Below are 144,179 nucleotides of genomic sequence, written 5' to 3'. Positions count from 1 at the left end.
GGATCATACCCCATTACTCTCCCAAAATATTCCAACACCCATCCTCCCTACTCTCCTGGCCTTGCACCCTCTGACTTTCACCTCTTCACAGCCATGAAGTTGTTTTTGAAAGGAAAGCATTTCCCAGATGATGCAGCCTTGATTTCTGAAGTCACGTCGTGGTTGGAGGACCAACCTGGGGTGTTCTACAAAAACGGTCTCCAGAGGTGCATCAAACAATGAGAGAAATGCATAACTCTGGGTGGTTCCTATGTAGAGACAGACTAATAACTGTGCCAAGTTTTGTTGCTCTACTGCTATGGGAAGTGGGTCAAGGGCATTACTTATTGCATGCCCCTCATACTTTTCCATGTTTTAAACCTTAACCATATTACTTTTCATGCTCGCATTTTTCTATGGAATAAATATTGGTCTTTATTATAGAGTTGAGGATGAAAAAAAATGCATTTTTTATCCAGATTTTAAAGAGTTTATTTGAGTAAAAAAAAGAAATTAAACTTTTTTCACAACATTATGATTCAGAAGATGAACACCATCAATGCATGAATTCATTCTTATTTGATTTCATATTATCAATTTGTAGCTGTTAGTAATACCTAAAAGAATTGTGTTTTTTTAACCTTGAAATCGTTTGTTTTCTATTCACAGTTAAGGATTACCCCTTGTGTTCCAAGTTTCCAGTCTTTGCACAACTCTTCGTTTCTGCCGTCAAAGTGTGGACCTACTGACTCTCACTCCTGTTAAGTTCGACACGCCCACATAGTGGCCCCTAACAATCATCATGTCAGAATTTGACTCTGCATCTGTTGTCGTTGACAGTAACGGTCAATTTAATTTTCCGGTTCATGTACTCATAGAAGAACCACCATCAAGTGAGTGTATTGACCAGGACGATGAGGATTCTCTGTTCCCGCTGATGAATGGAGATTTATCTGGGTATTCTGCATCGACACGTAATGGTCACCAATCAGAGTCGTTTCTTTACCAACAGACACAATCTTACCTCCCTCAAAATGAAATATCATCATTATACGAAACAGCTAGGAGAGAGAGCCTTTACGAATTCACTCACGGAGGAGACGATTTGTACGATGAATTCAGCGTCCCAAACGGAAAGATTAGCAATTATGAATATCCGTATCACGATTCGGACAAGTCTGGAGAAGAGTCTTGCCATAGCATAGCAGATCACCAGGATCATAAGGATACGGGGACATTCAGCTTCGGACATGTACACAACAACAGTCACACCAACGTTTTCAAACCACCTCCGCTGATTTGCGAGTATTGCAACATGAGTTTTGCGAGTACCGATGATCTGTCGTTACATATGCGTATTCACTCAGGTTACAAGCCCTACCTATGTCAGCAGTGCGGCAAGACGTTCGGTGATAGTGCTTCCTTAGCCAGCCACGTTAAATCACATACGGTTGAGAAACGTTTCAAGTGTGACTTTTGCGGGAAAGCCTTCACGCGGAACAGCAATCTTAGCGATCATATGCGAACACATATTGGTCGGAAACCGTTCAAGTGCGAGACGTGTGGAAAGCTGTTTGCACTGGAGAACAACTATAACGCCCACATGGAAACGCATGCTAACGATAAGCCGTATAAATGTGATATATGCGGCCTCGAGTTTCCGAAACGGAACATACTTATCAGCCACATGGACGGCCACAGTAAAGGTCGGATCTACGAATGCCAAAAATGCGATAAGAAATTCATTTCTTCCCCTGAGCTGACTATTCACTGCCGATCTGTGCACGGAGATTCTCATGGAACACCAAATTCAAAGACTGCGGAAGCCAATAATCACAATCTCGGAATTGTTACTACTGATCCTACGACCGGTATTACTCTTAGTGGTGATGCCGCTGTTACAAATCCGACTATTATTACAGGAACTCCGATGACTACTGATAAGAAAGCTTTCCAGTGTGACATATGTCAAAAATCATTTACAAGACGCAGCAATCTAACGCAGCATAAACGAACTCATAGTGGGGATAAACCATACAAATGCGAATATTGTGGCAAGACATTTGCCGTCAACAGCAACTTGACGATTCATATTCGTACACATACTGGCGATAAACCTTATAAATGTTGTTTCTGCAGTAAGACGTTCATCGTTAATTCGTACCTGACTGCACATATCAAGTCTCACACGGCAGGCGAGAAGCTGCACAAATGCGACTATTGTGGGAAGACGTTCTTGCATGCGTGCGACTTGACTGTCCATGTTCGGACCCACACTGGAGAGAAACCATACAAATGTGTTTATTGTGGGAAGGCGTTTGCCCGTAGTAGTCACTTGACCGATCACGTGCGCACCCATCAGAATGAGAGCAACGAGTGCAAGTGCAACTTTTGTGGGCTGGAGTTTGATCAGCCCGACAACCTGGCACAGCACATCAAGATTCATATGGCTGACGATAACAACAGTAGCAGTTCAGTGAATGAAGCGCTAACTCAAACTGACACTCCGACTCATGTGCAGGTTCAACAACCGATGCATCAGCATCAACACCAGCATCATGTTCAGCAGCAGCAGCAGCAACAACAACAGAAACAACAGCAGCATCAACATCATCACCAGCATCATATTCAACATCACCAGCATCATATTCAGCAGAAGCAACAGCAACAACAGCAACATCATCACCAGCATCATGTTCAGCAGCAGCAGCAGCCACAACAACAGCAACAGCAACCACAGCAACACCATCATCAGCATCATGTTCAGCAGCAGCAACCACAGCAGCAGCAGCAGCAACAACCGCAGCAACACCATCATCAGCATCATGTTCCACAACAGCAGCAGCAGCAGCAACTGCAGCAACAACAGCAACAGCAGCAGCAACAACAGCAGCAGCAGCAACAGCCTAAGCAACAACAGCCGCAGCAACAGCAACAACATCATCAGCATGGGCATCATCATCATCATCACCATCATCAAGACAACTCCTCCCAAAAGAGCACTACCAAAGAGGACGTCGGAAGCAAGACTGGAAAGATGGTCAATAACGACCACACGACTGAGCATCGCCATCACCACCATCATCACAACCATCCGCCTCATCAGCACCATCACCAGCACAATCATCCTCCCCATCAGCATCAGCACAACCATTCATCTCACCAGCATCATCACCACCATCATCATAATCATCACAATCAACATCATCAACACCACCACCATCATCAGCATGCGGAACACAGTCGTTGAGGATAGAGTTCTCTTTACGATAAATCTATGCACATGAATTAAATATGAAACCCGCATGCACAGAGAAAATCAACCATTTTTGATGTGTCCAACACGGTTTAAAAGGTTACACAAACAAAACATTTACAAAGAACTATCATTGAACCAGGAATAGGTATTAGCTTGTACAATTTTAGAAAATTTAACGGATTTCAATTTATAAATGTTTTTAAAAAAAAAAAAAAAAAAAAAAATGTTGAACTTTCAGTGCTGCTGTTAATAATGACCTTTTTATAAATAATATACCTTAGCAGCAGAATTAACATTGTTTGTATCAAAGAAACTACCAGATACTGCTTTCATGTCTTTTCTCTCAAGACAACTATTTTCATAATTTTCTTTATTTTTCTTGATTTAAAAGAAAAATTTTTGTTTTTAAATTTCTTTATAATTTTTGGTATTCTTTACAACCCCATCATAAAAAAACACCTTATATATATATATATATATATATATATATGGTACTTATACAGTTTAATCAAGACATTAAAAAATGAAAATATCGATAAAAAGGTTATATTGTACGTATCCGTTTTGAACTGAAGATCCCCGGAAAAAAAAAATTTCTCTTAATTTGATCGAGTATTTTTTTTTTTTTTTTTTTTTCTTACAGCGGAAAAACACGTTTTTATGACACTGTTGAAGGCCGACATTTTGGATTTAAATAAAATTTTTGTTTGGAGTTTAGAAACGCCACGGGAAGAAAACTCTAGTTAAAGCGCCGACACTCCCTCCCCATCTTTATTACAAACTTTTCTTTCTAAAATCGAACCTTTTGCTCGGTATCATAACAAATTGTTTTTTTGCTGTAAAACAAAAACTACTTGAAGTAAGGTGAAAATTTTTGGGAGAAATTCAGTCCATAACGGATACGTACAATTTAAACTTTTTTCGATATTTTCATTTTTTAATGTCTTGATTAAACTGTACAAGTACCACATATATATATATATATATATATATATATATATAATTTTTAATATCCTATTTTTAGCATGGGCACAATAATAGTGCACACTGAATTTCAATAACGGTTTTTATTTTCCTTTTTACTTACTATCATAAAATACACCTTGCAGACGTTTGGAAGTCGGTCATTTGTAATTAACTGGTTTCATTGCCGATTTCAGTTCTTAAATCACACCTGCTTCATTAGCAACCCAGGCATTTCCAAAAAGAAAGATGCCTCCTTCTCCTTGAATGCTTAGCACCCTCTTTTGGATGCTTTGTTGTTGGATATGGAGCTTTTAGACTGCCGGTTTTGGGTTTAAAATCATCAGATCTGTTCTATGGCCACTGAAGTATTTCTCGAATACAATTTCATGCTATGCACCACAAAACATTTGGTTTAACAGAAAAACTATGTGCTAGGACACTTCTTGGTCTTCAGGCCAGGATCAAAGTGTGTGTATGCCCACTTTTGAATGGCTTGCTTAATTTGTTCATGTATTTTTATATTTTGTGCAAATATTTCAAAGTATAGTATCTGTTCTTGATTGAGACAAATTTTATTTTTATCCTATTCAGAGTGTCTTTTTTTTTTTTTTTTTTTTTTTTTTTTGAGGGAAGATAGATATCTCCCCACATAAAAACTCAATGTGTCTTAACTGCCCTCATGGGGAGGCATGGATAGGACTATGTGACAAGATCACTTAAGATCAACCAATGAAAATCATTTCAGCAATCCTACTTTCTGTATTTGAGACTACCACCAGGATAATTTGTTACATCCCAGAGCATAAAAGCTTGATAGACCTGAATGTCGGCATTTAATCATTACAGGTATTTGACATGTCTATATAAACTGCAGCTGCCAAAAAAAGATATGCAATCGTGATTTATGTTTAGATGTACCGTTTTTTTGTGATTCTTGAAAATTTGGAAAATCGTTTTGAAAAGCAAGAAAACATTAAAAACAAATGAGAAAATTTGGAATAATTTATATTAGATATTTGATAAAATACGATGATGAAACTCTTTATCCATTTTTCGTATTTAAGATGCTACGAATGTTCTGAACTCTGCTAGATAAACCAAGGCAACGTCTTATACCTCTTCTTCAAATGGTCTGATCCATAGAGTTGATAGCAGTCTAGTCATGTCATACACACCCAACTCTGGTTTTTCTTGGTCTTGCTTGGCGTATCTATACATGTTATTGAGTTGATGCAGGAAGTGGCACAGCAGACATGGTCAAACCACCTGAGACACTGAGCGTGTAGGGCATCCCAAATTCCACCAATACCAAGCTTCTGATAGAATAGCTGAAATGGTTCTCTTCTAGTTTTCTGCCAGACATCCATCTATTTCAAGATTTCTGATTTATAGCGTAGGGGTGGTGACAAATTGAAAGAAAAAAGAAGCTGAAGAAAGCAGAACACTTGAAAATGAAACAGGCCTCAATAAAGTCAACTATAACTATTATTATTATTAAATAATAATTAACTAAGTTTCATCCCTCTAGAAATATTAAAGTTTCACATAATCACCATTTTAATTTGAATACAAAATTTTAAGGGTTTTTTTCCCAAAAAAAATTGTCGTTATCATAAAGAAAACAATGATATTCTCATTTATTTTTAAATAAATGGTTTTAAACCTTTGTATGCTAGCCTTTTTAATTCTATCAAATTAATTTTCAAAGTTAGAGAAATTGTGAAATGTGACACAAATCTCAACATCCAGATCATGACAGTACGCAGACATATAGCTGTCAAATATAATGCTACCTGAAATCTAAAACCAATCTCTTATCATCAATCAATGTCGGGTCAGCACAGGTTATAATGCGTGACCCATTATTTAAATTACCAGATTTGTAGCCAGCCCTTGAGTTGCATGGCTACATACTGTGAATATTGTCTAGTAAGTAAAATAAAAACATGGTCTCTTTGGATTATTTGAACTGTTGTTTTCATCTTTGATGTTATTCACATGTTTCAACTGATATAATCTCCAACATTATTCAGGTGCATCTTGTTAAACTCGGGAATCTGTACTTATTTAATCCATGAAGGTAACATGTTCTTGTTCCATCAAAGAAGTTTTAAGTAATTCTTAATTGTATTAGTATCATCCATACTCAAGATTTAACTTCCACCCTCTGGGGAAAACTATCACTTAGAAGTTACTAGCAGGGATGTCCACCGTTGCCCAGGTATTTGAAGTTGTGAAAAAAAAAAAAAAAAAGTAGTAGTAGGCAGGAAGGCTTGAAGCCGTACTGTGAAGAAGAACACGAAAAAAAAGAGGATAGTGAATTAAATTAGTTGGTAATTAACTTTCGCCTGGGTGGAGGATATTGGCACAAAGACGAAATAAACTAAAGAATAAGCGAAGTAATAACCCTGTTTAAATTAAAAGAAAAAAAAAACGTTGCCTGTGTGTTTAGAGGTGTAAAAGAAAAAAAAAGTTTTGGTTGGGAGGTAAGCTTGAACCCGAAGTCTTATGCGCAAAAAAAATATCTGACACGTTACACCGATGACAAACAACTAAGAACTGACAAAATGAAATGTTTAAAAAAACCAGCAAGTTAAAACTCAAATGCATACAAGCACACAAAGTTTATTGTATATAATATACTAGCCTCGGTGCCCGGCGTTGCCCGGGTATTTGGAAGTGTGCGTTGAGCAAAAAAAAAAAGTGGTAGGAAGCAAGCAGGCTCGAACCCGTAACGCGAAGGCGGAAAAGAAAGTGAAAGAAAATTTGACGTCTTACTGCTACTCCATGACACGACTGGATGTCTAAAGGGTTAAAATTTAACGTAGTCAATCAAAACCAAAAGATGGCTCGCAGAAATGGCATTGCTTTTAAACCTTCCACGAAAGCAAATTAGACACAAGGTCGTTTTTAATGTGGGGGGAAAATGAAGGAACGATTTTTTGCTACCCCCTCCCTGTATAGGGTGAAGCAATTAATGTTTTTGGCCAATTTTTCGATATTTGTTGTCCAAGATGTCGGCCTTCAAAATGATACCAATCTCGTGAAAATCCATCGCCTCTGTCGAAAGTTTTTGGTGGACATACAAACACACATACATACATACACACACATTTTCGCTTTTATATATATATATATAGACTAGCGGGGGGGGGGCACCCGGCATTGCCCAGGTGTTTGGAGGTGTGTGTGGTCACCCAGTTTTGGTAGGTAAGTATGAAGGACTGAACCCTTGAGGCAAAGTGTGAAAAAAATTGCGACGTTAACCACTGGGCCACCACGAAATACTAATGGAAACACGTTTGAATTTATTTAAGTATTTAGAATTGGCAGGTGCCAGTTTTAATGAAGTCAGCTTTGACTGCGGGGTAGTATTTTATTTACTGCGGGAATGCTTTTTGTTTCCCTAAGATGTTGGGGGGAGGAAACCAGCTCCCCATAACAAGGGGATTGTCCAAATTGAATAGCAATTGTCTGATATAAGGAGAAACTCCACATTGATCAAAGCTGATTGCTTTTGAACATTTCTGCCGATCGCGACCGACCGGAAAAATACCGTCAGAATTAGTTCCGCATTTATTATACGAAAAAGCCTAATCCACATGCGGTGAGCGAAAAATGTTGAATATTTATCTTTTCGAAGTCGAGCAAATTAAATAGACCGGCAACCCTCGTTAACTCGTAGATATTATTTAGACATGATATAAAAAGTTTTAAGAAGAAGTCAGTTGACCGATTGCTTCTCGGAAAGAAGCCTTTGTCGGACATACACAAAAAGCGAACATACATACATACACACATTTTCGCTTTTATATTTATAGATTATTACTTAACACTTTTATCTGCTGTTCAATAATTTAATGTGGACAAATTCCACAGTTCAGCAGGAAATAACTGAAGAACGTTAGATGCTACCTTAGGCGGAACATTGTGAGAATAACCTCAAAGATGAAAATGGTTGCTTGAATAATGTAAATTATCAATCATTAACTCAAAAATTTCCGAAATAATAAAATAAAAACTGCTTATGTGTTATTGAAATGCACTTAAATTTGAAGATTGTATCACTTTTTGAGTAGGCATGCCAAAAATTGGATTATATTAACCAAGAATAAGGCGTTTTTCTAATGGTGTCGTTATTGTAAAGAAACTCTTGTTTTCCTGTCTCCTGAGTTGATTTTTTTTGTTTTTTTCCCCCCCTCTTATACTTTCTCTGCTGTATTGTCACTACTGCTAACATGGATATTTAGGAGTCATACCTAAATTCATACCTTTTTTTTTTTTTTTTTTTTTTAGCATGCCAAAATTACATTTGGAGATTTTTAAACAAGAACAAAATGTATGATTTTATTTTTTTATTTTATTTTTATTGTTTTATTTTTAGTTTGCCAGTCAATTTCTTTAAAAGAAAATGAAAAAAAAAAATCAATTTGCCTCATTCTCTTTTCGAGGATTCTGTGTGTGTCTTACTGTTGTAAATTTTCTTACTAAAAAATTGCCTTTGAAAATGGCCATATTAACCCACCACTCGGATTAGATCATGTATTATTTGTGATTTAAACGATTTGATCTTTGGATTATGTTCACAGAACATAGAATTTAACTGTGCATATATTTTCATCTGCTTGAATAACTTTTTGTGTTTTAATTCCTTTTTTTTCCCCGTACTGAAAAACTGTGTAGTTATACCAATTTTACCTATAATTTTTAACATTGATTTTAAATTTTGAAACATTTTTTTTTTAAATTTTCTAACCTTTTCTTGCATCATAATTTCTCTTATTTTAACAAAAAAAAAAAAAAACCTGAAAATCTGCAAATTTGAAAAGAACCATTTTTATAGTTTTAACTAGCTGCATTTAGCCAGCAGTTTTTACTTTCATTTTTATATTTTTTAAAATAATCAGCATATAATTTTTATTTTATTTTTATCATTAATTGAATCATTGTTATACAACTAGAACTAATTTTGGCACAGTAATATTTTAATTCCTATTTATAAAACTATTGGGTAGAAATAGTTTCCAAAGCTTTCAATCATTTAATATATGAGCATTTTAAGAATTTTAAAGCCATTTTAAATGACTATCCATTCAACAGCTTAATTCCTTTCAAATTTGATAGGATCACAAAGTAATTCGTCCCCTCCCCCATTTTAAGAAAAAAAATGATGCTTATCTAGTTTTACATCAATATTAAAAACTGTTCATAAAAGGAAATGAACAAAATGATGCAAAAATGTTTATTTACTTGTTACGTTTCAAAAAGACAGTACACCAAAAATTCCACAAATTAAGTACATTTTTTTAGCAAAAAAAAACATTTTAACGGCAAAATGTCTTCACCATCTTCTACTTACATTGAGACATAATACAGAGTATCACAGTCATTAAATTTTTTTTAATTTTTTAAAAACAAAACATATGGGTGAATTTGTATAAATTTTGGTGTAAAGCATTTTTTAACCTCCATAATTTTCATTTGTACGATTGTAATTTTTAATGTTAAGGTAAAACTGGATAAGCCAAAAAAAAATTATTAATGAAAGATTAGAATGTTTTAACAATGAAGATAGGAAAAACAATCTTCAGCAGTATCTCTAAAGGTAAATTAATACTTTCTTTTAGAAAAGAAATTTGAGATGTTCTAGAATATTTAAAATCCTGGAAAATAAGATTTACAAAAGTTTAATTCTCTTATGTTTTAATGTATATATTTTTTAATAATATGTTACCATTTCAATCTACATGACTTAATTTTCTATTGTTTGTTGAAATTAAAAATGCTATCATCTATAGTCCTAAAACTAAAAAAAATCCTATTTAAAAATATAATTACAAAATTACATCCACTAGACTGCATTTCAAGATTTTGTGAAGAAAAGTTCCTGTTTACCATATCTTCATTGTTAACATTACGTACCATCCATTTGAATATATGGCTAATAATTAAAAAAATGCATTATTTTGTTACACTTCAAAATTTTAAATAAATTTGGAAGCATTAAAACTGTTGGATATGAATGATTTTTCATTTACACTGGCGGTAAGATTCTTAGCAAATCCTCATGTATTAAAAAGATTGAAGTTATTGACATCCAATGGTTTTATAAACAGAATAAAAAAGTATTAGTTTAATAAAAAATTTCGTTGAGTAATGATTTAATAGCCAAAATGGTACTGTAAATTTAAATTTTAAAGGCCCAATTAAAGGAATAATTTTGAGAATAAAAAACAAACATTTATAGTCCAAAGAAAAAAGGCGGGAAAAATGAAAATAAAATCATACCAAGTAAACGTTGGATAAGTAAAACTAGCTTTTCAATCATATTGAATATAATGACTTGCAAATTCAAGTGTGATTTTGTATTTAAATAAAAATGATATCAATTATAATTAAAAAAAAAAGAAGAAAATTAATCTACTTTTATTTTTAAATAGAAAGTAAAATTGTTGACTGCACAGTTTTCTTTTTCTGATTTATCTCCCTTTGTGAAAGCCATTTTTATCTAAAACTGAAAAGATTTATGCAAGTGTGAACTTATCACTTTGGCATAAAATAAATTTCTATTTTTATTTTTTTAACCCAAAATTTTAGTCGTGTAATTATTACTTTTTTTTTTTTTTTTAATTTTTCAAATATTTGTATATTTAAAAATTGTTCATACTGAAAACAACTTTATTTTTGGGAAAAGGGAAACTATACCAAGATTAATAAGTTTGTAGCAAGATGTGTCGTTAGCAATTTGAAATTATCATTGTTTAGTTTTCTTTCATCTATGTAATTAATATTGAGCACTGAATTAAAACTGCATTGATAATGATTATGTTGAAACATATTTATATGAGGAAAATATTTATTTCATTAAGTTGCCTACAGACTTATTAATTAGACCCACTCTCACTTCACACACATTATTTTGATTTTCCGACACCTACAGTTGCATGTCAATTATATTTAAAATTCATCTTCACATGTGTAAATATTTTCCAGATTGCGATCAACCATTTTATGTTCAGAATATGACATTCAAGTTATAAGTTTGCATAACTTGGAAGACAGCTGAAGTAACTGGAGGACAGTCAGAATGCTTAATTTGCTTTTGAATACACTTTTTGATTAAAAAAAAAAAAAAAAAAAAAAAATGTCTATTTTACTATCAAAGATGAACCTTCTAAAAACTTGATTTAAATATATTTATACAAAAAAAAATAATTTTGTCTCATCACCTTGTTTATTAGTAAAAGTAATACTTGTTTACATACATCTCTTCTGACGAAATCTGAAAGGAATTGTGAATACTTTATTTGACCAAACGATTTAGAATTCGGTTTATTTTTCTATTGAATGAGTCTTTCTTGTTTACATGTTTTGTATTGACATGCAATATCTTATAATATTTGTGTTTTTACTAATGTAAATTATTAATTAGCTGTTAACAAATGGTTTTGTTAAGCTGTATTCACAATGTTTCGGCCGCTATAACCTGGACCTTCTTTGAGTGCATCATTTCGAACTTGGCAATTGTTATATTGTGAAAGCAACAATCAAGATCTAAATACTAGTCCGAATAGCTCAAATAGTACATATATTCTACATGTATTTAAAACATTAAATATCAAATTAACTATTTCTATTTATTTATTTTTTTAATGTAGTTTGGGATTTTAGGTAGTGAAATTTTTCATAATTTTTAATAAACTTGAAATTAATAGTAACAAAAAATCTTTGTTATAGTCAGCTAGCATACTTCCTAACTTCTGGTGTGGCTGCTACTGGAAGTGTTGACAAGGCAAATCAGTTTCTTCACTTTTATTGTTCTTCAGTATTTCTATTATGAAGCGATTTATTGAAATAAAATATAAAAGTATATTATTGAAAAAATATACAATAAAAATTAACAAAATTATACAGATAAAAATAACACAATTAGTTTTTATTTGCATTTTTAATAGCGAAATTTAAAAGAAAGACAAATCATTTTATTTTAAATTTTATAAGAAATATGGAATATAGTGAATGAAATTATAAAAATAAAATTATCAAAGTCAAAATATAAAAAAAATTAACTACTTTCAATAATTTTTAATTAAAATAAGACCAAAAACTTTTCAATGATTATTAAATAAAAAAAGAATGCTTGGAAAAAAGAGTACATGCACAGGAGAAAAAAGGCGAAGGAACTGATTTACCTTGTCATTGCTTTCGGTAGCGCTACGCCTGAAGTTGAGAAATACATTAGCTAACTATAATCAAATTATTTTCTAATACCAAGAAGATAGAATAAGGTCATTTTATTGGTTATATACTCTTGTCTGCTTATATGCTTAGCTTGACATTTTTTACAGTCGGTCTTGGACGTCTCCTTATCACTGGACACAAACAGAAGTGGTGTGGTTGGTATTACGCAACCCTTGCTTTACAATTAACTACCTTTACAGGAGTGTTCAGTGTCTTTTGAGACTGAATGGAAGCATAGATGTACAATGATACTTTAGAACTTTGTTTCTCCAGAAAGTTATAAGGTATTAGTGTGTGTGTGCGTGTGGGTGTATATATATATATGTATATAAATTTAAAGGGGCTTAGAACAGTAGTCTAAAGAGCATATTGTATTTTAATGTGATAGTAAAATTACTAATTTAATTAAAATACAAGAAAAAATTGCTCGTTGTAATTATTGACTTTGTTGTGTTCCTTCTTGTGAAACAGATTTTTAATTTTAATTTTCAATCACATTACTAGATATATATATAGGCTATTTGATGACTATTAAAAAAATTTAAAGTTAATTGTTCTTATAATGGAGAGTGAATTACCATATCCCCACATCCACCTATCTCCAGAACATCCATATCAGTTTTTAACATGCCTAATTCAAGCAAAAATAATAAAAATTTAATTCTGCAATCGATTTATAAAACAATGGAAATTATTAAGATACGAATTCACTACTTCAAATTATTGGCAAGAAAACGACAAAACTCTTTTTCTCTCTAGATAAAAACAAACAAAACTACTCAATAAGAAAAAACAACAGAACTTTCTCTCTCCTTTTTGTTCAGTTTTATTAACTAGCGAGGGTGCCTGGGTGTTTGGAGGTGTAAAAGAAGTGTTAGTAAGCAGGCAGGCTCAAACCCGTAACACGAAGGCGGAAAAGAAGAAAGTGAAAGGAAAGCTGACATCTTACCGCAACGCTAAGACGCAGGAGAAAGTGAGAAGGGTTCAAATTTATTGATGGCAGTTGAAAAGTTGAGTTGCTGAGTTCACAAAGTCACAGAAATTAACATTGGCTGAAGGCCAGTTCAGCTTTCCGCCATTTCATTTTTGTTTCCTCACAATGTTGGGGAAACCAAGCTCCACTGAAGGGGGAACTCTCAAATGAATAGCAATTGTCTGATATGAAGGGTTTTCCCCACATTGATCAAAGCTAATTGCTTTCAAGATGTTCCTGTCAGGAAAATCAGGCGGTCTACTTCGCTTCGATTAGTTTCACTTTATTTATACAAAAACATGAACAAACATGCGAAAGGACAGAATAGAGGGAATTTTATAAAAGTCAATCAAAATAAATATAGAGACGACGTCCATTTGCAGATTGTACATATTATGATCTAGAGAGTATATAAAAAGTTCTTCAAAATAGTAACCCTCTTGAGAACTCCCTTCCCCCAAAATAGCCTTTCTTGGACATACAAAAACGCGCGCACCACTTTTGCCTTTTCTATATATATATATATATATATAGATAGATATATATATAAAGAGAGAGAGATTATAATAAGGGAATATTTTTGTGTTGCTCTTAAAAGTGGACAAAATTCTTTACTTTTTTTTTTTTTACTGTTATCTGATATTAAGATTAAGTCTCTCGTTTACTCATAAAATTAGTTTGGATTATTCGGACTACTATTCCCATCTTGAGTGTTAGTCTCGCAATGTTTCAGCCAATATGACCTCCAACCTTCTTCAGATGTATCGTGTCAAACTCTGCAATTTTTCTGTCAAATTCTTGAATCTGTACAGAATTTCAAATGAAACTCTTTATTTAATCCACAGGAGTAACATGCTCTCATTCCATCAGCCATGATCAGGTATTTATTAAGTAATTCACAATTGTATTCTTCGTATTGCCCGCATTGAGGATTAAACTTCCAACCTTTAGAAGAGTGTCACTTACACTTACAACTGAATTTTACCTAGTAAATACATAATCTGTTACGTCACGGGTTCTTGAGGATGAGAATAGTAATTTTAATAATGAATCGTAAAAAATTCAGAAACACATAAAAATTAATTTTTTATTTTTTACACAGAAAAAAAGACTTATCAAGATCCAGAGGCCACTCGAGGATAAGGGTTAATTGGTATACATTAGTCAATGTGATTATTGAACCAACTCAGACATGTTCAGTTTTATTGTATAAATTAAAAACAAAACAAAAGAAATACGGTAGAATGAAAATATTTATCAGTACACTAGCAATAAATAAATGAAGTAAAAAAAAAAAAAAAATGTAAAGAAACTAAGGCGTATAGATGCGAGTATTATGTTTTTTTTTTCTCATAAGTTATAAACAAAAAAAAAAATACTCGTGCTTAGATCGAAACCACGACATAAGAACAGTGAATCAATACGATAACCGTTAGAGCAGCTTGCTACAATCTTTAAGGTGTTTTCAAATCTATTTATTCTTAACATAAGGAAGCTGTCATGTGAATGATTTATGCATGCGCAGTTGTAAAACTGTTGACAAACAGATAAAAATCTGATGGCCCCCCCCATACGAATTTTTCAATTTTGAACCCCTTAGCAGCCCTTTTTTCCAGATGAAAACCGATTAAAGTTTTCCAAATGTCTGAATACTCTTTATACTAAATTTCAAGTCTGTAGATCAAAAATTTGTTGAGTATATAGGTTTAGAGTTATCTTCGTATACACACACATTCTCACTTTATAGATATATATAGATTTATTAAGTTAAACCTGGGGAGGAGGAGGAGAAGTGTTTCTGCTTTCAGTTCTTTTGATAAGAAAATGTTTAAAGTCTAAAAGGGCATTTTTTTTTCTTTGCCTTATCGAAACATGAGCATGCAATGCAATATGATACGATCATCTCATGTTTTACAGTTAACATTCATATTCTAAGACGAAATTATTTAAATTCTGGGTCATTCAAATGTCAAGGTATATCTATATTCATACCAATAGATTAAAACTGAAAAAAGTTGTAGAAAATATTTTTAATTTTCATTACAAAAAGAAAAAAAAAATGATTAAACGAATGTTTTCATCCATTGTGCCTGATGAATTTAAGATAAATGAAATGCCTTCTCCTGCTATTTTGTCTTAATACAAAGGATTTGCATTGAAATTTGTATCAGTTCCTGCTTTTATTTTATTGATTTATTTTCTTCAAATGCAAAATGATTGCCTCTCTACATGTCTAACTTGGAAGCAGTTTTCTTTCTTTCTCGGAGTTTGCAGGGAGAAATGTGCCTAAATAGGTTTTAGTTTTAAATTGGTAAAAATTTTTGCTTTTAATTTTAGTAATTTCAATAAAGTTATATTTAAAGTTAGAACATTAATAAAATCCAATCTTTTTTTATTTTTTAAATTTGTTTCAACAATTTATTTTTTCTTACTTAAACAACAAAGATTTTTCTATGTTTTAAAATGGAAAGAAACTAAAAAGAAAACAACTTTTGCAGTAGAAGAAACAAAGAAATATGGGGCCTTTTTTTACTTTAATAAGAAATACTTTTTTATTTCCATTTCAAAACAAAAAAAATCTTTGTTATTTTTATAAATGAAAATAGTTAAAACAATCGGAAAATTCATAGAGATAAGTTATCTTATTTATATAACAAAATAAAAGGTGAGGGTTTATAACACATCGATTTAGATAAGTGACATTGAAACTCACATTTGACAGAAAAACAAGGGAAAGAAAAATTATTCAGAACTAATGGGTGGTGGGGGGGAATAAGTAAAAAAAAAAAAGTATAAGTATGCTCATATTCACACTGCTGGTTTTTGTATGATTAGATTGAGAAAGGTGAAATAATATACAAGATTAGAGGTTTATGTAACTAAAAAAAAATTAGTATTTTAAACAAATATTCGTAAGGTACACATCTTTACAAGGGAATGAGAAAATCGTGTCCAATGAATGTTGTTTTTAGTACCTTTTTAATCTTAAATTAAGTATTCTTTTTTATGTAACCCTGTTAAAAAAATTTTTTTTTTTAATATGCATTAAGATCTTGGGTTTGTCTGCGTACATGTATATGTGTGTGTGTGTGTGTGTGTGCCTGCTGTTGTATTTTAGATAAAACATCTATTTTAATGTTTGGCAACATTTTGTGTCCTTGTTGAGTGGCCTTTACATAGATCATGCCTTAAAAGACAATCAATGATTATGACTGACTCTTTCTACACACAATTTTTTGTATTTGTTTGTTAAATATGTACATTGTTATTTGATTAAATTTTTTTTTTTTTATTTAAAACTTCAAGTAGATATTTTATTTCTTTTTCTCTAGGTAAATAATATGTTGCAGATAGTTTCTTCAAAATGATTTGTACGGCACATTTCCATCTTGTCTAAAATTCTTTTCTTATCTGTGGATTATTACAATATCTATTTGACATCAACACCTCGGTTAAATCTAAAATTACAACCCCACTTTATACCCTCATCTACTCAAAATTCTGCAAATAAAAAAAAAATCTTGTAGAAGGAAAATTTTTATATTAACTTTAAACTTATCTAGAAAACTGAACATCTGCACCCCTCACTAAAAATTGAACATGTATGTAAACGCCAGTTAATCTGAAAATTTAGTTCTTAAAAAAAAAAAAACAAGCATTCTATATGGCGGTGGGGGCATTATGTATGCTTGCCGTTCTTTCTTTTTTCTATTTATGTTTACAAACATTTTTTAATTTATTTTTCTTTTAAGAAAAAAAGTTTCCAAGAAATGATTAATTTTAAATTTATTCTAATTTCTTATTAATCCATTTTTTTTATATTCAAATTCACTTGGTTTCACAGAAAAACTTCTTTTTTATTTTTTTTATTCAATCCTTGTTTACTTGTCATAAATATGTTTTAAAAAAATGGTCTGGTTTACTACCATCCATATTTACATATAATATATGACCCTTGTGTATTAATGTCACAGGAAAATTTTTTTTTTTTTTCATTTTGGAGATTGCAGAACAGGAGGAGACAATTTAATTTCAGAACAGTAAAACAATTCAAGTTTATCATATCCAAAAATGTTAACAATAACACAAAACAAAACATTTAGGGTGTTTTGTGTGTTTTTTTTTTTTTTACACATTTAATATTCTGAAATGAATAAATCCGACATTTGGTATTGAAAACTTTTTTTACAAAATCTAAATTTCTGAAATGAATGAAAGTTGTCAAAATGTATGACTTTTAAAATTTATAGTTTTGAACAGTCATTATTTGTTTGAAAAAAAAAAAAAAAAAAATTGTCGCATCTTTCTTGAATACTTGAATTGTTTCTCTCTGTTCTGAAATTGAATTCTCTCCCCCTGTTCTTCTGCAATCTTTGAAATGAAATTGTTCCATGACAGTAATGCACAAGTGCCTTAATATATCTTTCATCTTGTTAATTGTGCAAGTTTTGATGTTTCTTGCAGACACCACCATGAATCCAAATATTTGGAGCGTATTCTGAATAATCTGATAATCATAAACCCTTAAAAGCTTTTGCATTTTGATAATAAACAAGTAGTTTTTGTCTTTAAAAAAAAATGATCTTATTACATGACTTCATTCAATTCAGTTGCCATGTAGGGAAAGGGTGGTATAAATTTCCACAGAAGACGATACAGTAGCTCAGCACCTGCTCGAATTCACCTTGAATTATTGAATCATAGATTTGTCAGTCTATTTCAAGATCCTGATTGAGAAAACGGCCCTCCTTCAATTCAGTCAAAATCGACGGTGATATAGTTTTTTGTAATGTCTACGTAAACCTCTTGTGCAAAATGAATAATAGGTCCCAAGATATATCATATATTGAGTATAGACATATTTATCCCTGTCTATAAAAAGGAGGGTCTGTGTCTGCATTTGATGGTAAAAACTGAGAAGCCATCAACAAAAAGAATTCAAAGAAAAACAATGCAAAAATAAACAAGAGAAAAAGACTATGACACTGACAGTATAACTTGTTGCTGTGTGTTTCGTGTTATCAGACTAGGCTAGTGTTTAGAAGAGCTGGAGAAAGTTTAATGTTTCATACATTTAAATGTCATGGTGGGCATTCTATACTGCCGTCTATATCTTTTATATATATGCTAAAGTGAGTGAATCTGCATTTGTCTTCTGAAAGTTTTCTTCCTATATATTTAATCACACAAAATACATCCTAAAATATTCCTTAGTTTGACTTTATATTTGGGCAACAAATTAAGGCACAACAATTGCTCATACTGATTCTCTGTTCAGGTCAAATTTAGACACAACAAATTGTTCCTGCTATTTTTTTTTTTTTTTCTTAAAATCTTGAGGGGGGGGGACATGAGTCTTAACATAAAAAGAAAAAAATGTTCCTTTTAATATATTTGTTTACTTTTTTAAAATCGTAAATGTTTTTTATAGTGCTTTTTTGTTTTATTTATTTAGTTTTTTTGTTTTTTTTTCTTGATAAAAAGAATGACAATGAAAGGTAAAATATATCACCAAATTATTTAATTTCCCAAAATTTCGGCTCATCATTCTGATAAAAAGAAATATTTATATTTTATTCTTTTGTTAAAGATTAAAAATAATTAAAATCAGTTGCTTCTTATTCTTGACATAAGAATCCCAAATTACTTGAATGACATTCCTAAATATTCTAAAAATGGAGAATCATCAGAAACATTTGTGCTTTGTTGTATATTTGTTGTGAATTTGTTGCATATAATTAGTGAAATCCTTCACTTTTAGTTTATGGATTGATTTACGTTTGAAGACAAAAACATTTTCATTCTTCTAATTAACCAAATAATTCACTTATGTATTTCTCTTATTTTCTTTTACTCTGCTGATTAAACACTTTGTTGCTTAATTGCTTTATTTTTCCCGTCTAATTTACTTTATTTATTCGTACACACCATAAACACACATCGTAAATTAGATAGCAAAATGAGTACATTTACTGTTCAGTCATCTATAAAGATAATAGGGTGATATTTTTTTTTTTTTTTTAGTTATACAACAAGATTCTGCTCCTCAGATATATGCCACAAGTTATGAAATGAAAGTCTAATAAATTGTAACAGTTGTGATCCAATGAATCACGAGTACATCTTGTCTAGTGTGTTTGTGTGTACACACATAATTTAAGAGATTTTTAATACAAAAAATAGTTGGATAAATTTCAGAGTAAATCACGTTTATTTTATACAAATATGGGAGAGGGCAATGAAAAAAATTTCCTTAAGACCCTAGCGTCCTCTAAGAGGAAATGTCAGATTGATAAATCAAAAACTAAAGAAATTGGATGAAAACTGAATGGCAAAAAATTTGTTAGAGAAATCAGCATATATTTTTATTTATTTTAAGGTAAAAGATTACATTTGGTCGCTACAAACAGTCATCTGCTTCAATCACTGAGATTTCATCAGGCGATCCTGAATCATTCGATGCTATAGGAAAAAGTGCTCACTTTCTTCTTTTTTCTATAGTGTTGAATGGTTTAGGGTCACCTGACAAACTCTCATTGACTATTTACTGAAACAGATGGCTGTTTGTAGCGACCAAATGTAACTATTTACTTGTAAATAAATAAAAATATTTTGCTCTTGTTATCGAGCACTATCTGACAACCTCTTTGATTTCATTAGTTCCTACTTTTTAATATCTCCAGCCTGGATATATATATATATATATATATATATATATATATATATATATATATATATAAATTAATGAGAATAATAGAAATAGTATTCCAACAAAAGAGAAATAAAAAGGAACAAACCGAGTTATGTGTTCATCAAAGTTTCGTCTTTATTTCAGAGGAAGTTTTGAAATAAAGACGAAACTTTGTTCCTTTTTATTTCTTTTTCTCTCTATCTATCTATTTATATATAGAGAGGATAAATGACAAAAATTTATATTCCAAAATTCATGATGTTGACCATCTTATAATTTATTCCTTTAATTCAGTTGACTTATACAATTCTTGACAGTATCTGTTTCGTAGCGCAAAATCAATCACTTAATTATTATATCAATCAGTGAATCTATTATGCCCTTAACTCATCAGAAGAAATAGCAACAGTCAATCCATCAAAAGGAATTGAAATGTGATTTGACATGGTAGAAATCCGAAAATTGGAGGAGAAGCTGCAGAGAAAGAATTCAATATGGCGTAATGGAAAAATATAAAGGTAACTGCAACTTCTCTTCCAATTTTTGTCATTTATTCTCTATATTGCTCTGTAATTACATTGAGTTTCTTATATAAGGATTGATATATAATGAGAAAATATATTTCTACAGATATATATATATATATATAAAATATATTTATTTATCTTATATATATATATATATATATATATATATATAAAACAAACAAAAAATCTCTGATCAAAACCGATGCCATATTTTGAATTGACAGTTTCCTGCAAACAGTTTAACATTTCTTTTTTTTTTTTTAAATACTTACAAGCTTGTTTGTTGGTTTTCTATTCTAGTAAGTTTTAATTAACAGTTGTAGCCATTTAATGCTAGAAACTTTTTTTTTTTTTTTTTTAAATGATGTGAATGAATTGTCCAGACGCGTAAGTGTACTATTTAACCCACAAAAGCTATTGGTCCATTCCCTGAGTTTTATTATTGTCCAGGTAAACCTGTTAGTAGTATAATCTAGAGTCAGACAACATGGTGACACCTGTAATCATATGTAATATTTACAATGAAAAAAAAAAGTGCTTTGTTATCAAAATGCATTAAGATTCTAAGTTTATGATCATTGGAGTATTATTCATTTCAAAAATTGGTTTATTCAAAATATAACTTTTTTTTTTTTTTGCTTCATGGTGTAAAGAAACACTGCAGTTTTGTTTTGTTTGAAATTATGCAAACTTTGAAATTTTTTCAGGTTATTTGAACTGTTTGATATTTTTGTCTTCGTACATGATCTTGGAAATTCAAATTTTTGCCTTATGAAAATGATCTGTCTTTGTAACAGAAATTCAACGATCATTCCCCCCCCCTCTACTCTATCTCAGTATAATGCCATGGAAATGAATTAGTTAATTCTAAATCACTAATAATTTTATGTTTAAATCTTTTGTAAACTATTGAATGTAAACTTATTTGTTGGAAACTATATTCATCCAAATATGCATTCTTTGACTCCTCTGCAAAAAGATAATTTTGATATTTTACTTATTGAATATATTCAGTGGATTTTTTTTTTCTTCTATTACTTTTTTAGCTTTTTCCTTTTTTTTTTTTTATTTTATTTTACATTTTTTTCTGTCCATTTTATTTTTTTTTATAAATACACTTACTGCATTACATGTAAAGAACTTCATACTATTTATGTTTTTTTTTTTATTATTTAAATGGAAAAGATGTCTCATTAGTTGCTATTTTCGGAAGCTGCCTCAGAAAACAACAATTACCTAATTTATATTCTTATCAAGCTGTTACTCAGCTTTTTGTTATCACCAATGTTTTGACCTGATGTTTCAGAAAGAAAACTTCCTCTGTAACAAAGCTAAAATTTATATTATCACCTTCCCCCGCCCCTCTCCTTTGAGGAATGGCAGAAGAAATTCTGTGAAAACATTTACTGGCTGATGTTTTAGATTGTAACTGGTTCCATACTGAATATCCAGTTTAGAAAAATTGAAAGGTATTTCCGAAAGTTATGCTGAGGATGCTGTGTGCTTGTATACTGATGGGAAAAGTGCATCCTAGGGGAAACGAAGCAAGCAAGTGCTCTTAACATGTGCACAATGTTTTATTTGCAGGGTTATCCGATGTTGCTTGGATAAAAAAGTTAAAATATCTTATCTAAATGTCCTCTGCTGAATTATTTTTTTAACATTTTCTCTCTCTCTCATGTGCAAACTTTTGGCAACTGAAATAAAAAAGATGTTATCAGAAGCTGCCTGACTATTTGACCTAGTTCCAGTTATCTATTTTGAATATTTATCAATAGGAATGAAAAAAAAACAACACTTTTTTTATCACTTGCATGTTCTTCGTTCTTTGATGAATGAATATTAAGAGTATCATTTTTATTTCCAGTAACCTATTTGGGCTGATACTGAATCAGAATATGTCAAATTTGGAATTGTATCTTTGGTAGTTTCTGAAGTTTTAGCCAGACACACTGACGGAAATACGACTTCATATAACAGTAATATTAATACATATACTTTAATATAAAAAGAAAAAAGTTGCATGTGACTTTCCAAGATACAAATATAATTTTGACATTTGTTGATACAAGTTAAATTTTCTTCTTTTAAATTTTTTTTTTTTTTTTTTTTTTTTTTTTTTTGTTTACTAAACAAGAAGGATTTTATTATAACTTGCATTCAAGTGTTTGTTCATTGCACTAAATAACCTACAACTTTAAAAAAAAAAATGTTTTTTCTATCTGACAATTAAAAAAATTTGCAGTGGTTAAAAAATTGCAAAATTACCATAGTACAGGGTGTTTCAAAAGTCTTGGGAACATTACAAATGCGTATATCTCATGAACTATTCCAGGTAGAAAAATGAAACTGGTGTCATTTTAAAGCTTGCTTAATCAAGTTTTTGGTCATACTAATGATTTTCGTCTTATCTTTCCATGTGCAGTAATGGCGTTCTCTAAACAAGACAAGGCGTTTTGCGTCCTCCAATTTGCAAAGACTGAATCGTGGACATGTGTTCAGCGTGCATTTCGCAGGAAATTTAAAAAAGAAGTCCCTGAAAGGAAACCCATTGTCAGATGGCATGCTAAATTTGTGAAAGATGGGTGTTTGTGCCCAAGTAAGCGAACAGGTCGCCCTTCAACTTCAGAAGATGCAGTTGAGCAAGTCCGGAAGCCTTTCAGCAGAGCCCCCGTAAATCAGTGAGAAGAGCCAGCAGAGAACTTCAGCTTGCTCCAGCAACTATCTGGCGTGTCTTAAGGAAACGACTGCAAATGGTACCTTACAAGCTCAAGTTGGTCCAAAAGTTGAAGGACACTGATAAGCCACTTCGCCGTGACTTTTGCATTGCAATGCAAGAGAAGTTGGAAGATAACGGCTTTGATGACCGGCTTGTTTTTAGCGATGAGGCGACCTTCTATCTGAATGGCAAAGTTAACAAGCATAGCACTCGCATATGGGGTACTGAGTGTGATTTTTTCCTTTGGGGCTTTGTCAAGCAACAAGTCTATGTGCCGCCCCTTCCAAGAGATATTGACGAACTAAAGGCTCGAATAACGGCAGTTGTGGGAACCATTGACGTCAAGATGCTGGAACGCGTTTGGCAGGAAATGGACTATCGACTAGATGTCTGCCGTGTGACGAATGGTGCTCATATTGAGCAAGTTTGAAGATTCCCCACAAAACTTGAAACTTTAACCTTTCCAACGGTACCAATTTCATTTTTTAACTCCTAATAGTTTTTGAGTTATTAAAAATCTTTATGTTCCCAAGACTTTTGAAACACCCTGTATTTTGATGTTTTATATGAATTAAATGTGTGTGTGATAAAAGATTTTAGGTAATAATTTATTTTAAATCGAGCATCGGACCAAAAACTACATTGTTATATTCCTGGAATGAATATTGAAAAGATCTGGGCTTTGAAACTGGTCATCATCACTTCATGAAAAAGAGGTGCTTCCACTGGCTCATTTTTAAATTTTTCTAAAACTTTTCTCCTGTTTTCATCTCTTTGACATGGCATCTCTTCTTGATAGAAATTCACAAGTAGGTGTGAAAAAGTTCTCTTCTCATTTCAGGCATGTCTATTGTGTCTGAGGTATCGCACATGCACACACACACACGTGCCCGTATTATTGCCAGAATATCTGTACTTATATATAAAAGGCACTTTATGTGTGTGAGTTCATTTCTTATGGACTTCAATATAGGTGAACTGTTTTTTTGTTTGTGTACATTTTATGCAACAAATGTAGTTTGTGTCTGCCTCCAATAAGTATTAGAAATCAGTAATCGAAAAAAAAATCTGATTCAAAAAGGAACAATCCGATTTTAACCAAAGTTAACACCATTATACAGCCTAACATCATTTAAGAAGTTTTATCACTGCACAAACAGAAGGGCCCAGTGTATAAAATCAGCTATAGGTTCTTTGATAAGACGGGCATGTTCAAAATGTTTATTTAGAGCACAACTGAATCCTGATGTTTGACTTTTCTATTTTGAACTTTAATTCAAATTATGTAAAACTAATTTCATAAAATCCGTAGTTTCTCTACAGTGCAAAGTAGACTACAATGTATTGTGGACTAAGTCATTGTGTGTGTGTGCGGTCAGCACCAACCCTATTCAGGGTTTAACCGGCTTCCTCCAAAGGAGGAAGTTTCATAGGAGTATGAAATTTACAAGCGGTCCCCAGTCGCATGTACATCCCCGTTAGGGGAGATGACGACGTTAGGTTTTTGCAACTTTTTGCAGGGAGGTGTTGGCGTCCTCCTACATACTTTGGACTTCCCAAATTGGTCACCCATTTTAGTAATGACCAGGCTCAACGTTGCTTAACTTCAGTGATCAGATGGGAACCGGTGTGTCACCGTGATTATGCCGTATACTAAGTCACTGTGGGAGCCATGTGAAGCTTCCTCCCGGTGCACCACAGTGAGTCCCCAACTAGAGCATGCAATGAATCAGTCTAATTGAAAAATGGGCGATTCCATCAATTTTGATGACAATTGGAAGTGTGGTGCATTCAATCCCAGGTAATGTCAGGTCTGCCTACTAGTATATAAATGAATTTCTTTATATTTCATTAGAAGAGAACCCCAAAAGTGCTTCATTATTAAAAAAAAAAAAATAATTAAAAATAAGAGCATAATATATATGTATGGCAGAAGATCAAAACAACACTGATACCATCCTTATTCTGATATTCTGCAATACATACATATATATATATACACACACACATGTATATATGTATGTATATAGATGATAGTTATCCACAGGTACATGTTTTGTCTTCTATATGATTCCTCAATGTGGCTAGACAAACCAAAATTTGAAAATTGGACCTCAATGTTTGATGTCCGATACTCCACCCAAGGAGCAAATGAAACTGCTACTGGAAGTGGGGTAAATTATATCCTACGTAAATTAAACTAATATATATCACTTTTACTATTTCATCTATATGCACATAACATTGTAAAGTAAAATGTTATGTATATATTTTTAGCATTCACTTCAATGCTCAATATGTGAGTACAGCTCATTTGTAGTATGAAAACATCTTTTGAAACAGTCAGTTATATATCAATGACTAATCAGATTATCACTGTATGCTTTTTACAAACGTAATTGAGCCCTCTGCTTAAATATAAAGCTATATATATTTATTACAAGAAAAATATTTTATAATTGAAAATAAATTTTATTTTATGGCAATTTAAAAGTTTTTGTTTTATGGAAATTTGGCATAAAAAAAAATGAATATAGATATAGAGCCAATACTACCTAACTGATCGACGCCTTCCTGATAAAGAGAGAAAATTAGAAAGAGTAGTTACTGTAGTGCTCTGAACCCAGAATAATTTTTTCTTGTTTTTCCCCTACACACACACACACACATGCACACACACTTTCTTTAAATGTAAGAAAGCACAGAGTAGCTTTTAATACCTACAACATAGTATTTTTTTAAACTAATGTGTATGCATTAATCTGGTCTAAACTTAAATTCCATTTAATTCTCACTGTTGGAAATCGTTATGCTATTAATTTTTAAAAAATTGTATAATTTATTGAATTGGTGTTGAAAATTTTATTTAAATTTAATAATTCCCTGATTTTTGTAATTTAGAAAATATTTATTTTTTAATAAATAAATACATTGGTTTTTTAGTAAAGAGTAGTCTCTTAGTGATCCCCCATTCCATCCATATCATTGAAGATGAAAATGGTTAAGAGTCCCTCGCACCAGCAATACTCTGACCTGACAGATTTGTGTGTGTGTACAGAGGTTGTCTCAAGGTGTATAAGGTCCAATTCAAATATTCTAAAGAAATTTACAGTGCTAGCAGAAAAAACATAACATGTAAAAATCATTGTCAATGAAACAAAATAGAATGTTTGTGATTTGAAACATTATCTAATATAAATATTTCCTTTAAAAAGGTCTTTAAACCAGTAGTTTTCGTTAAATGCATTGTACATTAAAGTTTTGGGGGTAGGGGTTTAATTCATGGGTTTCAATTGCATTTCTCTAAGGCCAATCCTGCCTATCTATGTATACATGATTACATTGTGTGCAGAGTAGGTATAGAGTTTTATATAATAATTAACCAGAGTACTCGGTTACCAAAGCAAGGGCCCAATATATTTAATTCTGAGACGTAAAGGAATCGAATTGTTCTGTTCTGTGAGTTTCATGGCATAAAATTGATTCATCTTTAATAAACCTGCGTTTGCTGATTATCATTTGTCGACATAAATTAGCGAAGTGAAAGTAGATTTCTCTGAAGATATTTCATTAAATAAGAATAAATGTCAGCGGAATGTCTTTTCCGTCTTTGGCTGTTTTTGCTGATGAATGCTGATCAGTAAACTTGAGCCCAATTTTTTTTCTTCTGACCGGAAACCCAGAGTATATAACTAACGTTTTCCACCGGTTTTTTTTTTCTTTTTTTTTCTTTTTCTTTTTTTTTCTTTTTCTTTTTTCTTTTTTTTTCTTTTTGTTATTTATTTATTTATTTTTTTATTTTTAATCAAAATTTAAATATGTTTGTGTGTGTGTGTGCGTGCGTGTATATATGTGTCTTAGTTGTTGCTTTAGATAATTATACTGGTCCTCTCTTTATTAGAACAATTCCGTCCACTTTGAGTTTTGTGAATACAAAGCAACAAAAAAAAAAAAACTAAAAGGAAGTTATTTTTTGTCTCATCAGTTAATTCAGATGATATAAAATGTTGTTGCTGTTGTTAAAATGCTTCTGAGTTTGATGATGACCTCCTCCTTTTCTTTTTGGGTCATTTTCTTTGTTATACTTTAAGCACTTCAAATTGATCACATATTGTCCATTTTATTTATTTTGATACAATTACAAACCAAACAAAAAAATAAATATTTGAAAAGACAGATGCACTTGGAACATTCAGGATTTCTTTTGGCTTGGAAGCCCAGGGATTAATCATGTTACTTTCTGCATTTAAACATTATGATTAATTCTGCACGGCTACACAGGAAACCCTATACCAGCCATTTTAAGTTGTTAATAATACATTTACAAAGAAAAAAGGTTGGGCACAGTGTTTACTTTGTGGCAGTGAAAAATAATTGAATTCATCATGTCAAAATTATCCGACGACCTCCACACATTAAAAAAAACTTTTTTAAAAACAGATTATACATTGTGGAAAACATGATCCACTCTCACCACCAAGCAAGTGATGACTCTTTTTTTTTTTTTTTTTTTTTTTTTTCTTTTTTCTTTAAGCCACAAAGCAAATACTCTACCGGCCATTGTAATTTAGAATCTAGCATTAATAAATAAAATGTCTGGCATAGTGTTTACTTTGTGGCAGTGCAAGGTTAGTTTTGGAGTTTTTAAACTGTCGATCAGAAATTAATTTTAATATCTTTTTTTTTATTATTATTTTATTTTTTTTTTTTTTCATATGCATCCCTGTTATATTAAAGACCGGAAATATGAATCAACATAAAAAGAAGAATGTCTTAGAAATAAATAATCAATGCCTCATCTTCGAAGTTATCGGAGAATTTTTTTTTTTTTTTTTATATACATATTGTTACCTTTTGTGTATATAACCACATTGGCTAACCCTAACCTCTTTTTGTTATTGTACTTTGGCTCTTAAACAAAGAAAAAAAAAAGAGCATGCCTTATAATCATGAAAGGTTCTTCTTTGGCTAAAATTATCTCCAGCTTCGTCTTCAAAATTGCCTAAGCCTTAACATCTCATTATTGGCATCCTGGCCTATTTATCCTTTTCTTCTGTATCATAAATTTTGATGTTGTTAATTTTTTCTTTCTCTTTTTTTTTTTTTTTTTTTTTGTCTTTATATATATAAAAATGGAAGAAACTAACCATTATTTTATAATAAAGATATAAAATCTTTTGCCTGCAACCATTTTAAAATTGTAAATAATTATTTTTCTCCAATATTTCTGATATATTTAATTTTTATTTTTTATTTTTTAAATAAAAATGAATAAGAAGAAAGAATAGTTTTAAATCTGATTATAAATCTAAGTTGGGTCGGTTTATATAAAAAATTCTTGGCAATGGGAAATTTAGTAGCATTTTATTTTTTATAAAAAGCTTTACTGAATAAAATCATTTTTGCTTATGTTTAACTTTCTGAAAAATAAATTACTGCTTGAGCAATGAAAAAATATTAAAGTATAGTTTATATTAAAACAAACTTGTAAATTTGATGCTTTTTTTTTTTTTTTTTTTTTTTTTTTGTAACAATTTTCCATAAATGAACAAATAATAAAAGAAGAATTCCCTGTTAACATTAGGAAAAAAAGGAGGAATTTCTAGCATTACCCTAAAAGCATTCTTTGTATATTTAAAACCGGTTATTATTAATATAGATAATGCAAGCAGGTTCATTTTTAGTGTATTGTCTAACAAGTATTTAGTCTTCATTAGAGGAGTGGCAACAGAATTTAAGTTGTGTACACACACACACATATATATATATATATATAGAGACTGACTGCTGAATAATCTATCAATGTTTGTAAAAAAAGTGTGTAATGTACTTTTGTTATGTTGAGCAGTAACATTTTATTTTTTATTTTTTCAACTGAATCATCCAAATAAATTATTTATTGCAAATTTGGTTGTTTGCCGATATTTTATTATTCAATATATCGTCCCCGTCCCCTCTTTCCGAATTACAGCCGGTACCTCTGCTAGTTTAACAAATCAGCAAAATTGATAAATTCAATAAAATCCTTACATAGAAGACTAGCAGAACCCATGTTCCAGCATTGCCATGAAATGAAATGAAAAAAAAAAAAAAAAGTCACAACTTCCAGAAATAAATTGACTGGCAAGATCCTTTACACTCTCGGGCTGCCATCAGTGTTCTGTTCTCATCCAAAGAATCTTTCTTTGATGAGACAATTTTTATTTTTTGCTCCATCCTGAGTGCCCCATTTTGGAGAGCTGAATATCCCTCTCATAAAAATCTGACCTTGTGTCAAATTTCCCTCATGGGGGAGGGGGTAAGTAAATAAGGACTCTTTTTCACCCAAATCCTAAGCACTGATACATAATATAAAACAAAATATTCATAAATGAAACTATATCTTATAATTGAATTAGAAAACAAATAGTTAATTGATGAGATGTCCTTTTGCAAAGCAGTATACAAATTAATCTTACTGTATTATTTAGATACAATTTCTTTCTACTCGAGGAAATCTAACTAGCTTTCCAAAATTTATGATCAGAAAGCTGGCCAATCGTTTAAAAATTGGAGACCTGGAATTTCAGTTGCAAATTTTTGAGTTAAGGGATGATTGGTTGCATTGTTTGGATTAATCAGACTAATGTTCTTATCTTGAGTGTTATTTGCACAACGTTTCAGTCAATGTAACCTCCAACCTTTTCAGGTGTATGAGTCACCATTTTTTTTTACCAAACATGGCGACTTATACACCTGAAGAAGATCGGAGGTTATATCGATCAAAATGTTATGTAGATAACACTAAAGATGAGGACAGTAGTCTGAATAATACAAACAGGTGGAATTTGTTTATTCCATGATTAATTTTTTTTTTTGGGGGGGGGGGTTAGGGGATAGAAAATTTTTTCAATTATAATGGCATTTTTCTAATTAATGTTAAAATTATATCTAGAAAGATAATTCCCTTGAAATGAATATCACTGCTTTTGTTTATTAAAAGAAAACTTATCAATATCTATTTAATAATTCAAAACTCAATAATATTACTGTTTTTTTTTTTATTTATATTTTTTTCACATTGCCAAATAAAAATTGGGGAAATAATTATCTAGTCAAAAGAAAAAAAAGTAATTAAAAATAAAAAAATGCTTTATCATTTCTGTTGCCTTTTTCTTTTTTTATAATATATATTGGCTGGGCCCAATTGTCTGAAATTTATTTTTTCTTTATGACTGAGCCCAATTGTCTGAAACTATTAAATTGTACTTCATGCACAAATTTTCTTTTTGAAAAATCTTTCCCAATAAAAGCTTTAGTAGTAGCCATTTTCTACAATACACTTACCTGTTTTGTTTTGTTTTTAATTATTTTATATTATGTGTATTTTTTTTGTCTTCCAGCTAATAATAATGCACGAAAATTGAGTTTTGCTAAATTGGCCTAAGATTTCAGAAAATTATTACCTCCTTTGCTTTAAAAAAAAAAAAAGAAAAAAAAAAGTTTTTGACTTGTTAGAAAGAAATTAATAATTTTCTGAAATCTTTGGCCAATTTAGCAAAACTCAGTTTTCACTAATTGTCTTCAAAAACATCATTTTTTGTAATTTTTGGATATGTTCATTACTGCAACATGACAATTAAGTCGATGCTATTGGTTTTACCTGAAATACAATATTTCAGTTTTGCTCTAATAATGAAGACGTGTTTCTAAGTGTAAAACAATGTTTCTGAAAGTTATGGGAGCTTTGTAGAGATCAAAAAGTGTCTCAGTCATTGGCAAGATGGTTAATATTTTTTAGTTTTTACCAAGTTACCAGTTCATTTTTTTTCTCAATATCTAGCTATGGCATTAATGCAGCCATATGTAGTATCTGTTACGATATGTTTTTTTTTTTGTTTTTTTTGTTTTGTTTTTTTTTGTGTGTAATTAATTCAGTTTCATTAAATTGGCCTAAGGTTTTAGACAATTATCTCCCTTGTTACAAGTCAAACTTTTTTTTAATGTTTGCTAATTGTCTTCAAAAATTATTTTCATTAATAATTACTTTTCTACCTTATGATTTTTCATAATTGTTGGATATGTTCATTACTGCGACGTGACAATTAAGTAGATGCCATTATTTTTACTTGAAATTCAATATTTTGATTTTTCAAACTTCACTTTAATAACGAAGAAACACCTAATAAAATGTCCATTAACACACCACTGAGTGGAAACTCTAAATATGATAGGAATAACCAATGCCGGTGTGTCCTCAGCATAGTGAAAGTATGTGTGACATGACCGACCCAAAGGCCGGTTGAGCTCGCCAAAAGAAGCGAAAACTTAAAATTCACTATAAAAAAAAAATGGGCAAATGTGACTCTATTAAATATGGTGCACCTGGATGACAGTAAAAAATTGTTGACAGAAAATAGCAAAATTTGTGTTATTCATTTTTGTTTTATCCATCAACAACAATGTCATTTTAAAGGTTGAGCAAAAACATATTCAGTGAGCCAGTACAATGAGAATTCATATTCTGGAGAATGAATGTTTACATCCTTGAGGACAGCTCACCTGACCTAGGGATCACAAGTGTGACCCCAAAGGCCTGGTAAACAGTTCGCAACCTTTGCAGGTGTGAGTGTGTGGAAATTCTAAAGGGGACCAATCTAGACATGGCAAAAGTGACACTCGTGGTTGATTGGAGGGAACACCTCACGTTACCCCACCCCGAACTATATAATCAAGTGCAGAGCCAAAAAACGTGAGAGAGTCATTCAGTTGAGTTTGATTTCAAAGTTAGTTGAGATTTATCGCTTACCCCCCTCTCCATGATGCTCTGTATCACTAACATCACACTACTAAGAAAAAAGGCCTAAAGACTAATCATTGACTTATATGATTTGTGAACTGTAAAGAGCATGTGTATGTATGTATGTGTGTTTGTGTGTGTGTGTGTATATATATATATATTTTGTTTGAAAATTAATCAGTAGACTAGAAAGAAGCTGAGTTTGTTTCTATCCTGTGAATTAAGTTGCCTTCCTGCCGAAAGGCTAATTGTAAGTTTCTTTTTCCTTAGCGTGCGACTGACCAGCGAGGTGACAATATATCAATATCAACCCTGATGCGGCGGAACTAACAAGCACCGGCCGCAAATGGGAGACTGACCAGTGCAACCAATGAGTCCTACTGCATTGAAAAGGTCACATCTGGTTATTGTTGATCAAAATAGTGACTCTAACAAGATCAGAGGCCACACGTCTTTCTCTTCAAATTTCTGAATCAACTCTGTGTGAGAGCCTCTGGTAGGATTAGGTTTATTTTCTCACTCTTGTAGATGGTCTCTACCATGCAAGGTAGGTATAGAATCTAGGACAGCATCGCCTTATGTTTTCATGTGCTGCTGTATGGATCTTGCTACTCAAGGGGAAGTAACCCACCAGTGTCTTAGCTACTCTTGGCTTGAATCATTGCAGTCACCCCAATACCGCATTTACTCTAGAGGGTAATCCTATTTGGAAATATGCCAATTTCCCAAAGTGTTTCAAAAATAAATTTAGGTAATTTTCAATAGCCAATAAAATTTAAAAGTGAAAAATATACAACAGATAAATGTTACCAAAGGCAAGAGAGGTTACTCTTCTACTTACTTTTTTGGTGTTTTAACCTATTTTAAAGCGTTTATTTACTTTGAAACAAAAGTAGTATCTAATCTGTTAAGTTGAAGCAAAAAAAAAAAAAAATGGCAGCTTTGTTATAGCCATTTGGACCCTCAGCAATCACTCGAAAATGAAACAAGATACTGGTACAATGTTACATTTTTCCATAATAGGTAACATATACTAGATGGGGTTCTGCCAGTATTTTGTTTGATTTTCAATTTTTGAGCAATTATCGAGGATCCAAATGGCTGTAACGAGACCACCATTTTCTTTTCTTTATAACAGACTAGACTTAACATTATTTTTGTTTCAAAAAAAAAAAAAAAAAATGTTTTAAAATAAGTTACAACACCAAAAAATTATTCAGGTAAGTAGAAAAATAATTTACCTTGGCTTTGGTAACATTTATTTGTTGCATATTTATTTTTCACCTGTTTGCTTTGTTGGTTTCTGCTGCTAGTCTCACTCTTAGACAGGGTTCAAAAAGGAGTCTCCTATCTAATAGGTTCTGCACTATCAGCTAAGCTCCAACCTCTCTCGTATCACCACATGTTGCGTCTCTATGCTTGTTTTACAAGTACGTTAATGAAACGTACTTTGATGAACTCGCACAGCACTTGTTCCCTCTCAATGGCATCAGGGATATCTTCGTGCCCTCCCCACACACACACCGTCTGTTGTTTTAAGAATTATACTTAGATACCACATCTACCTCTTAAAACAGATCCCTCATCTACAACTAAATTACACCCAATCTTCAACTGCAGCTTGAAGACTGGTGACTCTTCATCTTTAAAGAAAGCAGCTTATCCAGGCATGAATTTGACTGGTGACATACTTAACTTGTTGCTGTTTTTCCGAATGGAGAAATATGTTCTATTGGCAGATGTCAGAAAAGCCTTTTTGATGATTTGCTTGGAATTAGAGGCTGATAGGAACAAATTCTGCTTCTTTCTCAAGGATGGAGACCAGCTGCGTTATTTCCACTATATCACAATTACTTTTGGATTCGTTTCTAGCTCCTTTATACGAGGTTGTATACTAAAATTCCATGTGGCTCAGTTTCCTTTGGATCCATGTAGAACTTTGATGGGAAATTGTTTCTATGTACACAACTTAGTAATAACCAAGTCGAATCGCGGAAAGTTGACAGATTTATATTCTGAAACTAGAGTGTGATTACTGAAGAGTGGATTTGAGCGCTTCAGTCATGTAATTCTAATTGTCCTTCCCTTAGAGACCAGATGGACCACAACAGTATGGCAGTGAATAGAAAAAGATTTTGAACTATCGGTACAATCCCCTTTTGAAAAAAAATCTGTTTTCTCTGTTTGAATCCAATGAAATAAACTAACAAACAGATCCTATCCAAAGCAGCTAAAGTATTTGACCTCCTGTACTTCTGTCTTCTGGTGATGTTGTGAAGTCAAATTCTCATTGGGGAATTATGGAAGCAAAGGCTACAATGAGACAGACGGGTTCCAGAGAATTCCAGTCACAATGAAAAGGTTCTCGCTCAGGATCTCTCGGGACAGTCATATTGAATTCAATTGGCAAGCGTGTGTACAGAACATAGTAGGAGAATTGATTATGTTTTGTGATGCCTCATCAAAAACTTATGGGTTTGTTGCCTATATTGTGCAAAATCATCTCTCTGAATGGATCTTTGCTAAAGAGTAAAAATCTTCTGGCCCTGGAACTGATGGCATTTATTCTACATAAATCTGATGATGGCATTTAATATACATAAATTTTTTCATTTTACATTAAAACTAAATTTTACTTAAAAATAAAAGTTGTTTAAATTATTTATTTGTTCTTCTAAAGTATAGAAAAAAAATTAATCATCTTCTATATAAATAAAACAGTAGACGTATGTGTGTAAATATCTAACAGGTAAACTATTAAACTACTGGTTACTTAGCACTGAAATTCTCAGGAAATAATATTCATTCACCAAGGGTGGTTTATAGCAAATAATATATTTGCTTACATGCATGTATATTGCATACTGACATCAGCAATTTTACATGTAAAATGTTCATTAAGCATTAGCTGACATTTTGTATTTTTGTGCGTGTGCACATACATTTTTTTTCTCAGGCTGGAACGCTCGGTTCTTTTTAATTTCAATTCTAACTGATGACACCAACTCATTTTTTTATGTTTTTGTATTAAAAAAAAAAAAAAAAAACAAAACTGAAATCATATGTACATTTTATTCGTGGTTTGAAATTTGTAAATATGAAAACAAACCTATAAATCTTTTTTACGATCTCATATTTACTTAATTTCATACATTAATTTACGACGGAGAGGGGGGGGTGGAATGACACACAGAATACGGACAGTGCTGAAATAACAACGTTATTAGTTAGAAAGCCATTCTTAATATGGAGAGGGAAGGTATTATTTAGACTATTCTGTACTTTCACCTAACAATTTATTAAATAAGAAGCTGACATGTATTATCTCTATTTTTGTTTAGTATCAAATATCTGTTCCTCAATCCAATTTCTTGAGTAGTTGATTGTACCTATTTACTATGCCTCCCCCTCCCCACAGGACAGAGTTAGACACCAGGGTCGTTTTTTAGTAGTTTATTGTAAAGCAAATGTTGCCTGATCACTAACTACACTTTGAAATATTTATTTTTTGAGTAGCATGAATTTTAAATAAGGTGCTTCTACAGTGTAGTACACATATTTAAAAAATACAAACAATTTATAATGAAATCATGTATTTCGAAAAACTGATGAGTCATTTTCCGGAAGTGACGTCATATGTTGATTGATAGGAGGGGGGGGGGGGTAAGCACGATTATGTTGCTTTAAAAAGTACTCTGGAGGTTGCCAGGGATTACCAAACCGTCTTTTTTTTAGGTGAGGTTGGTGTGTGGTGAATTAGTGCCTGTTCATTCTCCCAAGCATTACCACCACTGTTCATGGAGAGGAGGGCAGTAGATGATTTCGCGTCAGGACAGATACTACACTTTGATCTTAGCCAAAAGGCCAAGTAAGTGTAATATAGTTTTCTACCAGGCATTACCACCTTCTAAAAAAAATACAAAATAAAATATATTTTAAGATAATAGGGGTTAAAATTATGAAAAATTGTCCAAATTAGTAACATATCCAGGAATTATGAAAAATGATGAAATGTGATTAAATCGATTGATGTGAAATAAACAATCCAGACAATATATCAAAGTTATTATTTTTGTAAAAGGGTGATAATGTGGGTTGAAATTATGAAAAATTATTGTCAAAATTAGTAACATATCCAAGAATTATGAAAAATGATGAAATGTGAGTTAATTTATTCGTGTTTTTTCAATAAAATTATCACACCAAACAATATATCAAAGTTATTATTTTCATAAGGGCAGCGGGCGATAATGTAGGTTACAATTATGAAAAATGATTGTCGAAATCAGTAACATATCCAAGAATTATGAAAAATGATGAAATGTGTGTTTGTAATGAAAATAATTAACCCAGACAATATATTGGAGTTATTATTTTCGTAAGCGGGGGGGGGGGGAGATAATGTAGGTTAAAATCATGAAAAATGATTGTCGAAATCAGTAACATATCCAAGAATTATGAAAAATGATGAAATGTGAGTTAATTGATTGGTGCGTTTTTAATGAAATAATAAACCTAGATAATATATCAAAGTTATTTTCTTAAGAGGAGGGGCGATAATGTGGGTTAAAATTATGAAAAATTGTTGTCAAAATTAGTAACATATCAAAGAATTATGAAAAATGATGAAATATGAGTTAGATGATTGGCATGTTTTTAATGAAATAATCAGCCCAGACAATATATCAAAGTTATTACTTTTGTAAGGAGTGGTGCAACAATGTGGTTACAATTATGAAAAATGATTTTCGAAATTAGTAACATATCCAAGAATTATGAAAAATGATGACATGTGAGTTGATTGATTATTGCGTTTTTGTAATGAAATAATCGGCCCGGACAATATATCAAAGTTATTATTTTAGTAAGGGAGTAGGTGATAACGTGGGTTACAAATATCAAAACATTATTGTCGAAATTAGTAACATATCCAAGAATTATGAAAAATGATGAAATGTGAATGAATCGATTGGTGTTTTTGTAATGAAATAAACAACCATGACAATATATCAAAGTTATTATTTTCATAAAGGAGGGGGTGAAACTGTGTGTTAAAATTATCAAAAATTATTGCAAAATTTAGTAACATATCCAAGAATTATAAAAAATGATGAGATGTGAGTTAATAGATTGGTGTGTTTGTAATAAAAGAATAAACCCGGACAATATATCATTTATTATTTTCATAGGGGGGGTAATGTAGGTTTAAATTATGAAAAATTATTGTCGAGATTAGTAACATAATCAAGAATTGTGAAAAATTACGAAATGTGAGTTAATTGATTTGTGTGTTTAATGAAATAATAAACCCAGATAATATATCAAAGTTGTTATTTTCATAAGGGGGTGCGATAATGTAGGTTGAAATTATAAAAAATGATTGTCAAAATCAGTAACATATCCAAGAATCATGAAAAATGATGATATGTGAATAAATCGATGGGTGTGTTTGTAATGAAATAAACAACCTAGAGAATATATTAAAGTTATTATTTTCGTAAAGAGGGGGGCGATAATGTGGGTTAAAATTATGAAAAATTATTGTCAAAATCAGTAACATATCCAAGAATTATGAAAAATGATGAAATGTGACTTAATTTATTGGTGTTTTTTCAATGAAATCATCAAACCAAACATAATGATTGTCGAAATTAGTAACATATCCAAGAATTATGAAAAATAATGGAATGTTAATTTATTGATTGGTGTGTTTGTAATGAAATAATCAGCTCAGACAATTTATCAGTTTCTGTAGGTGGTTAACAATATTTTTCTGAATTTTCAATGTTAACTTCGGGGAATGACGTCAGTCGTAGTGGTGAGTAGAAAGACACATGATTATATTGCTTTTTAACGTGCTCTGGAGTTCTCTATGAATTAACAAACCTTCACTTTTGGGGTGGGGTTGGAGAGAGTAATGTCCATTTTTGGGTCACTATGCAATCTCCCACAATGTCATATTCCAAATATATGGAATAACTATGGAATCATATTTTGGAAATGACATCGTTTCTCTTACTAATGTGTTGTTGGCGGTTGTGGTAGTAAGGGGGAGGGGTAACTATATTTATATTGAAAATTGTGATAAATTAAAAGTTGCCTACTGATCATTCGCATCAATGCATTTATGTAATTATTTGGAAAACTTGCTGAGTTATGGTCAAGAAATGATATCATTTCACTTAAAATGATGGTGTCAGTGGTAGGGAGGGGAAGAACACAGTAATGTGGAATTTTGTAGTGAAGCAAGGGTTACCTAATCACAAAGCTTTTCAACATATTTGTTTATTTGTTCGTAAAGCCTGCTGAGTAATCTTCCGAAAATGACGTCTTTTTCCCCCAAAAAATTTTGTTGTCGGTAGTGGTTAAAAAATGAAACAGAGTAATGTGGAATTTGATAATGAAACAAGGGTTGTCTAATCACTTAACTGTGTCAATGTATTTATGCATTAATTTTAAAATCTTGCTGAGACATCTTCCAAAAATGACATCATTTTTCTTACAATAATAGTGCCGATAGTGAGAAAGAAAGAAACGCAGTAATGTTGAAATTTATAATGAAGCAAGGATTGCCAACTCATTAACCAACATAATGTATTTATGTATTAATTTGGAAATCCTAATGATCCATCTTCTATAAATGATTTCAGTTTTCTTAAAATTATGGTAGTCTTGGTGGGAAGAGAAATTATTTCATATATGTTGTACAATACCTGTCGAGATTATGTTAAATTGTTTCATATATGTATATAAATTATCCGTCCAAAGGTAGGTAAACATATTTTAAATATGTGTCGTAAATTACCCGTCCCAAAAAGGTAAAATGATTTCATATAAATTCTGTAAATTTCCTGTCCTAGGGAAGGTACAATTATTACATACATGTGTAATAGCCGTCCTAGGGTAGGTAAAATATTCTTTTGTTCGAAATAGCAAATGATACATAGACATTAAAAATTCCTCTCTCCAAAGAACAACAATTATATTCAAAATCACCTTCAATTTTCTCATTGTTTATATGGCCCTGAGCAACGCCGGGTAGACCCGCTAGTTTTAAATAAAAATTGTTTAAAAGTTGTTTCACTTATTTTTCATGTTTTTTTTTTTCTTGAATTTATTCTACATAATTAAAACAACTTTTATTTTTACGTATTTAGAATAAATGCAAGAAATAAAACATGAAAAATAATTTAAACAATTTTTATTTTAAATTAATTTTTTTTCTATACTTTAGAATGACAAATAACTTAAACAACTTTTATTTTTACTTCTCATGAAATGCAAAAATGATGCAACAAAGAATTTTGCCAAATTTATTTGTGCCACTCACTCTCTGCATATAAATTCATAAAGGTACAAACTAAACAGATTCACCAAAGTACCGTCGATTCCTTCTGTTTCACTCGATCTTGGTTTTTGATAGCAAGGTTTATGAAATTGCAAGTGACAGTCATGTTATTTATAGAGATGAGAAACAATGAAATGGGGTTGCATGTTCATATCATGTCGGGTTCACCAAAATATAGAATAACAGACAACAAAATGGAGTTTCATTCTATATTAATGAACAACTTTATTTGTTATCTTTGTTAGTAGAATGTACAAGAGAGAAACGGTTTAGTAGGGTGAAGTGTTCTTGTGTGAAGATAGAATTAATATATTGTCGGCTTGTTGAAGAGAGAACAGCTCAGTCCACATGTGTTTATAGCTAGTAGTCGCCGGGACGAAGGAAGCCGGTTACAGGAGAAAGAAAGGGCAAAGTCTTCAGTGTGTTTATGTGTTGTCATGTGTGTGTGTGTGTGTGTGTGTGTGTGTGTGTGTGTATGGTGTGTGTGTGTGTCGGTGTATGTTCTTTAGCATGATAAAGAATATTCGTTTGGGTACTGCATGTGGAAACAAATGGGAGTTTGAAAAGAGCCATTGTTAGCTTGTAGTACTCACATTCAGCCTGAGGCTTTTGCCCCAGGCTAATGTCTGCTGCCCGGCAGGGTCAGAATCAAAGAGAGTTGAGAGTTTCAGATTTCAGATATACTCTGTCATGTGATAGAGAGCTGGCTTGTGATTGGACAAGCCAAGGAGAAAATGGATTTCAAATCTTGAGTTGTGAGAAGTAGCTTCTGCCTGTGATGTAGCGAGTGTCGGCTGCTACATATTTTTTATTCATTGAATCTTTACACTTAAACTGTAAATTTCTCGAGTTTCGATGGGTAAAATAAATTACATTTTTACTCGAAATCACACCTCATGTAATAATGTTTAAGATAAGAAACATTTTTAATGCCTTATTTTTCTCATATAACTCGTCAGTCCTATTTAGCAAGATTACCTGTTATGTTTAGTAGAGTTTATGCGCACATGTTTATAGTCTTACGATATTTGAGTCCTGATAGAGTTGGGGTTGCAATTTAGCAATACTTCACAATTTCTACACCAGACCCAACTCTGATCTATCTACTACCCATTGTTTTGGTATAATTTCGACAATCTTTCTGATATACGTACTCGTCCTGGAGCGAAGTTGTCATATTAGAAAAAAAAAGGCATTTCTGTATTAGCATCAGAGACAAATTATCAACCCCTGTTCTTAGAAAGAGAACTGCCATCTAGTGACTATTATTATATGGACCTCAAATATAAACAAGTGTTTACGATAACGCAAAACTATATAATAACGAAATAAATAACACAAAAATATATGAAAATCCGATTTTCATATATTTTTGTTAAAATCGAAACATTTATTTTATAAAAATGTATCAAAATATAATTTTTATGTTTAGGGTTTTAAATGCTTTTAGGGCACAACCGAATAAAATAATTCAATACAAGCTTCTGAAATGACGAACGTAACAACTTCATAAAATGTAACACAGAAAAGGTTTATTAAGGAGAATGTGATATGTTCTTTGTCAAAAGCTGGACTCCGGCTACCTGGTGCTATCGCGGTAGTTATTCCCCGTGGAATCGTCGATACCAGTAAGAATAACACTGAGGTGGAGAGTAGAGGACTACTATTCATTTTGTCTTCTTCGATTTGATTGTTTGGCGAAATGTTATCCATACTTTTCATTTTGATATATATTAAAATATTTTCCCATGTATGGAGTGTCACTATCATATTTGGGCTGGTGAATCTTTGTCCGATTTGAAGATTCTTGATAAAGAATAGAAATGTAATTTCATTAGCCTTACTCTTTCTCTCTGCAATCTCTCACAGACGTGATGTTGCTAGTCTCAGTCTTTTCTACAAATACTATTATGGCATGTGTTCTTCAGAATTGTTTGATTTATTCCTTGCTTACTTTGTTCCAGCTCGCTTGACTCGTTGGTCTAATAGTCTTCATCAATCCATTGTTTTAATACATCATTGTAATACAGCTTCTTATTCCAACAGTTTCTTTCAAAGACCTGCAAGGTTGGGTAACTCCCTTCCAACTCACTGTTCCTTCAACCTGCAACCTTAGTCTTTTCAAAACTATGGCCAAAAAGCATATTGTTACAATAATCATCTTTTGTTATTGTTAACTTAAATGGCTTCTAGCTTTGTCTAAAGTTCTTTCTTACTATGAAGGACTCATTAGGGCATTGCGCAGGACATTTGTCACCTATGGGATAGCAGAGGAACTTTCTTCTGACAATGGCCCTGAATTCACCGCTTCCAAAACCGAGCGCTTCCTAAATGCTTGGAGAGTGAGTCACAGACATTCATCAGTAGCATTCCCTCACAGTAATTCCAGAGCTGAGATCGGTGTAAAAACTGTAAAACGACTGTTAGTCAACAACACAAGTGCATCTGGATCATTAAACACTGACTCCTTCCAAAGGGCCATGCTCCAATATCGCAATACACCAGATCGTGACACTGCCTTCTCCCCTGCTATGTGCCTCTTTGGACGCCCTATCAGAGACTTCATCCCGATACACCCGGGAAAATACAGACCCCATCCCACGTGGCAGGAGACCCTACAAAGCAGAGAAGAGGCCCTGCGCAACAGACACATGCGTCTGCTGAAAGGCTGTCATAACACATAGTCAACTTACCCCCCCTCAAGGTTGGGGACACTGTCCGAATCCAGAACCAAGTCGGGCCCTACCCAAACAAATGGGATAAGACTGGGATTGTGATAGAAGTTCGTCAGTTCCATCAATACGTGGTACGAGTTGATGGTTCCGGACGTGTCACACTCAGAAACAGGCAGTTCCTCCGTCGATACACACCGGTAGCGGAGAGGGGCCCAATCATCTCGTCTCCTGGCCCCCTCTTATTGCACTACCCGAACCCAGCTGGTCCTGATTCCCAACATAAACCTACGCTAGCCCCGCAAGGCAAGGCAATTTCAGCTGGCTCATCTCCACAGCAGGCGACAACTCCTGGACCCACTCAGCCACATAATGAGGGTCATCTGAAGGAAATACAAAAGAGTGTTATTTACATGGCACAGACGTGCATATCAAGCAAAATGAATAGTAGTCCTCTAGAGAGAGAGAGAGCAAAGAAAAAGGAGGTCCGTTCTGTTTGGTGTCTCTCTCAGTAAGGACGAGTTGTTCTTCTTCAAACCGGATGCTGGCAGATTTCCTTTGGGGATAGGAAGGATCAATGCGCTGTACCTTTGATTGGTCAGTATGTGGCCAAATAGCACAGGAGAGAGGCATTGATTCGTTAAAAGAAAAAAGTTCCATTTGTTTCTGCTACAAATGTATTAACATAATTTTTTTTCAATGAGTGATTCAAAATAATAAATATAATAAAAACATGAAATATTTATAGATTGTTTTTAGAACTTTTTTTTTTTTCGGTAAGGTTGTATAAAAATGTAGTAAAATATAATTTATAAAACATGAAACATTTATAGATTGTTTTTAGAATTTTTTTTTTTTTTCGGTAATGTTGTATAAAAATGTAGCAAAATATAATTTAAAAAACATGAAACATTTATAGATTGTTTTTAGAATTATTTTTTTTTCGGTAAGGTTGTATAAAAATGTAGCAAAATATAATTTAAAAAACATGAAACATTTATAGATTGTTTTTAGAACTTTTTTTTTTTTTTCGGTAATGTTGTATAAAAATGTAGCAAAATATAATTTAAAAAACATGAAACATTTATAGATTGTTTTTAGAATTATTTTTTTTTCGGTAATGTTGTATAAAAATGTAGCAAAATATAATTTAAAAAACATGAAACATTTATAGATTGTTTTTAGACCTTTTTTCTTTTTTCGGTAATGTTGTATAAAAATGTAGCAAAATATAATTTAAAAAACATGAAACATTTATAGATTGTTTTTAGAATTTTTTTTTTTTCGGTAAGGTTGTATAAAAATGTAGCAAAATATAATTTAAAAAACATGAAACATTTATAGATTGTTTTTAGAATTTTTTTTTTTTTCGGTAATGTTGTATAAAAATGTAGCAAAATATAATTTAAAAAACATGAAACATTTATAGATTGTTTTTAGAATTTTTTTTTTTTCGGTAAGGTTGTATAAAAATGTAGCAAAATATAATTTAAAAAACATGAAACATTTATAGATTGTTTTTAGAATTTTTTTTTTTTTCGGTAATGTTGTATAAAAATGTAGCAAAATATAATTTAAAAAACATGAAACATTTATAGATTGTTTTTAGAATTTTTTTTTTTTCGGTAAGGTTGTATAAAAATGTAGCAAAATATAATTTAAAAAACATGAAACATTTATAGATTGTTTTTAGAACTTTTTTTTTTTTCGGTAATGTTGTATAAAAATGTAGCAAAATATAATTTAAAAAACATGAAACATTTATAGATTGTTTTTAGAATTTTTTTTTTTTTCGGTAATGTTGTATAAAAATGTAGCAAAATATAATTTAAAAAACATGAAACATTTATAGATTGTTTTTAGAACTTTTTTTTTTTTTTTCGGTAATGTTGTATAAAAATGTAGCAAAATATAATTTAAAAAACATGAAACATTTATAGATTGTTTTTAGAATTATTTTTTTTTCGGTAAGGTTGTATAAAAATGTAGCAAAATATAATTTAAAAAACATGAAACATTTATCGATTGTTTTTAGAATTTTTTTTTTTTTCGGTAAGGTTGTATAAAAATGTAGCAAAATATAATTTAAAAAACATGAAACATTTACGGTGAATCTTTTTTGGTACGCCAGGACGCCAGCTCGCCAAAAAGTACGCCACGGGCCAAATTTCATTCCGTCATAAAAACCACTTTCTACAGAAAAAAACAACTTATTTTTACACTTTTATCTCGCGAATAAACATTAAATTATATATTAAAAACTGCGTTTATTATTTTTAATATCCAACAATGGAGTTGAAGTCAATGTTTTCGATTTTAAAACAAAACTAATTTTTTTGATAAATCTCTGTTTGGCGTACTCATGAATTATTTTTTCTAAAGAATCAAATTGAATAAAGTTTATTTTTACAAGAATGTTCAGGCATTAACCAAGCAAATAAGCATACAAATATGTGGGAAAACCTGCGTTTATTATTTTAAAAAAAATCCAAATTATACATCGGGTATGAAGTTAACTTCCTTTTTTTTTTTTTTTTCTTAAACGAAAGTGACTTTGTTTGATAAAATTGTGTTTGGTATACTCATGAATTATTTTTTCTAAAGAATAAAATTGGATAAAGTTTATTTTTCCAAGAATGTTTAGACATTTACCTAGGGAATAAGTATAAAAATATATATGAAAAACCGCGTTTATTATTTTTTTAAAAATTCAAATTATACACCGGGTATGAAGTTGGCTTCCTTTTTTTTTTTTCTTAAACGAAAGTAACTTTGTTTGATAAAATTGTATTTGGCGTACTCATGAAAAATGGTAAATTTTCAGATTAGGTCCACCTCCACAATTTTCTTTTAAATGACGACTTTTATAGGTTTTCGGCCATGCTAAATACAGAAATCGGCTCGAAATTTTGCAGAAATAATTAGTTATCGAGATATAAAAAGTTGTATTATTAATTGTATTCTTTGGCAGCCATCTTTGTTACGCGCGTAGATTTGTTTATGGAGCGCGCGCACATGCATAAAAACGATGGCCGCGGAAGAATACAATGCATAATACAACCTTTTATATCTCGATAACTACTTATTTCTGCAAAATTTCAATGCGATTTCCGTATTCAGCATAGTAAAAAACATGTAAAGTCGTCATTTAAAAGAAAATTGCGGAGGTGGACAATCTAAAAAAAAAAAAATACCTTAAAAATAATAAACGCTGTTTTTAATATATAATTACATGTTTATTCGCGATATAAATGTGTAAAAATAAGTTTTTTTTTTTTTTTTCTGTAGAAAGTTTTTTATGACGGAATGAAATTTGGCTTATGGCGTACTTTTTGGCGAGCTGGCGTCCTAAAAAAGAATAATCGAAAATATAACTTTAGTTTGCACTAAGTTTTAGAAAAGGAAGAGTTATCGACCCCTGAAAAGTAACATCTGTCGGCGGATATTGAAATTAAAATACAAACATTCGTCTTATGTAACTAACTGTCATGCATAGGTGCCAAAAAAATCACGTAAATTGATTGAGTAGTTCTTTTTAAAAGTAAGAAAATAATTTGTGATTTTTAGTGATTTTTAGTGATTTTAATACTAAATGTATTCGTTGTTTATGATCTCGATATTCGAATTGAGTTGGCCCCCTTGTTTATGCTGGATCGAAAAACATTGGCAATGAAAAATTCTATGTCTCGCTTCGTCAAAATTTGATTTAGTTAAAAAAAATAAATAAATAAACTACTAGATCAATTTATGTGATTTTTGTAATATGATATCTTTTCGTGACGAATACGTAAATAATAAAGGTTTTTTTCGTATTTTACGAGATTCGAAATTCGAATTCTGTTCTCGCGTAATTTCTTTGAAATCTCGCGTTATTTTCTAAATCGCATGCGATTGATTTTATTGTTTTGAAAACCACTCCAGATGAATCTTAAATTGCATTTGAAACTGCAAAAACTCATAACAACAACAACCTGACCGCAAAGGCATGTGTGAATAAAGGTAAATAATAAATGTGATTATGCTTTCTCAGCTGTTAAATTAGAATAGACGCAAAGAAAACTCAGTGAAGCTTGAAGCTTGCTCTGTTGGGTTACCACCTTTCAAAAGGGCGTAAAATGTGATTACTGAAAACAGTTAATTAATTAAAACTAACTGTATTATTCACAGTGTTAACCAGGTGGAGGGTTTTACGTATTTTATTTTAGTTTTAATTTGTCAGAATTGGAGTTAGTCTCGAACCCGAAACAACCCAAATCAAAAGCGAAAGGGGCACAAATATCGAGTCACCGGTTTGTATCTCTGGAAACAGTGATCATTTTTATTTACATTGTAAACATGTACAACTTTTTATAATTAAAAAAATAAATAAATAAATAATAATAATAATACTAACAGAATTGTTCTGCAACTAACAATTTAATTTTTTTTTTTTTTTTTTTTTTTTACAAAATCCATTTTTTTTTTTTAAATTAAAATTTTTATTTTATTTTTTTTTATTTTTATTTTTTACAAAAACAATTGAAAAAGAGAAACTGAAAAATTTATACGCGTGTAGGGTTAATTTTAATATAAATGTTCGGTTAATTAATCACGTGGTCAATTATTCGACTTATATAATTAATCACGTGATTTCGCATAACAATTTGCGGTGCTAATGCAGAGACTGCCGACTGCCGCGCTATTGTTTAAATCTTATTTCCACGTTTAATTAAAGTTATGGGTTATCCTGACTCTCCGCACTCCTTTGTTTACATAGGAAGTGACGTCACACAAATCTTATAATACGGATGGCTACAATTGTAAAAATAATTTGTTTTATTTTTCTTTCATTTTTGAGCTCCCTTTTTTTTTACATAGGCGTCACCACATTATCAAGGCCCAGAGGCCACTCAAGGATAAGGGTTAAAGAGTGTACAGTAGAAATTGGTCAATATAGTAATCATTAGTAATGAAAATTTGGTAAATTTGATAACTTATATGGAACGGCTCATCAAGAACTTATTTACTTTAGACTTGAACACAACCATATTGTAGTCAGCCGAGCCGCTCCTGCCCAGATGTGGCAACAGTATTCCATCCTTGGACGTACCTGGCTCTTATATAGATAGAGAATAGCATCAGCAGTAGCAGTATCAGAATTTTTTGTGAAAATAGCGAATAATTCCACCCCATCTTTCCAAGCTTATAACTCCTCGAAAAATGCAATTCAAGCCCTAATTTTTTTTTTCAATTAAAGGAGCAAGGACCAAGATTTCATTAAAAAAAAAAAAAAAAAACGTGTTTTTTTTTTAAAAAGGTTTTATACTTCGGACTTTACAGGTAAAATTCGACGAGAACACGATGTCCGTTTTTTTTTAAATTTGAATATATTATGTATTGACCTTTTCTCTTCAATTTGTGAGTAAATAATTATGTACTTATCCGAGTCGAAATTAATTATTATTAGACATTTACAAAATTGGAGGCGTGAATTATTCGACCCCCTGTCTTTCCAAGCTTATAACTCCTCGAAAAATGTAATTCAAGCCCTAATTTTTTTTTCAATTAAAGGAGCAAGGACCAAGGTTCCATTAAAAAAAAAAAAAAGAAAAAAGAAAAAACAAATAACGTGGTTTAAAAAAAGGTTTTAAACTTCAAACTTTACAGGTAAAATTCTACAAGAACACGATGTCCGTTTTTTTTTAAATTTGAATATATTATGTATTGACCTTTTCTCTTCAATTTGTGAGTAAATAATTATGTACTTATCCGGGACTAAATTAAGTATTTTCTTTGTAATAGACACTGGGGGGGGGGGGGGGAACCGTGAATAAAAAAAAAAAAACGTTTGTCTAAAATATTATATTCGGTTTATTGGAAAGAACATAAAATTTCACATTGACCCTGAAAATATCGTAAAAATAGAATCAATAGAAAAATTTTGATAGATTTTTAAAATTTTAAAATTTAAAAATATTGAGTTTAAAAATTTAAAAATATTGAGTTCGGAAAATTCATTACTGTTTAAAAAAAAAATAAAAATATTTTTATTACTTTTAAAACAACTGTAATAGTTTATTTTGGAAGTATAATCCATAAAGAAAATAAATAACCCACTTTTAACAGAGAAATTACGAGATTTTTATATTGTATTCGCAGTTTCGTGTTAGGGGTGTCAAAAATTCCTACAAAAATTCTGATACTGCTACATCAGCAGTGAGATATCTACCGGATCGATAGAAAGATCCCACCATTTTTCCAGCGGCCTTGGCAACAGATTTGATATACGTGTTCCATTTAAGATCAGGAGTAATGGTCAAGCCCAGAAGCTTGTCAAAACTTGAGGCCTCCTGAAGACGAGAGCCATTCATTTCAATTGATGACAAATGTGGATTAGAATGTTGATGATGTAAAGAGAGAAGCTTGGTTTTAGATGCATTAAAAGTAACCAGCCACTCCTTTCCCCATTGTACTATGTGCTCAAGATCAGAGGAGAGAGAATTGGAGAGAACTTGGTCGTTTACTGTCTTAGATGTGCTACCATAAATGGTAGTGTCGTCAGCATAAATGTCTACAAATGATGTAAGGATATGATTTGGAAGATCATTAATGTAGATCAGGAAAAGAGTTGGGCCCAGGATGGATCCCTGAGGGACACCGGCATTAATACTGTGAGCTTCTGATTTTTGCCCCTCAACTACTACTCTTATGAACCTATCAGAAAGAAATGATTTAATAATTGAGAAGACTTTTCCAGCTATACCATAGCTAGCGATCTTATGAAGTAAACCTTTATGCCATACCCTATCAAAGGCTTTAGATATGTCAAGAGCAATTGCCCTAGAAAGATTGCCACCGTCGAGAGATTTGCTAATCCTATGCGATATAACTGTAAGGACATCTGCTGTAGATCTAGCAGAACGGAAACCATATTGAGTGTCACTAAGAAGGTTATTTTTGTTGAGATGTTTGATTACTTCTGTCCCGTTTGTTTTTGTTTTCTACAATTAATAAACCAGTTTACAAGTAAAAAATAATTTGTTTTACTTTTTAATTACCAACACAGTAACGAATTTAATTTTTTTTTCTTTCCCATTTGTTATATTGGTATTTGAGCGGAGAATCTAACATTTCTTTTCATTTTGAGAATGTGTTTTAGTTTTTAATTACTAACACAGCGGAGAATTTAACTTGTTTTTTTTTTGTTTTTTTTTCTCCCATTTCTTATTTTGAGCGGAGAATTTATTTTATTTTCATTTTGAGCTCTTTTTCCGATCCGGCGTTACCTTTTATAGGTACTCCTGCACTTTACGACCCGAGCTATTTTTAACACTATTATTTAGAAACCTATTATTTAACATGGGGAACGGAGGGTGTATTGTAACTATTCTCTACTTTCACCTAACAATTAAATTTTTTAAAAATATCATGAAACTTGAATTTAACTTGAAAATACTATTAAAAAATAGCGCGGGTCGTAAAATGCAGAAGCACCCTTTTATGATATAAAAGTTTGAGTTTTAGAGTGGTAATTTTAAAGGAATTTTTGAGGGTGGAGTCCACTGGAGTAATTCTTCATATTTGCCTTTTTTTAATTGAATTGTTACCTTTTTTTTAATTGAATTGTTAGGTGAAAGTACAGAATAGTTACAATTCCCCATGTTAAATAATAGGTTTCTAAATAATAGCGTTAAAAAATAGCTCGGGTCGTTGTGTCAGAAATTTCGTGAAAATAGTGAATAATTCCACCCCATTTTTTCAAGCTTCTAACTCCTCGAAAAATGTAATTCAAGCCCTAATTTTTTTTCAATTAAAGGAGCAAGGACCAAGGTTTCATTAAAAAACAAAAAAAAACAAAAAAGCAACGTGTTTTTTTTTTTTTTTTAAGGTTTTAAACTTCGGACTTTACAGGTAAATTTCTAAATAAAAAACTTCTTTTTTTTTTGTTTTAAATTTTAATATATTATTTATTGACCCTTTTTCTTCAATTTGTGATATATAAGACTTTGGTACATAAATTAATTATTTACTTTTTAATAGACATTTCAAAATGGGAGGCATGAATTATTCGACCCCCTGTCTTTCCAAGCTTATAACTCCTCGAAAAATGTAATTCAAGCCCAAAGATTGTTTTCACTTTCTTTTTGTCCTTCGCGTTACAGATTCGAACCTGCCTGCTTACTACACCCTCCCTTTTATTTTTAACACCTCTCTCCACCCAAACTGACTCATGTTGTTTTGACCCCCCTCCCCCACTATCAATTTGTTTTGACCCCCCTCCCCCACTATCAATTTGTTTTTTTAACAACAAAAATTTATGGAAAATAATGTGTTACATTATGCATGGACAAAACTCTGGTACTTATGCACTTTTGTGACCATGCTAAAGTAATAATGTTATTATTTTTAAAGCCATTCTTAACATGGGAGGGGAGGGTGTTTTCTAACTATTCTTTACTTTCGTTTAACAATTTGATAAAAAAAGATATTGTAAAACTTGAATTGAACTTAAAAAGTCATAGTTAAAAAAAATAGCGCAGTAACAAAAGTGCATAAGCACCAAAACGCCTTGTGGCAAGCACCAAATTGTGTTCTTGTGGACATACCATGAAAATATACAGTGTCCCTTTTAAAATAATCATAGAAAAATTAGTCTTACTTTTAATTTATTAAAAAAAATTTCATGCTTAAAGTTTTGCTAATTTAAAAAAAAATTTTTTATTACATTTTCACCCCAAACAAGGCACGTTGCCACTTTGGTATAGGGGGCTACTATCAGGGGCAGCAACTACTGGGGCACTATGTTGGGATTTAGGCAGCAAGATGTCGGTTCACATTGCACTTGAACTTCTGCATGTCAGTACAGTTAGGGAAGCAGCAATACTAAACCAAATCCGATACTCCCTGTCATGCAAAACTCTCAATGACTCTTAAATGAAAACTGAAATTATCTTCCCCTCAATAGTAGAAACACTGACACAACTTCTATTTGCATCTACTGAAAACTTGCCCAAATATCTATTTACTTAATTATACATACGAAATGCACCATAACTTAAAATGTACATCCAGTTACACCCTGAGTGTACTACACCTTAACCTTCGTAAACCTAAATATACAGTGACTGGGCAAAATTTCTTAGCTCAATTCCTAATGCCTACTCAAACTATAACGTTACCCTGAACCTAAACTAACATGAAGTTAAAAAAAAAAAAAAAATGGAAAAACCTAAGTTAAAAGTCTTAATCCACACTAACACTTTTCTAACAAGCCTCCCCACGAAACTGCTTCCACTGCATGCCCCTAAATCACTTTGAGGAGTGTTACTATTCATTAGATATATAACCTCTACAAACTAACCTTGTAACATTAACTAACCACGCGGGGTCGCAGAAATACCTGGATTAGGACTCAGGTGCGGAGCAAACCCTTTTTAAACTTATCAACTATACCGACATGCTCAGCTTTCAAAAATGACAAGGCCTGTTGAGATGGTGTAAATGCAAATGAAGAGGATGCAGAAAACGTTATTCAAAATTTCGATATGTTTTTATCTTATATACAGGAGAAATATCTTATGTAAATATATTTTTTTTCTTTTGTTGAATTCTTTAAATTATTTTGTTTTCTTTAATAAATTATTTCTTGCCTTTGGTAACAATTATTTGTTGTGAATTTAAAAAAAAAATACTCGTCTGCCCTGAATATAAATGTCATATTAATAATGTTCTATTTTAGCATCGGAAAAAAATGTATGATTAAAATTATTTAAAATAATGTTATATTTAAACAAAGTTAATTGACGTATTTGAGTTTGTCATTACCGAAATACATTTTTTAGGTGTCACAAATATTTAAAAGATGGGGAAAAAAATAAATGAATAAAACAAAGTGCTGAAAAATTTAAGCAAAGTCTTGTGAAAATAAAAATAGAGAAGAAAAATATATTTAAAAAAAAAAAAAAAAGGAGCAAATGGTAACCAGACCCGAAAAGTATATCAATTTAGTCAAGTTTTATTGAAAAAAATAATACTGAATTGCTTTTATTTCTCAAAGTAACGGTCCTCAACCTCAAGTACCAATTATAAAGCTAAAAAAAAATAGAACATACAAAAAAGGGGTCCCTAATTGAGAGACTAATTCTGGAATAAATTCTATTGAACGGAACAACAAAGTTAAATTTATCGTCCAAGCAATAGTGACAAATAAAGCGAGAAAATATACGGTGTCCCTTTTAAAATAATCATAGAAAAATTAGTCTTACTTTTAATTTATTAAAAAGAAAAATTCATGCTGAAAAAGTTTTGCTAATTTACAAAACGTTTTCTTTTTTAAACTTTGGGGATGCATAAAGGGTTATATTTGATATTTACAAGCATAAAATTCTAAATATACTTAGGTTTTATTTACAAAACATTTGGGCATTTAGCAGTATAGCAAACAAAATGAAAAAGTGGTTAAAAAATAAAAACATGTTTTTAACAAATGCCACCAAAGACAAAATAAGTTACTCTTTTGTCTATTTGGATAAGTTTTTATTTTAAAGTGTTTATTTATTTTAAACACGAGTAGTGTTGAGTGCTTTAGTTAGAATGATAACTAAATAGCTGACATGAGATGGTCATCTGAAGAGACTCAGTAGTTGTTCAAAAAATCACAGTGACAGACTGGTCTCCAGTAGATCACCAAAGTTAAGCAACGTTGAGCCGGTCAGTTCTAAAATAAGTGATCATTTGGGAATACCTTTGTTTGTTTTGCTTTTTTTTACAAAGGAGTTATCACTTATCAAGGCCTGGAGGCCACTTGAGGATAAGGGTTAATGAATGTACAATGGTCAAGGGGAACATGTCGTAGTAATTATTAGTAGTGAATTTGTTTACATTGGACTTGAAGATAACCATACTGTAGTCAGTTAGAAAGCAGGAAAATGGAACAGATTTTTTCATGGAATCTACATTTAGGTTTAGGTACAGATAAAGAGTGAAGGAAATTATTGATAATGGTTTCAGCTAGACAAGTGTTTTTTGTGAAAGTTTAACGAGGGAAGACCAGAGACTGGAGCTCAGACGAGCACTTGCCATGAAAATAACAATAAAGCAGAGACAGGCTTGCAACGTCTCTTCTGTAGGAAAGAGGTTGCAGAGAAGCATCCCCCACTAAACTGCAAAGTCTATTTTGAACTCTGTTAAGGCAGAGTAAGGTCTTTGTAACAGCTTCTACCCAAATGTAACAATACTCCATCCTTGGATGTACCTGGCTCTTATATAGGTAGAGAATTGCATCAGCAGTGAGATATCTACTGGAGCGGTAGAAGGATCCCACCATTTTTTAGTGACGTTGGCAACAGATTTGAATTTTAATACTGATAGAAACTCATGAAATAAATTCCACCATGACATTTCTACCAGTATTTTGTTTAATTTCAGTCTTTTGAGCTATTATTGAGACTCCAGATGACCGTCTCATGTCAGACATTTTGTTCTCATACTAACTGAAGCACTCAATGCTACTTGTATTTTGGAATAAAAAATAAATGTTTTAAAATAAGTTAGACCACAAAAAAACTTAACCAAGTAGGTAGAAGATTAATTTATATTGCCTTTGGTAACATTTATTTGTTATATATTTGTTTTTGTTTTTTAACCACTTTTTTGTTTCTTGTCTATACCGCTAAATACCCAAACTTGACCAACTTTTTATAATAAAAAAAACAAAACAAATATTAAAAAATAAGACATTGCAGAGTAGCTCTTGCTATTTTCTTGTCTTCCCACATGGACAGTTAGACACTAAGTGAGTTTTAAATGTAGGGAAACTCTAGCTCCTCAAAATGGGTCAATCTGAATTGGAATAAAAATAAAAAATGTCTGATCCACACACATTCATGTTTGTTTAATTAGTAAGCATTTTGTTAAAAAAAAACTATTATTTTCCTTATATTTCCTGAATTTTGATGTAGATGATAAAAAAAATATTGTTAATTTTATAAATGTAAGCAATGGACAGTTGCAATCTGGAGGTATCTGGCATCTACCCAGATACTGAACTAATACGTACAAGGCGTGTTTAAATCAATTCACACTTTCTTTAAGTTGTTACATTCATTTATTTATGACTGAACGAATTAGTTCAACCAGGTGATAAAAGGTTAAATATACAAATTTCTATAAAATATTCTTTTAAAACAAAAATAGTTTCTGCATTATGTAGATTATTCAAACTAATATTCTCTTCTTGGTTGGTATTCTCACATTTCAATCAATATAACACATAACATAACAGATAAAGGTGTTAAATAACAGTTCTAAGAGATGGTCTTCTAAAGATTCAAGGTTCAATCCTTACTACAGGAATAAAATAAAAATTACATAACTTTTATGTAGTCATGGCTTACAGTACAGGAACAATCTACCCCTGTGGATTAAATAAAGGATTCTTTTTGAAATTCAGTATACATTTTTGAGTTCTACAAGATGCATGTGAAGAACGTTGGAGTTTACATCGGCTAAAACGTTGTGAGAATAACATCCAATAGTAGATTAAATAATATAAGCACTAGTGGGACCTGTGGAAATTCCACAGCGACATCTTTAATATGTAATATATTGCTGCTGGGTATTTTGTGGGCGTTCAGTGTGAATAGAGATCCCACAATATTGTTGTAGCCCTTTTGTTAAAACTGTAAAAGTATTTATCTAAGTAATCTGGTTAATGTAGTGTCAGAATATGTCGGGTTGTTACGGTTTATCTCCAATATCCTTATAGGAGTCTGGGACATATTTTCATTGTATGGACGCCTGGCGCAAATAGAAACCCCATGATATGATTATATCATCTTTAGACAGGACAGATACTACCCTTGAATCCTAGCCAGAAGACCAAGAAGATATATTTTAGTTTCATGTATGACCCAAAAGCGACATCATTAAAACAAAAATTTTTTTTTTACATAGCATCTTTGATGATCGGGAGGATAGAAAGTGATAACTAGGACTGTGACAACAGCATATTCTTTTCATTGTTTTGACTCTTGAGTAGATATCTGTTAATATCTTATATGTTTTTATATAGACAGATGTGGTTCTCGGTTGATTAAGTGCAGCTAACTGTGTTGGATATATCCCTGAGAGTCAGAAGAATGAAAAGAATATTCTGTTGTCACAGCCCTTGTAATAACATACTACGAACATAAAATTATCATATCTATATAATAATTTAATGTTCGTAGTATGTTATCACCTTCTATCCTCCTTTTTATTGAATAGGATTTTCTGCTTGAATAATTTATAATCTGGAAACCGTGACACATGTACGTATGTACGTTAAAGGTACTACAGTATCATTCAAACACGATAGTGTTTGAATATATGGTTAAGTAGCAGTTTTAGTCATTTAGAACTCATTTAAAGCTTCACCGCCCACTCATTTTTCGATCAAATTTCAAACAATTATTACAGTGTATAGATCACCTTCTCAACTATATTATGAAAAAAAAAATTTTCATTTTCGTTCCGTAAAACAAAAGTTATGAATTTTCTGGTGTTCAAAAACATAAAAATATGTAAGGAGGTGAGCAACGTTTTTTATGAATGGTTTCCATTGCAACCATGTTGCTTCAGTGACTACTGTTGCTACTAATTCACTGCTGTCATGAAGAGAGAAGTAACAAGTGAAATAGTTAGAATGAAAGCATGAAAGGGAGATAATTGGGGGATTTTATTGAAAGCAGACGAGTGCCGTACATTGTTATTACATATGTGTATGTTATGTTTATGGAGGCAAAAATATAAGACTGAAATTAAACAAAGAACAAGTGAATTTATTGGAAACCTGGGAAAATCATGGATTACAATAGAAAAATGCGAGCATGAAAAGTAATATAGTTAAGCTTAAACATGGGAAAGTAAAGGATTAAGATTGTTAAAACTGGAAAAGAACAAGATATTCTAGTAAAAAATATAATAAATTTATAACTTAAAATATTGCAACATTAAGAATTTTTTTAAAAAATTCAATTTATAACATTATATAATCAATTTTTAATGCTGCAATATTTTAAGTTATAAATTTATTATATTTTTTACTAGAATATCTTGTCCTTTTCTTTTCCAGTTTTAACTAGTCCTTTACTTTTCCATGTTTAAGCTTAACCATATTACTTTTCATGCTTGCATTTTTTTATTGTAATATATATATATATATATATATTATCAATCCTGATCTTAAAAATAATTTCACTTATAAAAATGTTCAAATGACCATTTTCATTTTTTCTTTTTTATTCTCAGGTGTTCATCATTCCTGTTTGATTGTTGTATGCGCAACAGAGATGATCCTTCCATTTGTATCAAATATCCAACGTGATATCGTCTCCGTCAGTAAGCAAGCACTGACAAGATACTGTCGTAAAAATGGGTTTTCCCATGTTTGCCAATCCCATTTTGCAGTCAATAGCACAGCAAAAATATCAAAGCAAGTCTTTGTTGGACAATGCCAAAGTGTACGGACAATCTTTACTGAAATGAAACGAACCCCACCAAAACAAACAGCAAAGCATAAACATCCTACAAGCATTTTGTGCTCATGCCCACAAAATTCTCATTTTTTGTCAAATTTTGCAAACAATTCCACAGATCAGTTGAGTCGACGACAAAAGCTTCAAAAAGCTGTGAAGGAATATGGATCTACCGTAATGGTATTCCATATTAGCATATCTCTTATGTCTTTGGGAGCTTTTTATTTAGCAGTCACCAGGTATTGTTTAAATTTTCTTTATGGCTCTATTTTCGTTTTAATCGATTTATCTATTTTTTTTTTTTTTTCTCAATTTTTTTTCTCAATTTTTATGTATCGTTTATATATATATATATATATATATATATATATATATATATATATATATATATATATATAAGATGTTTATGGATAAATAATTTTATTAAACATTTGAATAATACTGGGCGCAATGCCATTATTATTAATTGCTGAGGTATATCTCTTTATATAGTCTCGACATATTATTAGAGAAGAGAAACGTGTGGTAATGATCGGAAACTAAAAGACACTTCAAAAATACTTTTTTCTCCTTTACTTTAATGTTAAAAAAAAAACACATTAAACAAAAGGAGGATAGAAAACGAGAGGAGCAAAGAGATAAAAAAAAAACCCTCTACATCGGCAACCGGGGTGGGGGTGGGGGCAACATCATTTAAAAACGTGTTCAAAAGATCATAAATTACTTGCAAAGGTGGACAAAGAAAAAAAAAAGATAATAAAATAAAATAGTATGTCGGAAAGGAGAACAAGAAACAATTTCAACAGATACCCATCTATAATATAAATCTCACCTGTCTGTTTAAAGGTATGTATGTATGTATGTATGTTTGTTTAAAGGTATGTTTGTATGTCTGCCTAAAACTTTTGACAGAGGTGACTGATTTTCATGAGATCAGTATCATTTTGAAGCTCGACGTCTCGGACAACAAATATGAAAAAATTGGCCAGAAACATTAATTTCTTCACCCTCAACTGGGCAGTTTTCTACAAGGAGGGGTCGATTTTTTGCAAGTCATCATATCGGTTGGATGTACTTTGCCTAATTTTAACGTTCCGAACTTCCGGTCGCGTCATGGAGTAGCGGTAAGACGTCAGATTTTCTTTCGCTTTCTTTTCCGCTTTCGCATCACGGGTTCGAGCCTGCCTGCCTACTACCACTTTTTTTTTTGCTTAACCCACACCTCCAAACACCCGGGCTACCAGGCTAGTAAGTTATAAATTATGACTGTGTTCTTTTTGCTTACACAGAGACGGTCAATATAAATCAATAGAAACAATATCAATATAAATCAATAGAAACCACCTTGAGATTTTTTAAATGGGCTTTCGAACATGCTCTGTGGAAGATAGAGAAAGTTTCATCTGTGTACTCTCCAGTGCAGATCTGGCACTGCAATTAATGCTCACCAATGACCGACTTATGAGTTTGTACATGTGAATGTTGGCCATTTTTTATGTCTATGTATCAAAGGGGGAACATGTTGGGAAATTCTAACCTCCAAGCGCTCAATAGTATGCCCCATGTAGTCAGTCTTGCACTGACTGTTAAAGCGATAAACTACCATATCGTATTGAGTAGCAGGGATACCATCCTTACAAAAGGAGGGGGGAGTGCTTTGCATTCCAAACACGATTTGAACCTTTATTGCAAAATAACAACAAAAACTACTATACAAATTTTGTGTGAAAATTTCTGGCTTTTTTTTTTTTTTTTTTTCCATCTTTATCCACCTGCATTAGTAATTTATGGACTTTTGAACACATTTTTAAACAATGTTGCCCATCCCATTGCCGACTATTATTTTGAAAAATGTCAGCCAAAAGAAATTTTAGTAGAGTTTTATTTTTAATCTTTCTACTCCCCTTTTTTACCCTCCTATTGTTCAATGTTTATTTTTATTTAAACAATTTTTTTTTCTTTTAATGATATATGTTAAAATTATGAAAAAAAAATACTTCAACAATTAATAATAATAATGTCATTGCACCCAGTATTATTCAAATGTTTAATATATATAATGGAGTACCCATCCCAGGATAGGTATAAGCAATAATATAGCATTAGTTTTAAATTTTATTCTTTTTTTGTTTTTTATTGACGGTAGGGAGTATGATAAGGTTGCATTCCCCTAAATAACATAGTTTAAAAAAATAATAATATGCTCACGTTGCCTAAAATACATTTTCCGTGATTCATAATGAGTTCAATACAAAAATATATGGCCCAAACCACCCTCAGAGTTAAGAAAATAAAATATCGAATTGGTCAAATATTTTGGGGTAGAATTATTCCCGAGCTGCAGATTTGTTGGAAAGACACTTTTAAAATTGCTATAAATCCTATCATACAAAAAGAAATTGATTTATTTACAAATTTACAAATTTATATGCGTGTGTATATTTTATAACTTTTTTTAGGTATTTTTTTTATTTTTATTTTTTTCCTTTTATTACATTTTCACTCACCCCAAACAAGGCACATTGCCACTTTGGTGTAGGGGGCTACTATCAGGGGCAGCAACTACTGGGGCACTATGTAGAGATTTGGGCAGCAAGATGTCGGTTCACGTTGCTCTTGAACTTCTGCATGTCAGTACAGTTAGGGAAGCAGGAACCTGGAATGGAATTCCAGAGTCTAGCGGTTCTGGGGAAGAAACTACTGGAGTAGAAAGATCTTTTACATCTAGGGATCTCTACTGTGTGGGGTTGGGATTTAGCTGCCTGTCGGGTTTGTCGAGGGTCTCTACGTCGGGGGGGCACAAGTGTCTGCAGTTCGTCAGAGCATTCACCATTAAAATACTTGTAGAACAAGCAGAGGGATGCAGCGTTTCGTTGATGGAACAGCGGCTGAAGCTTAGATGCCAGTTCAGGGCCTATCAGATTGGCAACTATTTTTTTTAACCTTGTCTAGGAGCGAGAGACTAGTAACAGATGCACCAGCCCAAATGTGACAACAATACTCCATACCTGGGCGAATGGTGGCCTTATAGAGGTACAGGATACTTTCAGGTGTCAGTAGTTTTCTAGCACGGTAGAGAGAGCCTACCTTTTTCGCAGCGGCCCTGGCAATGTTTTCAATATAATTGTTCCAGCTCATGTTTTCTGTGAACGGTAAGCCAAGCAGTTTGAAAGATGTACTCTACTCTCCAGGAAGTGAGACACAAGCCCCCCCCCTTCTGTTCAGCATTCCTCAGTATTCTCAGGCACTTAAAAGTAAACTCCTTGTAAAACCTAGGAGGAATGACCTCCTGTAACTGAACAGGACTATACCTCATCCCAACAAAGCAAGGCCAGAAGAAACCACAATGATTCATCCACTGTCAGATTAATAATCGCGGATGTATACTTGATTGACGTAAATAAAATTTATTCAGGCTGTCAGATTTTTTTTTATAACTGTCAGCAGAATATGTAAAAATGAACATATCCGTTTTTTTTATATATTTTGTTCTAGTGCAGTATTATACTAAAGAAAAACAGACATAAACAAATTTTTAGTTGACATTTTTTTTTTCTAACATAAGTTAAACCTCATGAATCAGTTTGCAATAAGACAAACTCAAAATGTAATTGATACCATTTAATTGAAGTGTTTCAAAAGGTTGGTCTACAGTTGCGCAAGTGATTATTTTTTTATGCTGTGGCTGTATTTGTTTGGGAATTTTCATTATTGAAATTGTCCCATCACTATTCAAAATAATATGTAAGTCAGTCAGAAATTAAAAAAAAAAGCTCAAAATGTAAAGGAGATAAGTCGTATGTTTACCTTTGTTAGGATAGGAATGATCTCCCTTACATTTTGAGTCTTTTAGGTCATTATTTAAAATTGTCTCCATTAAAATAATCCTCCTTACTAGAATAAGTATTATCAGAAAGACCTGAAACGAATTACACGTTTTTTGTGTAAAGAATATGCTGCAAGGTTAAAAAGCAGGAAATCGGAATCAGATATCGATTTGTCAAATATATTGCTATTTAGTTCTGACATAGAAAATCTGACTAGATGACTTTATATATTAGATTCTAAGTGTATTTGTATTTCTATTAATAATAGATTTTCTTCTTTTAATTTCAGTGGAATCGACATGTCGAGCATCATGTCATATTTTGGTGCTAATGAGAAAATCCAGCAGTCTCAATTGGCTACGGGAGCTAGCTCATTTGTTGTAGCTTATGCCATCCACAAAGTATTTGCTCCTGTTCGGATCGGGATCACACTAAGTGCTACTCCATTAATAGTAAGGTACCTAAGATTAAAAGGTATCTTAAAACCTTAAAAAACAGTTTTAAAGGTATTCCTTCGATTGGATTGTTTAATTATTATAAATAAAATCAATATTTTTTATTGATTTTGTTGTTTATTTTTGGTGGGGGAATTTTTTTTATGCAATAGATAAATTTCTGGATCATGAAACCCACATGTGATGCAAGTTAGTGTACAAAACAAGCCCTTCATTCACTTGTTGAACCATGCATAGACATAGTACAATTTGGCGGTAAAAGGTAAAAGAAACTACCTTAACCAGTTGTTATAGAAATGTAGAAAGAGATAAGGAGAAAGATTTGGCGCTTGTACAGTTTAATCAAGACATTAAAAAATGAAAATATTGAAAAAAAAGGTTAGATTGTGTTAGACTGAAGACTTCTGACAAAAAATTTCACTTAATTTGATTGAGTAGTTTTTATTTTTTACAGCGGAAAAACACGTTTTTATGAGAGCGCATTGAAGTCGGCCATTATGAAATTTATGGAACATGCCACGGGGACATTAAGTTGGAAAACACCCAACATTCAAAAAGTTGGAATTGAAGTGAATTTCATTATATCTACCTGTTCATGTCTGGTCTGTGATACTTAATAATTATTGTTTTATCATTAAATAACCCAAGTTGGGTTGTTATGCCATTAAACACAGACCAAATATAACCTTTATTTAGTTTACAGATTCTTTTGAAACCATGTCTATGTGTTGAAAGGTTTTCTGCACGTGGTTCTTGTAGCTCAAGTGATAGAGCAGCTGTCACTATAAAAAAAGGGTAGCACTTCTACAGTATAGGGCACAGATAAAAAATCACATTCCAAGTAAAATGTATTAGACAAAAATAAGTATCCTCACCAAAGGTTAGGAAAACTGATCAAGTTAGAAGTTAAATTAAAAGTAAAATTCCATGTTATCATAAATTGTTTTTTGTTGATTCACCATTCATGAGAGCAGAAATCCCATAAATCAGGGGGAGATAAGTCATTCTTTCATTTAACCAAGTAATAATCAATGGCAGATAGGCAAAATATGAAAACCTGTCTTTATCTTTAATTAAAATTTTATTTCATAATTTTTTTTCTAATTTTTTTTTTTTTTTTTTTCGTGATGATAGTGGTTATGGTCAGCTAATGTACTTCCTAACTTCCAGCAGAGTGCTACCGGAAATGGTGACAAGTCAAATCAGTTCCTTCATTTTTATTGTTCTTCAGTATTTCTACTGTGAAGCGATTTATTGAAATAAAAATATAAGAAAAGGACATTATCGAAAAGAATACAATAAAAATAACGCAATTAGTCTTTATTAAAGAGTTCATTACTTAAAAATTTTTTTAAAGTATTTTCAATGTCTTTAGAAAAAAAAGAACGTAAAAGGTGTTTTCAATAATTCTTTTAAAAAAAAAAAAAACTAATTTCAATAATTTTTAATTAAAATAAGACCAAAAAAAAACTTTTCAATGATTATTAAATAAAAAAAGAAAGATGAGAAAAACGTAATAAAAAAAAAGTACATGCACAAGGGAGATAGAGGCCTGAGAGAAAAGGTGAAGGAACTGATTCGCCTTGTCATCGCTTCCAGTAGTGCTAGGCTGGAAGATAGGAAGTATGTTAGATGACTATAACCACATAAGTAGATTGAATAAGTTTTATTTTGAATGCAATTTGCATCTGTGCCTCACACTGTATAAACTTTAAAAGAGCTTTTAAAAGTTTTTAAAAAAATGAATGCTTGTTTGAGTTTTCTTGGCATCTCATCCCAGTGGTAGTTAACATGATTCTCTTTAACCATAAGCATTAATCTTTTTTGCTTGTTCATACAAAAGATACGATGCTATTGATACGTACAGTTTATTTTTTTTTCTTTAAATTCTGATATTATCCATTTTGACTAAATGGGTGGTGGGGGAAGGGGCGATTTTTCTATGTATTTTGCCTTGTATTGATTCCTTAAAAAAAAGATGGAAATTTTTTTTATATAATGATCAAAATATAATAAATTTTGTATCCAAAAATTTGTTTGTTTTGCGTTTAAATTTTATGTTTATTTATACATATGTATTATTTTCTTTCTGTATTATTTTGTTTATGTTTTTTTTTTTTTTTGCTTAAAAATGTATCAATTTTTAATCATTAGCATTCATTAAAATTATATTTTTCTCATAATTTTTTTATAAACCGAGTTGTAGAGCTAACAGAAAATGATAGCAAAAATAAAAACAAGATAGTAAGGATAGAAAATAAGGTTTACTAAATAAAAAGATAGATGAACAGAGTACTATAGTAATCTCTAGATTGAGCTAGCAAGTCAGTGATTTATTTGCTTCAAAATCCACCAGTCAAATGCAACATAAGTTTAAAGCGAAAGTCTAGCTCTCCTCAAAAGGAGACACATTGGACGTGTGAAAAAATAATGATGAATGGACTCGAACAATCAGTAATAATCCAATCCATCTTCTTAAAGAACAAGAGTGTAACTGCATTGGTACCTCAAATGGAGGTACTACCTGGGAGAATGATCTCCTGAAAACTTAATCAAAAGTCTAGGCTGTTAGCAACTGAACAAGCTAGCAAGTCTCATGAGATAAGTACAAAGGACATTTTCAGCAATAAAGGAAGGAAAAGAAATGTTGTGTTATTTAATTGATCAAACTTTAGATTTGAAGAAAAAGCTATAAATATTGTACTCCAATACATATCCTGATTGATAATAATAATAATAATAAGAAGAAGAAGAAATTGAAAGTTAGCATCTGAAAAACAGATACTACACTTTGATCTTGGCCAAAAGGCCAAGGAGAACAAATCATTTTTATCAGCTTTGTCTTAAAAGTGACACCAATTTTTTTTATTTTTATTTATTTTTTTTTATTAGGAATTGGAATATTCCACTTTCCTTTTAAGGGGTGACAAGGTTTATTTGGAATATTCCACTTTCCCTTTTTAGAGATGTACAACATGATAACGGGCCGAAGCGAATTATGATATTAATATAAAGAAGAGAAGAAAATAATAAGAAAGCAGTAAATGCAGACTCTGTGGACAAAGAGACGAAACGATAAACCACATAAGCAAATGCAACAAACTTGCTCAAAAAAAATATAAAAATAGACACAATCAAGTGAGGAAGGCAGTACACTGGAAATTATGCAGACAACTACATCTTGAATACTCAGATACGAGTAAATGGTACAAGCACAAATAGGCAGTAGTACTTGAAAAATGAAAGTCACAAAATCCTGTGGGATATGGATATACAAGCGGATAAACCCATCCAAGCAAGGAGATTGGATATCATACTAGTTAACAAGTAGGAAAAGTCCTGCCAGATGGTAGATTTTATCATGCCAGCAGACCACAGAGTGAAGATGAAGGAAACAGAGAGTCGGAGCAAATACACAGAACTGGCCAGTGAGTATAAAGGGATATGGAAGAAGAGAAAGTTAAGATAACACCAATAATAGTAGGAGCACTAGGAACTATACCAAAAAACTTTGAAAAAAGAAAGGGAGAAATTGGAATCAGAAGAATGGCTAAGAAGATACAACAGATAACAATGAAAACGGCTGAAATATTGAGGAGAACCCTTGAATGTGGAGAATAATACATCTGAGCCACAGGTACTAGCCGGACATATAGAAACTGTTACAGAAATAAAACTCAAAAGAAGTGCTACATGAAATCAAGAAAATTGAAATTTTATAATTAAGTTATCCTCCACCAAAAAAAAGTAATGGCATCAACTAATAACATAAAATACTTGAGGTCAAGAAAGATGGAAAGACCGAGGAGAGAAAGCACTAACCAGACCTCCATTGGATAAGTGCGAAGAGGACTGGGATGTTGAGGCAGCTTATTGTCACCTAAATTTACATGAAGACCAATGGTCACTACCAACAAGAAATCAATGGTGAGCAGCTGTCGTGATAATGCAAATTAATTTGCAAATGTTATCAAAAGAGGTGAAGAGTACTGGAAATCTGGGACCTTTGATGGTGACCTATGTGAAAATTCCTAGTGTGTAATAATTACGACTAGGACAACAGCATATTCTTTTCATTGTTTTGACTCTCGAGTATATATTCGACACAGTTAGACACAATTAATCAACCAAGAACCATATCACTCTATATAAAAACATGTAAGTATGGTAAGAGAATGCTCTTTTTCTTTGTTTTGATTCTCAGGTATATATCCATTGATATCTCATGTTTTTATGTAGAGTGATGTGGTTCTCGGTTGATTGACGGATATATGCTCGAGAGTAAAAATGAAAAGAATATTCTGTTGTCCTATCCCTAGTAATAATCTCATATATAAAAGACTATATGTCTGTCTGTCTCGATATTTTCAAACTCTATCTCCTCTGAAATTAAGTTACAGAGCGGCGCTAGGGGCCTTAAATGATTGGATTTTTTAAAGATCATTCTTTTATGGAGCTTTAAGCCAGTTAAAATAGTTTTTTAGGGGTCAAAAATGGGTCAAAATTGAAAAAAGTCGTTATACATTTTATACATTCATCTTAGTTTATTTTTAATTTTCAATCAGTTCATATACATGTCACGTTGGTAGAGTGATAACGTCACGAGCTTTGAATGTTACAGTTTTGCTTTCGGTTTTGATTCTAGCTGATGGCACCCGAATACTTTTTTTTACTTTTGAAATCACAACTCTATAATAATATATACGAAATCTGGACAAATTAAAATACAATATTTAAGCATATTTTACGCCTTGGCAGAGTCGTCGCCCCCCCTCCCCCCACTAGTAATAATAATAAAATCAGACTCATCATTTACTATGAGAAATTTAGGACACAAAATCCTCTCCAACTCCAAAAATATTAAAAAGAATCAATGTTATAAGTTTAAATGCCTTTTGAAAGAATGCAGCAATAATACCACCAGCAGCTACATTGGTTTTACAACCACTATTTTATCCTATCGTCTTACTATGCATTTGTAATTTCTAGCTCAACTTACCAACATCTACAAAAACATAACTATCCGCTTCTAATTTAAGACTAATGTTAGCTAATAACACAAAAATAATACATTCTGGAACCAATTTTTAAAAAATACTTGAAGCTATCTTTGTAAAAAACCAGCAGCCCACAATTAATAACATTACGTACGGAACAAGTAACATTTTAAAATGCTTAACATAATACAATTTTATCCTGTGTTGCTAACTTTAATGTCCTGCAATTAGTGAGTCTGTTCTTTTGATTCTGGCTTTACATCCACTTTCTTGCTTCCATTTGGAATTCTCTTATTTTCTTCAACATTTTTGTTCATTTGTCACTATCATCTGATAATGATTCAACATTTATGATACATAGAACATACATTTTTATTTTTTGATTTGACATAAAAAAAAATCCTTATAACAATTGACACACTTCATTAAAAAAAAAAGTTTATTCACAAACAATCGTTTCTGCCCATTTCATAAATATGCATATTTATGGTATACAAAATTTACAAAATATTCACAAAGAGGCTTCATTGGTGCATAACACACTAAAATTAGTGATTTCATTTAATTAGTACAGGAATTATGTATGACTATACCGGAAGTGACTAACATGAGATTGATAAATGGAGATCTTATAGATTTGTATTACTTAAGAGAAAGATAAAAAGAAAACAAAATGGATAGAAATGGGTAAACTGTCACTCTCCCAGGGAACTAACAGGGTGCAAGAATATGCAGTACTTTCTCATGCCAAAGATGCCTATGAGAATGAGTTCCTACAGTGGCAGCAGAATGGATGGCTGTTGCCATCATATCCAGAGGAAGAACTCCCCCCCCCTTCCCAATTCCATTTATGGCAGTTGTGCAGGAGCAGAAACAGAAGGTGTGTCTGGTGTTTGCCAATTGCGAAGTGTGTGCGCAGAAACTAAGAGAGTGGTGGCAAAAAGGAGTCAATGTGTCACTTCTGGATCTGCGAAATGCATATCTGCAAATCCATGTTGACAAGGCACAAACAGTGATCTATAGGGACTGGTGCTTCTGTATTATGTGGTTGGGATTTGGGCTGAAAATAGCGCCGCTTATGAAGTCGGTTATAGACACTATCATATCTCAACATCATAGAATCAAAAGTGCCACATCAGTATATGTTGATGACATTTTCGTTGATGAAAACATAGCGTTTGCATCGTTCATTCAACAACATTTTTTGGAGTATGTGTTGGTTTCCAAGGATACGGTTCAACTGAGAGACAGAGCCAGAGTTTTTGGCTTGCAGGTCTGGAATAAGAATGGCACTCTCCAATGGAAATGAGGAAGTCAAATTCTGGAAATCCTTGATGGATTAACCCGTCGGCACATTTTTTCTCTGCAGCACACTTATAGGTCACTTCCATGTGTTTGGATGGCTCTAGGTGACAGTTGCATTTATCAAGCACCTGGCAGCTGTAGTAACAATAGGCTGGGATAATATGATCGAAAACCATTTTCTCTGTCACATATTAGCAGAGTATAAGAAGCAGATCCTGTTGGAAAAAAAATGGTGTAGGACAGTAAAGAAATTACAGTCTGGGTGGATGCAAGCTGCATAGCTTCGAGAGTGGCATTGGAAGCGAATGGGACTGTCATTGAGGAGGTGTGTTAGCTATGTCCAACTAATGGTGTTCAGAACATTAATCTAGATGAGCTTGACGCGGTATTCAAGTTAATTTGGCCCTTGCTCACTGATTTGGTATGTGTGCACAGGCGAATTTCTGACACTTTAACTGGAAAGGTACATGTGAACACAAGTGCAACTGGTGAGATGCTAGTCAGGCAATGATTAGGAAACATGATTACTGGCAGAAGAATATGGATTGACCATAAACGTGAAACTTATGAAGTCCTATCAGAACTGTGCAGATGGTCTCACCAGAGTGCTTGAGGGTTGTGTAATGGTAGGAAGACAACTGGACAAGGACCAAGTGGCTGATATCCATCATTAAAGTGGACATCTGGGTGTGAAGTGGACCTTATACGTTGCCAGTTCGGTTGATTTGCAAGTATCCAAAGGAATTGCTAAATCAATTGTAAAAGCCTGTGAAACCTGTTGATTGATAGATTCAGCACCTGTTCACTGGGGAAAATGGAAAACTCAGCATGAAGAGTAACTAGAGCAGATTGTCGACAAATATAACCCACCACAATGGGGACAATTTTCTATCACCAACTGTGGTCCCTCTAGATTTGCAATATGGTGACCACTGTACTGACAAGATGCGACTACTGTTATCCATCAGTTCGAGAAAGTTTTTCTTGAGCAAAGCCCGCCAATGATTGACAATGACACTGCATTCACTAGTCTAGACTTTGATGAATTTATGAAGAATTGGAATGTTCATTTGTGGTTTCGCTGTGCTAACTCGCGGAGTGGAAATGGAATTGTAGAACGATGTCATGGGACTGTTAAGACCATCACGGCCAGAAAGAATTGTACAATGTTGGAGACAGTTTACTGATACAACGTCACTCCAAAGGATGACGTTTCTCCTTTACTGCACTGGCTGACGCACTACATAGATATTTTAGTTTTAACAATCTACCATATTTGTTTCCTCCCCCTCACTAGATGTCCAATTTCAATCAATAATTATTTTAAATATAAAATAATTGTTGATTGAAGTCATCTACAAAAAGTTAGCAGTAGAAGAAAACACTTCTGTAGCTGAATAAAATGCCTTGGAGATGTTGATGCTGCATTGACGATATAATATAGACAATCTACCATGGTTGTTTTCCCCTGGCCAGGTGTACAATTTCAATCAACAATTATTTTATTTTTGACAAGCATGGTATGTTGTTTTCTTCAAGTCAGGTGTATATCCATAATAAATGCATCTATTTCTGTCAGATAACCTTTTTTGTACACCCTGCTTGAATATTTAATACTTGCAGAACAAAATCCATATTACTTGTAGCTAAGAAGATTGCTTTGCTGAGGTGGGTTATAATTTCTTAATGTAGAATCATTCTGTACTGAAATGTCGAAGACTGATCATCGATATTTTAAAATACAGCACAGACCCACGAAGAGATGGAAAGCATTTTGCCTTTGGGCTAAGGTTGAATAATAATGCACTTTAGATTGCTACTGATAATTTTTGTTTTCAAATTCACAAGAGTGATACATGAGGAAAAAGGGAGACAATCCAGAATTTGAATGATTTTTAGTAAAACTTCCTAGGTAAATCAAAACAAGTACATTAAATTAACGAACTAACACAAATGAAAACATTAATTACTAGAATATTTATTGAATTAAATTAATTTAAATTTATTTTCAATAAAGAAAGAAAAAAAAGAAAATTTGTATATTTTGAAATATACTAAATTGACTAATTTTACAAAAAAAAAAAAAAAAGAAAGAAAGAAAAATCATACACTTTATTTTTTTTGTTAAATGTTCTAAAGTGACTGTTGTATTTTATTTCAAACTAGCGGAGGGTGCCTGGCTTAAATATATTTTTCGCATTTATTATTACAGAGCCAATTCTCTATTGAATATTATATTGTAACTAATATATAGTACTGATCTCAAAAGTTATAAAAAGATGACTTAGGTGTCATCAGCTAGAATTGAAACCAAAACATTTAGTGCTCCAGCCACATTCTCTACCATTTGAGCTAACCTGACAGATAGGTAAGAAAGATTTAAACTACTTCTAGCTATGATTGAATTTTTGCATATGTAAGAATAATAGAAATATGCTGGCCAGTTGAAATGAACATTTTGCATTTCAACTTACTGACATATTTCTGTATGTGTTATTCATCAATTCAAACAAAGATTTTACTCGTTATAAACCATCCTTGGTGATTACTATTTCCTATTAATTTCAATGTTATGTGACCAGTAGTTTTAGAGTTTATCGGTTAAATATTTATACTCAAATACATACATCTACTGTTTTATTTATATAGATTTAAAAAAATACCCCAAACTAACTATTTTAATTTATTTGGAAATATTAATTAATAAAATATAGTGTTCATTTACATAAATTAAAGAAAAGAAAGAATTCCCACTACTTACAATTACTATGTTATAATCCCATTGACTAATATACACCCATTAACCCTTATCCTCGAGTGGCCTCCGGGCCTTGATAAGCGACGCCACCTATGTGAAAAAAAAAATTGTTCTTGTTTAGAAAATGTTTTAAAAAATTAATTTAAATCAATAAATATTCTGGCAACTAATACTTTCTGTTGAGTTAGTTTGTTAATATAATATAAAAAGTTTCTCTAAAAATCATTAAAATTCTGGATTTTCTCCCCTGTTTCCCTGTAGAACTCTTCCTAAACTGGAAACAAATCTATTTATTTTTTCTGCTGCCTGATTTTGAAGTTCTGCCAGACGATTTTTAACCACAATGAGTAAAATGTTGTCAAGAACTAGTTGCTTTGCTGATCGCAACGTTTCTGATAAGTCTGTTAACAGATATATGTATATAACCATCTTGGGTCATGGGAGAAAAATTTCAGAGGAGACTATCTTAAGATGCATAGTAAGTCAAATACCTATATGTTTTGTAATAACATGGACGTCAAACAAATGGAAAACAAAATTCTTTTATAAGCCACAACAACAAAAGGTATTTATCTTATCTACACTGTTTGGAAAACATTAAGTGACGGAAGAAGTTAGACTACTGAAAGTCTTTGGATGGTTTGTCTTCAAATGAAGATAGCTGGTGCTTGGATGTCCAGTGGACAAAAATGTGAAAGGAAAGGAGACATCTGCCTTCATTGTTTTCAAGGAATTCTCTGGGGCAACTGTTCAAATCATAAAGAGGCTGAAATATTCAATCAAGGGATGGTTGAAATTAATACACCACAGAAACTAATTGGTCCGCGTATGACTATCTCACCTTCTGGAAGTCTTCCACCTACAAGAGAAAATAGGCGTAAACATTTATTGCTATTACAGTCCTGATAGGAAAGAGTGGAATTTGTAGCAAATTTTTGGAATTTATACTAATTTCGACATGACATCTAAGTACGTAATAATGTTTCTACCTGAAATGCGTGTACTTCAAAATCCACTATTCTGCACAAGTACTAAATATTTGTTTCACATTTTAATATGTTCAGCATGTCATAATCTTAAAAAAAGAAAAATATTGCCTTTCTAACAAAATTTCACATCAGGTAACAATGAGATGGGTATATATGCTGATGACACCACACTCTATAGCAGGCACGACAGGAAAACAAATGAACATATATCTAAAGTAATGGCAGAAACACTAGAGGATGACCTCAAATCAGTAGTGGAATGGGGACAAAAATGGATGGTAACGTTCAATGCCACCAAGACAAAACTGGTTTCATTCAATAATTACAAGAAACCTTCTCTACCACCTATAGCAATGGCCAACAACTCTTTAGCTGAGAGTACGTCTTTCAAGCTCCTTGGCCTAACGTTCACAGGAAACATGAGCTGGAACAATTACATCGAGGGTATTGCCAAGGCCGCTTCGAGGAAGGTGGGCTCTCTCTACCGTGCTAGAAAACTTCTAACACCCGAAAGTATCCTGTACCTCTATAAGGCCACTATTCGCCCATGTATGGAGTATTGCTGTCATATTTGGGCCGGTGCATCGGCTACTAGTCTCTCGCTCCTTGACAGGGTTCAAAAGAGAGTCGCAAATCTGATAGGCCCTAAACTGGCATCAAAACTTCAGCCTCTGTCCCATCGTCGAAACGTTGCATCCCTCTGCCTGTTCTACAAGTATTATAATGGTGAATGCTCTGAAGAACTGCAAGCACTTGTGCCCCCACGACGTGAACACCCTCGACAGACCCGACAAGCTGCAAAATCCCCCCCCCCCACTGTAGAGATCCCTAGATGTAAAAGATCTTTCTACTCCAGTAGTTTCTTCCCCAGAACTGCTAGACTTTGGAATTCCATTCCAGGTCACTGCTCCCCCAACTGTACTGACATGCACAAGTTCAAGTGCAACGTGAACCAACATCTCGCTGCCCTAATCCCTACATAGTACCCCAGTAGATGTGTCCCCTGATAGTAGCCCCCTACATTAAAGTGGCAATGTGCCTTGTTTGGGGTGAAAATGTAATAAAAAAAAAAAAAAAAAATGTAATTACTAGTGTTGAGACGATTAATCGGAATCAGAAAAATCTGAGCTTTTTGGGGTATTGGAATTGGTATCGGAATCAAAAGAATTTGTGTCTATTTTCCGATGCTAAAACCGATTCCTTTAATTATCTTTTTTATTTGATTTTGGTTTAAGAAACATCTTCCACGGCTTGTAGTAATGATAAAATAATAAATATTTACTGATTTAAACTTCCAGTAAGACGAAAATCTCTAAATCACCCCTTCACAAGTTTGAGAAAATATATGCACATTTAAGATGTGTTTTTACAGTAATCGAGACAAAATAAAATTTTTATAGTTGCATAGTTAAATATTAAGAGATTTATAAAGAATCGGAATCGGTAATTGTATCGGAATCAGAAGTTTAGTACGGAATCGGAAAAAATATTGGAATCGTCCCATCACTAGTAATTACTCATAATAACGTAGGTTTGCATGATGCTGTAAAAAAAAATAAAACAAAACAAACAAAAAATTAACCCTTGTCATCCAGTGACCTTTAGTTTTGATACGTAATGAATCATTAATACAAAAAAAAAAAAAAAAAAAAAAAAACTGCATGATGTGAAATTAAATTACTGCTGCCATTTTTATTTTTAGATTTATAACCAATGTCATCTTCCGAGGCATTCCCTCCTTTTCAAGGGAGAATAGATTTATTGCTTGTCAAGCAAGACACCCTTATTTACCAGGGAAAGCCTATGTGGTTTAACTGGGTTATTTTTATAGTCAAAGTGACCCTTTTTTGAAGAGGGATCATACTAGGCATTAATTCCCCCTTTAAAGTGATCGGTCAAACGGAATTATGCAGATATTTCGGCACAAGTGCATTTTAACTTGCCAGAAGCACTTTTGTTTCCATTTTCAGAAGAGTTATACTAGAAGAAATGGGAGGCAATTTAAAATTAATTTTTGTTTTTTGACAAAACTTTCCTCGTAATTCAAAACAAGTTTAATAAAGTAATGAACACAACATAAATAAAATAACGAAATATTAATTGAATTTAATTGAAATTATTAAAAACTTTGCAAAACTATAAAAAAAATGATATTAAATATTAAAAAAATTGATTTTTAAAATTTACAAATAGAATGTAACATATATTATATATATTTAAAAATAATTATTTTCAAAATAAATATTTTTTTATAATGCACAAATAAAATATGACATTCAGTTTAGAATATGAGAAATGGATGGAATATAATTTTTATAACTTTCTCCTTTTGAAAAAGATAAATTTCTTTAATTAAATAAAAGTCTTAAAAATAAAAGATAAATTTCTTTAATTAAATAAAAGTCTTAAAAATTGGAATAGTTATTTTAGAAAATTTTGATGTGTACGAATTTGGTTTTCTTTTTTTAATGACATTGCTAGAAACATTGCATATTTCCTTTTGCTTTTTAGTAAGAACAGTTGTCTTCCCTTTCTGTTAGTATAACTCTTTCGAAAAATGAAAACAAAAAAATACTTCTAGCCACCAATTCTTACCCTGGAATCCAGTAAAACGAAGGGACCACAAGAAAGATATACTATAACATATTTAAATGGTAAATGAGGGAGAGGAAAATTATTTTCAAGTTCTTTAATAACCCAGTGTTTGAGAGATAAAGAAGAACTTTAATGGAATATTAAAATATCTATATTGTTGAAATAAATAAGTAATAAATAAAGAAGTAATTTTTATTTATTTTTTTATATATACACATTCAACATCTCGACATTTGGCGAAAGGGCCGCACTCTTTGACCCGCCGTTTGCAGGTCACTTCATCATTATCATCATCGTTATAATTCTCTTCCAGCAGTCTGCTACTCTCTCCTACCCTCTGGAGGGGGGGGGGAGAAAGAGTAGGAATGAGCCTTTGCCTATTTTCGTTAGTTTGAGTATTCACTGCCTGCGAGGAAGAGGTGTTATTTCGGCTCCGTCAAAAGGATTTTTGACGTTAAATTCTTACGTTTTTTTTTCTCTCCTCCTTTGGAGAAAGACGTTTGCTTAGAACTCCATTGGGAGGTACAAAACTTTTAACGTAATTTTATTAGCAGTCATTAAAAGACAACTAGTTTCTTATCACTGGAAAATTAGTACCAGTTATTAAAAGGCAAACAAGAGTCTTACAACTGGTAAATTATTATTTTCAAAGTATTAACGAAAGAAACCGCCGTGTTTTAAGGAGTTCTTTTCTGTAAAGAACAAAAATTAATTTCGACGACAAGACGAGTAGAATATCGACCCCAGAAAGAAAATTCACTCTTTGTTCTAGGAATTTGAAAGATTATTCAACCGAAGTTTCCTTCAAAAGGGAAATCTCCCATAATACAAAAATTTACCCCGTATTTGTACACATAAAGCCTACCAAAGCGGCTTTATGGTTTTCTGTTTCTTTTCTTTGAATTTAAAGATATTTGAGCCTTCTCAAAGGAAAAATTATTTTAATTCTTTCTCCCATTTAAGGTCAAAGAAAATTTTTGTTTGTGATTTCTTTCGGAAAAAAAAAAAAACACATTTTGTCAAAGAAAGACTGAACATTTCGTTAAAAAAAGGACTGAATTTAAAAAAAGGACTGAATTTAAAAAAAGAACTGAATTTAAAAAAAGGACTGAATTTAAAAAAAGAACTGAATTTAAAAAAAGGACTGAATTTAAAAAAAGGACTGAATTTAAAAAAAAGGACTGAATTTAAAAAAAGAACTGAATTTAAAAAAAGGAATGAATTTAAAAAAAGAACTGAATTTAAAAAAAGAACTGAATTTAAAAAAAGAACTGAATTTAAAAAAGAACTGAATTTAAAAAAAGAACTGAATTTAAAAAAAGAACTGAATTTAAAAAAGGACTGTTTTCTGTTTTTTATATGTTCTTTTCTATCAGCCTTTCTTACAAGTAAGAATTGTCGTCTTTTTTTTGGATTATTTTTTTATTTATTTTATATAGTTTCTTAAGGGTTTTTTTTTAACCCCAGCCTTGGGAAATAAAGGCATTGATAACTTTTTGTTTTAATAAACTTGGATCATTTTAAACACATTTGGGTCTGTATTTCTTTTGCTCATTTCTATTAGTTTCCCTTCCCCAACAAATTATGTTTAAATGCCTTTTTTCCTTTTTTTTCTTTCATTTTTGTTACCATGAAGAACGGATTTTGGTGACGAACCCAAAATTTCGTTAATGTAGCTCATATAGAGATCGAGTTTTAGCCCCAGAAATCCCATCAGCACCCAGAAGTGTCCCTGTTTTGGAAGCTGGATTTTATCCATATTAAAATCAAATTGTGTCTTAAGCTTTCTCTTGTGGGGGAGAAAGTAATTGTGAATCACATGTGAAATAGTTTGGTATTAACTTTATAGCAAGTTAAATAGAAATTTTTTTTTTTTTTTTACACGGAGGTCACCACTTATCAAGGCCCAGAAGCCACTCGGGGGTAAGGGTTATTGCGTGTACAGTAATCAATGGGATAGTATCGTAGTAAACGCTAGTATTAGAGATTTGATAAAGTGTCTTACTTAAGGGGGCGGTACATCAGGAATTTGTTTATGTTGGACTTGAAGACATCCATGTTGAAGTCAGGTGGGAAACAGGCAAGCAGAAGAGAGTTCCACAGGCGTGCACTTCTAAGAAAGGAGCTTTGTTCATGGAATCTATGTTTTGATTTAGGCACAGATAAAGAGTGGGGAAAATTATTGACAGTGGTTTCAGCTCGACGGGTGTTTATCATGAAAGATTGGCGAGGGGGGACCAGAGATTGGAGCTCAGACGAACACTTGCCATGGAAGTAACGATAAAACAAAGACAGGCTCGCAACGTCTCTCCATCCCCCACTAAGCCACAAAGTCTATTTTGTACTCTGTCAAGGCAGGATAGGCTGTATTTAGCAACTCCTGCCCAGATGTGGCAACAGTACTCCATTCTCATTTCTATGTTAAAGACAGCAGAAACGACGTTTTACATAATCGATTTCAGTAATGTCACTATATAGGGTTTTGTGGGTGATATGGGAAAATAAGTCTGTGTTTAAAAATGTTTGATATGGGAAAATAAGTCTGTGTTTAAAAATGTTTCATTATTATATGAGGAGACTTAGTAGTTATTTCAAGTTTAAATGGGTAATAAATTAACTTTTTACTCGAAATAACTCCTCATATAATAATGTTTAAGATAAGAAACATTTTTTTATGTGTTCGCAGACTTACTTTTTCATATCACCCACAAAACCTATTTAGTTATATTACCTCAATTTCAGTTGTGCAGACTTTTTGCTATAAATGTACAAAAAGCGAAGGGAAAGTGCTGTATCCTTCCTTTTTGAAATAGAAGTGGGTGGGAGTGTCATTCTTACTTCGCATGAAAATTGATTACTGTACATTCAATAACCCTTATCCTCGCGTGGCCTCCGGGCCTTGATAAGTAGTAACCCCTATATATATATATATATATATATATATATATATATATATATATATATATATATATATATATGTGTTGGACGTTTTTAACCTTACTATACAAAAAAAATAAAAAAATATTTATCATTCGTTAGAAAACTATTTAGTCAGTAAGCCATTCAATCACTGCATCAACTTGCTCTCTCGAATTCACCACCAGTAATAATATATTTATTAAGGGATCATCAGTTGTTTACCATGAAACACTGTTTCGAGGATTTAATATATATATATATATATATATATATATATATATATATATATATATATATATATATATATATATATATAGTTTTAAATTACAATTTTCCTATCATGCTAATCGAAAAACAATCGGCAATGTTTAAAACAAAATTTATAAAATAGAAAAAAAAAGAAACGGAGTTTGAACTAAACTTTAAAAAATATATTTTTTCAAAATTTTATTTCGGTTCAAGTTCTGTAGAAGTACCCCTCCAAATAATAATAATAATAAAAAAAAACGAGGTGGTTTCATTTTCGAACGTTGCAATTTAAAAAAAAAATTGCTTTTACCCTGAAAAAAATTGAATCAAGACGATTTGTTTGATAAATTGAACTTTAATTAACTATTTTGTTACTATCACTACTGCAAATAACAGAAGAGAAGCAATTTAAACAAAGAAAACTGACAAGAAGGGATTTAAAGTAGACAAGGCCTTCTTGGGTCCTCAGTCCAAGTATGAAAATTTTTCTTAATGCCCCATTTTGGGGGAGCCTGATTTCCTCTACTAAAAAAATGCCATTGCGTCTAATTTTACCCTCGTGAGGACGCAAAATAAATAGGAACCCAAATAAAACAAACGAGACATATAAAAAATACAATTTTCTTAAGTTCAGTAATGAAAACTCAGTAAAACAACAAGAAAAAAAGTTATTTTGAAATTGATTGTTTAAAATAAATTATTTATTTATTTATTTATTTATTTACTTATTTTCCTTCACATATTTATTTCAAGTGTACACGAAAAGATCCAATCAAAACCGACGATTATGAATGGAGTGTCTTTTCTTGACTAATCGTAAAGCGTGTTACACTTGTGCAATGGCAGATATATTTCTTAACCAATCAACGCGCGCCTCACGAAATTTAAACGAACATTTCAAACCAGTTCTAATCACAACGAACTGTTCGTGTTTGGACTTGTAGATACGCAACGTTGAAACACTGGTAAGCTTTTAATCTTAAATAATAATAATAATAATGATTCACTTTCCTCGTTTTTTATTCAAAGTTTTATTTTATTGAAAACGTAACAACGTGTGTTATGACAAAAAAATCTAAGCTTGATCTTACAATTATTAACTTGATGCTTTTAAATCGACATGCCAAGTCATAATGGCGGTTGGCATACTTCTTTTTTGTGTTTGCATGCACGCATTTCAACATCTCTCCTCGTAATAATTTCTCGTCTTTTATCCCTTAAGATAATCGTTAACATTTTTTTCTGCTCATAAAATATTTTATACGCTGTGTGAAAGTTCTTACGAAAGTACAAAAAGTAAATTTTGAAATTTGACATTTTCAAAACGTTTAAAAATTCTAACGTTTTAAAAATAAAATGAAACCTGTCTACTTTAAATCGCCAAACTAATGTTTCTAAACAATTTTAAACAAAACCAATCTATGCTAAACATGCACTGTCTAATTATGTATTTATATTAATTTGTCGTATGTACATCGGAAATTTACCCCCCCCCCAACTTAAATAAATGTTAAATTCAAGATGAATCTCACGGTGCTGGCAAGTTTTTTTTTTTTTTTTTTTTTTTTTTTTTTCCGGAGCTGTTATTTGCAAAATGAAACAATTTAAAATTCTTTTTTTTTCAATTTGTATTTTTTAAACTAAGCACTAAACAATCAAAAGAAAAATGAAAAAAAAAAAAAAATTTTATTTAGCTAACGATAGCTCCGGGCAAAATCTGTCAACATCGGGACCAATCCCGAATTTTTAGTCCGAAGCGACCCGATCCCTTTAAAAGGATCATACTGGATTGAAATAAAACTTTTAGTCCGGGTTGATCCTAGGCCAGATAAATTGAACAGGAGCACGATCTGTGAAAGAAAGATCGGATTCAAAATGAGAACTCCTTTTTTCCTTTCCATAATGAATAAAATTTGGTATTTTTTTTTTTTTTTTTTTTTTTTTTTTTTTTTTAGATTAGGTCCACCTCCACAATTTTATTTTAAATGACTTTTATAATTTTTCTAATATGCCGAATACGGAAATCGCATTGAAATTTTGCAGAAATAAGTTGTTATCGAGATATAAAAAGTTGTATTATGCATTGTATTCTTTAGCGGCCATCGTTTTTACGCGCGTGCGCGCGCCATAAACAGATCTACGCGCGTAACAAAGATGGCCGCCAAAGAATACAATGCATCTCTATAACTAATTATTTCTGCAAAATTTCGAGGCGATTTTCGTATTCAGCATGACCGAAAACCTCTTAGTCGTCATTTAGAAGAAAATTGTGGTGGTGGTGGAGTGGTGGACCTAATCTGAAAATTACAAAAACAACAACAAAAAAAAAAATGTTATCAAAGACAACATAAGTTACTCTTCTATCTGGAAAATTTTTTAGTGGTTTTACCGACTTTAAAACGTAATCGGTTCGAAAATCCTTCAGTGTTTATCGATATATTTTAAAAAGACAAATGGCGGCGGGCTTTTAGTCGAATAGGTTAAGTTTAGGGAAAATAAGTTCAAACTAAAAATTATACAAAATACTGTTAGAAACCCACCGAATATGTCACGTCACGGTAACATATATTGAGGGAGTTTCTAACGGTATTTTTTATAAATTTTTAGTTTGAATTTATTTTCCCAAACTTAACGTATTCAACTAGGAGCCCGCCACCATTTGTCTTTTTCAAATATCGATAAAACTTTTTTTGTCCGAACTGATTAAACGTTTTGGGTTTGTATTACTGTACACATAGATTCGAAAAAGTTGTCAAAAAACAAATGTATAACAAATGTTATCCAAGGCAAGGTAAGTTACTTTTCTACCAAACTGGATATTTTTTGTGTTTATATTCAATGTAACATGTTTATTCAGCTCGAAAAACAGTGTTTATCGATGTATTAGAAAACTCAAAATGGCGCCCGACCCTCTCTTTAACGGTAAGTTTGGGAAAAGGTGTTATAAATAAAAAACTAGACAAAATACTGTTAGAAACTCGCTCAATATTTGTTACCGTGACATAGGTTGACATATATTCGTTGGGTTTTTAATAGTATTTTGTCTAGTTTTTTTATTTATAACACCCTTTCCCAAACTTACCGTGTTAAAGAGAGTCGGGCGCGGGCGCCATTTTGAATTTTCCAATACATCGGTAAACACTGCATGTTTTTCGAGCTGAATAAACATTAGATTGAATAAAAACACAAAAAAATATATCCAGTTTAGTAAAGTAACTTATCTTGCCTTTGATATCATTTATTTGTTATATTTGTTTTGACAACTTTTTCGATTCTGTGTGTACGGTAATACAAACCCAACGTTTTAAAGCGATCAAAACTACTAAATTCTTTCCAGATAGGTAGAAGAGTAACTTATCTTGATTTGATAACATTTATTTGTTATACTTTTTTTGAAAGCTTTTTCGAATCTGTAAGTAAAACAAACCCTTTTTGTTTATTGTTACGTGAAAGTACAGAATAGACAAAACGCGCTGCATGTTAAAAATGGATGGTGCTAATTCAGATTGGCACTTATGGCGGCAATTAAAGGTAAAGAAAATACAAGTCTTATGTCCGGACCAGTCCCAGAACGAAAATGAAATATTCCCAAAATCACGTAATTTGATCAAGCCCCTCCTTTTTTTTTTTTTTTTTTTTTTTTTTTTTTTTTTTTTTTTTTTTTTTTTTTTTTTTTTTTTTTTTTTTTTAAGAAAATCAAGTTTTACGACTAAGCAAGTCGTGTTTACGTCTGCCATGATTAAATCTGACAAAAAAGGAGAGACAACTTAAATCGAAGGTGATACGTGAAAACTCTGCTTTACGTTTTTTACCCCCCCCCCCCAAGAGTGCCACTTTGATGTAGGGCGCTACTATCGGAGACATAAGTTGCAGGAATACTATGTAGGGAGTTGAGCAGCAAGATATCTGTTCACATTACACTTGAACTTCTGCATGTCGGGAAGCAGAAAACCCGGAAGGGAATTCCAAAGTCTAGCACTTCTAGGGAAGAAACTATTAGAGTAGAAGGCTTTCTTACATCTAGGGATCCCTACTGTGTAGGGGTGGGATTTAGCTGTTTGTTGGGTATTTACGTCGGGAGGGGGGTACAAGTGTAACTCCTACAGGGCCGGCTCAGATGATGCACAGGCTTGAGAAAAGAGTGCAACTGGTGCTGATCCTGTGGTATCATCTTTGTTTCTGTCTAGTGGTCGAATTTGTCGCCGTCGCCATGGTCCGCTTACTTGTTTCCAACCTTGATCTGGCTTCTAAACTGTCAACAGGACCGGTCTGAAAATAGACTGCACTCAACAATGGCGTTTTCAAAACAAAGAAAAGTCAAGGATTAACTGGTTTTTCTTAACATAAAATAATTATTGCTTTCAACTTTACAAATAGCATATACATAACTGCCTTAGTCACTTATACAGATCTGGGGCTGGCGTTCACTAGAAAAGTTCTTTGTTTTTCTATCGTCAGTTACAGTGGGGAGAAAAACTTCAGAGGTGTGTTATCGGGAGGGGTCGCCGAAGGCGCGTGGCAGTGTTGTTTAGATGTCTTCGTTTAACGTTATATTAGCATTGGTTGGTTGTAACTCCACCCCTCTCAATACGTTCTGAAATGGCTGTCCACCAATTAGCCCCCCCCCCCCCCGGTCCAGTAACGTCCTGCTCCCCAAGGGTGGGAAGGGAGGTCCAAGCATTTCTCACTGAATGCCCTTACGCAGAAGAACCCCCCCCCCCCCGAAAAACCCGACCTTTAATATTATTGAAGAGAAGGGTTTTTGGTTTTAATGAGCCTCCCCCCTCCTTCTCTTGATCCGCCAGCGGCCACAAAACTAAATTACCACGTCAGCAGAAGCAATAAATGTCCACGTGCCAGGGGATGGCGATTTTATAACTTACTGACAACTGTCATTTTCCTTATGGTCCGATTTTATGAGATCCAGTCTACTTTGCAATAAACATTTTTCTCTCCCATGGGTTCTCTTCCCAAAGGGTTTTCATGGTCAATTACCCATTAACAGACCACCTGACTAGATTTTCTGGTGGTCTTCGAGCAACAGAACTATTTCTGTGGTAAAGGCAATAATTATCCATGCCCCGTCGCTTGGCAACTTTTATGGTTTCGCTATCAGCTGTAGGGTTCCTTGGATCGGATTTTGGATTTTATGACCCCAGTCGGTATTTCAATAACCAATTTTCCTGTCTTCTGTTCTCAAGTGGCCATCATGAACAATTTTCATTTACTGTTAGCCACTTGACAGTGATTAACTTATTTTCCTTTTGTGGTCGCTCAATTAACATAAGTGTTCCCTGTCCTGCTTGGGAATTTTTATGACTTCTATTTCAGGCATAGATACTCTTTGACTATCCATTCTTGTAGGGGGAGAGATCATTCTGATTATCTGTTAAAAAAAAAAAAACTTCTTTCCTTTCATCATCCCCATTATCATCTTCATTAGATTCCATCATGTGAAATCTGAATTCATGTTAAAGGGACCACCCAGGAGACAGGCTGTCTTTTCAATCCACTAGCAAGGTCCTCCCGGCATCGTCCAGGGCCCCATCAGGTCACACAAGGGCTTGTAGTTCATTGGAGCATCCACCATTAAAATACTTGTAAAACAGGCGAAGAGATGCAACATGTCGTCGATGGGACGGAGGTTGAAGCTTAGATGACAGTTCAGGATCTGTCAGGTTGGCAACTCTTTTGAACCTTGTCCAGGAGTGAGGTAGCCCAAATGTGACAACACTATTCCATACATGGGCAAATGGTGGTCATGTAGAGATACAGGATACTTGCAGGCACAAGTAACTTTCTAGTACGGTAGAGAGCCCACCTTATTTGCAGCAGCCTTGACAATGCTCTCGATGTATCTGTTCCAACTCGTGTTCCCTGTGAACGTTAAACCGTGGAGTTCGAAGAAAGTACTTTCAGGTAAGCTATCTTTAATCATAGCTATTGGTGGCTGAGAAGATTCTTTTGTAATTATTAAAAGAAATGAGCTTAGTCTTGACAGCATTAAATGTTACCCTCCAATTTTGATCCCATTCGACTAGACTGGAGATTTCCGCTATTACCTTGGATATGTGTTCATTTGTTTTCCCCTCGTGCCTGTTATAGAGCAAATATACCCATCTCGGAGACTATTTTATCAGGGAGGTCATTTATGAATATCGGGAATAAAGGTCCAAGTATCCCACGGTACATGCGCATTTATATTATATTGTTTAGACGTACGACTATCAAGGACCATCTGGATTCTTTCATTTATGAATGATTTAATTCTTTGTCCATAGAATCTGATTTTCATAAGACCATCGTGCCATACCCTGTCAAAAGCCTTAGATATATCTAGGGCTACTACCCCACCCCCATGCCCTGCCTTATCCAGTACATGGTATATACATTCAGAGATTAGTTAGAATAATTGTAATTATGGACCCAAATATTTTAGCGAAAAGAGGGAGGGACGAAAATTTAATGGGTCAGTTCTTTCACCAGAATTCTTGTAAACTTGTACGATAGCAGTTTTCCAGCAGTCAAGAAAGCATAATTTGTTAAGGCATTTGTTGAATACGACATAATCACGTTGACACACCGGTTCCCGCTGGATCACCCAAGTTAAGCAACATTGAACCTGGTCAGTACTAAATTGGTGACAATTTGGGACTTTCAAGTGCTGTATGTGCTCTCCGCTTATTTCGGCATTGTTTCCAGTCGTCCTGGTTTTCTCCTTGCCACTGGACTCAAACAGTGCTGATTCAGGAGAGGTGTGATTGGGGATTGTGCAACCGGTGCCTCACAATTACATGCGATACTGCCCGTAAGGGGTATCCTTTGTCTTTCAAGACTGAATGGAAGCATGGATGTTGAAGAGTTAGTTTGGAGAGAACTGGAGCAACCCTAGCGAAGCATTTATTTTTAACAGTACAATCGGGATGAGATCAGCTCCACATGCTATTGAGGTGTCTAGGTTTTTTATGACCTCACGTATTGGAGAAGGGGTGATTTTCATATCTAGTGTGGTTTCTGCTTGCAAAGGAAAATCGGAGGGCGTGGTTTGCTGGGTCCAAAGTAGTCAACAATCATGATTGTTGGATTGTAGGGGAATTGATGATTGCCTATTATTTACTACACTGTTGTAGATTTTCTAGAAATCGTGAATTCCTAATTTCTGTGCTTCAATGCATTTTCTAGTGGTTTCGGTATATTCTCTCTTCGCTGTTGCTACTTTCTTACAATTACTTCTAGCTTCTATAAACTTTTATCTGTTTGTACTGGACTGATGCCGGAATGGCAACTGCACAAATAGAAGTAAATCATTGGGGACGGTGGGGTTTGCTATAGAACTTCTGTGTGGGGAACATGTGCTTCAATTGCTGCTTTGAACCATTCAGTGGTCTTGTTTGCGCACTCTTCTGCAGGAAGAGAAAAGATATTTCCTCATGGGGCATCTCTGTGATCTCTAATGGCATCCCAATCAGCCTTATTGTACCTTGTTGTTTTGAGCAATGGTTCTTTGAGTTGAGAGTTTAGAGTGATGTCTGTCATTATCACAACTTGATCAGCGTTCCCGAGTGGGCAATGTTGTTAGAAATAGATCCAGAAATAAGGATTGCTGGTCCTGATGATCTGGGAGTTTGATTGGGAATGTTACGGTCTGTCAAGGAATGGAATATAGAAAAGTTCTGGATGATGCTACCAGCCGTATCTGCGTATGTAGAGAAGCCAACCCAATTATTGTGGTGGATGTTAGTCACCAAATACATGTATTTGGATGACGGTGTCAAGGGAGTGCTACATCTATGCTGTCAGAGACCTGGTTAATTAGAGTACAGTCCTGGATCAAGAAAGAGCGATACCAAAAATATAGGTAGTTAATGCTGTGTTATAAAGTTAGTTTGAAGCACATGAAGGCCTGGTCATCTTATTCTAGTTTAGATTCCAGAGTCATGGGGAGGGTGTTACGAAACTCCAAGTCCATGCATCTGTCTGTCAGTCCTTATGACAAACTGGAAGATAACCAGACATGTTAAAGATGTTAGAGGGGATGGAGGAGTGCAAGTTAGTTTCATTTAGTGCTAAAATATCTGGGGAGTTTGCTAGGAGAAATGATTCTACATCATCTAAGTTAGTTCACGGATATTTGTAAATGTGAGCCTCAAGGGAGAAGGCAAATCGTTGTTTGACTGTGTCTGGTGTGGTCGTTATTACACATTGAACTGTCATTTACTCTTGTTTTGTAGTTTCAGTTTAGGGTGAGAGGTGCTAGACAAAGCGAATATGCATAGCTACCATCATGCAACACAAGTAGACCATTAGCTGACTCCTCATCCACAGGAATGTGTCCTCAAGAATGCCCATCAGAAATGAGTGCAGGGTCCCTTTCCATGCGCGACCTGGCACTACAAACATCCTAATATTATACAACTGATGATAGAGCAATTGTTCTAAGCACTACCAAAGATTTAGGGCTCCTGTACTGTAAGTCAGAAACAGCAGTTAGCAACTGTCAAACCGGTACCCTCCACTCTGTCAGACAAGAGTGGCCCAATCATTATGACTTGAGAATACATGGTAAACAAGCACACCCAAAATGCCCAGGTTCCGTGCAGTTTAGTAGTAAAATCGCTAAAAAATCATGAATATTTATTTTCTTAGTTTTAAATAAAAATACTTGATCGCTTTACGTAAATTTTGGAATATGACATCTTCGTTCTGTAATGAGTACGTATATCATAGACTTTCTGCATTTTCTTTTAATTGCCGCCATAAGTGCCAATCTGAATAGGCACTGAATGAATTTCTAAAAACTTATGCAGAATACGGTACTATGAATTTAATATTTTCTACATAACCGTTTGAAGGATTTAAAATCCACTTTATAATGGTCAACATGAGTTTTTATTTACTAAGCTTTTCAATTTTTGTGGATACACTTTTTTGGTTCATATGACCCCCCCACCCTCACAATTTTTTTCCTTTTCCATTTTTTTTCAACTATTTCTGCAAATTTTTATCAATTGGACACTAAGCTACCAGATTATCAAGAAACTGAAAAAACAATATTTAAAGGATTCCAATTTCATGTACAACATTCTAGTAAATCGATCCCCCATTTCTTGAACTTGAATTTGCGATAGTCTTGTTTTGACATTGGGTTCTTCATCCCCTCAGCCCCCTCCCCCTCCGTCATATTATTTTTATTTATGACTTTTTGAGATTATCTAGATTCCAAACTCCCCACAATGATTCATCCACAGAAAGCACAAGTTTCAGAGAATAATCTCTGCAGAAATAAGGCGGAAAAAAAGCTCCTTTTAGACGAATGTAACACATTTTCATGTTGAAACTGGAAACTGATTTTGGCATGCCTTTTCAAAATGAAACCTTGAGTGTCATGCATGCATATAAAAAAGAACGTTCAAAGTTAACCCTTGAAATGCAACAGCGAAAGTGTTCCAGACAATGCAAATAAAAAAAAAGAAAAAAAAAGTACATTCTATGACCTTAAACTGTCTGGATTTCGTCGGAGGGATTATGCACTAAAGGGAAGTAACTGGTTTTCATCAAGGAATTAATTCCTTCATGCTGACTCTTTTTCAAAGAATTTATAAAAAAAAACATGTTTTCTGTGTGTATGGAGAGGTATAGGCTGTGCAGGGAAGGATAAGATATGAAAAATATATACTTTTGCCTGGACAATGTTGCTAGAAAAAATAAAACTCTGGTTCCTGAAACTGGAGACAAAATGAAAAAACAAAAACCAATTTATTTAAATTGCATTTATGACTTTTTTTTTTTTTTTTTTTTTTTTTTTTTTCAATTCTTGCTCAAAATTATTCCTATATTAAAAAGTAAAGAAAAATCTGTACGTACTCATGATGGAATGAAAACATATTCTAAAAATCACATAAATTGATCAAGTTTTATTTTTGACTGAATCAGATTTTATGAGCAAGGGAGGATTTCTTTATAAAAATGAAACTACTTGATCAATTTTTAAGAGGGAATGTTTAATATATTTTACGTTTGATTAACTTTAAAAAAAATTTTTTTTTTTTTTTTTTTTTTCCGTACACTTAGATGATGTCAGAGTCGAGAGCGTTGAAGCAGAACACACTTGCACCTCCTGTACGGATAATGAAGACTGATCCCCAAAAGCCAACTGGCCCTCAAGCATCTAATGATACAGAGAACCGACCCCCGACGGCAGTTAATGCTAAAGGAGATGCAGATAGCACAAATGGAGTGCAAAAACCAAAGTAAGTTTTTTTCTTTTTTTTTTCCTCTGTAGATTTGTAGATTAACACTCTTGACTGAATAAAAAGCAGAAAGTTTCTACTTTTAGTTGTTGATTAGAACTGAAAAATTTTGTAAAACGGAAAAATTTAGTGGGGGGGGGCATCAGTTTCCAATAAATTTAATGTAAAGTGATCAGATTTCCAACTGGATAACGTTTTAAGAGCATGCCCTATACCTTATCACTAACCTTAAGTCTGGGTAGTGACAGTCTCCTAATAGTTTTTTAACTAAAACAAAATATCTGGTTGGAAAGTGTTTTTAACTAGCACAATATACAAAAATGTTAACTCTCTAACCTGACCTGCTCTTCCTGCTGCTGACTGTACTAGTCCAGCTCCTAAGGTCGGCCCTTTTGATTGGTTAAAGTTTGGGTTTCGTAATCAATTGAACTAAGTATCTTAAGTATTACAACCAATAAATGTTGACTATTGTCAGAAATTGTTTTTCTGCTGGCACAGGATTCACATGTTTATTAGTACATTTTTGTAATTGAACACATCACACCTTCATTTGATCTTATGAGTGAAGTATCTACATAACATGACAAGTGTAATCCCTTGATTCCGTTCTGAGGTGCACTCTTCCAGGCATTACCTCCCCTCTTTAAGCTTATTTGTTGCCAATCGCTTAAGTTGCTTCAAAACTTTTTTTTTCTTTTTTTTTTTTCTTTTTGTTTTTCTTTGAAGAATTGGTATGCCTTTTAAAGTGACTCACCCTCTTTCGACCTTGTGTCACTTTCGGCTTTCCAAACTGTTTTCTTTCAAAAATCCAGGCAAACTTCTGAAGTCATTCTTGATTATCTTTTTTTTAATGGAAAAATAAGTTTTAAGCTATTTTTTTTTTTTGTTACTTTCTTGATTTTTGTCATGGACACTGGAATCATAAAAGCTTATTAAATTATAAGGTACAATGAATAAAAGCAAAGATACAAGTCAGTTGTGATACTGCAACCTCCACCTGACTACCTAAGGATGGGGCTAAAGTTTTATCTGGGCCTTGCTTCGTCATCTCTATCTATATAAATAAAATGAAGCCATTTTTCCCCCTCTAGGTTTGACCTTAATAGGATTAAAACTCAAGACATTCCATGCAAATGTAATATGCACAAACTGCAGCACATTATCTGAGATGTGCTATAGGCCTATTACCTCTACACTTGCTCAATGATCGTACATTCCCATATTTTTTTGGTGAGAGTTCACTGTCAAAACCTGTAAGAATCAATGGAAGTTGTAAAATCTTTTCTCTCTATTAAATTCCTCCTTTCCCTGCTCCCCATTTACACCGCCGCTTCATCGTTCACGATTTTTGTAGTTGCATACAAAAACTGAAATGCTTCCTACTGCGGGAAACGCACCACGCCTAATTTATACATTGCTTATTTACAATTTATTTCGAACCATTATTACACTAGGAAAAAAAACAAAAACATTCTCTCCTTTTCTTGGTGATTCCTTTCACCATGACTCTGACTTTCTCCTCGTTTACTCGGTCCCTCTAATTTATCTACATTCTGCTAGAAATCCTAGGTATCCCATGTTTTTTGTCCCTATTGGCTGGTCACGGAAACTGGCTACATGCATATTTTTCTTGGCTTTATACTCCTCTGGCAACCGATAAGCAAACAAAATGGCAGTGAGTTTAACAGATTTACCAGACCCTTTGTTTCCGCTCGCCCACTTATCTTCCTAACCATTTTGTACTATGAATTATTTCCTAAATAATTTTTTCTGGAATTTGATAGGGTGGTAATTTATATTACAAGTCTAACAGTTTATAATCTTTAGATATGTACATCAATTTAAGAATATGTTTATATAATTTTCCCCAAATTGTTGTAAGATGATGAATACAAAGATAATAAATTTATTCATTTTTAAGATTTTTATGAACAAAATGTAAATTAAACTTCAAACTGAAAAATGGCTGGAGATCACGTAAATCAAACACTTGACTCTATTCAGATTTCTGAAATGTAAAATGGTCAAACTCCATCTATAGTAACAAATTTACTTGAATTTCATGGCTCTGGTCACATCTTTTACATTTTTTTCCATCTGGATCTTTATTTCCTTTTCATCTTCCCTTTCACTTTATCTTTTCTTTTCCTGTTTTTTCTCTCCCTCTTTTGGTTTCATTTTGTCTTGCTTTGGTTCATCTTTCTCGCCATCTTGGTTTCTGATGATTTTACTATTGTCCATTCACATTCGTCATCTAATGAGAACCATCGTAATGCTTTCTTTAATAACAAAACCAACTGAAATTTATCAAGTCCAACTTTAACTTTAATAATTTCCCCCACTCTTTATCTGTGCCTAAACCTAAACATAGATTCCATGAACAAAGCTTCTTTCTTAGAACTGCACGCCTGTGGAATTGTCTTCCGTTTTCCTGCTTTCCGGCTGACTACAATATGGTTGTGTTCAAGTCTAAGGTAAATAAGTTCTTGATGAGCCGTTCCATATAAGTTATTAAATTTACCAAATTTTCATTACTAATGATTACTATATTGACCAACTTCTACTGTGCACTCTTTAACCCTTATCCTTGAGTGGCCTCTGGGCCTTGATAATGTGGTGATGCCTTTGTAAAAAAAAAAAAAAAAAAAAAAAAAAAACTGGCTTGTATAAAAAGTTATTTTTATTTTCCACAGGGTAAAATGGTCGTTAAACGATTTTGATATTGGCAAACCTCTTGGAAAAGGAAAATTTGGCAATGTTTACTTGGCTCGTGAAAGAGGAAGCAAATTTATTGTTGCTTTAAAGGTAAGTCTTTTTACCACAACAGATTTTAAACCGGACACATTTAAATATTTATTACAAGTAAACTTTTCATGATTAAGCACTTTTATAACCTTCATTTTTAATAATCCCCCCCCCCGGTTTTATTGGGAAAAATAAGTTTAATCTTATTGTCTTAATCTCCCCTCTCTAAAACTTTAACAATTCACAAATTGATAGAGGGTAGAAGACTTGATTAATCCAAAAATGAATTTCTACCCCTCCCTGAACACTTGGGAGTTATTTTCTTGCTAATTATTTTATTTCTTTTAATGCTTTTGTGTGAACACTCTGAAAAATCTGAAACCATTATTTTAAAGTATACAATTAGTCGTGCATTTCAATGTAAAAATGATTCCTTTACAAGGCATTCTAGCATTTTAGGGCAGTTAATCTTTTATCTCTAACAACTTTTTATGGGTGCTACTTGACTTAAAACTAGTGTGATAATTTTTTTTTTTTTTTTTGTAGTCGGCTTGCCACTTGAACCCAAGGTTAATGGTAGATATTTATCTACTTTTTAGTAGTCTCCCTTTCTAGATACTTTTATAAAGAACTTTTTGTCACAAACTTTTTTATTTATTTTTTATTGCCCCCCCCCCAATCTAGAATGGTCTGAAATGTAGATCATTCTATATTCAATTTCACAGATAGTGGGATAGGCAGTGTGGCTCCAAAGTTGGAAAATTGGTAGGGGGCTGTAAACTCCCAGGTTGAGAATTTCATTGACCACTCACATCCCTTAAAAAAAAAAAAATCTGTTTCACAATTAAATTTGCAGAATCTCTTACATTGGAGAGGAAAAAAACAATTCTAGAAATACATTTAATTGAATTATTTCCTCTATCCTTTGCTCATTACTTTAATTGAATAAAATTGTTTAAAATGAATAGTAAAGATTGGATATGAATTTTCAGACATCATGGTTGTGGCATTCACCCTGGGTCGGTTGGGCCATCTTTCCAACAAGTTCACTTTCCGAACACTGGTTGACCTGGCATGGTGATTCAAAGCTGCTTCACTCTCCTGATCTAGGTTTCGAGTTAGCTACTGCGACGTTTTTTTTTTTTTTTTAGCCTGGTGGTGCTGGGTTGATGAATTCACAGGTGAAGTCACCTGTGTCGACAAAGGGTGTGTCCAAACCTACAAAGAAATTTTTTTTTTTTTTTTTTTTTTTTTTGATCTTGTAGCGACGCAAACTGTACTGTAGGAGATAAAATGTTGCCAGCAGATAGGAGGATGTTGAGGTGCTACTTTAATACCTCCAGTTTGCGTAGATCACTTGCCCGTGTAGGCTAATATCCACAGACGATATATCGAAGAATTTTAATCTGTAGATTTTCTAAGTTTTTTTCTTCTCTCTTCAGGTCTTATTCAAATCTCAGTTGCAATCTGCTGGCGTTGAACATCAACTGAGAAGAGAGATTGAAATTCAATCTCATTTGAGGTTCGTATAATTTACAAAACTTGAAAAACATGCAAATTTACCATTGTTGGAGTTGAGGATTCTTTTCAATTGTTTTATTTCAAGATTTTGTCTAAGTTATAGTTAACAAAAGACACTAATATTTAATTTCAGCATAAAATCTTTTACTATGGAAACTGACATTTTTCTTTGCTCATAATGTTTCTTGGTAAAACCATATTAGAAAGACAGTAAATGTTTTAGATGAAATTCATGTGTTGGAGTTTTAGCCCAATATTTATATTATTCAGTATTGCCTGGGATTGTTAATTCTAGCAAAGTATGTAGATTACAGAAAAAACAATATTTAAGTTCATTTTCGGACAAGATCAGAATAAATCTTTAGTTGTCTTTGAAACAATTTTAGAAAATGTGTAAATCTTTTGCATCCTTGCAGTGATATGAAGAAAAAATGTGCTTTTAGCTGAATAAAAAAAAAAAAAAGAAAGTTGTCTGAGTTAAACAAAAAAAAAAAAAAAACAGATTGTATGATTTTTGTCAAAATGCATCACATGGTAGCTTCAAATTTTTCTTTTTTCCCCTGCAAATAATCTGATGCTGGCAAAATCTTAAAATACTACAGTACTAAGATTATTGTACTCCTTAGCAAAAATGTGACCAGAAGTAGTTTTTTTTTTTTTTTTTTTTTTTTTTTTTTAATACTCCCCCCCCCCTCCTCTCTGGTAACTCCTGGCAGGATGATCTCATGGCAACAATAAATTCTCCTTACTCGGAAATAATGTTTGAAGGGTGGTATCCTGCCTAACTGATGTCCTCGTCTCCCTGAATTTAGCATTAAAAGATAGTAGAATAGAAATAATTCATGATTTTGGTTAGCCATAGCTTTGTAATAGATTTGGGTTTTTATCTTTATATGGTATAATTATGTCCTTGTGCATTCACTGCACTTGTGTCAGGAGAATTCTCTCTCCAAAACAATACCACAAATTCAATTTATAAACAATTTTCTTTAGATATTTTAAGTGGTACTCTATTTTCGAAAGTTAAATGACAGGCTTGCAAAATGATTTTTTAAAAAAATTTATTTTTAATCTTGGCCAACTGAAAAACATCAGTTTTACTCTACACAACTCTGTTGCCTTTGAACATTAAACTCCAACTTACCAGAAGGCTGATTATGATCACCTCCTATCTGGAATCTTTTCATTCCTAACTGATTCTGGGGTTTTGTTAGTAATTACCATGTGACCACCCATGTGTTGAATTTGCTTTTCTCAAGCAGGTTGGGTTCAGCATGACTTTCCCATTCACTGAGGCACTCTTTTTTTTTTTTTTTTTTTTTTTTTTTTTTTTTTTTTTCAAATGAAGAAAATATCTTCTGGCCAGCGATACTGAATTTTCTGTGACCTCCTTTTGTCCTTTAGCAAAGAAACTGCAAAGTCTGCCACACAGTGCATGTTTACAATGGTATTTTTTACCTGCAGCCATCTATTTTGTTTGCTGAAACAATCAGTATAATTGTTATTGTGATGCATAGCTGCAATTTTCAAACAATTTAAATTATGTTTTTATGTGTTCTAACACCTACATTTATTAAAAATTTGATTACCAAAGATAAAATCTGCAAGCAATTACAAATTAATGTGTTAAGGTAAAAAAAAACACTTTATTGTTCATCAGTACCACCAGTTTTAAAAATGTATTCTTTGCATTTTTAAATTTTTAATACATATTTGTTATAATTTTTCAGAAATTTTTATAAAATGACATTAATATTTAGCTTGTGAAAAAGTCAATTTTATCTTGCTATCATTAAAGCATGCGTTTAGCTCTTTATCTGACAGAAGAAATCACGTTAAATTTCCATGGAGGTTCTACTCTTTTTGAATTGTGATCTAAAATATTTTAATTATTTAAAAAAAAAAAATTAAATTTTTTTTTTTTCTTTGCTTTCAGGCATCCACATGTACTTCGCTTGTATGGTTATTTTCATGATAAAACTAGAGTATATTTGATTTTGGAATATGCACCGTTAGGAGAATTATATAAAGAGTTGCAGAAAGTAAATCGTTTTGATGATAAAAGAGCAGCAACTGTAAGTTAAATATTTTACAAAAATTGGTACTCTTCTGTTATAGACGAGAGTATTTTTCCTTTTTGATTTGAACTGTTTAAAACATATATATATATGATCTTGTGTTTGCAGAATGCTCTCTATCAAACTCCTGTTAATGTTTGGTTTACAGACTTGAAACTTGATATATAGAGGATTTGGACCTGTGGAACAAATTCGATTTGTTTTTTAGCCAGTAAAAATAGCTGTTAAGGGCTCAAAATTGAAATTGGTAGGCATAAGTTAACTTAAAGTGGTTCTATATGCATGCACAAGTATACATTAAAACTGTTAATTTTGAAAGTTTTGATATTCATCTCGTTAACTCGAATGCTAACGAATAACACTAGAGCTAAATGTAGTTTTGATTCTAACTGATGCCGCTAAAGTCGTATTTTTCTTTAATTTTTGAAATCATTACTATATATTGGTTACAATATAATTAATAGAAAAGTGTCTCTATTAATAATAAATATGAAATCTGCATAAATTAAAATATCATATTTAAGTGTATTTTTTGACTGGATGATGCCGGACAGCCTGCTAGTAATCCAGGGTTTACACAGGCTTGAAGTCCTTGAATTTTGACTTTTGCCTTGAAAAAGCCTTATTTTTATTATTACCTTGGAAAATTTCTTGAAATTATGTCCAGTAAAAATTTGTCCAAATATTAAAAATAAAATTGAAATAAATACTATTAAATTGGTCTCCTGATTTATCGGAGAGGGGCCTATGTTTTCATTAGCGTCTTTGCGTGCATCTGTTTCGGACAATTGTCAGATAACCGTCCATTAGATTTTCCTGTAATTTTGCCACAAATTGTATTTCATTAAATAGATGTGTACAGTAAAAAAAATTTTTTTGTGGAAATTCCTGTTGCGTTCCCAGGGACTCGAGGTAAAAAAAAAAAAAAAAAAATGCCCAAAAATGACACTTTTTGCTTCATCCATCAGATTTTTCTGAAACTTGGCAAAAATGTGAAGGCAATGTTGGCCCTTCACACTTCTCATCATTTCTTCCCTATTTTTTGTGGCGTCATCTCACATGGAGCACCACATGCAATTTTTTTTTTTTTTTGTAGTATTAATAAAAATACCACTAATATTGAAAATAAAAAAATAGAAATATCTGTTCTGAAATAGCATCATACGCCCCTTTATCACTAAAATACCTTGCGTAGTTTTATGATAAAGAACGTAATTTTTGTATCCACAATATCAGAAATTAAAATTTTTTAAGTAAAACGAATACAGCTACTGGCCGGCCTAGTTTTCAATTATCACATTTTTTTTTTTTTTTCTCTATGTATCTATAGGAACCCTTTTCACAAACTTATTGCCTAATATAGTAATCAGAGTATATTAAAACTTTTAGTCTAAACAGTAGGTAGTTAAAGTTCTTGGACAAGGATTGATATCACCTGCAGAAAGTGTCTTAAACAAGGAAAAAAAAAAAAATTCAGTTAAATTCCAAAGGAATCACAATACAAACATTTTGAGTTGATTAGGGGAGATAATCTCAGTTTCTGAATTATCGAAATCTAAGTGATACTTGTAAAATCTAAGGGGAGTAACTAATTAAATAGAGAGGTCATAAAGATATGAAATTTTTTATTTATTTTTTATTTTATTTTTTTTACATTTTCACTCCAAACAAGGCACATTGCCACTTTGATGGGGGCGGGTGGGGGCTACTATCAGGGACATAAGTTACAGGAGTACTGTGTAGGGAGTTGGGCAGCAAAATGTCGGCTCACGTTACACTTGAACTTCTGCATGTCAGTACAGTTTTGGAAGCAGGGACCCGGAAGGGAATTCCAAAGTCTAGCGGTTATGGGGAAGAAACTACTGGAGTAGAAGGCTCTTACATCTAGGTATCTCTACTTTGAAGGGTTGGGATTTAGCTGCTTGTCGGGGGGGGGGTATTTACGTTGAGGTGGTACAAGTGCTTGCAGTTCGTCGGAGCATTCACCATTAAAGTACTTGTAGAACGGACAGAGGCTGAAGCTTAGATGACAGTTCAGGACCTATCAGGTTGGCGACTCTTTTGAACTTTGTTTAGGAGCGAGAGACTAGAAGCAGATGCACCAGCCCAAATATGACAATACTCCATACATAGGTGAATATATAAATAGCTAGTTTATATATATATATATATATATATATATATATATAATTTTTTTTTTTTTTAGAATATAATATAGGGGATAAAAATTATAAATAGATAATTTGTGTCAAAAGAGGATAAAGTACTGAAAAGACCAAAGGGTTATCTGCAAGAGAGAAACTATATCACAAAATTTATACTTTGCCCAAGAAAGTACAGATCTATAGAAATGGCCAGAAAATTGAAAAACTGTCTATATGATATTCTGCTTGTTCTTTCTTCAGTTAATCTGTACGTTATGCTTTGAAAAAGACTAAATACAATTTTGAAGGCCAAACTGTTTCAATATAATTCAAATTCGCAAAATTTGGCCTTAAAAAATCCAATCTGGCAACCCTGGACAAAAATATGAGAATGACCTTATGTAGCCTTGTTTTCAAATATCATTTTAATAATATATGGTCGTTGTTTTAACAACGTGAAAAAGGAACCTGTAATTTCGTCATGCAGCAGTTCTTCATTGAAGAAAGGAGTCATTATGTAAAACAAAAAACTGAGAAGTAACAGGTGGTGAGCGGGCAAACATTGTCATAAGATGCTGGACTGAAAAAGTAAATTAAAGATTCTCCTACAATCTGATTTCGTTTGTATTGCTGAATATTTATTAGTACTTATCACATTTTTATCAGTTCTATATTTAAAATAAAATGGACATTATTTTTATAGAAATATATTAAACTCGTATTTCCTGTGTAGTTTTTCTGTTTCCAAAAAATAATTTCTTGTACTATTCAGAAAAATATGGGCCTTATCAAAAAATTTGTTGATTCAATATATTTCATATTCCACAGCATTTTCTCCGATCTGGCTAGTAGTAATAATATTAATAATAATAAATATTTACAGAGTAAAGTAAAGTGTGTGGGGTATCTAGATCAATAAGGATATAATTTTTCTCTCTTCCTCCCTCACACGTGTGTGTGTGTATATGTATATAAGTGAAGTTGTTTGTGTCTGTGTGTACATATTCCTACAAAACTACTGTCAATTTTTAGTCTACAGTTTTGAGATTTGGGAAAATCTTTTTAATCAGGTTTTCGGCCAGAAATTTGGCTGTCAAGGGGTCAAAGTACGATTTGACCTTTGAAAACTCTACCAAACTCCTCTGCCAACTTTGGGTCTGAACACTTGAAATTTTAGATGTAGGTTACTTGAACATGGATCAAACTTTTTAACTTGATTTGAACCCAAAACAAATGTTAAGGGGTCAAAGTTTAAAAAAAAAAATTGACCTCTCCGGTCTCTACCAAATTACTCATTCAATTTTGGGTCTAAACCTTCGAAATTTTACATAAAATTTATTCAGGCGTAAGGTAAGCTTTTTAATCGGTTTTTGGACGAAAATTTGCCTGCTAAGGGGTCAAAGTTCAAAAGACTTAACCTTTGCAGTCTCTAGCAAATTATTCAGCCAATTTAGGATCGAAACATTGGAAATTTTACATATGAGGGTATTCAGACATGCAGCAAGCTTTTTAATCAAATTTTGGGCAGAAAATTTTGCTGAGAGGTTAGTTGCAAACCCGTCAATTTTGTGTCTAAACACTTGAAATTTTAGATGGCCATGAGTAAAACTTTGAAATTTTAGATGGACATGAGTAAAACTTTGTTTTATATATATATATATATATATATATATATATATATATATACACACACACACACTAGCTGTACCCTGCCACGCGTTGCTGTGGCGTAAATGGTGTAAATTGACAAAAAAAAATGCATGTGTCTGATATGTTTAATTTTCCAATACTTGTGGATACACGATATTCCTGGTGGTTCCTGATTCAGTGCAAATAAAGAGATTGCCTGGTTTACCGACTCTAGAACATGCAACACATAATTGCCCATGTGAGAAGTAATCAGTATGTAAATATAAGCCGCACAATTCTAAAGATTGTCCCTGTGCTTTGTTGATTGTGATAGCAAATGCCAGTCTGATTGGGAATTGCAATCTATTGAATTGAAATGGCATGTCTGTAGGAATCATAGGAATGCGTGGAATCAGGACATCCTCACCTTTGAAAGGCCCCGTTAAAATTGTGGCTTCTATTAGTTTAGTCATTAATTTTTTTACAGAAAGACGTATGCCATTACAAAGCTTGGGCTGATTAATATTTCGCAACAAGATGATTGGCACGCCAGTTTTCAATTGCAGTACATGAGGTGGCATCCCTGGCAAATCTAGCGAATTCAAAAATTCTGTTGGATAGTTGACTGCTTTGTCTTCAAGAACAGTGTCGATAGAGTTGTATGTGACTAACTCACCAGGAATGCTCAACTGAATAGTACTGTTGAGTTCATGAACATCTTTGTTCTTGGGTGCAAGAATGGCTTGTTCACTCAGCCAACTGGGATCCTTATAGTTAAATTGGATGTCCGCAAAAACCTTTTTAATCAAGTCATCTTTTGTTGTCACTTTATTACAGAAGTTTTGTGGCAATGTAATTTGCCCTGTCGTCAGACTAGCTGGCAGTTTTCCATTCCCAATTTGCAGTAATTGATTTGAAAATAACTCTGGGTGATCGTTTTGCTGCTGGACATGCATATTTCTAGTCAAATGGAATGTTCTCACATGTTGCCAAAAAGTGGAATATTTTAGGCAAGCATTTATTTCATCTGCTGGTGTTGATCAAGGAATTATAAGGAGTGTTTGCCTGAAATCTCCAGCTAGCAATAATACTGAATGCCGAAAGAGGCTGTCATTACCACGCAAGTCTTGCAATGATTGATCTAGAGCCTCCAGTGATTTTTTTTTTTTTTTTTTTTTTTTTTTTTTTTTTGCAATAACTTTCCCATACTCAATGTTTTGGAAATGTTGCACAATGGAGTTTCCATAAATTGCATATTCAATGGTAGTTTCAAAGCTGAATGAGCAGTTCTTCCATCTGACAGTAATGTTGCAGCTATTCCAGATGATGCAAGAGCTAAGGCTATGTCAGAATGTGATCAAATGGTTGCCAAAATTAATTTAATTAAGGTTTTACCAGTTCCTCCTGGCGCATCTAAGAAAATTTCTCCCACCCCATTATTGACAGTTTCCATTACTTCGTTGTAAATGTCTTTTTGCTCAGTAGTTAGTTTTGTAATATTTGAATGAATGTACAACAAAAGATCATCTGTGTTGTAAGTTTGTTCCCGATGCAATTCTACATCAAACAAAGTCACAGCAGATCGATTAGGTGACGTCAATCCCAATTGACTGAGGACTTTGTTTACAATTTCTAAGCAAAAATTTTCAATCCGTATCAATGCCTCATTATAAATTTCTGCTGTAAAATCCAGGTAGGTATTTGCAGTTTCATTGAGTTTTTGATGCAAAATGTCTTCGGCCATGTGCGATTTATATTTCTCGCATAACTTTAATGGAGATGAAGGGGAGCAAGTTGTCAATATGATGGCAAACAATGCACAAATTTGAATTGGATGCGATGTGTAACATGCATCATTAATGCATTCATCCCAGTGTCCGTCATTCTCCAATAAATTCAGTGCTTGACATGCACTGCGAAAAGTGGCATGTGTAACACCATTGACAATTTTTAAGTACTGGAAAGATGTTGGACCAGGGACATTTACCAACAGCATGCGAAGGAAAAACATTCATCTTGTTTGTGATGAATAGTATGAAGTTGGCCTATTGTGTTTTCTTTGTAAATTCCAGGGTGTCCGTCTACTCTATCTCCTCATATGCGTTCAAATAATTTCCTACTATTATTCCATGCATAATACATGGGCACTTCCGAATAGAGCAGTGTTGATGCAAAGGCGTCATTTTGACATAACGTCAAAAAAGTTGTTAATGTTGTCTCCGGGGGATTAAGAGCTATCTGTTGCACATTTGAAGCTGTAAAGTAAACACGTTGTCCATTTTCTAAATGTACTGATGAGTGAACAATAGCCAGACTTCGTTCATGTATGGGAAATGAAAGAATTCGCCATACAGCTTCATTACTGCTTATATATCTTCCAGCTTGAAACTGCTATTTCATCGATATGTATATTTGCATTCCTATCATTGCCTTGAGTTTTCAAACCAAAAACTGCCATATCGCTGCCTTTATTCACATACTTGCAAATGTATTTGATGGACTTAACTGAGTTACAGTATTCCACATTAATGTGCGATTTGTAGGCTTTTGAAAGCAAAGGTGAATATGGAACAATCCACCGGTTATCTAAAACCAAACTCTTATCCTTACATCATCAACGCTCTGATCCCCATCTGGCATCAATTGGGATGGATGGCTCTCGTCTGGGAGAGCCCCCGTGTTTTGACAAGCTTCTGGGTTTGACCTTTACTCCTGATCTGAAATGGAACACGTACATCAAGTCTGTTGCCAAGGTTGCTGGAAAGATGGTGGGATCCTTCTACCGCTCCAGAAGATATCTCACTGCTGATGCAATTCGCTATCTGTATAAAAGCCAAGTACGTCCAAGGATGGAATACTGCTGCCATATCTGGGCAGGAGCTGCTAAAAACAGCCTATCCTGCCTTGACAGAGTACAAAATAGACTTTGTGGCTTAGTGGGGGATGCCCTTTTCTCTCCCTTGCAACTTCTCTCCCACAGAAGAGACGTTGCGAGCCTATCCTTGTTTTATCGTTATTTCCATGGCAGGTGCTCATCTGAACTCCATTCAATCTCTGGTACCCCCTCGCCAATCTTTCACGAAAAACACCCGTCTAGCTGAATCCACTGAAAAATTTCCCCCACTCTTTATCTGTGTCTAAATCAAAACGTAGATTCCATGAACAAAGCTTCTTTCTTAGAACTGCATGCCTTTGGAACTCTGTTCCGTCTGCCTGCTTCCCACCTGACTACAACCTGGATGTCTTCAAGTCCAACGTTAACAAATTCCTAATGAACCGCCCCCTTAAGTAAACACTTCATCAAATCTCCACACTAACGTACTGTACTTGCAATAACCCTTATCCCTGAGTGGCTTCCGGGCCTTGATAAGTGGTGACCACCATGTAAAAAAAAACAAACAAACAAAAAGAACTTCAATATCACCATTGCGCATTTGTATGATTGCTAATTTACCACCATTATCTGTAGATCTTCTGTATAAAGGATATCCATCATTTCCTGTAACTGTGTCTGATAGTAATGCCCGAGGATATCGCTTAGAGCATTTTCCATCTTTCATGGATGGTGAATTTGGATTTAATATACCACAAGGTCCATGTATCATATGTTTTGTCACAACTTCATGCAAGTCTTTATCAATGTCAGCATCAGGTATTTCAGCACGTATTACATTGTCGATTTGATCTGGACTGATTTTGTTATAGAGCCAGATTAGTATGTGTGAGTGTGGTAATCCTCTTTTGCCACTCCACTGAATACATCCAGCAGTACACAGACCCAAAGACTTTATGCTTAACAATGAAATCTATTAGCGATTTCCACTTTTGTCTGAAAACATGTGCTGTAATATCATGCCTATCCACTGATAATTGTCCAGGAAGTAATAGTTGATGTATATCATCCCAGGCAGGGTTGCATGTGAATGTAATGAACAGGTCAGGACGGCCATACTGACGAACATATGAAAAAGCATCCTGAGTGTACTCGTGCATATAACGTGGACTACCTATATATGAAGATGGCAAAATTGTTAGTCTTCCAACGTTTGTAGTATTACCATCAATTTGAACTGCATCTCGCAAGTGAACATGTTCTTCAGCGAAGTTTGGACTGATTCAAACGTATGAATAGCAAACGTTCAGATTCAATTTTTGCGTACATGTCTGATGTATTATGGAACAATTGGCAGCATTTCAGAATGTGATTGGTTTCATTTTCCCGAATCATTAATTGGTATGAATAATAGTTCATTGCGCTGGATTTATCATGTTAACATTGAAATTATATCCATCCGAACCATCCCAGAAAATGATTGGATATTGCAGAGCATCATAGCATCGATGATTTTCTGCAATGTTTGTCAATTGATCATTTCTCCTATGAAGGACAATATCCCTCGGTTGAAATTGATCTCCAACTATAACAATTGCCACCTCATCTATAGTTGGAGCATTGAATCTTCGCACGTGTTCTCCAGCAGGAGCTTTGTTAGCACGAATAACAATCTTGTGTGTATCAGATGGCATCATTTCAATTGCAGTTTTGAATAAACGCACTAAATTGTTTTTATTATGAAGCATGTCTTGTAGTTCGGAAACAATAGACCTTGTGTCAGTTGAAATTCCACAGCGTGCATTTAGTTCATCATTGTTATCACCGATAAAATACAGTTGTAGGAATCTATGATGATCATCTGGGCAAGGAAGCAGAGATCCAACTTTATGGTAAATCTGTCCCTTAACTTGGCATGAATTGTGCTGTAATGATTTCTGCACCAAACGACATCATTTGGAAGCATGGGTTGTATTTCCTGATGTTCGATAGGAAATGCTTTGATTCAACAGTATATCCAGCAAGCAAAGATTGTAATGGTTCTGGTGGTTCCTCAAGTTGAGGTAGTTTAATTTTTCCCTTGGCACAGCACAATCCTTTAGTTTCCCCCTTAAATTTCAGAGCCTTGCAGTAGGGACATACTTCAGTCATTGTGCCGATTTGAACCTGGTGACTCAAACTGTAATCATCATCAGGGTCGTAGTGGAATGCAAGCCGATCCCAATCCCGGGTTGGTTGAGCATGGAGTCAAGTTTGATGCTGAGCTGCAATTTCTTGTTGACGTCTTTCCGCATGTCGCAGTCTCTCACGTTCATTTCATTGAGATCGAAGCAGATCTGTATTACGGGATTGTTGTACCAGTAATCTTGCTGGCTCAAGTCTGGAAGTATGTTGATCTGCTGCTTCATTGGCATGTATCAAAATCATCCGTTGTCTGCTCTGCTCGTTTGCAGATGCTTGTCGTTCAGGATTTTGACTGTCAACTAATCGCCGAATTGAATCGGCATTGCGGGTACGCCAACCTAAGTGTGATCTGTGGTGGGGCATTTTAAACGGAAAAAAACTGTAACATCACCGGTACTTAACAAGAACGACTTTATATCCAAAGAACAGCCAAAAGTAAAAGGGATTGTCCTAAGCAGTAAATGGACAAATTGCTAATGTAAGAATCGAACAAAAGGAAGAATTCTATGGTTGTTTGTTTGTGATAAATAGGAAAAGTGGCGTAACAGTAATCCACGTGAATTTACTGTTTATGTAAAAAAATAAGGAAGCACGTAGAAAAAAATTGAATTATGGAGTTTTTTGTTAGAAAAAAAAAAAAAGTGGTTGTGTAACAAAACAAAACAAAAAAACAAACAAATAACGAAATGAAATAGCATACACTGAGATAAGGCAATTGTACACCGCAAATGCAAAAAGTAATATATAAAGAAAAAGTAATATATAAAGAAAAAGCAGGATGAAAAAAAAAAAAAAGTAATGCAAGTAACGTTGGCGGAAAGAAGTTTAATATGATTAAAATAGAGAAGAGGAAAAAACAAATAAAAAAACTGGAAAAGTAAACGACACCGCTAAGTGTAAAAATTAATATATAAAGGATAAGACAGGCTGCACACAAAAAAGAAGGAATTAATACAATGGTTTATATGTAAATGTAAAGTGAACAAACAGTAATGTAAGTGAATTTACTGTTTATGTAAAAAATAATATATAGGAAAAGGCAGGCTGCATTTAAAAAATGAATTAATTAATACAATGGGTTGACGTAACAGTAATGCACGCAAATGTACTGTTTATGTAAAAAAATAAGGAAGCATTTAGGAAAAAATTAAGTTTTGTTAGCAACAAAAAAAAACGGTTATATAAAAAAGAAATAAAAAAATGAAAAACAAATGTCGAAATTAATCGGCCGTAAATGGAAAGTGACGTTGTAGGAAAAGTTTTATGTAATATGGTATTTTTTTTAATATTTAAAAACACAGTTAGGTTAGATAAAATCATTGTTTTCGAATATGATGAAAAACTGAATTTTCTGAAACAAAGTTAAAGAATGCGCAAATACTTGGAGGGAAATAAAAAGCTAGTCAGTATGTGTGTGTTTAAATAGAATTTAAAAATAAGTCAAATATACACCGCTAATGGTTAAAGAAAATATCTAAAGAAAAAGCAGGCCTAAAAAAAAAAAAAAAAAAAAAAAAAAAAAAAAAAAAAAAAACGAATTAATGTAATTGTTTATATAAAAATATGACAGGTTTACTTAGCGGTAATGGAAGAAACCGGAAGTATTTACACTCTGTGTCCTCGGCCAAAATCGGAAAGTGACGGTGTCGAAAAAAAAGCTTTTTTTTTTTTAAATATGGTAATATTTTTTAATTTGTAAAAACACAGTTAGGTTAGATACAGTCATTGTTTCAAAATATGTTTACAAACGGACTTGTATTTCTAGTTTATCGACTTTGAACAAACCAGACATTTCATTTTTATATATATATATATATATATATATATATATATATATATATATTCACATACTGTTATGAACAGTACATAGGACCTCAGCAAAGCCGGGCTGAACTACCAGTGTGTGTTGATTTCGTTTCCACTTTTAGTAAACTCCATTTTTTTTTTTTTTGTTTTTTTTTTTTTCACATTTGCAAAATTTAATTTTCCTTAGTTTTTGTTTATTGAATTTTTAATACTTTTAAGAGAAATTGAGATGAATAAAAACTTATAAAACAATTCAAACTTTTCTTCTATTTGAAGAAATACATGTTTTTACATGTTGGAATTTTTATCATCACAAAAAGTATTTACAACAAATAACTTCAAGTATATTAAAACTACAACTTTTTGCAAAACAGTATTTCAATCATAATTCAAATACTTTAACAAAATTTAAACATTAATTCAAACATTAAAAAAAATATAACAAATTGAAAAACAGCTCAAAATTTGAAATTTAATATTTTCCATATAAAATTAGAAATCAGTAAATCTTTTTTCTAAGTGTCCATTGAAGTACAACATTGTCAATTGCTTGGTATTCGCAGGGGTTAGTTTCCCGTTTTTTATTCATTAAATGTTTAATATGAGAAAATGAACGTTCAACGTCAACACTAGTAACAGGTATCTATATGACTTCATCAGCAATCTGTTTTAGAAGGAATCTGCTCTTATTTGCATTCCAAAATGCTGGTATATTAAAAGGATTTGGTAAGTTTTCTTTGCAGTTTACATAAATTTGGGATTACAAGTTCAGTAGAAGGATTTTGAAAGTCTTTAATAGCTGCAAATGTATCCATATTGTGATTTATACAGGGTAGTTGTCTTGGATCAAATATACGAGCCACTTCGTAAAAGTTATACACAGGGTAGGCTTCCTGGTATTTATTCAATTTAGTAAAAGATAGGCTGAAAAATTCTTGGAAGTTTGAGATAACTCTCTCCCTTTCTGCAGTTTTTAGTTCAGACAGAAGACGGTCAGTTTCAAGGCCAAATGTTAATTTTGATATACCAGCATGTAAATACTGTTTCACATCTTCCATCAAATTATAAACAAAACAAGCAAATGGAGATTTAGTTTCTTCTAAGCTTGTCAAAGCTTTTATTAAACGTGTGCAGTTCTCTGTAATAAAATACAGATTTAAGCGCAGATTAAGGAAAGAGGCATGATGTAATCGATCATCGTCTACTAATTCAAGAATTCTTTCTACTGCAAGGCCATGACTCTTTTCTTGCTTAAAGAATCCTTCATAAAATTGTATGAAAGATGAGTGATATCTGGCAGCATTAAACCAGGAATTCCATCTGGGACACGGAAGTTTCACTTGTTCTTTGGACAAATAATTTTCAAGCCATTTCAAATATCTTTTTTTTTTTTTTTTTTTTTTTTCAACTCTGCTTTCTAAAAAAGGCTGATCTGATGAAAGTAGTGAGCTGGGTAACATTATCAAATGCTGACCAATTTGAGAATACTTCACTAACTAGATTTAAAATGTGTGCCAAACACAACACATGGTAGCTGTTATTCAAGATATTTGTCAAGACTTCTCTGAGCTTTTTTGCAATAGGCTGCCGAATCTATTGCAAAAGCAAGGATCTTTTCGAATTTTATGTCAATAAGTTATAGCTCGGACACATGCTTGGCTTACTGTTTGATGATTGCATTCTGACAGGGTAAGAACATCAATAAAAAATGACTCCCCACAAATGTTTGCAACAATATTTAAAATGCTGTTGTCACAAGTCTGTTTCATCTGTTATGATACTAATCCATTCATTTGCAAGCTTCACTTTTAAAGCAGCAAAATGACAAATAATTTTGGAAGATGAAGCTCCCTAATACAATTAACACTTGGAATAAAGCCACCTTCCTTACAGTATTTTAGTAAAAATGGTCTCATTTTATCAATTTTATGAAGGGGAATATCCGATAAAGTGCACATTTTTAAAAAATCAAGAATAAATTCATCACTTTTCGCCGATATTTTTGAAAGTTATCCTCTCCTTTAAATTGTGTAGCCATAATTAAAAAAAAATGTCGCTTCCGGTTTGGCGGTGGTCGTAATGGCATAAACGTTAGGTTTTACCCCATTCTTTTCCTCCTTTGCAGTACGGGTTCGAGCCTGCCTTCCTACTACCACTTTTTTTGCTCAACATACACATCCAAACGGCCGGGCTGAAATGCTAGTTGTCTATAAACCACACTTACACTGTCAGGGAGACAGAGATATAATATATTAGGAAGGGGAATACTAGGAGTCTCCAATTTTTCAGCTAGTGTATATCTTTCGAAATTTATAAGTACGTGAAAAATGTATTTAGTCTGTTTTTAATGAAGGCTGTTAAAAAAAAAAAACTAAAAACTAAAACTTAAATTTTAGTCAAAATTAAAAAATAAAAAAAATCTAATAAAAAAAAAAATATATAAAAAGTAACTGATGCGACAAAAATAAATCGCCAATAAGTGCTTCAAAGAGTCCTCTAAGAGAATTCAATTGAATAAATAATCCAGAGTTCATAAATTTGGAATTTAAACCAATATTTTCAAAGCCTGGTTTAACAAATGCGCCAAAAATTAAAAAAAAATCAACATGGGAGAATAGAATATTTTTTTTTCCATTAAGAGCCCCCGTTGAAAAAAAACAAAAAAAGAACAGAACTCCTGACTTTCAATTTATGACACTCCCTTACTTTGACACATTACTCACTTTCACTTCTCCCTGTCAGCAGATAACAGCAATGAGTGACAAGGAAAACGTGGCCTCTTCCTTCTAAATGTTTTTCCTCTTTTTTTAGGTTAAAACTATTGTCTTAAACCCCACTTCACTTAATCAGTGAGATATAAACAGTGTATTTGGAAGGGGAGGAATATTGTCTTTCATAACCTTTTTTTCTTTTTTTTTTTAATTCATACTTTCATAACCTTTTTTTCTTTTTTTCTTCTTTTTTTTAATATTTCAAAATAAGATTAATATTTTCTAAGTTTTTTTTTCTTTTTTTTTATGAATGCAGAAACTGATTTAAAAAATTTTTATTTTTTTTTTTTTTAAGGTCTCAAAAAAATTAGCAATATTTATAAAGAATAAAATTGAAAAAAATAAGTCGTTTTCTTTATATTTATACACCGCAAGTATTTAAGTATATTATTGAAAAAGAAAAAAAAAAAAAGGAAATGATTAATTTAACATGGAAAATGATTTCACTTAAAAAAAAACAATTCCGTTTCAAATTTGCGATTCGGTGAACGTGGAAAATTGGGGTCCCTACACTTTGATCTTGGCCTGGTTAGATACAATGAATGGAGATAAGTTATATAAGGATCTTATATATACCAGGGGAGTTCTAACATGGAGTAATATTTAGTTTATGTAAGGATTTTTTTGATCTAAGAATTAATTAGCCTATTATATTTATATTCTCTACAGGTTGCATAGGAACCACTAAGATAATTTAGTTATTTAAGTAGAAGAGATAAATGGAAGAGACAAAACAGTGTACAGAAAGTAAAGCTAAGGCTCAAAAACGATAATACTGTATCATTTAAGTGGCACTCACCCTTGGGTGAAACCAGATTTCTTTTGAAAGAGGAAGTTTCATGGGAATATCAAATTCACAAGCACTCCCCAGTCACTTGTATGACAAACTATAGTGTACAGATGTTATATGTTCTATAGAGTTGGAGGAAAAGATAACTTAGTGGTTATATTTGTATTAGTTTTTATGCATGCATATGGACAGACTCTCCTCTTTTTGTTATGTATGGGATGTGTTAAATATTTGAAGCTTCGTCTTTACACAATCTTGATTGTGAAACCTATTTTGAATTGTCAAGACAATATTTTATGTGGCAGTAGTAGTTCATCTTGGCAGCTATCTGACTTATAGGTAGAGGATTGCATCAGGCAATGGTTTGTACTTTCTTGAATGGTAGAATGATCTAAGCCTTTTTTTTTTTTTTTTTTTTAAGTAACTGGAGTTATAGATTTGTATTAAAATTTAATGACTGAAAATCTCAGACTTTAAAAACTAATGTGTGAATGTTACCATTTGAAACATCCTTATAAATTTATTTTTTGCATATCTTCTGCCAATGAAGTTAGAACTTTTTTTTTTTTGTTTTTTTACAGTACATTGCACAGATGGCTCATGCGCTTCAATATTGCCACAAAAAGCGCGTAATTCATAGAGACATAAAACCTGAGAACATTTTGCTAGGGTTGAAAGGAGAACTAAAAATCGCAGACTTTGGCTGGTCTGTCCATGCACCAACATCAAGGTAAGACCTGTAGAATTACTTTTTTTTTTTTTTTTTTTTTTTTTTGACCTTGTTTGAGAGAAAGACTAATGATAAATGCACTAGCCTAGATGTAGCAACAACACTTAATGCACAGGTGGATTTGTAGATACAAAATACTGTCAAGTGTGAGTAGTTTTTTAGCACTGTAGCAGGAACCCACCTTTGCAGCAGCTTTGACCATGTTTAACGTATTTGTTTCAATTGAGTTGTCTGCAAAAACAAAAATTTTAATTGTTAGTATATTTTTCTCTTCCTTCCTCTCGCACATCAGGCTGTCTGAAGCTATTGGCTTCCTGAATCAAATGCACTGCAGATGTTTTTGTTTTTCTCTTTGCAAAACTCAATGATTTTCTACAAAAAACAATAATTTAGAGAGTAAGTCTCTCAATGGGACCCACCTGTTGGCCATATGTGGCGACCCATGATGTTTTGGGATGGGATCCTGGTGATTGAGCAGATTATGACCCGAGCACAAAGAGGACATACCCCCTGCAACACATCACTTTGGCCCTTACTTAGATGGGAGGTCAGAGATGCCCGATCTGATCAATCTGCTGGTCATGTCAAGCCCCATCATATGTAACCCACTCCAAACCCAATAACTTACCCTTCCCCTACCCGGAAATGTTTTTTATTTTTGAATATATGATGGCAAGCGATGGCTGAGAGTTAATCAACTGGGAAGATTAGAACTCAACACGTCTTCATCTGTGCATATGTATTTTTGAGCTACATCGTGAACAGGAAACAGAAAATGCTTGAAAACTAATTCCCAAAAAATATCTTCCATGTAGCCCCTACATAGACAAGACAAATGGGTTTCCCCCTTGGTATGTCCCAATTTTGGACTCTGAGATGGGTAGGGAGTGTGGTGGATGAAAACAGTTCAAAATTTGTATATGGCAAAGCTTCTTTCTTAGAACTGCACGCCTGTGGAACTGTTCCGTCTGCCTGCTTCCCACTGGACTACAACTTGGATGTCTTCAAGTCCAACGTTAACAAATTCCTAATGAACCGCCCCCTTAAGTAAACACTTCATCAAATCTCCACACTAACGTAATGTACTTGCAATAACCCTTATCCCTGAGTGGCTTCCGGGCTTTGATAAGTGGTGGTCACTGTGTAAAAAAAAAACAAAAAAACAAAAAAAAACACTATAACTCGACTCCTCAAAAATACCCTTAAAAAATATCACTGATGATTCTGACCTCTCTAGTTCAGAGGATAAAGAGGAAAAAAAAAAAACGAAAACTACATTAACCATAGATGAAAGGAACTTCTCGAGATTCTTAATTATTGAATTAAAAAAAAATCCAATTGAAGTCACCAATTATAAAGAAATGGAAAAATTCTACAAGTTCAAAAGACTAAACTCATCAAAAAGGAGTAATTCGAAGCTATCAGGGATCTCTAGCAACAAAAGAGGAAATAAGACAATTAAAAAAAAATAGCAAGTAGTGGTCCGTATTACCAGCAACAGTTATAATAAAATAACTACAAATACATATGTATTGACCTTTTTAACATCCCTACAATATAAAAAAAAAAAAAAATTGGATATGCAAATGTAAAAGTAGAGCAGTATATTCCTGTTCCACTAAGGTGCTTCAGTCGCCACAAAAATGGGCACCACAAAGTCTGCAAAGGGAAAATATGTAGAAAATGCAGTGAACCAAACCACACAGAAAAATGCACAAGCAAAATAAAATGCATAAACTGTGGAGAAGATCACTCTGCCTTTTCTAAAATATGCAAAATATAAAAGGAAATAACAGAAGTGAAATACAAAAAACATAACCTTCTGAGAAGCCAGAAAAATACTAAAGACATACAAGAAAACTCCTGTCGAAATGACAAAATTCAAATAAACCAATCCTACATAATGAAATATATAACACAAACAAAGAACTAATAAACAAACTAAACCATAAAGAATAGCCAGATTTTCAAAAAAACTTTAAAAAATTGTACCCAAATCTGAATAACAAAACCACAGAAACAACAAATCCAAACCAAAAACTCCCACTTACAACAGAAACACTAAGAAGAATACCACTAAAACCAGTAAAACAAACATCAGAAAATAATAAAAACACAACCAATGATAAAACAGTAAAGAACGTTTCCGACGAGATGAAAGTCGAGCAGTTGACACATAAAACAGATTCTAGAATAAAATAAATTCTAGAAAAGATGGAAACTGATGACGCTATGGATAATAAAGAAAATAATAAAAAGAAAACCAACACAAATAAAAAAAATGAACTAGAATCCAAAGTAACATCCCAAACAAACGTTACATTGACATCCAGTGCTATACAAAAAGAAAGAAACCCCCAGTAAGACTTAAAAAAAACTCTACGTGCAGAGATGGAGATGGATGTAAATTAAAAAAAAAAAAAAAAAAAAAAAAAAATCATCCAATGGAATTGTGTAATAAAATCCAACTAAAATGAACTTCTACTTATTTCACACTGCAACCCAGCCATTGTCTGCTTACAAGAAACTTTCCTACAAAACAATAGCAATCTCAAAACGCCCAACTATGAACAATATAACTATATTCCTAATGCAGACCTTCGTGCTAATAGACAACTCAATTCTTGTAAGGAATGACTTGCCTCAAAATAAGTTTGCTGTCAAAACCAATCTCCAAGCAATCGCAACTCGTGTAACATTACACAAAACAATCACAATCTGCTCAATATGCTTACTCCTCATGAACCAATAAAAAAACGAATGAGAAAATTTAATCAAACACTTGCCCTCACTGTTCATCCTTCTAGGAAACTTTAACTGCTACAGCACTGTATGAGGATGTAAAGTAAAACTCCAAAGGAAATAAAATTGAACAAATGACAAAAATGACTTATGCCTTCTCAACCAAAACCTAACGCATACCCAGATGGAATACAAACAAAGCCAACTCTACTAAATTCCAAGAACTCTGTTCACTACAATTAACAGAACATCCAATCCAAACAATGGAAGAATTCACTCATCACAATAGTCAAAAAATCCATCCCTAAAAATTCCCCTCCTAGAGGGGGAGACCATAGTTAAATCCAGAATGCAAAACAGCAGACAAAGAAAGGCAGTTTTAAGAAAATTTAAAAATCAACAAACAACCATCTCATAGAATACAAATATCGAAGAGCTAAAACTTGGAAGACACTCAAAAAAATCAAAAGAAACTGCAACAATTTTAACAAAAAATCAACACCTTCACCAAACCGAAAACTATTTGGAAAATGATCAGGAAAATATCAAATGTTTTCCAACATAATTCAAACCCAATTAAACACTTCTTCATAAAGGCAAGAAAATCACTATAAAAAAAAAAAAAAAAAGAACTTGCCAATGCACTAGCTGGAACCTTTGCAAAAATCTCATCAAAACATGACTATAAATTTTAAATAGTTAAAGATCAAGAAGAAAGAAAAAAAACAAAAACTTTAACTCCAAAAATCAGTTTTATAATGAAAGCCTCTCGCTTGAACTAGAAAACCCCCATAGAAAAATCCTACAACTTGGCTGTAGGACCAGATGAAGTGCACTAGTTTCCTTAAACAAAATCTCACCTGAATCAAAACTCCTAAAATTTACAACATATGAAAACAAGATTTTCCAAGTTTATGCAAACAAACAACAATAATACTCGTACCAAAAATGTGAAAAGATACATCAAACACAGAAAGCTACAGACCAATAGCTCTCACAAGCTGCCTATGCAAAACATTAGAAAGGGTGATCAGCAACCATCTAACATGATATTTAGACGCTAACATAATTTCACAAACCCAATGTGGCTACAAGAGGATTTCTAGACCACATCACTAGCCTGAAATTATGTTCAAGAAGCCTTCATAAATAAGGAACATGTAATAACTATATTTTTCAATCTTGAGTAAGCATATGAAACCATGTTTGAAATATGGTATTATAAAAAAATCTTCACAACATTGGATTTAGAGGCAGACTGCCTGAGTTCATAAAGAACTTAAAAGATAGATCCTTCCAAGTACGCATAGGATCCACCCTATGGAACCTGCAGTATCAAGGAATACTTTAAGGCAACATATTATCAACAACTCTTTAACATTAAAATTAATATCATAAAAGAACTCACCCCTGACATCCACAGCTCCCTATATGTAAATGATTGTTGAATCCGATTGAGATGCATCCAAACCATTGAAAGAAAATTACAACATTAATAAAATTGATAGATGGACAATAAAAAAAATGGTTTTAAATTTTCTAAAACTAAAGGAATCCATTTCTGTAACCAACACAAACTCCACAATGACTGACACCTGCAGATTGAAGGAGAAAAAATTCCCTTTGTAAATAAGCACACACACCTAAGAATAATTTTTGACAGAAAATGAAACTTTATACTACACATCAATTACATTTTCATTAAATGAAATAAAGCACTAAAACTCAGTCATAGCCCATACTGGTTAGATCTGAAACAGCATGTGGCAGCTTTATTTCTCAATCCACTAGGAAATCATTTAAAAATCCTCGACACAATATGTCACTCTGGATTAAAGCTAGCGCTGAGGGCGTTCTAAACCTCCTGTAAAATGTCTTTATGCAGAAGTGCATGAAACCCCGTTCAGAGCTTAGTAACCAAAGCCTTGAACTAAAATGGCATACAAAATTAATAGCCCCCCCCCCCACTAATCCAGCACACAATAGTACTTTATGATCAGAAGTTTTGGACTCTGAATAAAACCCATTACCAAAGAAGCAAATTTACTCATAACTAGTGTTGGGACGATTCCTAATTTTTATACGATTCCGATTCCAGGAAAATATTGATTAACGATTCCGATACCAAGTACGATTCCGATTCCTAGGGAATTATTGCTTTGAAATATACCAGGTAGTTTTATACTTATGGTCAGTAGTTCCCAAATATGTTCCCTAACTTTGGAAGAGATATTTTATGTCTACACCAGTACACCGTCGTGTTTTGGTTTAAATAAAATTATTATATAATAAACTAAACGGAAAACTTAGCAAAATTTATTTTAGAGAAAATTTATTTTACTTAATTGGAATACAGAAAAAAAACTCAAAGAAAATAGAATTTATCCTTCAGAGAAAAAACAAATAAAATAGAATTTATATAACAGAACAAAAACAAGAAAATTAGAGAATAAATACACACGATTCATTATTTTGGTCCTCATAATTAACAGATTTAATGAATTAAATAAAAAAAATATAGCGGAAGAGAAAGAAAATATATACTAATTAAATATAAAAAAGATAAATATTTAATTTAATAATTTATAAATGAACGTGCGTAATGAAAAAAAAAACAATATACCATGTGACATGGCGCCGTAGATACAAAATAACCTTTCCAAAGTTAACGACCATATATGAGAAATACCATTAATCGAAAGTTTTTGTGTTTTATACCAAAAAGGTATTATGGCGAAAAGTTACAATTAAAGGAATTTCAAAAACGATTTTTTGTTTGGCTATTGATAGTTGTATTTGTGACGGCAGTTCTTCAGACCTCCATAATTCACAAGGAGTAGTTAACACCTATTATTTTTTCTTACTTTTTCATTGCTTTTACACGTTGTTTCTAACGTGAAGAATAAGTTTAGCCAAACTAATTTTGAAATAGGGTATATCAAAGGAACACATATAAAAATGATACCACTATAAAAAAACAAATGAAATACTAGATAAAATTGAGCAAACATAATTACCAAAATTACAGAAAACGATAAAAAAATGGTGAAGTTTGAGTGAAATGAATTATTGAAAGAAAATTAATTGAACTAATAGAAATGTTAAATAAAAAATGTCACATTTCAATATTTTTTTAATAATTAAATTCTCAGGGTTGTCGAAATTAAAAATTAAGTGATTTTTTTTTTTATTAGAATTCTTTCGAAGCTTGTTACCTTGAAAAATACATTTAAAACCCTGTTTTTTTTAAATAAATTGAAAAATAAATGCAATTAAAAAAATTTAATTGATAATTGAAACTTTAAAAACATATTAAACATTGAAAAATTACTTATCTCACAAATTAACGTCCAATAAAGTAGATCCAGTCTTCATACAAGAATTCGGTTATAATAAATATATCTTTCGTAAACTTAAAAATTAAATTTTTTTTTTTTTTTTTTTGAGAGAGAGAGAGAGTGCTTTAAAATCGCCGGGGAGTGCCGCCTAAAATTTTAAAGAAGTAAATTTTAGGAGTTTAGTTCCTTTCAAAGACGGTTATCATAATTTATTATCATTTAATTTCCTCCCCCCCCCACACCTTTCCACGTGGCTCAGTAGTTAACCAGTGCTCCTGTTGCTGTCAGTCAGTTATCTTTACCTAAGTTTTAATTTCTAGTTAAAAGAATTTTTCATGAATAGAATCAGCATTTTTAAAAATTATTTTTTTAGTTGTATATATTGTATTTACTCTTTGAAGTTAAGGAGGGTTAAAAAAATTCGTGACACCTAGATGGTGACGTAGGCAAAAGCAAAAAAAAAGACTGCGATTTCGACCCTCACTAATAAAACTGCTCTGAGTGACTAGTTGGTAATTTTTTGTTCCTTTTCTTTTTTATTTTGCTCCTCCAATTTATTTGGATGCTTCATAGTTAAATGTTTTAACATGTTGGTTGTGGTCATGTTAGATGGTTTTATTCCTCGCGATATTTTAATTTGACAGACTTTGCAAATGTCTTTCAACTCATCATCTTCATCAACTTCAAAAAGTTTCCATGGAAGACTTTTTTTGGACTTTGGCGTTGTGCGTTCTATCCCAACCATTATCAATGGACCAGAGGTCATCTAGTCAGCGTCAGACAGGGCCAAACTATTTGCAAAGAACTTTGCAGCTAATTCTACCCTATGCGACGAAGGCCATCAACTCCCCATATTTCCTCCTACAACACAGAACAAGCTAGGTAACATACAAATATCCGTGCATGAGGTCGCCAAGCTAATCAAGAACCTAGATTCTAGTAAGGCAACTGGCCCTGATGGCATCCCAATTATAGTGTTAAAAAAGCTTCAACCAGAACTTGCTCCCATACTTACGAAACTATTTAAGCGCTGCCTTAAGGAGAAGTGCTTTCCGACCCCCTGGAAGACCTCATCAGTTTGCCCTGTGTTTAAGAATTCAGGTGATAAGTCCTCTCCCTCTCAGTACAGACAAATAAGTCTCCTGTGTGTTATGACTAAGTTGCTGGAATCCATATTAAATAGAGAAATAGTCAACCACCTCAGCAGGAATAACCTTCTTAGTGACACACAATATGGTTTCCGCTCTGCAAGATCTACCGCAGATGTGCTGACGGTTATATCCCACAGGATTAGTGAATCTCTTGACAAAGGCTTCCTTTCTAGGGCAATTGCTCTTGACATATCAAAGGCCTTCGACAAGGTATGGCATAAGGGTCTACTTCACAAGATTTCCAGCTACGGTATAACTGGAAATGTGTTCTCTATCATTAAATCATTTCTCTCCGATAGGCTCATAAGAGTAGTGGTAGATGGACAAAAATCAGAGGCCTGCAATATAAATGCTGGAGTTCCTCAGGGGTCAATCCTGGGCCCAACTCTCTTCCTGATCTACATCAATGACCTCCCTAAACACATACTTAAATCATTCGTTGACATCTATGCTGATGACACGACTATCTACGGCAACACATCAAAGGCTGTAAATGACAAAGTTCTTTCGGATTCTCTCTCCTCTGATCTCGAGCGCGTGGTTCAGTGGGGGAAGATGTGGCTGGTAACCTTTAATGCATCCAAAACCAAACTCCTATCCTTACATCATCAATGCTCTGATCCCCATCTGGCATCAATTGTGATGGATGTCTCTCGTCTGGGTGAGGCCCCGTGTTTTGACAAGCTTCTGGGTTTGACCTTTACTCCTGATCTGAAATGGAACACGTACATAAAGTCTGTTGCCAAGGTCGCTGGAAAGATGGTGGGATCCTTCTACCGCTCCAGAAGATATCTCACTACTGATGCAATTCTCTATCTATATAAAAGCCAAGTACGTGCAAGGATGGAATACTGTTGCCATATCTGGGCAGGAGCTGCCAAAAACAGCATATCATGCCTTGACAGAGTACAAAATAGTCTTCGTGGTTTAGTGGGGGGATGCTCTTTTCTCTACCCTGCAACCTCTCTCCCACAGAAAAGACGTTACGAGCATATCCTTGTTTGATCATTATTCTCATGGCAGGTGCTCGTCTGAACTCCAATCCCTGGTCCCCCCTCGCCAATCTTTCACGAAAAACACCCGTCTAGCTGAATCCACTGTGAAAAATTTCCCCCACTCTATATCTGTGCCTAAATCAAAACGCGGATTCCATGAACAAAGCTTCTTTTTTAGAACTGCACACCTGTGGAACTCTGTTCCGTCTGCCTGCTTCCCTCCGGAATACAACTTGGATGTCTTCAAGTCCAATGTTAACAAATTCCTAATGAACCGCCCCCCTAATTAAACACTTCATCTCCACACTAATGTAATGTACTTGCAATAACCCTTATCCCTGAGTGGCTTCCGGGCCTTGATAAGTGGTGATCACTGTAAAAAAAAAAAAAAAAATCCGCTAAAAAAGACAAAAAGAAAAAATATAAAGGGATGGGGCGGTAAATTGTACCAACCGGTAGTTAACAAAAAAAACTTATAGAATTTAATTTTTGAAACCAATGTATAAAAGTTTACATAATGAAATGCAAATATGCATTTTCTTTTGAATTTTTTTTTGGTTGACTGTGTTCAATTCACACATGGTTGATGCGGTTCAATATTGCTAAACTATAAGTCTTAAGTAAAATTCTATTCATAAATACTTTTTAAAATGAAATTATTTAATTAATCGTAAATATTATTTAGACATAAAAATTAATTGATTACAAAACCTTTTAAAAATATATATATTAATTTCTTTTTCGTTCGGGAAAAAACTGCGCAAATCACTTTTAATTTTCAATTTAAAATTCTAGAAAAAAGATTATATTATTCTGCTTCATCAATTAATCAAATTCAGGGTTTTATCTTTCTGGAGAAAAAAATTTAAAAAATGGATTTTATTTCAATGAAATTAAAAAAAAAAAACTTGACTGAATTGAATTAATTACCCTTGAATTAACGAAGGGGTTATTTAATAACTTTAGGTTTGGAAGAGATAGGTCTGGGGTCGATTTTTTTTGGAAACATCAAAAGAAGCCGACAACTGTCAAAACTTTGCGAAATAATACGTGATCAATTTCATTTTAGAGATATTTCTTTCCAAAGCCTTCTTTAAAAAAAAAGAAAAAAAGTACATTGTTCTATTAAACCGTTTACTGTTTAAATAATTTTACTTTGCTCGTTTTATTTTAAGAAAATATAAGTTGAAAAAGCATTTTCATTCAGTATTAGAAGATTTGTCAGTAAAAAAAAACAATCGCCAAAAAGATAACCGTTTTTTTATTTTTACTCGCAATGTAGAGCCCTGCATACTTCTTTTCAAGTTAACTCTTTTGTAGTTTTGATTACAATAGATCTGAATGAATGAACCTTGTAAGGGAGGGGCACTAAGCATTGCCCTGTTAATAATGAATTTCTTTGGTTTCTTTTTATAACATGCTACATTTCTCTCTTGCGGTTAGGAATATCAGGAATTTTTTTTCTTTTTTTCAACATCAGACTAAAAGAATCGTAATGAAGGAATCGGAAAATTAAGGTATTTTTTAACGATGCGATTCCAGTACCTCCCAAAATACACGATTCTTACGATTAACGATTCCGATTCCGATTAATCGTCCCACCACTACTCATAACCAAAAACCATAAAACTGTCTTCTTCAAAACCCCTCCCTGGAAAATAATAGTCCTCAAGATAGACTTAAGCTTAAGTAAATACAAAAAAAAACAAAAAAAACAACCCCATCCAATAACTTTCCAAGATAATCTACACAAAATCAAAGAGAAATACCCAGATCTCATCTACACAGATGGGTTCAAACAAAATGACACAAGTCAGTGCTGCAATAATATATTAGTTAAAAACAAATGAACCTCTCAAAAGAAACTTACATTTTCATTGCAGGAATACAAACACTAATCCTAGCACTTGGTCTAATCTTCAACAACAAAAATCTCAAATACATAATCTATACAGACTCTAAAAAGAAAAAGATCAACAAGCTTTGACTTGAAAAAGTACTCCACAAACGGTCAAAAAGAAATTTTCTGTTGGATACCAAACCATACCGATAGCCAAGGAAATGAATTAGCTGATTCAGCAACTAAAACTGCCTTAAATATCCCAACTGATTCAAATTTTAAAATCCTTTACTCAGATCTTAAAACATATCACTATGTTGCTTCCTTCCTTCAGTCTTGACAGACTATAGATACCCACTGTAAGGGTGCCTGCATGTGAAATATTTCTGGCAAGAGTTGCGCACTCTCCAACCACACGTCTCCTGAGTCGACATTGTTGAATACCAGTGGCAAGTGGAGGTTCAGAACGGCTGGAAACAGTGCTGAGATAAGCGGAAGCACATATAGCGCCTAGAATTTCTAAATGGTCACCCATCTGGTACTAGCCAGGCTCAACATTGCTTAACTTTGGTGATCTGACGAGAACCGATGTGTCAACGTGATTTTCGTACATATCAATACCTACACAATGGCAAACTTACTGGATTAAATTTCCCAACAACAAATTATACAAAATAATGCCAAAAATTAAAAAGAAACAAAACGCCAAACTAAACGAAAAAATATCACACTAGCAAGAATAAAAATGGGACATGCTCATTTCACCCACTCATATCTTTTGAGGAAAGCAAATCAACCCATTTGTATACCATGTCAAACTCCACTCAGTTAAACACATTCTGTTTGAGTGCACTGACTTTATAACAATGAGGAATAGTTTATATAAAGAAAAACAAACCCCACACCACTTTCATACCTTAAAAAATTTAGCCTTTATCAAAAACTTAAAAAAAAGAATATATCACTTGTATGTCAGCTAGTGCAGAGAGTAAAGGCCTCCTAAACCCATAGATAATCTGCATAGAATAAACCCAGTGTTGACATGCTGTAAAATCCAATAAAAACAAATGCATATAAGCTTGTGACTGAAAATGATAATGTGCACAATTTACAGACTAACCCATCTTTAAAAAGCTGTATCTTAATTTTTTTTTTTTTTTAATTTTTTTTTTTTTTTTTATGATGAAATTTTGAACATTATCATAGCACCATGAAGGTTCGGACGACTGTGTTTATGACCATCTCACTTGGTAACTTACAGACTAGTTAACATACTAATTAGCATATTTGTTTCATTTTAATGATTTTAAGTAGAAAGATTAAAAAAACAACTAAAAGAAATGGTAGGTGAGGCTTTATCATGTGAAGTATTATTCATCCAAGATGGCCACCACAATACAATTCATAGAAAGTATTAACAAAATAGAGCTTGTAGCGTATCAAATTAAAGGAAATTTTATACAGATTGCAATTATGTTTTCAAGCACATTAAACTCTCATTATTAAAAATTGCATTATTGTACTTTCACTTCTATACAATTTTCATCATGACTGAAGAATGTAAACCATCTTGCAGGGATTGTGGTAAGATCTGTTCACATTATATTTAAACTTCTGCATGTCAGTACAGTCAGGGAGGTAGGAAATAGGGAGAGAATTCCAAAGTCTAGTAGTTTGAAAAAAGAAACTTTCAGTATCCAAGGACCTCAATGTTGAAGGGGTGGGATTTTGCTGTTTGTGTCGATTGAAAGTATGTGGAGGGGGCACAAGGGCTAGAAGTTTGCTGAAGCACATTTCATTAAAGTACTTGTAAAACAGGCTCGAGGATGCGACATGGCAGCGATGGGACAGGAGTTGGAACCCGGACGATAATGCACCAGTCCATATATGGCAACAGTACTCCATGTGAATGGTGGCTTTGTAGAGGTATAGGATACTCTCTTATGTAGGTAATTTTCCAGTACAGTAGAGGGAGCCCACTTTCTTTGCAGCAGCCTTTAATCTTTTGCAAAATATTAATCTCTTTAATAGATGTATTTTGAATCTTGAGAATAATGCATCAATTGTCAATTTTTTTTTTATTTTTTTTTTCCCCCCTAAAGGTGTCACATCCCCCACCCGCATTTGTAATAACCAATCATCAATTGTATATACGTTTTATTTCTACCATTACAGGCGTACAACTTTGTGTGGTACACTAGATTATTTACCCCCTGAGATGATTGAATGTCGTCCCCATGATGAAAAAGTTGACTTATGGAGCCTTGGTGTTTTATGCTATGAATTCCTTGTTGGCAAACCCCCCTTTGAAGCTGAAGGCCATCCTGAAACCTACAAGAGAATTACAAAAGTAAAATATAATATTCCAGAGTATATGTCTGAAGGAGCATCAGATCTTATTTCTAAAGTAAGTCACAATTTTATTTTTGAAATGTTTATCGAAATATTTAATGTAAAATATTATTGTAGAAGAAACCCTTGTTGTAAAAGCTTGAACTTTTCAAATAATCAATCGAAACTAATAAATAATACTATCCTGCACATATTCCAATGTATTCCTGTTTATCATTATTGAATCTTTAACCACCATGTAGGTTTGTGTTTAATCAATACAGTAATCTACATTTAGATGATGGAAAAAGTCTCATACTTTACAGACTTTTTTTTTTTTTTTGTGTGTATGATTTTCAAATTAAATTTTTATGTTATCTTTTTATTAAATTCTTAGGTGAAGGTACAAAGTAGTTACCAAACACCCTCTTTCTTCCATGTTAAGAATGGCTTTCTAAATATTTCAGCATGGTCTGTATTCTACATAAGTATCTAGTTCGTTCCTCCCTATGAAGGTAGTTAAACACAAGCTCAGTTTTTTAACGTGAAAACATCTTGGCTCTCCAATAAGGAGCACTTTGGATTGAAACAAATAAATATTGCATCAATCTAGAAAGTTTTTTTTTTTTTTTTTTTTTCCTATTAATGACAGAAAAAAATGAAGTATTGTATTAGAGCAGATAATGCAGCTGGCTGATAATCAAAAGGTAAAGTTATGAGAAAATCAATTGGATGATTTCATATTCAGCTAGCGGAAACTGTTTCCCAGGAAAATTAAGCAAACCAAAAATTGGATAAAGCATAATAAACAAGAAATGATACCATAAAAGAGGCAGAAGAAAATTCTAATGTCACTCTTGAAGATTTTATTCAAGACTTTTTTGTCTGCATCAGTTTTTTAGCTTTGTTTTTTCTCTTCTGCACAATTTATTATAATTTTTAACCAATCGCTGTGGTTGTTCAAATTAGCTGAATCCTGATAATGCATTTAAATTATTGTAGACCATTTAAATTTATCTTGCTTCACTTGGAAGGTAAATTATATTTAAGACTGTTTTATATATTTATAATCAAGCAAACTCAATTTGTTAAAATTTATAAATTACAGGTTAATTCCTATTTCAATCACTTAAAGTAATTTAAGAAAAAATGGATTACAGCTTATGACACATACAAACGTTCATTTTATGCATATGGATGCGTGTTTGTTAAAATGGTCTTAATCGCATTGCAAATGACATTCGTTAAAATATGTCCAGTATATTATACTATTATGACCAGAAGACATCCAATGGTAAGACCCACTTTGGGTGCTATTGGGAATGTGAAGTTACCCCTTGGTTACCATTGCTCCCAGATCCACTTTGGGCTGGAGTAATAATACCTGTTAGGGCATCTGGTACTACCAAATCAGGCTGTCTGAAAATGGTGCCTTTCTGACTAAAAATGGCATTGATTACTCCCCCCCCCCCTTTCCCTTTATAAAACTCAATCATGTTCTGCAAAGTCAAAAACAAAACCACAATTTTCTTTTCTAAAACAATCAAACGAAACATCATAAATATTTGAAGTGTAGAAGGTTTTTCCGTTGAGTTGCTAGATTCGACATAGGGTGACTCAAAAGGGTTCGATTTGCTGTAAAACAAAACAATACAACTAAACATCATGAATAAATATTTTAACTTAAAAAAAAACAAAAGAAACTTTAAACGGTAACTTTCCAAAATTACTGGATAAATAACCCCGAAAGAGTTGATATGCCATCAAACAAAATGATCAATATAAGATCTACCAGTGATTTGTTAGTGACATAATCACTATTCTACTTGGATTTCATTTGAAAACCTAGAAACTGTAACATGTTTTGAACACTCTTTTATATAACTAAAAAAAAAAAAAAAAAAAAAAAAAAGTCTCTTTACTTTAATATTATCTTTATTAGTATTCTTATATACATGTTGGTCATGTGTACAGACGGTTATATAAATTGGATCCTTTGAAATACTTTTGTTTTTGTTCTAGCTAGGGATAGGGCATGCATGACATTCATTCAATATCTTAGATATTCTAATCAAGAGTTCTTAAGATTTTAGTTAGCCCTTTAAGTGCAATTGTTTGTATCTCTTGCACTTAGTTCATCAGGTATATTTACCAGGTAGTCACTTTCTTTTAAAGTCATGTATAAGCCATTGGTATTTTAATAAAAGAAAGTATTCAGATAATTGCAAATTAGACCAATTCAAACTTTTATTTTTTTTTTGTCATTTATTTTTTCCAAACTCAATTCAAGAACTAAAGTATATTTTAGTATAAATAAAATAGTGGGCTTGAAAGCCAAATCAGAACATATTAGATCAACATTTCTATAATGGAACTCACACCCTTGACGTTAATCTCGCGTTGTTCAGTTTGAACATTTTCAAAATACAATTGTTGAGATACAACATGTGGCTCTTCACAGACTTTTCTTTCTCCAACTTCACAAGATGGCAAGAAAGAGAAAAAAATAAAACATACTGAATAAATTTCAAACAACTAAAATATTTTTATTTTTCTAATATTACGTTGTGATTTGGCTTTCAAGCGCACTTGGTACATATTTTATTCAAATTAAATCGACGTTTCTATAATGGAACTCATACCTTGATGTATTTTGTGTTGTCGTGGGGGTTTACAAAGGTTGATTAATTTTTTTTTTTTGTAAATAAGAATTTTTTTTCTAAATAAGAATTATAGTGATCTGAAATATTCAATTTCTCTTTCAGTTGCTGAGACATAACCCTAACGACAGGTTGTCTTTGGAAGGGGTTATGAAGCATCCATGGATCGTGAAAAACTGTACCACTCCAATCCCAGTACTTCCGCCTGGAGCTCACTTACCACAACAATAATCTTTGTCCCTCTTTGATCTCCCTCCCACACCATTTTGAAATTGTCTTTTAAAAAAAAAAAAAAAAAACAAAGTCCATCTGTTACACGTTGATTTATGCTTGATTATCGAATGATTCGGATCTGAAAGTGAACGGCACTGTGTATTTGTGAAAGGATTAGGGAAGAAGTGTAGGTGCTTGTTTGCATTAGCGATCTTGTAAACCAACACATTACAGGTGAAAACATTACATACTTGTGCGTCATGGGGAAACTATTATAAATTCCACAAATTATGAAAAATGATTCAATCGAAAAATAATTACAAGTAAAATAATAGAATTTATCAAGTTTTATTGTATCTTTTTAATGTGGAAGAGTTGTGCAACCTTTTCATCATGTCAAACAAGGGAAAAAACTCTTGACTTAAATTGACAAATTAAGGGTGTACGATTTTTAAACCAATGTATTTCAGAACGTAATTGTGGATGATCCCCCCCCCCCCCAAATACATCCTATCATATTTATTGGATCTTTTTTTTTTTTTTTTTTTAAATTTATACTAAGTCTTCCGTCACATGTAAGCGTGTAATGTTTCACCTGAAATGCATAGGTTTAAAAGATCACCAGTGTAACCAACATCAGAATGTATTTCTAATATTCACTTTGTAATCAACAAAGGATATGTATAATATTGAATAAAAAAAAAAAAATAACTTTTTGTATAAAATTATTCCGATAATAGTGGTAGTGTTTGTTTTTAATTTTTTTAATGTTTATTTTAAGTTTGATAAAGAAAAAAAGTTTGCAATGAAGTTTTGATTGAATAAAATTTACCTCCCTTATATAATTTCACTAGTATCTCTTGTGTATATACGTGCATACTTATGCAGGAGTTGTTAGCTATTAGATAATAAGATGTTCATCTTTCTACTTCGATTTTTTTTTTTTTTTTTTTTTTTTTTTTTTTTTTTTTGTTAGTAAATTATTTTAAAAATTTTATTTTGTTTTTCTGTTATTCTTCTTTCCAAAGTTTCCTCACCCATTAATCTCTATCTTTGAGTGTTTGTAATGGAATGGTTATTTTTATTTCGTAAACAATGACTCCAGATGTTTCAGCTTCTCTTAATGTGTATTATTTTACTCTATTAAAAGATTTAAAAAATTTTTTTTTAATATTTCTTGTCCTTATGGGGGGATATATATATTTATACTCCTATAAATTTTGTGTGTATTGATATCATATTAAAAACCCTTTTTTCTATTTATTTAAAAAGAAAATATAACTTTGTTATATATGGGTCATGGAATAGCATTCATCTGCAAAAGATCTAGCTAATTTGCATATTCTTTTAAACATTCATTTTAATTAATTCCTATTAGTGTTTTCGGTTTTCTTATCTTTAGTTAACTATTACGTGTAATTCATGCAGATATTCTACTTGATTTATACTTGCATAATTTTTGCATATAAAGGTAAACACAAATGTCTTTCTATATTTATGTATGCGTGTATATATATATATATATATATATATATATATATATATATATATATATTGGTAGTAATTATTTGTTTGTTTAAAACAAAATATATAAGTGTGTCACCCAAAAGAGTGCTTGTTTGTAAACTAAATTCACTTATATATATATATATATATATATACACACACACACACACACACACACACACGTGTTTTTAAAAGAAAAAAAAAAGTCTCCTGTCAATTTTTAGTCTACAGATATGGAACTTAATATATAGGATATTTGAACACATGCAAAACTTTATATTTGGGTTTCAGCCGGGGGGGGGGGGGACATCTGTGCAAAAGTGTGAAAACTTTAAAAAAAAAGTAGAATTTGCCAGGTGATAATCGAATGAAAGAATTAGGAAAATGCATGCGTAGCGTAATAGCTATTGGTTCATGTTTTTATTTTTGGTCCCCTGATTTATCGGAGAGGAACCTGTTTTCAGTGGTGTCTGTTAGTCCGGAGGATTGTCCATTAGTTTTTCCTGAAATTTTGCCATAAATTCTATTTCATTAAATAGATGTGCACAGTAAAAAAAAATTTTTGTGAAAATTCCGTTGCCCCATAACTTTTGATCCATTCATTAGATTTTTCTGAAACTTGGCCAAAATGTGGAGCCTATTGTTCTTAATAAAAATCCAGTGTGGGTGACTGTGGTAAAATTCTGGTTTGTGTCCCCGGAGACTTTCAGTGCTGAAAACACTTTTTTTTTCTTTTTTTTTCTTTTAATACATATTTCTCAACAAAAACTTGATATGTCTGACTATATAATGGTTTTTCATGGTGGTCAACTCAAATATAAATGTGTTAAGGCCTGAAACTGCACCGTTATCCATTTACACTGAGATTCCACGTCACCAGGGGTTCAAAAGAGGTCTAAAATTACACTTTTTGTCCCATAGCGTTTAATCCATCCATTAGATTTTCCTGAAACTTGGCCAAAATGTGGAAGCCATTGTTCTTAATATAAATTCAGTATGGGTGACCCTGGCAAAATTCTTGTTCACATCCCTCTGGGACTTTTAGGACTAAAAAAACATGGCTTTTTGGAGCTCTTTTTTCATATTACTCAAAAACTTGATAGGTATGTCTGTATAGTGGTTTTCTATAGTGCTGAATTCAAATATATTTTAAGTGTGAAACTCCACCGTTTGTTCATTTTCACTGGGATTCAGCATCCCCAGGAGCTCAAAAGGGTGTCACAAATGCCACAAAATTGCAGAAAAAAAAATGACACTTTTTACCCCATAATTTTTGCCCCATCCATTAGATCTTTTCTGAAACTTGGCGAAAATGTAAAGGCAACGTTAGCCCTTCACATTTCTCACATTCATCATTTCTTCACTATTTTTTTAAAAATTTATTTTATTTTTATTTTTTTAAATTTTTATTTTATTTTTATTTATTTATTTATTTTTTTTTTTTTTTGACGTCCTCTCACATGCAGTTTGCCTTGCAGCAAATGTCTTCATAGCTCGGCATTAACGTCAAAGGAAAAAGTGAATCATAAACTAAACGTTCTGGTTTCAATTCTCAGTGGTGGTACCAGTCTTAAATTTTTTATCTTTTTATTTTATTTATTTTATTTTATTTTTTTTATAACGTTTTGAATCATTACTATATATTGGGTCCAATATAATATAATAAATACAAAATTTGTATTAATCAAAATGTCATATTTAAGTCTATTTTATGACTGTGCAATGCCGGGTGGCCTGCTAGTAAAATAAAAAAAAAAAAAAAAATTTGTGTTGCCAGAGAGCAATAACTATCTAATGTTAAGTACAAAAAAATTATAAAATGTAGTATATTATTAGGCCAAAGAATCTCCAATTTCTTATCTGGTATACAGTATTAACAAAACAAATTGAGAACATTCCACTTTATGTTGAAATTGACACAATTTCAAAATTGTATTTAGCTCATTTAAAGAATACTTTTTTTTTTTTTTTTTTTTTTTTTTTAGGTAGCAGAGGTTGCTTTAGTAGATTCAAGAGTTTTGGATGTGAAACCTTTTGATGGATAGGGCTGGATATTCAAGCACGTGTTATATCAATGTCAGAAGAACTTACCAGCTGTACATATCCGCTGTTGCCCACTAATGTATTTCTTTACATTATGTATTTAAGCATACCAGTTTTTTTTTTTTTTTATCTGTGCCCTCCCCCCCATCTCCCTTTGTCAGTCAAAGTAGAAAAATCTAACACAGAAAAAGAAAAAATGTTTTAATAAAAATATTAAGTAACTAGCATGATGCATGTAATGTGAATTTTCATAATTGGCAGTTGAACAAAATGGCATTTGAAGGATTGAAATGTTTTGACTCCTAATGGGGGTATGAGACAAATGGATTCGCCAATCATTTTTATAAACACCGGCTGTGCTAAACAACCAATGAAAACGTTTCAAAATTATAAAAATTGTTGAATTTTGAATTCAATCAGTTCGCTGTTAACTATGCCACGGATCGCATGATTCTTGGCCGCCATCTTGGTTACTGATCTGAACTACGCCGCCATCTTTGTTCAACACAATGTCTCAAAACTAACAGCTTATGTCACCATTCCAAGCGTGTATTATTAAATTAAAGGTATTTTAGCACATATACACTAATTTCATTTAAATTAAAAAAAAAAAAAAAAAAAACGTTTTGAACTCTTTATTTACCAGTCTTATTTCAAGTCAATAGATTTCAACCTTTTTTTAAATTTGATTTTCGTTTGTCAGATTTTTTATCATTGCAGCATTTAAATAAACTTTTGATTTAATTCCCCCCTCTATTTTTGCTTTCATTTACAATTTAATTTTTTGGGGAGAGTAGTGGCGTCCACTATTAAATAAAAAATGTCAAAAAAAAAAAAAAAAAAAAAAAAAAAAAATTGATAACCTTAAATGAGACTGACCGGGGGATTAACAAAACGTTAGCTATCATGGTTAGAAATTTAAAATTCGTAAGTAGTTAATATTTGAAATGAAAAAGAAACATTTAAAACTACTTAAAAAAAAAAAAAAACAAAAAAAAACCCTGAATGATACAGGTAGATTGCAAAGTAACTTTTACTGGCTATGGTAACATTTGTTATATATGATTTTATATATATATATATATATATATATATATAATCTCACTTTTTCAAATCGCTATGGACTGTAAAATAAACCCCCAAATTGTTTTGAGAACTTGAATTTTGTCTGGAGAATACTTTGAAAATAGACTTCGAAAATTTGGACAAACCCTTCCATAGCATGTCGATCAGATTTTATTTTTTTTTTATGTGGAAATTGCTTCTCACGAGGCAGGAAACCAGTTGATGTAAGGCGCTAACAAGAAAAAAAAAATTATTACTGAAAAGATAAGATATAATCTCATAAATTTTGTAGAATTCCTTTCCAAGACAAACTCGCAGTTCTTGGGAAAAAGTTAATGGAATTAGAGCTATATTACAATAAGTTGTTAAATTGCCTGCCATCTTGTGAAAAAAAAAAAAAAAAAAATGTGCCTCATGTATGCATTTTAACGACATTTGTTAACTAAACTTGCTTAGTTTGTTTCTTATTGTAAGGTTATTGATTTTAAAACTAAAAAAAATCCTCTCTTCAGCACTTGGAGCAGTCACTAACATTTATTTCGTCTAATTGAGTGCAACTCTTGTTAAATGGTTTGGTCACACGATATGGTTAATTCAACTAATTAATTTCAGCTGTAACTTTATAGGACTACTTCCAACTTCTTTGATAATTGAAAAGAGCTTCCTGATACCAAAGTAAAAATGTTCTGTCTGCAGGGCAACGAAGCAAGGCTCTTCTCCATTGGAAGAAATAGTTTTAAAAGTGGCAGCCAACCTTTATGCTTACTCTTACACTGTTTAACTTTTGGTCACTTACATCGAATATATTCTTGTTACAGGAGTTGGTCCATGTGAAGGTTAGCTCGTATACATTTTCTTTGAAATTAAGTCTTGTTTAAATCTGTTTACTTTCACATATATATATACTAGCAATCGGTGCCCGGCGTTGCCCAGGTGTTTTGAGGTTAATGCTGAGAAAAAAAAACGGTCAATTTTTTAAACTTTGACCCCTATTATGACTTCTTAACATTTATTGTTTAGGGATCAAGTAAAGGTAATAAGTTAGATCCATGTCCAAGGAATCTATATCTAAAATATCACGTGTTTAGACCCAAAATTGTAGGAGGAGTTTGGTAGAGTTCTCAAAGGTCAAATCGTTTGATAGCGAGGCCAAATTTCGCGAATTTGGCCTTTTTTTAAAGCAGTTTGGCCTTCAAAATTTGTTTGGCCTTTTTCTTCACCGATGAAATCTGGGGACGCAACGGAAATTTTCGGCTAAAAAATGTTGTTACTATGCACATCTATTTATTGAAATACAATTTGTGGCAAAATTTCAGGAAAAACTAATGGATGGTTCTCTCGCAATAGTCCGGACAATTCGCTAAATGATCTCGTCAAAACCTTAAATCTCGAATTTTTGTGCATTTTTTTTTGGGGGGGGGGGGGCTAATTTGGCATAATAGTGTCCATTTAATAGTATTATCTTGAAAAAATAAAAAAATAAGGAAAATTACCAAAAAAACAAACAAACAAGAACAACAAAAGTGTGCCGTATTTTTAAAAGTTTTATTGCGTTGTTTTTATTTGCTTTTTTTATTTCATCGGTGAAGAAAAAGGCCAAACAGAAATTTGAAGGCCAAACTGCTTTAAAAAAAGGCCAAATTCGCGAAATTTGGCCTCGCTATAAAAATCAAAATGGGGAAATCCCCCTACTTGAACTTTCTGTTTAATTAATAATGACTCGCTTGTAGCGTTGATTTTTTTTCTTTTTTCGCTATAAAAAAATAACTACTTGATGAAATTACGTGATTTTTTCTGTAGGAAAACTTTATCCCATGACGAGTACGTACAATATATATATATTTTTTTAAATATTTCCATTTTTTAATGTCAATGGAAAACTGCACAAGTACCCAAACCCGAAATGTAAAGACCACGAGTGAAGGCGCTTTTTTTTTTTTTTTTTTTTTTTTTTTGGTTTAGTTTCATAATGGCGGCTGTGATGTCGGAGGTTCGATTGTTAGATTGTAAGTTTCGTATTTTTTTAATTTGTAAATCGCAAGTTAGGAAAAAATTAAACCCTTCCAAGCCATAATATTTTATGGTAAACGAACCATAGTTTTTTAGGAGATGTGATTATTGGATTAACCAATCAGAAATCGTCTGTGGCACACACATCTCTGTTTTTATAGATATATAGAAGATAGATTTATAGATATATAGATATAGATAGATATATAGTGGGGCGGATTGGTGAAACAGTCTTTCACTTGGTGCTTGTATCACTAAGTGAAAGATACTTATGGAAAATTGAGATAACCTGTCCCCACTAATACTTTAAAAAACCATGTGTTGTAATTATTTTTTTATTTATTTTTTTTTTTTTTTAGATGTTGGTTTTATGAAAATGCTTAAAATTTGTGTTTTGAAATTTTGTGGTGTTTAATTTCGAATATTTGGACTACTTGGGGTTTGCACAGATTTTAAAGAGCCTTGAAATTTTAGCTTTATCTTGAAAAGGCCTTATTTCTATTGTTACCTTGAAGATATGGTAAAAGGTTTGAAAATCGTATTCTTTGTACAGTAAAAATTTGTGTTGGAATATTAAATCTTATCGAAATTAGATTGTACTAGACTACCTGTGACCCGTTGGATCAGTATGTTGTATTAGCTATGGAATTCATGTATGAGCGTGACACTTGTGATGTAAAGAAAATAGTTTTTTGGTTTTTTTTTTTTTTTTTTTTTTTTTTTTTTTGCATAACAAACATTTCTATGAAAGTATATTAAAATGAAAAAAGAATATAGGTTTCTATGAGTCGTTCTGTTTATTATAATTGATTATTTTTGAAAAAAAAAAATTACACTTACTGAATTATAAGTGGTTGGCCATACTTATAGGTAAATGTGCACTGAACAGATACCATAATACTTATTATAGTTAAATTCAAATTTTGATATATCTGCTTTTTTACATCGTTCATTTCTGTACTACGTTTAAGTTATTTTAAATCCCACTCTTCCCATGTTAAATAATAATTTCAAAATAATAACGTTAATATTTCAGTGTGCAGGTTATATGCAACCGGATGTCGCAAATCGCAAAGTGGGTTACATACATGGTTACAAGGTTATTTGAGTTTTATAATTATATAGACTACAATTTCCAGTATTGTTGATACAAGAGTTAGGTCCCTTTATTACAAAACTACCCTTGTTATCCATAGGCTTGATGGATGTAGGTGAAGTGAAATTTAAAATTCAAAAGTAAAACGAATACAGTGTAGATCAATCCACAATGAGGTAAAACAATAATCAATCACTCTCGGCCAAACACTCGGTCAAGGAATATAAAAGAGATAGAAATAAAAACTCAAAAGAAAGGCATATCTTGAACAGTTAAAATTGAATAAGAAAATGAGATTAGAAAAAAATCTATTCATAGGATAGCGGGTTAGGGTTATTTTGTGTCACGCTTATATCCGAGTGTCGTTTAATTGTTTTGGACTTCATTTCCGTGTAATGAATAGTTTTACCAAAAATTCTTCATAAGTTTTGACTTCAGTTTCCATTATATCTGGAGCAACTCAAGTTATATACATATTTTTTCATAGGTTTTGGTTTTAATTCAAGCTAATGCACTCAAGTCATATGGATGTTTTTGTTGAAATCGCAACTTTATGATATATAAAAATCTATAGAACATTAACTCTATAATAATATATATATATGAAATCTAAGAATTAAAATATATTTAAGCATATTTTATGACCGGGCTAGGCCGAGTGTCCCTGCTAGTATGTCATTAATTTCATTAGCAGATGACCTTTCTCTGAAAGCTGAGAATTCTGGTTACTTGGATTTTGTTGATAATGTTCAATGCTTTTAAAAAGTCAAGCTATGAAAAAATAAGCTGAACTGACTAGCCTCAAAGAAAAACTTCAAGCTAAACAATAATTGAAAATGATTCAAAATCACTGAATGACAAAGTAGACATTAGTTTAGTTGTGAGTTTTAGATGTAGATGTGAACTTAGTGCTTAAAGGCTCGTTTCCCATATGTGCCCAACTGATATATGCAGTATTTATTAAGTCTTTTGTTTCTCTTGAGTTTTTGTTTTATTTTGCATTGTTTATTTGTGAACCTGTGTGCGCCCCTCAGCAATAAAGCGCTCAGATGAGAAGACCACGGCACATAGTCTTAGAGTCAACATTTATCAGGCAAACATATCTTTTTTGTTTTTTTAGTTATACAAGAAAAATATCTCAAGTCTCCTTCTATATTACTACTAGTGTGGGTGTTTGGAGGTGTGCTTTGAGCCAAAAAAAAAAAACCGGTAGTAAGCAGGCAGGCAGGCTTGAACCCGTGATGCAAAGGCAGAAAAGAAAGTGGAGGTGTGTGTAAGGGTGTTGGTTGAGCAAAAAAAAAAAAAAAAAAAAAATAGTAGTAAAGAGTTTCGAATCTGTATTGCGAAGGAGCAAAAGGAAGTGAAAAATGTCACGTTTGCTGTTGTGCTTATCGCCAAACAGGAAATGACCTAGGTTTAAATTAAGGTTAGATAATCGAAAAGAGGCGATGACTTTCAAAAATATCTGCAGAAAAGCGACCCCTCTCTGTAGAAAAGTACCCAGTCGAGGGTGAAGGAATTCATGTTTTTGGACAGATTTTCGATATTTGTCGTCCAAGATGTTGAGCTTCAAAATGATACCGATCTCATAAAAATCATTGCCCCTGTCGAAAGTTTTAGGCAGACATACAAACAAAGAAGTATACATACATTTAAATAGACAGGTGAGATTTATATTATAGATTATTATTTTTATTTAATATTTTTGACTTGTTAAAATACACTTAAATATGATGTTTTAATTTATGCAGATTTCATATTTATTATTATAGAAACAGTACTCTATTGATTATTATATTGTACCCAATATATGATAGTGGTTTAAAACAAAAAACTTTGGTTGCATCAGCTAGAATTGAAACTAAAACATGTAGCGCTCCAGCATTGTTCATTATCATCTGAGCTAAGTCCTTATATATATATATCAAAACTTAAAAAATTATAAATGTATATTTGCGCATGTGTGGAAGGTGCACGTTTAATCAACTTCCATCTGCCAAGTTTAAATTGTTTTCAATTTTGACCCATTAGCAGCTATTTTACCAGCTAAAAACCAAATCAAATGTGTTCCATAATCTGAATCCCCTTTTTCTCTAATTTCAAGTCTTTAGACAAAAAAATTACACAGTAGTTTGGTAGAGACCATTCTGCACACACACACACACACACACACACACACACACACACACACACAAACAATGCCACATACCTACACACATAACATATTGCAAAGATGAAATGAGAAAAAAACTTGTTAAGAGTCAGATGTTGTGTCAGATGTATTATTCTTTAGGTCTAACTTAGAATAATCCGATTAATTTAATTTTATACAATGATTAGATAAAGCCTAACAAGGAGAAATTTAGTGCCGATTTATTAAGGTTTATTCTGGCGTTGCTCAAAGTTGCTCACAAGCTATGCAGAATAAAAAAAAAAAGGTAAAAATTAAAAAGTATCGTGATATTGTAATTGGATCATTTAAAAATTGAACAAAATCAGAGAAAAAAAAATTAAATACGGGCTGCCTGGGGTTTGAACTCACAACCTTTGTCTGTAAATCTATCGTCAAAAAATTTCTTGCTGTGACGCAGCAATTTGAACTTTGTAAGTACGTTTGATAAGATGAAGCGTTCTCATTATTTATCTTTCTTTTTTTTTTTTTTAATTGAGTGAGAGATAGTTCAGAGGCGATGTAGACATTTGATTCACATGTAATTGTTTAACTAATTTTGTACTGCACTCATTCAGAGTTTGATCGTGTAAATCTAGACATTGACAAATGTCTTACAACCATGTTAATTTTATTCTCGGCGTAAGATGTTTTTAAACCGACCTTAGAAAGCTTGCCTAACAAAAAGAAATCAAATCTGTGTAATCATTTGAAGGGAATTTGTAATTGCTTTTAATTTGAAAAATTGAATCAAGAAAAGAAAAAAATTGGATGTCTGTCGCGGTGTGCCAGCTAACCACTCCCATGTTTGTAAACAAAAACATGCCATCAGCTGAAACTGGACACTCCTGGAAATACGCCACAACCACGTGCTAAAAATAACGACTGTTTTCATACAACAAAGAGAAAACATAAAAATTTCATCTTTCACAAACTAAACAAAAATAAAGGGTTATTATTTCGAACCTAGATTAAAATAAATACAGTTAATAAACATTGAAGACACTTATAGCTCTAAGTAGTACAGTGGGAAATTAATTATAGTCATTCATTGTTTAGTGACACCATCACTGGCCATGGAGCCTGTAGCATGAGCGGCTCTCCATAAAGCTGGTGGCTTTTATCCTGCCTCCCAAAATCAACAGAGATTAAATCATTCCTGTAATGGTCCAGTTCCTGTTGATTTTGTGGTGGTAGTTTAGTTCTGTGCAGTTCTAGGAAGTTCACCCTCCCAGGCTTTGCCTTCTCTCTTTGAGAAAGGGTGAGTTTATTGCTAATCGCCTGAGGCGCCCTTACTAGAAAATGCCGACAGGGCTGCCCAGGCACTTTTTGCAGTTCAAACTGCCCCTCTTTAGGGGTGCTAATTTCTCAATCCATCTTTCTGACTCTGGTTACTAAGTTCTTGCAGTGAGAGAGAACTATACAAAACTTCAACTTGGCCTGGGAGTTAGGAGCCTCCCAAATCCTGACTTTACTCTCATCAAATCGGTGGACCCAGTCACCAGAAGTAGCAGCAGCAGTACCCAAACAGCCCTTTTCAGGGCTACTCAACAAACTAATTATGCGATACACAAACTACCAGAATGTGATACACACTCCACTTTCAACTGCTGCTTGCCTGAGTCTGTATTAATGGAATGATATTTAATTATGATGAAATAAATTGACCAGTGGTAAAAACTATTTCTATTAATAACGTAAGTTGCTTTTATTTCTAGGTGAGTATTGAAAACATATCATATTATGGGTCTTTTGTGCCAGGATATATATATATATATATATATATATATATATATATATGCTAGCCTGGGTGCCTGGCGTTGCCCGGGTGTTTAGAGATGTGTGTTGAGCAAAAAAAAAAAAAAGTGATAGTAGGCAGGCAGGCAGGCAGGCAGGCTCAAACCCGTACCGTGAAGGAGGAAAAGAATGTGAAAAAAAAGCGACATCTTTGTCGTGTTCATCGCCAAACCGGAAGTGATGAAGGTTTAAATTAAAGCTAGTCAATCGAAAAGAGGGGATAACTTTTGAAAATATCGGTGAAAAAAGCGACCCCTCCCTGTAGAAAAGTGCCCAGTTGAGAGTTAAAGAATTAATGTTTATGACCAATTTTTCGATATTTGTCGTCCGAAGGGTCGAGCTTCAAAACGATACTGATCATGTGAAAATCCGTCACCTCTGTCGAAAGTTTTAGGCATACATACATATATACATACATACATTTAAACAGACAGGTGAAGTTTATATCATAGATCATTAAACAAATTAAAGCAAAGTACGTTATTTTATTGTAAAGAACATGGTATAAAAATAACAAATAGAAGTTTCCTAGTTACAATCAAAATTGATTTGTCAACTTAAATGCTATTTAGATCGAACTAATAAAGTCTGGCTGACGTAATCTAATAATATAATAATACTACAATAAGGTATTTTGTGTCCGTATGTATGTCCAAAACAAAAAACGAGATTGGTGATTAATCTGACGTCACCGAAGCAAAATTCCGATTTTACTCAATTTAAAATGAATTTGTTCCGAAATCAAACCATGTGTTCCGTCGACTAAAACAGTACAATTTTAAATGCCATTTCCAAAAGTGACGTTCGTTTTATTGATTAGAAGACTGACAATAAATTTTATGGTTAGACGACGGAATATTTATTGCTTAAAAAGAAAATTAATAGCTACAAATTTAAATAAATAAGTGATATATTCATTTTATTTGCTGAAAGCATATTTATCTGACAATAACAATTATGCAAAAAATAAAGGGTCGTTTTGTTTTTAATAGTATTGACCCAGACATACAGACATTATTTCAAAAGGAATATTATTAAAACTTAATGTCCGTGTGGATGAATATGTGTGTGATATTTGGGTATTCCCTTCAGAAAGAAACCTTAGAGAATCTACATAAAATGTAAAAGTATGAGGTGCCTTCAATAAGTTTCCAGACTTTTTTTCATATGGCCACTTTTATTGATAGTACACACATGAAACTCTAGTTTCATTCGAAGTAATCTCCTCCGGCTGCGATGCATTTGTTGTATCATTCCAACAACTTCTGGAAGGCCTCATGGAAGTCCTCTTGTGTAAGCATGTCAATGACCCTCGTTACAGCCTCTTTAATCTCCTTAATTGTCTCATAACGGCAGCCTCTAAGGTTTTTCTTGAGCTTAGGGTAATACCAAAAGTCATAGGGAGCAAGGTCTGGACTATAGGAAGGATGAGGAACTGTCTTGATGCTCATCTTGGTCAAATAGTCTGTGACAAGTGGACTGGTGCATTGTCCTGGTGGAAATGCCACTGATGCTGGCCTTTTCCACTAGAATCTCTTCCTGAATTCCCTTAAAACCCCAACATAGTATTCTTTGTTGACTGTTCACTGGGAACTCCGTGCATGTAGATCATTCCTGTACTGTCAAATTTTTTTTTTTGTGTAAATCCACACAAATAATTGTGTGTACAGTTCTCACACTGACATCAAACTGTGCACTTATTGTCATTATAGACACACGACGGTCCTTATCGAGGAAATTCGTTATTTGGCCAATCAACTTTGTGGTTCTGACTTCCTTACTCCCCCACACCTCTTATCATCCCTCCAGATTTCCTGCCTTCCTTGAATCTCTTATGCCATACAAAAACTGATGCTCAACTTATACAAGATGGGCCAAATGTAGTCTGAAGCATTCCATACGTTTCTGTGGCATTTTTTTCTAAGTTTAAAACAGAATTTTACTGCATATCATTCTTCTAAAATGTCCTCACACACAGATTGAATTTTTGAAAATTTCTGTCGTAGCTGTTCATTTGAACCGGAAAGCATAAAAATTTTTCACTCATTTCATAAAATGTATCGCAATAACATACTACATTTTCAAGAGTTTATCACAATTTTAAATGCATGTACAAAAAAAAAGTCTGGAAACTTATTGAAGGAACCTCGTACATTCTTATGTAAAATTTACAAGGGAAGATAATGAAAATAGTTCCGAATTTCTAAGTGCAATCCTAGGAGGGCTATAAATGCATAACTTCTTTAAAATTTTAAATACATTCTATTTTTATGAAATTTAAACATAATTATAAAAATTCTGTGAAAGACAATGAAAGTGGCCCTGAAATGCTCTCCTATACTAAGCAGGTAATGCGCGACAAACCTCCTTTTAAGTTTTAAATATTATCTTATTTTGTTTTATATCATATATAAAAATTTTAAAATTTTGTTTCATATCATATATAAGAACATTTTTTTAATTTTGTTTCATATCATATGTAAACATTTTTAAAAAAATTTGTTTCATATCATATAAAAATTTTTTTTTTATTTTTGTTTTATATCATGTGTAAATAAAATTTTAAAATTTTGTTTCATATATATAAAAAATTTTTTTTAATTTTGTTTCATATCATCTGTAAAAATTTTGTTTCATATCATATGTAAAAATTTTTTTAAAAATTTTGTTCCATATCATGTGTAAAATTTAAAAAAAAAATTTGTTTCATATCATATATAAATTTTGGTTTTAAAGTTTGTTTGATATCATATGCTAAAAAATTTTTAAATTTTATTTCATATCATATGTAAAACAATTCTTAAATTTTGTTTTATATCATATGTAAAAAAATTTTTACATTTTGTTTCATATTGTATGTAAAAAAAATTAAAAATTTTGTTTTATATCATATGTAAAAAATCTTTTTAATTTTGTTTCATATCAAAGTTAAAAAATTTTTAAAAATTTTGTTTCATATTATATGTAAATTTTTTTTTAAATTTTGTTTCATATCATATGTAAAAAAATTAAAAAATTTTTTCATATCATATGTAAAAAAACTTTTCATATGTAAAAATAATTTTAATTTTCTTTCATATCATATGTAAAAATTTTTTAAAATTTTGTTTCATATCATATGTACAACAATTTTAAACAATTTTTTGTACATATCATATGCTAAAAAAATTCTTAAATTTGGTTTCATATCAGGTAAAAATTTTTTAAAATTTTGTTTCATGTAAAAATTTAAAAAATTTTCTTTCATGTCATATGTAAAAATTGTTTTAATTTTCATTCATATCATATGTAAAAATTAAAAAAAAATGTTGTATCATATTATATGTAAAAATGTTTTTTTAATTTTGTTTCATATCATATGTAAAGTTTTTTTTTTAAATTTCGTTTCAAATCATATGTAAAAATTGTTTTAATTTTCTTTCATATCATAGGTAAAAATTATCAAAAACTTTTGTTTCATATCATATATAAATTTTTTTAACAATTTTGTTTCCTATCATATGTAAAATAAAATTTAAATTTTGTTTCATATCATATGTAAAAGTTTTTTTAAAATTTAGTTTCATATAATACGTAAAATTTTTTAAAATTTTGTTTTATATCATATGTAAAATGAAAAAAAAAATTGTTTCATATCATATATACAATTTTTAAAAATTTTGTTTCATATCTTATGTAAAAAAAAATTTTGTTTCATATCATATGTAAAAAAAATTGAAATTTTCATATCTTATGTAAAATCTTTTTTTAATTTTGTTTCATATCTTATGTAAAAAAAATTGAAATTTTGTTTCATATATTATGTAAAAACTTTTTTTAATTTTGTTTCATATCTTATGTAAAAATAATTTACATTTTGTTTCATATCTTATGTAAAAAAATTTAATTTTGTTTCATATCTTATGTAAAAAAAAATTTAATTTTGTTTCATATCTTATGTAAAATAATTTAAATTTTGTTTTATATCATATGTAAGAAAGAAAATTACATTTTTTTGTATATAATATGTAAAAATTATTTTTAAAATTTTGTTTCATAACATATGAAAAAAAAATTTAAATTTTGTTTCATATTATATGTAAAAAAATTTTTTTAGGTAAAAACGATAAAAGTGGTCCTGAATTTCTATGCTACGGTGTTCATGGAAGAGAAAGAAATGAAAATCATTTGTTGTGGTGGTAGATAGGCGAGTTCTGACTGTACTGAAGGTAATTCCAGGAAGTGAACAAATGTACAGATGACATGAAGAAAGCAGACGAAAAGTGATCTCAATTATTCGACCCAAGTATTAAGCAGTGTGTCATTACCTGGGAAACCATATCATTCAGTTGAAAACGAGTAGACCAATAATAGTATTAAAAAGCCTGGATACAACGAAACTACCTAATAGTACAAGGTTGGTTGTTGAAAGTCTAATGCTTTATTTAATTAATGCAGTAATTGCTACTGGCAAATAATACAAAGGTGAACTTTTAGTTTTACCACAAATTCTTCGCAATCTTTTTGTAACTGACTAGACTGATTTTCAAATACGTCAACCTTTGTGTTGATTTTCCAAGTTGTTGAAATTTATCGAAAAAGATTTTCACTTTTCAAAACTGGGCAGTTTCCCAAGTTCGACTGAAAGGTTCTCTCAACGAAAATACCTTCGACCCTCTCGACTAACAGCAAAATCCCGCACCTTCATTTTAGAGGTGTGTGCTGGAAGATTTCCTACTCTAACAGCTTCTTTCCTCGAACTGCATGCCTTTGGAATTCTCTTCCTGCTCCCAGTTTCCCTAACTGTCCACCAACCTATCCAAGTAGCCCTTATACTCCAGTGGCAACATGCGTTGTTTGACATGAACAAAAGTAAAAAAAAAAAAAAAAAAGAAAAGAAATAATCTTTTCAATTTAACAGACAAAAAATACAATCATTACCAATCGGGATTATTTTTACTCTTAAACTGGCCCATTTGGCATCATGTTCACTAATTGCCTGGGAGTTCTGGGTTCAATCTTCGATCAAGCCACATCAAAAACTTAAAAAAAAAAAAATGGTACTTGGTGCCACCTTGCTAAACATTCAACATTATAAGGGCAAATGGAGTAATCCCGGGAATATAGTGGCGCCCTCTCCTACACCTCGGTATAGCAGCTAATGGAAAGGGAGCCTTCAGGTTGCCCTTGGCTTTAGCTTCTCCTATTCAAAGCGTTTACTGTGGATAAACATCGCTGTTTCAAACTTGCAAATGTTTTAGTTGAACTTTGTAATTTTGAAATCTAATGTAACCTGTATTGCATTTCAAACTGAACATGCCATATTGAAGATAATTTAATTTACGAGGGTAGATTGTTCTCGTCTTGTCAGCCACTACAGAGTTAATTTATTATTTTTCGTCATTAGTAGTAGTGCAGCTAGAACAACGTAACTTCAAACTTTAAATAAAAAGTTCAGTCACAAAAATTCTGTAAGATTTTCAAGTTTGACAAGTTTGGTGTGCAACATTGTTTCAGAAATTTTGAGATAAGAATTGAGAATTTATATATTAATACCGTAGTACCTTTAACGTACGTGCTTGTGTCACCGTTTCCAGATTATAAATTATTCGATCGGAAGATCCTATTTATTGAAAAGGAGAATAGAAGGTGATACCATACTACGTACATTAAATTAGTATAAAGAGACGCAATGTAATTAAAAAAACAAACAAACCCAAAACCATGATCTCGCTTTAGAGCCGTACTTGAAACTAAAACATACCTTCTTGGTCTTCTGACTAGGATCCAAGGATAATATCTGTTCTGTCTAAAGATGGTATAATCATATCGTAGGGTTTCTGTTCGTGCCGGGCGTCCACACAATGGAAATATATCACAGACTCCTATAAAAATATTGGAGATAAACCGTAACAACCAGATATATTCTGACACTACATTAACCAGATTACTTTGATAAATACTTTTACAGTTTTAACAAAAGGGCTACAATAATATCGCGGGGTCTCCATTCATGCTAAACACCCACAGAATGTCCAGAAGCAATATATTACTTATGAAAGATGCCACTGTGGAATTTCCACAGGCCCTGCTAGTTTGTATTATTTGTTTTATTGTGACCACTGTTCTCATCTTGAACTTCTTCAGCTGCTTCTTGTTGCACTCGGGAATCTTCATGTCAAACTCGGGAATCTCTATAGAAATTTGAACAGAACAATTTACTCAATCCATGGTGCAACTTGCACTCATTCTATATCAGCCATGACCGGGCAGAATTCTTAAGTAATTTGTACTGGGGATTGAACCTTCAACCTCTAGAAGACTATCTCTTAGAACTGATGATCACTTAGCACTTATATCCGTTACGCCACCCACAAATCTTGGAATATAATTCTAGTATGAATTTTAGGAGGCTTAAACATATTCTTGCCTTAGATGTGCAGTGTTATTACTTATATATATATATATATATATATATATATATATATATATATATATATATATATATATATATATATATATATATATACTAGCAAAAGTACCCGCCGTTGACTGGGTTCAAAAACAGCCTACAGAAAATGGACACTGATTTATTAAAGTATGATAGGTTATGAAAAGGAAGGGTTGTAAAGAGATAGCTTCGAATTCGGGGGTATCAAAACCAAAGCAAAATATGATGAAAGTAAAAATAAAATAGATAAACCCCATAATTTATTATACCATATCTGCTCACACTGAAACACTTATAACAATATTCTGTGGATCTATATAAAAAACCTTGTTAAACTTTGTGACATATTTCCATTCTATGGAGGCCATGCGCGAACAAACACCCCATAATTTTATTATACCATCCCTATTTCAGTTAAAACATACTTATCAAAGTATTATTATGTACATCTATATCAAAAACACTTGTAAACGTTTTTTTTTTATTTTTTAATTTTTGATTTTCATACTTTGTGGACCAGGCGCGAATGCAGACCCCACAATTTTAATGAACCACCGTTCTGCAGGATCAAACATACTCATTCCTGTGTCTCGATACATCTATGATTATATGTAATCAGTTTTTTAAAATAGTCAACCATATAGGAGCCTATTCGTGACCACACACACACACACACACACATACCCCCCCCAGACATTCAGCTTTATATATATATATATATATATATATATATACTAGCTGTACCCTGCCACGCGTTGCAGTGGCTCAATTTGGTGTAATGGAAAAATTTAATAAAAAAGAAAATGCATGTTTCTTATATTAGTACAGCAATCCACTGCAAAAAGTGAAAAAGAAGGCGAAACTGAAAAAAACGGTACTCTTGCAGAATTTGATCTGGATCCTCGAGAGTTTCTGTCAATCATTCATGTTTTGGACTTGACCAACAATCAGTGGATGAAGCCGAACGTAGCAAAAATGTTGAAACGCTAAATGCTTTTTTTTTTTGTTGTTTTAAAAAATGTCATTTAGTAATTAATATTTGGTTGATGGTGGGGGGAGGGGGGTTTACTATACACAGATTCGAAAAAGTCGTCCAAAAACAAATAAATGAAAGCAAAGGTAAGGTAATTTACGTTTCTACCTAATTGGATAATTGTTTAGTGTTTTTATGTAATGTAAAATGTTTAATTGGCTCAAAAAACAGAAATGGTCGCGAATTCTGTTGAATATGTTAAGTTTGGGAAAGTAAGTTGAAAACTAAAAACTATACAAAACAGTGTCTGAAACTCACCGAACATATGTTACCATGACATAGGCTGGCATAATCGGTAGGTTTCTGACAGTATTTTGTATAGTTTTTTTAGTTTTAACTCACTTTCTCTAACTTAAAGTAATCAACAGTGTCCACCACCATTTGTAGCTTTCAAATACACCAATAAACACTGTTTTTCGAGCCGACTAAACGTTACATTAAATGAAAAGGGTTTATATTACTAAACACAGATACAAAGAAGTTGTCAAAAAATAAATATATAACAAATAAATGTTATCAAAGGCAAGAAAAGTAAGTGTTCTACCTAACTGGATAAGATTTTAGTGTTTTTATGTAATGTATAATCGGTTCAAAAACATTCAATGTTTATCGGTATATCTGAAAAATACAAATGGCGGCAGACTGTATCGAACACGTTAAGTTTGGGGAAATTTTGGGAAAATGAGTTTAAACTAAAAAACTATACAAAATACTGTTAGGAACTCACTCAATATATGTAACCATGATGTAGGCTGGCATATAATCGGTGGTTTTAAACTTTTGCTCGATACAGGTGACGACTTTTAAAAATCCCTTTTAGTGATTACCTGGTTTGAGGATATTTGTACAACTAAACGGCAAATCTGCTCAAAAAAATCCGGTATTATTTTACTTTAAGGCCCGTTTCAAGTTCATATATAACAAAATATTTTATTGTAGATTTCGGTGTGCTAAAAACGAATCTGCAAACCGTTTACGTAGCAAAAAAAAAGTTTTCATGACATTCATGAAATTACTTTTTCGAAAAGTGGGTGATCACTTTTCAATGTAAATTTAACTTAGAATGAGCACCCACTTTCTGGCCACCTGAGAGAGGGGCATTTTTCTGTTTCTTGGCTAAAAAGTTTTTTGTTTGATTTCTTTTGCATGGTAATAACCCCTGAACTCTGGGACTATTTTCCATTTAACAGCCGTAGCCTTCGTTTACGCTATGCGTAAGCATAAACAAAAGATGTTTAGCCAATAAACATGGGAAAAAATCCCCCCTCTCTCAGGTGGCTAGAAAGTGGGTGCTCATTTTAAGTTAAATTTACATGGAAAAGTGATCGCCACTTTTTCGAAAAAGTAATTTCTTCATATAAAAACTATTTTTTTGCGACGGAAACGGTTTGCAGATTCGTTTTTAGCACACCAAAATCTACAAAAATTTATTTGTTATTTACGAACGTGAGACGCACAGCCCTTAATGGAAAATTATATAAAAAATCCGGGGGAAAATAGTTTTCAATAAAAACAGCAAATGAATTCGATAGAAA

The 144,179-nt window shown here is 32.4% G+C and overlaps 3 protein-coding genes across 3 annotated transcripts in view; all 3 read left to right on the top strand.

Annotated features, from left to right (window-relative positions):
• The window catches only part of LOC145277901 (uncharacterized), a 39,453-nt gene extending 35,735 nt beyond the window's left edge, over window positions 1-3,718 (top strand). The window contains exon 2 of the mRNA XM_080129900.1: window positions 649-3,718. Coding sequence (XP_079986026.1) covers window positions 782-3,229 — 2,448 coding nt within the window. The 5' untranslated portion in view covers window positions 649-781 and the 3' untranslated portion in view covers window positions 3,230-3,718. The remainder of the gene's footprint in view (window positions 1-648) is intronic.
• A 42,261-nt stretch (window positions 3,719-45,979) lies between these two features.
• Window positions 45,980-61,686, top strand: LOC145277902 (protein FAM210B, mitochondrial-like). Its single transcript, XM_080129901.1, has 3 exons — window positions 45,980-46,153; window positions 56,423-56,888; window positions 60,766-61,686. Exons 2-3 carry the CDS (start codon window positions 56,464-56,466, stop codon window positions 60,965-60,967), a joined length of 627 nt encoding a protein of 208 aa, XP_079986027.1. The 5' UTR covers window positions 45,980-46,153; window positions 56,423-56,463; the 3' UTR covers window positions 60,968-61,686.
• A 15,895-nt stretch (window positions 61,687-77,581) lies between these two features.
• LOC145277900 (aurora kinase C-like) lies at window positions 77,582-124,233 on the top strand. Its single transcript, XM_080129899.1, has 8 exons — window positions 77,582-77,708; window positions 86,815-86,993; window positions 89,687-89,798; window positions 91,181-91,260; window positions 93,196-93,334; window positions 108,076-108,224; window positions 120,466-120,697; window positions 123,387-124,233. Exons 2-8 carry the CDS (start codon window positions 86,815-86,817, stop codon window positions 123,510-123,512), a joined length of 1,017 nt encoding a protein of 338 aa, XP_079986025.1. The 5' UTR covers window positions 77,582-77,708; the 3' UTR covers window positions 123,513-124,233.
• Window positions 124,234-144,179: the final 19,946 nt, after the last annotated feature.

Source organism: Euprymna scolopes, chromosome 6, assembly GCF_053919585.1.
Source record: "Euprymna scolopes isolate OS-2025 chromosome 6, ASM5391958v1, whole genome shotgun sequence".
Classification (NCBI taxonomy): domain Eukaryota; kingdom Metazoa; phylum Mollusca; class Cephalopoda; order Sepiida; family Sepiolidae; genus Euprymna; species Euprymna scolopes.
The sequence above is the reverse complement of the archived record's forward strand: the minus strand, read 5'-3'. Positions and strand labels throughout refer to the sequence as shown.

Bases quoted from the DNA above. Each gene is read 5' to 3' on its own strand.
- LOC145277902 (XM_080129901.1), top strand. From the start codon at position 56,464: ATGATCCTTCCATTTGTATCAAATATCCAACGTGATATCGTCTCCGTC. The intron at 56,889-60,765 runs GTATTGTTTAAA...TTTTAATTTCAG, and splicing joins TTTTATTTAGCAGTCACCAG to TGGAATCGACATGTCGAGCA.
- LOC145277900 (XM_080129899.1), top strand. From the start codon at position 86,815: ATGATGTCAGAGTCGAGAGCGTTGAAGCAGAACACACTTGCACCTCCT. The intron at 93,335-108,075 runs GTAAGTTAAATA...GTTTTTTTACAG, and splicing joins ATGATAAAAGAGCAGCAACT to TACATTGCACAGATGGCTCA. The intron at 108,225-120,465 runs GTAAGACCTGTA...CTACCATTACAG, and splicing joins GTCCATGCACCAACATCAAG to GCGTACAACTTTGTGTGGTA.